Below are 144,179 nucleotides of genomic sequence, written 5' to 3'. Positions count from 1 at the left end.
TTTAACTTCCAACTTTCCTTCTGGTGACATACGTGACTCTGAGCTTCCCCTTTCCACCACATTCACACACCATTCAGCACTTAGTTATTCTCACAATGTGCTACTGTCATCTCTTCCCATTTCCAAACATTTAAGTCCAACTTAGCTGAACAGTCTCCTCACAATAAGCAACCATTCCCCATTCTTTAGCCTCGTTCTATATCCTGATAATTTATATTTCACGTCTATAAGTTTACATATTATAATTAGTTCATATCAGTGAGAGCCTGCAATATTTGCATTTATGTATCTGTCTTATTTCACTCAATATAGTGCCCTCAAGGTTTCCTCAACAACCCATTTTTTTTAAGATGGTTTTGTTCACACACAGTACACTGACATCCTAAGTAAACAATCAATGGTTCTCTGTGAAGCCACGTATCTATATAAGAACATCTATATAAGAACATCACCACTATCTATATAAGAACATCTCCACTTCTTCCACAAAGCAGGAGGAATAGTCAAAGAAGGTAGAGAGACAAAAGAAAAAGAAAAAAGAGAAAAAAAAAAACACGATAGCTGGGAAGCAACAAAAGGAAAGACAGAATTAAACTAAAGTAAATAGTCAGACAACACTGCCAATGCCAAGAGTCCCACAGCCCTCCCTTATGCCCCCCTCTTATATGCATTTAGCTTTGGTATATTGCCTTTGTTACATTAAAGGAAGCATAATACAATGTTTCTGTTAATTACAGTCTCTACTTTGCATTGATTGTATTTTTCCCCCAATACCACCTTATTTTTAACACTTTGTAAGGTTGACTTTGATTTGTTCTCCCTCATGAAAAAACATATTTGTACATTTCATCACAGTTGTAGGACACTCTAGGTTTCACTGAGTTATACAGTTTCAGTCTTTATCTTTCCTCTTTCCTTCTGGTGTCCCACATGCTCCTAACCTTCCTTGTTCAACCATACTCACAGTCACCTTTGTTCAGTGTACTTACATTGCTGTGCTATTACCCAAAATTGTGTTCCAAACCTCTCACTTCTGTCTTTTCCTATCTGTCTGTAGTGCTCCCTTTAGCATTTCCTGTAGAGCAGGTATCTTGTTCATAAACTCTGCTATCGTTTGTCAGAGAATATTTTAAACTCTCCCTCATATCTGCAGGACAATTTTGCTGGATATACCTTGGTTGGCAGTTCTTCTCTTTCAGTATCTTAAATATATCACACCACTTCTTTCTTGCCTCCATGGTTTTGCTGAGAAATCCACAGTCTTATCAAGCGTCCTTTTTATGTGATGGATTGCTTTTCTCTTGCTGCTTTCAGGATTCTCTCTTTGATGTTTGATAATCGGATTAAGAGTCTTGGCACAGGCCTATTCAGATGTATTGTTTGGGGTACACTGCACTTCTTGGATCTGTAATTTTATGTCTTTCATAAGAAATGGGAAATTTTCATTGATTATTTCCTCTATTATTATTTCTGCCCCTTTTTCCTTCTCTTCTCCTTCTGGGACACCCATGACACGTACATTCACATATTTCATGTTGTCGATCAATTTCCTGGGACACTGCTTGTATTTTTCCATTCTTTTCCCTCTCTGTTCTTTTGTGTGTAGGATTTCAGGTATCTTGTTCTCTAGTCCCTGAGTGTTTTCTTCTGCCTCTTGAGACCTGCAGTTGTATGTCTCCATTGTGCCTTTCATCTCTTGTGTTGTGCCTTTCATTTCCAGATACTGCCAGTTGTTTTTCCAACTTTTGATTTCTACCTTATGTACACCCAGTGTTTTCATTATATGCTTCATCTCTTTTGCCATATTTTACGTAAACTTTCTGAATTGATGTACCATTAGTTGTTTCAATTCCTGTATCTCAGCTGAAGTATGTTTGTTCCTTTGACTGGGTCATAACTTCGTTTTTCTTATGTAGGTTGTTGTTTTCTGTTGTCTAGGCATCTGGTTTCCTTGGTTACCCCAATCAGGTTTTCCCAGACCAGAAGAGGCTCAGGTCCCAGAAGGGGGCAATATTCGGTATCAGGTTTCCCTGAGGGTGCGTCTTAGAAGACTGACACACCCTGTGAGGCATCAAGCAGCTGTGCTTTTCCTAACTTGCCCAGCAGTTTGGGTTTGTCAGCCTGTAGCTCCTGACTGGTGTAAGGAGGTGTAGTCTCCTTAGTTTCTGTTTTGGCTATTTTCCCCCAGGCTCTGGGGTCTGGTTCTGAATGGAAGGTGGGCAGTAGAGCTGGGCACCATGTCTTTCCTCTTAAGGAAGATACACCCCCTAGGGAGTGTTCATCTGCAATTAAATAGGTTCTCTGTCTCTCTGACTCTGCTGTCTCCAGCCTTCTCTGAGTCTGAGCACTGCAAACTGAAAATGGCTGATGCTTTTTCTACTGCAGAGCACTGTGAACTGAAAATGGCTGAGGCTTTCTCCACTGAGCTGCTCAGGTTGAGAGAGAAAGGGACAGAAAGCCCCCTCTTTCAGGGCCAGTCTACGGCCCCCAGTTTCACCCGTCAGCCAGAGATAGCACCTGGTCCTCTGGGCTCCCCTCCTGGGAAAAAGAAATTCCCTGGCTTTTCAAGGTCAGTTGTCACTAAAAGCCTCTGTCTGCTTGTTGGGGATTCATAGCTTGCATTGAGCAGTCCACATTTGCCAATTAAAACCCCAGTTGGAGCTGGCCTGAGGTATATTCGCTTGTTCAGAGAGTGCTGCTCTCTATTACAGAGAGGCTTTGCAGTTCGGGCTGCCTTTGGGGAAGCGGGTCCTGGCTTGGGTCCGCAGTTTCTACTCACAGATTCCACACTACGATCTCAGGTATTCCTCCTAATCCAGGTTGGTGCACAATGTGTGGACAGTCACGATTGTCCCCCAGCAGTTACTCCACATCATTTACTAGTTTTTCCTGGTTGTTTATTAGTTGTTCCAGGGGGACTAACTAACTTCCACTCCTCTCTATGCCGCCATTTTCTTCCATCTGAAGATTATTTTTAAAAGTGATTCACTCTTCTTCAACCAAGACTCCTTTAAAAGGAAACCAAATAGCTCTATCTGATGAAGGGAAATTCTTCCTTATAAAAAAATTGCAGATAAATGCAGAAGGTATAACAGAATCAGAAAATCATCATTTTCCTAAAAAATAAATGATTCATGCAAGAATTCAAGCAACCTTAGCAGAAAAGTTAATGGGAAATTGGAAATTCAAAGTTTGCCAAAATATCACCCCTACAGATTATTAGGTATCTCATCATGAGATACAATATTATGTTCCCAGCATCACTATGAATATTCTTGCCAAAATGTTTAACTGAATCCAACTGAGTTTTTGCGTCTCCCTTCCAGTGTAAAGGAATTATAGGGGATAAAGGAACAAGATAAGTAATATAAAAAGAAACAATGAGACAAATCCACAAGGTGAGATATTCACTAAGACCTAGTTTCTTAACATGTAAATACTATATAAAAGGAATAATGGTACTTTATGTTAACAACCATTGAATCTAGATGATGAGTATGGATATGGGAGAGTTAGTACACTAGACTACTTTTCTGTAAACTACTTTGAAAACTTTCAAAAAAAAGTTTAAAATTCCTACAAATCAAGTATCTTTATAGTTGTCCCAATACTGATGTACAACCCTGCTCAAGAACCAATGATATACACAGTGCAGAGGGTATGCTTCTCGTACATTTTTGTATCTCAGGCCTTAGCATATAGCAGGCATTCAAGAAATGTCTACTAAATGAATCCTTCTCTAGTGACCCATCCTCTATTCAAAAAACAAAACAAAGGCAAGCTTTGGTGTTGCAGGTTCACAAAAAATAGGGAAAAGTGGTAAAAAGGAGGTAAGAAACACCAATTCAAATAGGAAAATTGGCTATCACAATTCATACTCTTAAGAGTTTTACAATTCTGGTCTTTGCAGCAGTCTATCAATGGCAGTCTGATCTCTCAGTTTAAGAACACTGAATTAGGGAAGATACATTGCTTTGTTACATAGATTTACTTGAGTCAAATGTACTTGTCTTCTAGCTACACTAACAATCTATTACAATGGCACTGATATAGCCAATTAAGTCACTAAATAGTACTACACTTGAGAACAACTGGATTAAGTCTTATTTCCAAACTAAATATACTTTTTTCTAACTTCTTTTCAGTTTTTCTTCCTTCTCCACTTTTTTCCCTTTTCCAATTATACCTTTGAAGTCCTTTAAAACTAGTCATCAGAACCCTTTGAAAGTAATTTCACTTACAACTTTAATGAAAAGTTAAAAAAATAAAAAAAAGAGGAAACACCTAGCAGAAACACTATCTGTAATTTTAACTGACCTCAGAGATTCACCTTCTGCTTAAAATACAGGTTGATTCAGACTACAGCTTGGAGGCATAGCAGCAAGATTTATGCCCTGAAAAAAAAAGATGATTTTAGATTATGAAATATTTCCTCAAGTTAATAAAATAAATTCTAAAGATGCCATGTGAAAGTACAGTCATAACCAAATTAAGATGGAATTTTTGCTTCCATTAATTTTATAATTTTACCATTATACAGTTAGGGAAGAGAGACATGCCAGAAATGACAAGACAAAGCTTTTTAACATCCTTTTTCTTTCAAAATGTCTTTTTTAAAATTTACTTGAATATTCACAATACAAAACAATGTCAAACAATTTAAGAAACTGACATATGCTGAGAAAAAAAGGAACAAATAACTACATTTCAAAAGATTGCATTCACCTGATTTTAACTTGATACATATAAGGAAATAAAATCCATTAACTCAGATTTTCTGTGTTTAGAAATTTACACTAGCAAGAAAAGAACAGTTTGTCAGTCCCTGAAACTATTTAGTTTCTTCTCATTACATCAACAGCTTTTTAAAGTAGATAGAAAGACAAGTTTATTCATCTTTTTATTTTACAGAAGGTATAATACATCTTGCACATGGTAGGCAATGTATAAACACCAAATGAATACACAAATAGATTTTAAGTGCCTCCTTTTTCTGTTTACTTTTAAAGGCTAATGGTAAGTAAGTCGTTGGGCTGTATTTACGAGAACCAACAAGTCCACATAAGCACTGCTTGCTGTGTTTTCCAAAGCTTTAAGGGTGTATCGACAAGTTCAATGCAAAAATTTTTCTGCCACTGGATATAAACTGAGGCATTATTGCCTCAGTTTTATACGGTGCCTACTGGAGTTGCAAATAGATGTGCACACAGTAAAACCACTTTAATGATGAGAAATGATGTGTACTGACTCCCTATCATCATTTCTAATACCTTTACTTTTTCAAAAATCACTCTAAACAAAGTTTCCTTTTCCGACTCATGTTTAATGGTTATCACAGACTTTTTCAATACTCCTTTTAAGTTTTCTGATTGTCACCTATATTTCAGAGCACAGCTCTGTTTCATGATTCCCAACTGTACCATTCACTAACCATGTAAACTTGGGCAAATTACTCTCTGTAACCCTTGGTTTTCTCATCCCCAAAATGGGTGAAATATTAAGCGTCCGTTGCATAGGGTTGTTGTGAGGATTAAATCAGAAACTTGGCACAAGAACATTCACAGTGGTGGTTAGCATCAATAGCAGGATTTTCTCAGTACCACTTCTGGCAGCACTCCCCAAGGTTACAATTATCAGGGGAAAAAAAAAAGATTGAATAAGCCAAGCTATTTCTGCTCAATTCTTACTTTCTTCTCTAGGGGCAATCTACGACTTGTCCAGATTTCATTTTACCTTTGGAAGAATTCTTCTCTAGTCTAGGTTAGTCTTCCTGTCTCTACTTCACACAACACTGTAAGCTGAATCTTCGACGACTTCAAAGTTTTCCTATGCACAAAGAAGTTTTATTTGCATATTTCCAATGTTTGATTCATATTACTTGTAGCCATTTTTCTGTATGTTTAAACCAACCATTTCTACTTTCACTAACTGAGAAAATTTTTATGGATATTCAAGTAGTGTCTGATATTTATAGGCTGAGAAAAATATAGAAAAAGATGTGGGATTGTAAGAGGCAGCAGAGAATAAAAACACAGCAAAAAAAACCTGACAGTAAAAATCAAAGTGAGAAGTTAGGAGCTATTTAACAAAGTCCTTTAATTAAAACTGGAGATGAGAAATGTGATTAAGCTACAGACGATGAGTGTTGGACGAGGATGTAGGTGGAACTCTAAATTGTCTTTTTGGAAGACAATTCAGCATTACAGTATCTTACCAAAATTTTTAATGCAATTCCTCTGATCCAGCAATTCCACTTCAGGGATTTAAACCATGGATGAATATACTTCCACTGTTAACTAAAAAATCTGCAGCATTTTTTCTAACAGAAACATCTACTTTAAGTGATGTTTAACTAAGGGAAATGGGTTAAATAAATTAGAATGAACCATAAAGTGAACCACTATTCAGACATTAAAAAGGAAAAGATAGATTTTTATATGCTGATGTGTACTAAAATACAAACTATAACATGAAGTGAAAAAACATTACATGAAACAGCATGAATAATGATACCACTAGGGTTTTTTTAAGAATGCAATTATGTATGAAAATTCCTAAATTACAAAAAATTCTTAAAATTAAGACTTTCTATTTTGTGTTCTTCTCAATTCTTTGAATTATTTTATCATGAGTATGTATTTTTTTTAGAAATAAACAGATCTTAAAGTTACGAAAAATCAAAGAAAGCTGTTCAGCACAATCCATAATGACTGACAAAAAAGTAATTAACTGAGATACGGGGCAAGTCACCTGACCTATGTCTCATTTTATTTGGTATTTGGATTAATTTTTTATCATTCTAACTCCTCAAAAGGTATCTCTGATCATAAGAACGAAATTTAAAATTTTGATAAGTTTTGTAGAATTGGGGCAGATTTTAGGTAAGGACTTGGTATAAAACTAAGATTACTCAAATATCTAATAAAAACTTTTGTATGTGTCTTGGAACCTAGCACAATTCTTGATAAGGGTTCATAAATTGTTTTTTAATTAAAGAAAGAGAGTATAAGTGACAGAACTGAAATGGTGGAACTGTAACCCATAACATTCTTTGAAATTTGCCATATAGCTACTGGTTAAATTGTAATTTGAAGGTTTAAAAAAAAAAAAAAAAGTATAAGTTATTTGATGGCAAGGATTTAGAGGCCCTACTCTTTTCTTCCTTAACCCTCACCATAAAATCTTTACTGCTGACAAATATAAGGTAGGTATTTTGTCATTTCATTATGGTTTAATGGAATAATATGCCTTGGACTATTAAAAATTACATATATACACTGATTTAATAATGATTTGGAAAATGATGGCAACTGTTGAAGATGGGCGATAAGTACATTAGGTTTCACTACACTATTTTCTCTACTTTTGCATTGTTTGAAAATTTCTATGATAAGTTTATAGAAGACGACATACAGTTATTTATTACAGAGGGACTGTATTGAATTTTTGTGTGTTTTTGTCTTGGCTCAAACAAGAATCTTCTTGAGGATGTAAGAAACATCTTACAATTCTTTGAATTTTTCATAGTGCTTTGCCCATATTAAGTGGTTAAATGCTTTTACTCATTCACTGATGTAATCTAGTAAATACATTAATATTCAACCACAAAAATAACATTCTAACACTGCTACTACAATTTTATGACATCAAAAATCAATTCCAATTCATCTGGTCTTCTTTTAGGCTCAACCCTGAAGATTTCAGGCTCAGTTTCTCAAGTTCAGATAAATTTAATTATGGAAAAGCCAAGCTGCAGGACTTTCCAAAGAGTATCGCCCTTTATGAGGTCAACTTAACTGCTATTTCCTTGGAAAAATCACTGGGATTTGGAAAGAACAAAGGAGCAATAACCAAAGTTTGCACTGTATCTTCAAAGCCATCACACTGCTGGAAAAGTAAATTTATGACTATCACTAGAAATGACCACAATTTATTTGATCTTTCCCTTAGATGACTCTATATTAGAAAATTCATTACTCTGAGGTTCCTAAAACTATTTGTTTAAATGACAATCATTTGTAAAAGTCATATCATAGACTGTGACAAAGAAATGGATGAAAATAAAAATGTGTTTATTTTAAAGCCCTTACACATAAAATTGCAAAATCAAAGATACAGAAACACACCTATTATTTGATGCATACAGTGGATTACTGCTCATGTCAGACATAAGCCTCAGAGACCACAAAATGTAACAACCCTCTTCAATCCTGCTATTTCGTCCTGCATACCAGCTGACTGACCTCAAATTCAAAAAGAATTCATTTATCCAATTCAGGTTACTTGGAAATGGCACAGGTTAATCTTTGTAACCATTTGCAATGTGGTAAAAACTTTTTGCTACTTGACATGGCATGTACTTTAGCATATACTGGAATATTCTGCTGCTGTAGCTCAAGAAAAGTGCTCACAAAATACTGGAAAATTGAGTAGTTTTAGGGTAGATTAAAAAATAGCAACAATTGAAAAATAAATGTAAACACGGGGCCTAAAATAAACAACACTACAATAACCAACAAGCATCTGGTAATGCCAAGAAATAAGGAAGTGCTCAAAAAACATGACATACACTGATACAGACATGTTAAAGGAGCACAGGAGACAACTGAAAAGGCTCCCAACAGCTAAAACTGGAATAATTTGAGCAATAAAATAAAGTAGTATTGAATTATAATCTGAAACATGAAATATACATGAGTCAATACTGATATAAATGATTAAATAAATACATGGGAGGAAAGAGACAACTGTCCATGCAGAATTCCAAACAAATTACACAGATACTATACCATAAAGGAAACTACCCTACTCCTTAAACATAGGCTGCATATAGCAACTTCCTTCCAAAGAGGACAGCAAAAAAAAAAAAAAAAAGAGGGGAAAAAGAGTAACTTCACAATGGAGAAATCTGCCAAACACTATTTCAGACATTTTTGATCATGGTAAGAATCAACAGTGATAAATCATGTTGATAGTATGGAGCTCTGATATGATGTGATAAAGATAGTATACCTCTGTGATCTTTCTCCCAAAAATCCATAACCCCAGTCCAATCATAAAAAAAAACATCAAACAAATTCCAATAGAGGGGCAACCTACAATATACCTGACCAGCTTTCAAAACTGTCAAGGGCATCAAAACCAAGGAATGTCTGAGGAACTGTCACAGCCAACAGGAGTCTAAGAACACAGGAAACTACAAGTAATGTGGTGTCCTGGATGGAATCCTGGAACAGAAAAAGGAAATTAAATAAAAACTGAAGAAATGTGAATAAACTACAGACTTTAGTTAATAATAATATATAAATATTGATTCATTAATTTTAACAAATGTACTTTACCCACCATACTAAGTACTTAAGTATGATGCTAGTAAAAGGAGAAACTGTGTAGGGCTACATGGAACTGTTAAGACCTGCTCAATTTTGCTCTAAATTCAAAAGGTTCTAAACTGTAAAGTCTACCAATATATATTTTTTTTCTTTTAGGTTGAGTCTCTCAGGACCATCTTTAAATAAAAGATTTACTGTTACTTCTCCTATAGCCTCTTGATACTTTACAAAACGACCCCACAAGAGACTAGTGTTCTGGTTTGTTTTTGTTGTTTTCGCCTTGTTGCACTCAGATGATAAATCCCAAGCTTATTTTGATGGGGGGGGGATTAATAAGCAATTAAGATCTTAAACTAGAATGCTAATTTAACAAGCTTTTCTATGAATTAACAAGCGACAATCAAAATTTGTCGAGTGCCCATTATCAGATGAGAGCAATAGCCACTATAGATTATAACTAAAAATATTGAATACTGCCGCTTTCCCTCATAAAACTTAACGCATAATCTCCATCATCGGATAAGAACACAAGAAAAATATAAACTAAGAAACCGAATTAGAGTCAACAGGAAGAAGTCACCCTTGGGCGCGCCTGCGTAGTCGGCGCCTCACTGGGCTTAAGCTCCAGGTCCCGGCCCCCGCCTCCCCCGCCCCTTAGCACCCCCTGCCCATAAGGGGCTTCCCACTGCGCACGCGCAGTGCTTAACGGACGGTCAGAACCCAACAATTAGTATGTTTTCATCCGAGAGGCAACTATCGTAGTTAGACAAAGGAATCATGAGCACTCTCTTTAACAGTAATATTTCCTTTCACGGAAAGCACTTCTCTGATCCACCAAGTCAAGCGGACACAGCTGCTTTAAGGGGTTGAGGTTCCAGCGATTGCGCCAAACAGCCACAGAAACCAAGAGGGTCGTAATGGCCCGGCAAGTCCTCAGGTGTGATTTTTCACCACTTACTCACTCCCGTTCTGGAACACTGTTGTCGCCACCGCTCCCGCAATACCTTCTCCAACCCGTCCGATGCTTCTACTTCTTCACGAACAAGACAAGATGGCGACCAGTTTATCTCACCCGGAAGTGAATAATAATAACATCCGTTTGTCTCCCGAAGCCATTTTATCCCTAAATCTATTCTACGAACACGTGACTGTGCCCGACTGAGGCGTTCCCACGCCATTTTTGGTATGGGCATAAACATCTGAACTCTGTAGCCAACATCATGCAACTCTCTGAACAGTCCCACTCGTTGTCTCTTCTTGTAGCCGGTGCCATGCCCAACCCATTTTCATCTCTGCAGTGGGCAGAAAGCCAGGAGCCTAAGTATTTTAGAGAGCGTCCTCAAATTTTATACCTTAGCAAAGTATACCTTTAAGGGGAAGGATGTTCGCCCCTAGGAACACTCTTTCAGAGGACGCTGAGTTCGCCGCACCACTTTGGGACTACGGAGGGTCCCCAGGGTAAAAGAGAACAAACTCTGGCGGGTTACTTGGTGCGCCCAGAGAGGGATTTCAGGCAGGCCAGGGTCTAGCCGGAATCTTATTGAAGCACTCCAATATTCGCTCTCACTGAGGGCCACCGAGGGCGCCGCCTTGGGGAGACACGACCTTAGTGGAGGTGGCCAGTCTGGATCGGTAGCGATTGCGGAGACCTTAGTTGACCCCGATGCGGTGCCTGTCTTAACTTCAAAGCGCCGCGCCCCCTCCCGGGGACATTTGCTGCACTGTACTTAGCCCAGCTAGTCCCGATTTTTCCTTTCCCGGTCAAAGAACGGGTAACCGGGATGTTGCCATCCTGTTATTCCTGTATCCCCAACTACAAGATGGCCTCCGGAAAGGATTTAGGTAATACAATACTTCAGAAAGAATACTTCGATTCCACCGTGATTTATTCAAATATCAAAAGTATCAATTTCCTGGCTAGAAAGTACAAATCACAAGGAAAATTAAAATGTGCGTATGTTACGTTATTTATTTCTTAAGTAAATCTTGAAAAGTGCCTTCCCTGAGAGGAACATGAAACGTTTTCTTGTGACTGAAGAGAGTGCACTACCGTTTTCACTGAAAATTTTTACTTGCGCAGATGTGCAGTGATATGCAAATTACAGTAGTAACAAAATACGAGTGTGGATGGATGGATAAAGAAGATAGATGCGGGAAAATAGATGCCCTATGCATGAAATTCAGTCTTCTTCTGGTAGGTTGAAGCCTAACAGACCCCAGAAGATCACGTTCTTAAAGCTTATCTATATCTGTGGGTGTAAACCTACTGTGGGTGGGACATTTTATTTCAGTTGAGGTGTGCCCCATGTGGGTCTTAATCCTTTTACTGGAGTCTTTTATAAGAGTATGAGATACTCTTATAAAGATACACAGAAGCACAGAGAAATGCAAAGAAGCTCAGAGAGAAGGACATGAGCTGAGAGAGAAGCCACAAAACTCAGATTGCCTGCAGCCTCTCTTCAGGAAGAAGATATGGTCTAGATGACATACCTTTGGACATTTTCCCTGCCTCAGAACTATAAGCTTGTAAACTAATAAATTCCCATTGTTAGAGGCCAGCCCATTTCTGGTATATTGCACTGTGGCAGCTCTAGCAGACCAGAACACTTCCTTAATAAAACACTTTAAATCCAGATACTCTGTGATCAGCATTAGAGGAATATTCTCAATAGCTAAAAGTGTGCTGGGCCTCAAATCCAAGTGGCCCTTGAAAGAAAACTTTCTCTTGGGGGAGTCCTTCACTGATTACACTTGGCAACACCGTGCTGTGTGAGGATACTACTCCAGGCAAAAGGAAAGCTCCATTCTTTTGATCCTTTCCCTAATTTCCACTCAACATAAATAAGACACGATTACTCAACAGTCTAATATGATTTCAAAAATCATTTATGCAGTGAAACCTAACATGTTAGCTGTGGGTGTCTCTCATTCGGCTCTGAGGTTTTCTGTATTTTCTGTTAGTTCTGATTTTGATTTTCAGGTTTATTTTTGAGAAACATTCTGTGCTGGTTTGTATGTATTATGTCCCTCAGAAAAAGCCATGTTCTTTGATGCAGTCTTGTGGGGGCAGTCATATTAGTGGGGATTAAGTTCAAACGTTTGAATTAGGGTGTTTCTGTGGAGATGCGCCCCACCCAACTGTGGGTGATGACTCATATTTCCATGGTGTTACCCTGCCCATTCAGGGTGGGTCTAAATTAAATCACTGGAGCCATATAAATGAGCTGACAAACAGAAGGAACTCAGTGCAGCTGTGATTGACACTTTGAAGAGGAGCTACAGCCAAGAGGGACAGTTTGAAGAATGCACAGGAGCTGAGAGAGAGCTGCAGCTGAGAGACAGTTTGCAGATAGCTGTTGAAAGCAGACTTTTGCTCCAGAGAAGGCAAGAGAGGAAAAACACCCCAAGAACAACTAAGAGTGACATTTTGGAGGAACTGCAGCCTAGAGAGGAACGTCCTGGGAGAAAGCCGTTTTGAAACCATAACTTGGAGCAAATGCCAGCCACATGCCTTCCCAGCTAACAGAGGTTTTCCGGACACCACTGGCCATCCTCCGGTGAAGGTACCCAATTGTTGATGCATTACCTTGGACACTTTATGGCCTTAAGACTGTAACTGTGTAACCAAAGAAACCCCCTTTTATAAAAGCCAATCTATTTCTGGTGTTTTGCATTTCCGCAGCATTATCAAACTGGAACAGATTGTAATCAGAGAAACTATCTTTTCTGTGAAACCTGATTGCCCTAGTGAAACTTTCATTATGTTCCCATTCCCTATAATCATCTTGTAGTTGCTTGTTTTCCCAGTAAAGGGGATTTTCCAGTAGGGATTTTTTTTCCCCAATTCTGTCCTCCAAGTGCCTAGCACAGTGTTCAGCACATGGAAAGCATTTTGCATTTGTTGAATGACTGAATTACTATTTTGAGAAGCAGTGACCCCGCTATAGGCCGATCATTCTGGGAACTCATTGCCAAATGGAAAAACCTACTGAACACCTCACATTTTGTTCCTTGTGCTAGTTTAATTAGACACTCTCAATCACTGTTTCCCAGACCAGAAAATGGGCTTACATTTCCATTTCTTTTTCCCTCACCATTATGTTCTAGGATATCCCTGCATTATGATCTGAAAAGACATCAGTCAACTATATTTATTTCCTCACCAGTCTTTCTCAGAATGTGGTTTTTATGAAAGTGCCTTCCACACTGTCTGAACAGCTTTCATCTCTCTGAATAGCTACTGGCTGGTCATTCGGCACTCTGATCAGCAAGTGTTCTACCAGCTACCACCTTGCCGTCTTGGCAATATGCTGTCTATGACTAACAACCAGGGGATTTTGTAAAATTAATTTTAAATTAACTTCCTTTGTTCACAGAGTGTTTGAAATAGAAAATTCTAGGAGGAGAAGGTGTCTAAGTTAGTACCTTGCATTATGGAAATAACTTATCCTCTAGGGAAAATGGAAGAAAGCTAAATAAGAAGAGATGTGGAAAAGACACAGAAATTACGAAGTATGTCTGCTTCTCCAGATTTGAACCTTTAATTGTTAAGCCCCATATCACCTCCATCTTAAAATTCAAGACTAAAAATTATTTAAAGCCAAAATACTTCAAGCAAATTATTATAAATTAAAACTCCTTAATTCTTAAATGGGTTGGTTACTTAAAAATCTCCTAGAAAGTAGTGAGGCTGTCTGGCATAATGAAGTATGGAGAGGATATAAAATAATTACTTCAATTACTAAACAATAATGGGCCATAGTGGGCTCTTAGGCAGGTATTGGTCATTTAGGCCAGATTGGAGAAAGTAAGGTAAACCTATGAAGTTCACTGACAGGTATATTCTTACCTAAATTTTTTTTGTGTGATTCCAAGTGCTTTTTCTGTACTTAATTCATTTGTATGGCATGATGGACATTATTATTCACCAATATATTATTCTCCATGGTCTCAGAGCACAGAGAAGACTGCATTCCTAAGCCTCCAAGAAGTTGGGAGGACTTTGTGAATTAATTCAGGCCAATAGACAGTGATGGGTATCTCTTCTGGGCCAAAGCTTACAAGACCAGGTGTGCTGTCCCATCAACCAAAGAGGCTGTAGGTTTCAGATTATGTAGTTATGGTTGATAGAGCCTCTGTCAGCCTGGATCACTGAGTTTCTTCATGGAACACAATTGCCAGTAAGGTCCCTAAATGTGCAAAGCACTTTGCTACTGTGTTTGTGGGGTCATTTGTTGATACAGTGTAAGTCTAATCTATCTTGAGACTATTCCTTGAACAAAGAACCTAAAATAGGTGGCACCTGTTAAGAGGTTGGTTGGAAGATATAGAAAACTAATATTGAAGGCTAGAAATATGGCACTTCACTTGTGCAGTGTAAAAAATTTGATAAAAACTGTTACCCGCAATATCCTGGAAGGCAAATAATGTACCTAATTTCAGGGTAGAGGAAGAAGTTGAAAAACAGAACATTAGTGTATGTCGGGTGCTATTAGACGCATTTGGCAAGATCTTATAAGAATGAGTGGAACTCAGGAACGAGAGGAAGAGGCAACCAGAAATATGGATCCTCAAAGGGCTGTAGTTTTCAACTCCAAGCAGGAGGTTATAAACTCAAAAAAGCCTTTAAGGGACAAAGGATCATTAAAACTCAGTCTTGGGACAAAGATCACAACTAGGGTGTAGACTTTCCACCTATTGCAAAAAATTTTTAAGTGGATTAAGGGTTCCAACCTCAGCTGGAAAAAAAATACCTGAGGGTGAAGAGTTGGTTAAGAGTATGGCTCTCCCATCAAGTGTCTGCCGTGAAGTCACAAGAGAGGTAAGGGGACAGGAAAGCAAAGAAATAAAGCCAACCCGTTAACTTCGTCTCTAAAAACTCAGGTATGGTTACTGACATATGGATCAGACTGCAAACAGATAAGAGGCTTACTAAGTTTTTATGAGTTGTACTGACATAGAAACCGTAAACCTTGGCTAAAAACTGACTATTCCAAACTTAAAACAATCAAAATCAAAACTTCGTAAATACCTGGAACTATCAAACTGCAACCCAGTACCCTTGATTCTTGAAGACGATTATATAACGGTGTAGCTTACATGGGGTGAGTGTGGTTGTGAAAACCTTGTGAATGACACCCCCTTTATCCAGTGTATGGATGGATGAGTAGAAAAATGGGGACAAAAACTAAATTAAAAATAGGATGGGATGGGGGGAGATGATTGGGTGTTCTTTTTTACTTTTATCTTATATTCTTATTCTTTCTAGTATAAGGAAAATGTTCCAAAATAGATTGGGGTGATGAATGCACAACTATATGATGTTACTGTGAACAGCTGACTGTACACCATGGATGACTGTATGGTATGTGAATATATCTCAATAAAACTGAATTTAAAAAAAATCAAAACTTCAGCTCCCAATCATCTAGGAAATGGACTTAAAAATCTGTGCAGCTACCAAGGATACCATATTCCTCCACAGCCACTTCAGAAGTAGCCAAGGAGGAAAATAAAAAAGATGCCTCCAGAGGATGGAGTGTGGGCCCAGCATGGACAAAGGAATTCTTCCTAGAGAATAGAAAAAAAAGATCATGAACATTCCCAATATCCAGGGTAGGGGACTCTGGCACCATCTCCCATTCTTCTTCCCATTTCTGAATGAGAATTTTTATTGTGGTTATGTTTCTCTGTTTCATCACTGTGCCTTAAGTGTGTGGAAAATATATTTTTGTTTCCTGGTCTCCAGATCAGTGAGAGCAACATCAGACCTGACACAGCACATCTAGAGGTCCTGGTCTTGGAGGATAAAGCTTTACCTGGATGGAATTTGGGGGCTGTCTCTTTGAAGAAGGGTCAGTGTTTTCTAAGTGTAGAAAGAAGAGTGAGCTCAGTATTTGGTGACCAAAAGGGTAGACTGTGGTGGAAACTTTTAGTGTTCACATATCCCATCCTCTTCGTCTTCTGTGTCCACGGGAGACTTACTCTTTCCTACCCATCCCTCCTTGAAATTAGGGCCATGTGACAACTTCTGGCCAATAGATTGTGAATGACATGTCCAAGATTAAGAACTTAATTGTTTGTGCAAGACCTTCTAGGATTCTCTTCCCCTGCCACAGTGAGGAGGCCTGGGATTGAAATGGTAGAGCCACAGGATTGAATCAGCCTGGATTTCAGGGTCACCAGCTGGAGAACAGTTCCCTTTGCAGAGTGCCCAGACAGATTCACAATGGTCTGCAGATGAGCAAGAAACTGGGATTTTTGGTTATTTCTTACTGCAGCATAACCCAGCCTATCCTAATATATATGGGAATGCAAACACTTTGGACATTTCTGCTTGGGTGCAATTTTTAAATTGTATGACAATGGCTTCAGAGTGTCCATGAACCTCTGAAATTACATACAAAAACACTGGAAATATATTTTTCTGGGAACATACAAATGAAAGATTTCCTTTCCCAGTCTCTATATTGCCATTAGCAGGGGTGAAGACGGGACCCTATAATTAAAACTCCACTCTCCCCCCAACATTCACATCATCTTCTTTGGGACCATCAGGACTAATCAGTATACCTTTCATCCTTAGGGCATCCCTCATCTCCTGCACTTCAATTTTTAACTATATGGTTCTGTGAGTAATGCTGCTCGATTTTTCTCCATATCAATTACCATCTGACATTGCTTTTCTTTATTCTTCATTTCTTAGAGATATTTCTGTCTCTTGTGTTCCCTGTTGCATCCCAAATCCCTAGCATGCAGCAGATGCTCAATGAATACTTATTAAAATGACTGACATTACAATGAAAAAAGGTCTATAACTGTCATCAAAATGTCAAAGAGATCTAGGTTGAACACAAATTATTCCCCAATGGATTATTCCACCTAACTCAATCAATTTGAGAAAAATCTGAATGGATGAAGACTCACCCTTTGGTAGCTACTCAAGTTTGGATGAAAAGGGCCCGTAAGTTATTTTGTTCTGGAATAGTTTCTAAAATCTGGAGGGTATTTTGAATGTAGCTAAGTAAACAAATACAGTGTTGAGAGATAAAACATTTTGTCAATAATGTACATTACAAAAACTCCAGGGCCAATGTTGAAACATAAGGTAAATAAGAATTCATTATTTATTATGCATGTTTATATAGTAACATCAAAATAAAGCTAATAAGTTACATAGTTATTCTCTAAAAACACTGAAAAAAACATAAAGATGAAACAGTAGATATGACATTATACCTAATGTTTAAAAATATAGTCATCTTTTAATCAGATTTGCATTGATGATTTTTATGTGAACAAAAACATTTTAAATATCTAAAAACAGTCTTTCTTAATAATTCATTAGATATTATCTAGAGGCTCAATTTTATTGCACATAATGTACGTTTGGTTTGGGCTTATTTGAACAGGTATCAGGCAGAAAAAGAAATTTTTATGAATTTAAGGGAAGTAGGAAGGATAACTACAAAAGTTAGAGGAGGACTGGTAACATTTCACAGCTTAATATTCAGGAAATTTTATTCAGCTAGTGTATAAAAATCACACATTAAAATCACATTTGTGAGCAAGAAGCCATTAAATATACTATAGTACAATAGCTCTGTTGGTACATTTAAAATAAGAAAGCAGATATTAACAACTCTTTGAATTGATCACTACCACTCTCCTTGGCCATCCAAAAAGGTGATCATCACATTATTTTAAAACAGCATTAAATGGCAAAATCTTAAGTATAGACATATAATTGGTTGTGTCAAAAATATTCACATAATTGGCACACAATCAAAATTGTGTCATTTTAAATATGGAAAAACTAGGGGGAAACTGGAGTTAGACATACCCTGTAAACCAGTTTTTAAATAAAGCTGGGGGAACTTATCTACTTTACTTCTTAAATTCATTCATCCAAACATTGGTCATTATGTTGAGGATCTGTAAACATTCTCGTTTATTTGTAGTTTCCTGAGGTCATCTGGAAACTAACATTATTACAGTGGCCTCATGATATAATATCCTGCAAATGTTCTTTGGAAATAATAGAAATAAAGACAAAATTTTAAATGTATACCCATGTGTAACTTAACACACTTTTCCTCAGTACAAAAGCTATTCTTAGGAAATACTTAGACTTCAAAATCTAGTTTGTTTCATTTTCAGAAAACTAGGGAAAAGTATTCATAAACTTTAGGCTATAAAAAAAATAGATTTCAGAATTAGCTCATTTAACACCAAAGAAATGAAAATAAAAGTATCTTATTTGCATGTTACTTCTACAATAATGTCTAAAATCTACACGTTAAAATAGCATCAGCACAATGCCTGATCCATAGCATGTGTTCAATTAATTATATACTGAATGAATAAATATAAAGTTAAGCATAAAAACTACTATAATACTTGAGTACTGAGTTAATGTTCTGAACCTACAATATACAATGAACTGAATTAAAAATTAGATAATACTAGCTGAGCTTAAAAGATCTTAAATTAGAAGACCTTAAAAGATCTGCTACTTGATGTATACACTACTGGTACATTTCCCAGCATCCTATCAAAGAAAAGAGGGAACTGCTGCATTTTCATTGATTCTTTGCTCTTAAAGAATCACTCACCATCATTCACCACCTCAGATGTCAACTGTGTAAAGGATGAATCAGGAGGCAACCAAAAAAGAAGAATGTTCTTGTCTTTTCTTTTATTCTTTCTTTCCTTTTTTCTGTTCTTTTCTTTCTTTTCTTCCTTCTTTCCTTTTATCTAACTAACTGTCTGCCTATATATCCAGCAATCAAAGAAAGAAGCAGGTGACCATCCAATGAAACATGTATGCCTCTTTTTTTTTTTTTTTTTTTTTTTGGTTTTATGCAAAACCATTCACATTACATTTGACCCTCTGGGAGCTGCCTTTTTTTTTCTGTGGGTATAATTTTGAGTCTTTAATAATCTCTTGTTAAATCCTGCCTGAGTTTGATTAATGAATTGTGATGAGCCAGTGCATTAATTTGCAGGTTTGGTCTAATGCCCTAAAAGGCTGCTTTGTTACAGATATTATTAATGCTAAACTCTTCAGGAAGAGCCGTGGGATGCCAGTATGCCCTGCATTATGGACAAGCTACATCTTTGGGAATGCCTGGTGATGGAGTTGCAGTTCTACAAGTACATATAGAACTATGATACTGAAAGATAAAATCCTGATTTAGCACCATGCCGTAGAATTGGGGGCCACAGATCTCTGGGGAGAATTCAGGGGGTCTATGGACTTAGATAGGAAAAGAAATCTTTACTTTCATTAGCATATAATGGAAGTTTAGCCATTCTGTTCAATTATAAACGTAGGCAACAAATCTCAGTCATATTAGCAGTATCTGTGACTTTGTCATCAGTAGAAATTACAGGTTTTTTAATGATACATTATAGAATTACAGGTACCTAAACCTATTGTTTTTTTTGTTTTGTTTTGTTTTTTTATCTTCATTTTATTGAGATATATTCACATACCACACAGTCATACAAAACAAATCGTACATTCGATTGTTCACAGTACCATTACATAGTTGTACATTCATCACCTAAATCAATCCCTGACACCTTCATTAGCACACACACAAAAATAACAAGAATAATAATTAAAGTGAAAAAGAGCAATTGAAGTAAAAAAGAACACTGGGTAACTTGTCTGTTTGTTTCCTTCCCCTAATTTTCTACTCATCCATCCATAAACTAGACAAAGGGGAGTGTGGTCCTTATGGCTTTCCCAATCCCATTGTCACCCCTCATAAACTACATTTTTATACACCTGTCTTTGAGATTCATGGGTTCTGGGTTGTAGTTTGATAGTTTCAGGTATCCACCACCAGCTACCCCAATTCTTCAGAACCTAAAAAGGGTTGTCTAAAGTGTGCGTAAGAGTGCCCACCAGAGTGACCTCTCGGCTCCTTTTGGAATCTCTCTGCCACTGAAGCTTATTTCATTTCCTTTCACATCCCCCTTTTGGTCAAGATGTTCTCCGTCCCACGATGCCAGGTCTACATTTCTCCCCGGGAGTCATATTCCACGTTGCCAGGGAGATTCACTCCCCTGGGTGTCTGATCCCACGTAGGTGGGAGGGCAGTGATTTCACCTTTCAAGTTGGCTTAGCTAGAGAGAGGGCCACATCTGAGCAACAAAGAGGCATTCGGGAGGAGGCTCTGAGGCACAATTATAGGAAGGCCTAGCCTCTCCTTTGCAGCAACTGTCTTCCCAAGGGTAAAACCTATGGTAGAGGGCTCAACCCATCAAACCACCAGTCCCCTATGTCTGTGGTCAGGTTAGCAACCATCGAGGTGGGGTAGGCCAATACCCCTGCATTCTCCACAGGCTCCTCAAGGGGGCTCTACATATTTTTTTCCTTGTTTGTTTGTTTTTTTTTAAATCAACTGTATGAAAAAAACAAAAACAAACAAAAAAAAAAACACCATACAATAAAAGAACATTTCAAAGAGACCATAACAAGGGAGTAAGAAAAAGACAACTAACCTAAGATAACTGCTTAACTTCCAACCTGTTCCTACTTTACCCCAAGAAAGTTACCTAATATAGCAACATTTCTGTGAACTTGTTCCTACTATATCTATCAGAAATTAACAGACCATAGTCATTCCTGGGCATCCCCAAAACGTTAAATAGCTTATCTGTTCTTCTTGGATTATTGTTCCCCCTTCCTTAATTGCTCTCTATTGCTAGTTCCCCTACATTCTACATTATAAACCATTTGTTTTACATTTTTCAAAGTTCACATTAGTGGTAGCATATAATATTTCTCTTTTTGTGCCTGGCTTATTTCGCTCAGCATTATGTCTTCAAGGTTCATCCATGTTGTCATATGTTTCACGAGATCGTTCCTTCTTACTGCCGTGTAGTATTCCATCGTGTGTATATGCCACATTTTCTTTATCCACTCATCGGTTGAAGGACATTTGGGTTGTTTCCATCTCTTGGCAATTGTGAATAATGCTGCTATGAACATTAGTGTGCAGATATCTGTTCGTGTCACTGCTTTCCGATCTTCCAGGTATATACCAAGAGGTGCAATCACTGGATCGAATGGTAACTCTATATCTAGTTTTCTAAGGAAGTGCCAGACTGACTTCCAGAGTGGCTGAACCATTATACAGTCCCACCAACAATGAATAAGAGTTCCAATTTCTCCACATCCCCTCCAGCACTTGTAGTCTCCCGTTTGTTTAATGGCAGCCATTCTAATCGGTGTTAGATGGTATCTCATTGTGGTCTTAATTTGCATCTCTCTAATAGCTAGTGAAGCTGAACATTTTTTCATGTGTTTCTTGGCCATTTGTATTTCCTCTTCAGAGAACTGTCTTTTCATATCTTTTGCCCATTTTATAATTGCGCTGTCTGTACTATTGTCATTGAGTTGTAGGATTTCTTTATATATGCAAGATATCAGCCTTTGTCAGATACTTGGTTTCCAAAAATTTTTTCCCATTGAAAAAATGGGAAATTACCTTTTTGAGAAATTCCTTTGAGGTGCAGAAACTTCTAAGCTTGAGGAGTTCCCATTTATCTATTTTCTCTTTTGTTGCTTGTGCTTTGGGTGTAAAGTCTAGGAAGTGGCCGCCTAATACAAGGTCTTGAAGATGTTTTCCTACATTATCTTCTAGGAGTTTTATGGTACCTTCTTTTATATTGAGATCTTTCGTCCATTTTGAGTTAATTTTTGTGTAGGGAGTGAGGTAGGGGTCCTCTTTCATTCTTTTGGATATGGATATCCAACTCTCCCAGCCCCATTTGTTGAAAAGACCATTATGACTCAGTTCAGTGACTTTGCGGGCCTTATCAAAGATCAGTCGGCCATAGATCTGAGGGTCTATCTCCGAATTCTCAATTCGATTCCATTGATCTATATGTCTATCTTTGTGCCAGTACCATGCTGTTTTGGCAACTGTGGCTTTATAATAAGCTTCAAAGTCAGGGAGTGTAAGTCCTCCCACTTCGTTTTTCTTTTTTAGAGTGTCTTTAGCAATTCGAGGCATCTTCCCTTTCCAAATAAATTTGATAACTAGCTTTTCCAAGTCTGCAAAGTAGGTTGTTGGAATTTTGATTGGGATTGCATTGAATCTGTAGATGAGTTTGGGTAGAATTGACATCTTAATGACATTTAGCCTTCCTATCCATGAACATGGAATATTTTTCCATCTTTTAAGGTCCCCTTCTATTTCTTTTAATAGAGTTATGTAGTTTTCTTTGTAGAGGTCTTTTACATCTTTGGTTAAGTTTATTCCTAGGTACTTGATTTTTTTAGTTGCTATTGAAAATGGTATCTTTTTCTTGAGTGTCTCTTCAGTTTGTTCATTTCTAGCATATAGAAACACTACTGACTTATGTGCATTAATCTTTTATCCCGCTACTTTGCTAAATTTGTTTATTAGCTCTAGTAGCTGTGTCGTCGATTTCTCAGGGTTTTCTAGATATAAGATCATATCGTCTGCAAACAATGACAGTTTTACTTCTTCTTTTCCAATTTGGATGCCTTTTATTTCTTTGTCTTGCCGGATTGCCCTGGCTAGCACTTACAACACAATGTTGAATAACAGTGGTGACAGCGGGCATCCTTGTCTTGTTCCAGATCTTAGAGGGAAGGCCTTCAGTCTCTCACCATTGAGTACTATGCTGGCTGTGGGTTTTTCATATATGCTCTTTATCATATTGAGGAAGTTTCCTTCAATTCCTACCTTTTGAAGTGTTTTTATCAAAAACGGATGTTGGATTTTGTCAAATGCGTTTTCAGCATCTATTGAGATGATCACTTGATTTTTCTCTTTTGAATTGTTAATGTGTTGTAATACATTGATTTTCTTATGTTGAACCATCCTTGCATGCCTGGAATGAACCCCACTTGGTCATGGTGTATGATTTTTTAAATGTGTCTTTGGATTCGATTTGCAAGTATTTTGTTGAGGATTTTTGCATCTATATTCATTAGGGAGATTGGCCGGTAGTTTTCCTTTTTTGTAGCATCTTTGCCTGGTTTTGGTATTAGATTGATGTTAGCTTCATACAATGAGTTAGGTAGTGTTCCATTTTCTTCAATGTTTTGAAAGAGTTTGAGAAGATTGGTGTCAGTTCTTTCTGGAAAGTATGGTAGAATTCCCCTGTGAAGCCATCTGGCCCTGGGCATTTATTTGTGGGAAGTTTTTTGATGACTGATTGGATCTCTTTGGTTGTGATGGGTTGGTTGAGGTCTTCTATTTCTTCTCTGGTCAGTCTAGGTTGTTCATATGTTTCCAGGAAATTGTCCATTTCCTCTACATTATCCAGTTTGTTGCCATACAGTTGTTCATAGTATCCTCTTATAATTTTTTTTAATTTCTTCAGGATCTGCAGTTATGTCACCTTTTTCATTCATTAATTTGTTTATATGGGTCTTCTCTCTTTTTGATTTTGTCAGTCTAGCTAGGGGCTTGTCAATCTTGTTGATCTTCTCAAAGAACCAACTTTTGGTGATATTTATCCTCTCTATTGTTTTTTTGTTCTCTATGTCATTTATTTCTGCTTTAATCCTTGTTATTTCTTTTCTTCTACTTGGTTTAGGATTGGTTTGCTGTTCATTTTCTAGCTTCTTCAGTTGATCCATTAGTTCTTTGATTTTGGCTCTTTCTTCCTTTTTAATATATGCGTTTAGTGCTATAAATTTCCCCCTTAGCACTGCTTTTGCTGCATCCCATAGGTTTTGGTATGTTGTGTTCTCATTTTCATTCGTCTCTATATATTTAGCAATTTCTCTTGCTATTTCTTCTTCAACCCAGTGATTGTTTAGGAGTGTGTTGTTTAACCTCCAGGTATTTGTGAATTTTCTAAGTCTCTGATGGTTACTGACTTCTAATTGTATGCCATTGTGGTCAGAGAATGTGCTTTGAATAATTTCAATCTTTTTAAATTTATTGAGGCTTGTTTTATGTCCCAGCATATGATCTATTCTGGAGAATGTTCCGTTAGCACTAGAAAAGTATGTGTATCCTGGTGATTTGGGATGTAATATCCTGTATATATCTGTTAAATCTAATTCATTTATCAGATTGTTTAGGTTTTCAATTTCCTTATTGGTCTTCTGTCTGGTTGATTTTTCTATAGGAGAGAGTGATGTGTTGAAGTCTCCCACAATTATTGTGGAAACATCAATTGCTTCCTTTAGTTTTGCCAGTGTTTCTCTCATGTATTTTGTGGCACCTTGATTGGATGCATAGACATTTACGATTGTTATTTCTTCTTGCCCCTTTTATTAGTATGTAGTGGCCTTCTTTGTCTCTCAAAACATCCCTGCATTTAAAGTCTATTTTATCTGAGATTAATATTGCTACATCTGCTTTCTTTTGGCTGTAGCTTGCATGAAATACTTTTTTCCATCCTTTCACTTTCAATTTCTTTGTGTCCCGGTGTCTAACATGAGTCTCTTGTATGCAACATATTGATGGTTCATTTTTTTTTGATCCATTCTGCGAATCTATATCTTTTAATTGGGGAGTTTAATCCATTTACATTCAACGTTATAACCGTGAAGGCATTTCTTGAATCAGCCATCTTATCCTTTGGTTTATGTTTGTCATATTTTTCCCCTCTATTAATATCCTTTATTGTACCCAAACCGAATCTCTTTAGCACTGAACCTTTCTCCAAGTCTCTCTGTCCTTTCTTTGTTTCTCTGTCTCTAGGGCTCCCTTTAGTATCTCCAGCAGGGCAGGTCTCTTGTTAGCAAATTCTCTCAGCATTTGTATGTCTGTGAAAAATTTAAGCTCTCCCTCAGATTTGAAGGAGAGCTTTGCTGGATAAAGTATTCTTGCTTGGAAATTTTTCTCACTCAGAATTTTAAATATATTGTGCCACTGCCTTGTCGCCTCCATGGTGGCTGCTGAGTAGTCACTACTTAGTCTTATGCTGTTTCCTTTGTATGTGGTGAATTGCTTTTCTCTTGCTGCTTTCAGAACTTGCTCCTTCTCTTCCGTGTTTGACAGTGTGATCAGAATATGTCTCAGAGTGGGTTTATTTGGATTTATTCTATTTGGAGTTCGCTGAGCATTTATGATTTGTGTATTTATGTTGTTTAGAAGATTTGGGAAGTTTTCCCCAACAATTTCTTTGAATACGCTTCCTAGACCTTTACCCTTTTCTTCCCCTTCTGGAACACCAATGAGTCTTATATTCAGACATTTTATATTATCTATCATATCCCTGAGGTCCGTTTCGATGTTTTCAATTTTTTCCCCATTCTTTCTTTTATGCTTTCATTTTCCTTTCTGTCATCTTCCAGGTCACTGATTCGTTGTTCAACTTCCTCTAGTCTTGTACTATGAGTATCCAGAATCTTTTTAATTTGGTCAACAGTTTCTTTAATTTCCATAAGATCATCTATTTTTTTATTTAGTCTTGCAATGTCTTCTTTATGCTCTTCTAGGGTCTTCTTGATATCCTTTGTATCCCGTACTATGGTCTCATTGTTCATCTTTAGTTCTTTGAGTAGCTGCTCTAGGTGCTGTGTCTCTTCTGATCTTTTGATTTGGGTGCTTGGGCTTGGGTTATCCATATCGTCTGGTTTTTTCATATGCTTTATAATTTTCTGTTTTCGGCCTCTTGGCATTTGCTGAACTTGATAGGGTTCTTTTAGGATTTGTAGACCAATTGAAGTTCTTATCTCTAATTTATCAGATCTACAGCTTCGTGGAGTACATTTTCTCTAACTAACCAGCAGGTGGTGTCCATGAGCCACCTGTTCTCCACAAGCCAGTTCTCCCCTGCTTAGCCTTTGTGGTGAGTGGGGGAGTGAGTCTTGGGGTCCAATTGGTGTACCAAGCTTGCGTGTGTAGTTGGTGTTGCCTGCCCTGTATATGGGGCGTGTTTCTGGGCAGTCAGGGAGGGGGGAGTGGCTCTAACAATCAAATCTCCCTAGTGATCCTAGAGTTTTAAAGCTGCTGCTATAGTCTAATCCTTCAGTTCAGTCCTGCCACAGTTTGTCTCTGCCGCTGACCCACAAGTCTTTGGTATTGGCGTATGGCTCCTGAGACTTGCAAGTGGGCCCCTCTTCCAGGCTGTGCACCCCCTGGTCCTCTGTTGAGGGATGACTGTGCTATGTCACAGGTGAGTGCCGTCCCCCCAGGGCAGTTCTGGGCTGCTGGGCTGTGTAGGGAGGCTCCCAGTCTCCTGAAAGGATGGCTGAATGGGGCTTTGTTAATTCACACTGCTCCCCTTCCCAACTCTGGGACAATCAGCTGAGGTTGCAGGGAAGGCTAATGTCCCCGCCCAGTTTTGTGGTGTGTGCCTGTTATTTGAAGCACTTCCGTTACACTGGGTTGTCTGGGGCAGCTCTGGGCTATGGGGCTGGCGATGGGCAGGAGTGTTTCCTGTCCACCAGGATGATGGCTGTGAGTCGACACTCCCCTTTTCTTGGGAAGTTGTGGTGTTTAGTGAATTTTTTCAGCCACTGGATTATTGCCTTTTGTCTCACAGCTCTCTTAGTTCTGCTCTTGTTTTGAGCTGCCCAAATTGCAAGTCTTTGAAGCTTTCTGTATTGGGCTTTTTAGAGTAATTGTTTTAGAAAAAGAAAAAAGGATTTAAAAAAAAAAAAAAAGGGCCCTCCTCAGAGATTTAATGGATTATTGAAATGCTAAGAGACAAAGCAATTAGGGCCATTAAGGAAAGGTCCACAGGGCAGAGAGATCAGCTTTTCTTCAGGATTTGCATATGAGTCTCAGGGCCTGAGCTCTGCCCTTCCCCTTTCTATGTTTATCAGAACTCCAAAAATCCTCTGCTTTTATTTTGGAATTTTTCGTGTTGTTTTTTTCTATGCCTGTCTCCTCTCTGCTGGGCTGGCTGCTCTCAGATTCTCTGGTGTCTGGTCTCACCCTATCTATGGCTGGAGTTTGGATCAGTAGAATGAGTTTCCGATAAGGGCTGCCACTGCAGTTCTCCCTTCTCCTTCCCGGAGCTGACAGCCCCTCCTCCCATGGGACTGAGCCTGGCAGGGAGGGGTGCGGGTCCGCTGGCCGCAAAAACTTACAGATTTCGCTGATCTCAGCAGTTCCACATTTTCATGAGTGTTGTATGAAGTATGCCCAAAGTCAGATTGCTCTGTGGTGTCCAGTCCATGCAGTTCCTGGCTTTCTACCTACTTTCCTGGAGGAGTAACTAAAACATACAGCTCACCAGTCTGCCATCTTGCCCCGCCTCTGTATGCCTCTTAATAGTACCTTTTCTATGAGAAAAATGAGGTGACTTGATATTGATATTTGGGGGAGGGGGAAGAATTGTAATTGCCATTACCAAAATGGTTGACCTGATAAAGAGATTTAACTTTTCTTTTCTTTTTTTTTTTTCTTTTTCAAAAAATTCACTGCTCTGGTATTGATTGAGTCTTCAATATTAATGGATTATAATGAAATAAAAAACACTGTGAATTACCTTTTACAGCACACAACCTGACAGTGCAAAACACTAACTTAATATATGTCTCATCATTTCACTGTTAAAAATAAAGAAAAACACTATGGAAACTGCAATAGCTTAAAAATAGAATTTGTGCAATACACACTTAAAAGCTCTGCATTTTGTAAGCCATTACCATGTTTAACACTAAGAACAATACCATTCATCCAAATATTAAAAGGCAGTATTGGTAACCTTGATAATGTTGTATACATACTAAAAGGGTCAGAGTCTTGGTTGAACATATCCACACATTATCTATAGCCACTATTCTTATCCTTTCTTCCCAAGAGGAGAATGAACTGGGACTAGGCACTTATCCACCACTTGTCTACAGTATCTATCATTGGTACCAGAGGATGCTTGAACCATGCAATTATGTGTTTTGATTCAATAATGTGACACCTAAGTGGACATTATTTCTTGAAATCTAAGCCTAAGTAATAGTAATACCAAGTTTTGACAGCTTAACCATTTGTATTCTAGGATGGAAAACTATTATATTTTAACTATTATTTAAAAAAGAAAACCAGAAATGCAAACTTTATGCTCCATTCAAATAAAAGCCAAATCCACTTGAAGTTATCAGTTATGCTCACTAAAGACCAAAAAAGTGATCTCAAAATCATGTTTAACATTTACTGAAATACAGAACTAGAAAATGTATTATATTTCCCTATTATATGTAATAAGAATATAATCCCTATCATTTATAAATATAACTGAGTAATTTATATTTCAAAGGTACCCTATGGTCCTAAATGGAGTAGCAACTTCTATTTACCAATTCTCCATGTTACAATTACCATTAATTATATTTTGACCTTGGCTAACCACTTGCAAATTACCCTTCACTCTACCATGAATGGGCTGCAAATGATATGTTGAAGAAATATTTCAATATATTTCTAGTTCTCAAAACCTCAAAGCAATAAGCTAATCAATATATTCTTTGTAAACCCATACTACTAAAATTACAGTGCTTCCTTTTCATATGGCTGAATCATATAAAAGTTCACAAGGTAACCAAATCATTTTAGGTGTTATTTCATGTAATCATGTGTTATGGCAGTGTTTCCCAAATAGCAGTACACATATACCACTTGATATCCCTGAGATGACTTTAAGTGGTACACCAAGGAACAATTTCTCTTCAGTAATTATATATTTATTTTAATGTTTATTAGAAAAAATACAACTAGCAAATAAAATGCAGAATATTATTGCTTAAAACAAGGCTAAGTTTTCAAAAAGTGAGGCTAAAAAATAAGGAAGGCTAAGAAAATAATAAGTAAACAATAGCACAGGATATATACATACATTGTACACACATTCATATGGATCTTAAATTAGGAAGTTGATATGGCTTATATTTGGGAAACACTGTTTTCAGGGATGGTTTGATTTAGCCAGCATCATTTCTGAGTCCTTGTAATAATGAGTCACAGCATAAAGGGGTCTCCTGTACCTGTAACTTTTTTTTTTTTTTTTTTTTCCAGGACAAATATTTTGGAAAAAACATGTTCTTATATTTATTTTAAGATTATCAATTTGAAGGTATTGAGTAAATTTAATTTATTTTAAAAGGGTTCAAAAAAATGGTCAAAAAGTCCAGGAGCAGTTGAAGGACATGCTATTCTTATAGAATCTGAGAGAAGGCTATAAAGGCACATTACATATTATGATTATCATTGCAGCATTTAAATAAAAGTGATCTAAATAATCATTACCATTAATAATTGACATGTAATTATAATATTCTTTCATAAAAAAGAAGGTAAGCTTGTGCACTAAGTACTCTTGATTCTGGAACCACCTGCACGTAAGTGTCACTCACATGGACCCACTGTCCTGCTGATTCACTCTCAGATTCTTTCAAACCTAAAAAACAAAAGAAGTAAAATTTTACAAAAGGTATGTTTTATGTTCTTACTCTAAATTATGAACAGCAACACATGCATCACAAACTATTTATCTAATGTTAAATCTTATTGCATAAGTTTGTTTGCATAAATGTTTTTTCTTGGGTTAACTGCCTTCTAAAATGAACTCTTTCAAAGCATTAATATTACAGAGATGATTAACAGTATGCCTGCCCAAAGTAGTATCACTTTATTTTAAATATATAGTGAAACATTAGATAGCCATGTAAAAAGTTATCTCCTCAGGGAAAAGAATAATTTCCACTAACAGAGAGAAAAATAACAACCAAGTTAGTTCACTGACCCATAAGCAAAGCCAGCACATTTTCAATTCCAACTCTATTCTGAAGTCTTGGTATATCTTCCAAAACTTTTGGTATTACTAAATAATATACTATTCTACTGAAATACACAATAACTCAAGGCCTTGAAAAATCATGTGTCACTTCACATTGCCTAGAAGGATACAGTCTTATATTTAAGATTATTCAAGCACTCTAAGAAGTATTTCTCAAATAACATTAACAAAGTGAATACACTTGAGATGTTCATGAAATAATAACGTATCTATTACAAAGAAAAAATGAAGAATGAATTCATTTATTTTTAACAAAAAAATAAACTTAAGATGGCATACCATGTATATTCTTTTTTCCAGTGGTATGTTCCAATAAGTTCCTGGAGGGTGTTCTCACTTTCACATAAGCAGTGTAGTGACCTCCTCTCATTGAGCCACTATGTTCCACTACTCCGTAGAGACCATAGAGAACTTTATCTCCCACACTTACATTCTTTTAAACAAAGAAACAAAATCCAAGTTAGTAAATTTAGTGAAATATTACTGTCAGGAAAATTAAGTCAAATGTATGTTCTGCTTATAATAAAAGAAATGCATATTAAAAATACATAGAAATTAGAGTACAGGTTACCAGAGGCAGGGAAGAAGGGGAGTTAATACATAAAGGGTATAGGGTTTCTGTTTGGGGTGAAGGAAAAGTTTTGGCAATAGTTGGTGGTGATGGCAGCACAACATTGTGAACATGATTAATACCACTGAATTGTTTGCTTAGGAGTGACTGAGATGGGAGATTTTATGTTGTATTTATATTACCACAATTTAAAAAGAAAGACTAAAGAGACAGTGACAATTAAATGCAATATATGATCCTGGACTGGATCTAATAAAGCAGGAGAAAATGCCCAAAAGGACATTATTGGAACAACTGAAAAAAACTGGAATATTGACTGTATGCTTTATAACAGTGTTAAGTTTCCTGAACTTGATGTATGTACTTAAGGTCATTACAAAAGTGAGTATCCTTCACCCCTTTTCAGCATGGACAGGTTGGGGTAGTCACTGCCTGGACATTCGTGATGATGGGGAAGTGATCTAACTAGAAGAAGGGAGAGCAACAGACAAGATGGAATTTAACAGAGGATTATGAATGGTGAATCTTTATATAATTTTCTTTTTCTTACTTGCTAGGGTGTTGGAATAGTTAGAAGGAAAGAATTGAAATGGTGGAACTGTAACCCATAGCATCCTTTGAAGTTTGTTCTATAGCTACTTGTTGAACTGTAATTTGAAAGCTATAACTTTTTGTATATACGTTATATTTCACAACAAGGAAATAACTGAAACTATGGTACTATAACTCATAATAACTTTGGAAATCTCCTATATATCTACTTGCTAAATCATTCTTTGAAAGATACTACCTTTCTGTATATATATTTCATAATAAGGAAATAACTGAAACTGAGGAATTGTGACCTATGATATTCTTTGAAATCTAACTACTTGCTAAATTGCACTTGGAAAGTTATTACATATATATATGTTATATTCTACAATAAAAAATATGATTTAAAAAAAAGTAAGTGTCCTTGTTCTCAGGAAATTTAAGTATTAAGTATTAGAGAAGCATGATATATGCAACCTACTCACAAATGTTTACAAGATAGATACAAAGATGACAGATGGATGGATGCATGGATGGATGGATGGATGGATGGATGGAAGGAAGGAAGAAAGGAAGGAAGGAAGGAAGGAGGCAAATGTAGCATAATGCTGATAGTTGGTAAATCTGGGTATCTGAGTGTGGGGTACACTGGAGTTCTATTATTTCTGTATTATTTTTGCAACTTACCTGTATGTTTGAAATTATTTCAAAATAAAAAGATTAAAAACAAATAAACTGAGATACTTTTCCACATCTATTAAACTTCCAAAAATGCTGGGCTACGGGGGAAAGACTACTTATACATACTGCTGGGAATGCAAAAGGATACAATCTTATGCAGATGTATTTCATGCTATTTAACTAATTTATATATGCATTACTCTAAGATTTATCTATCCTATTTCTAGGGCTCTATCCCAGACTTGTAAGAGTGGAATGTAAAAAGACATACACCAAACTATTAACTGTAGGATTATTTGTAAAAGCAAAAGATTGGAATAAACTCAAATGTCCACAAATTGGTGACTGCTTGAATGATACATTCACACAATAGAGCAGTGTGTTGCTCGAAAAACAGAATGCTGACTGTCTCTGTATCCTGCTATGGAATAATCTGCAGGGTATAATGTTAAGAATAAGAAGGAAGAAAGGATATATACAGTAAACTACCATGATTTAAGGGATGGGGGGGCAAATATATGTATCTATCTGTTGAGGTTTAAAAAAGGATTGAAAGGATATATACAGTAAACCACCATGATTTAAGGGGTGTGTGTGGGGGGGGCAAATATATGTATCTATCTGTTGAGGTTTAAAAAAGGATTGAAAGGATATATACAGTAAACCACCATGATTTAAGGGGTGTGTGGGGGGGGCAAATATATGTATCTATCTGTTGAGGTTTAAAAAAGGATTGAAAGGATATATACAGTAAACCACCATGATTTAAGGGGTGTGGGGGGGGGCAAATATATGTATCTATCTGTTGAGGTTTAAAAAATGATTGATAGAAAAATGAACCATAATTTTAAAATCATTTCTATTCAGGGGAAAAGGAAACAGGTGAAGCGGACATGAAGAAAAGCTAAACTTCTTTGAATTTATCTTATTTTGTACATTTTATATCCTTGACAATGGAACTATATAAATAGTTTATACAATTATTAAACAAAATTAAAATTTAAAAAGCAACACCTAAAAATAAAATTAAACAAATGAACAGTGTATCCAATTGGTGGCAAAACCATACATAGAGGGAATACTAGGTTCATGTCAAAAGGACCCAGGGCTAATTTGAAGTGGGTTCCAGTGGCCGAATATGGACCCATTAGACTGATATATTAGCCATGAATAAAAAGAATGTAATGGATTGAAACATATCAAATATGTTGAAATCCATGAATTCTTAACGACAAACTATTCTGTCACAGTTTGAGAATCCTAGTAAACTAAATCATTATTTTGAAAAAACGTTTACAAAGGGGGAGGGAGGAGAACAAACCAGCATTTATCCTCCATTTTCTATAAGAACTATACCACAAGACAACTAAATAGACAAAAAGAATTTCTCTTTGCAGAAGTATTCTAACAAATAAACAAAGAAGGAATAACTGATCTAGAATACCACAATTCTGTAATCCTTAATGAACCAATGGATTTAGCATTGAGCATCTTTGGTTGCTAATATCACAAAAAGACAAATAACATGCACCTCCAATGAAAGAACAGAATACCCCCTATGACATAGCCTTGTCCCCCAAAAAAGGAATATTAAACCATATCTGTTTAATACTCTCTAGATCCAACTTCCAATATACAGAAAATAAAGAGGACAGAGGAACAATCATCAAAATCTATACTTTCTGGGAAACTACCAGAAAGATAACCAAGTTTTCTCAAATAAATAAATAAATAAATAAACAAACAAAATTACAATGGGAGAGTGGGAGGGAAGAAAGATGGGAGAAGGGAAACTATAGATTAAATAAACTTGAAAACCATCATATTGTAAACCTTATCTGTATCCTAATTCATTTTAAAAAATGACATTTACGAGACAATTGGAAATCTGGATACAGATGACATGAAGGAATTGTTTATTTTTTTGTAATGTGAACGTGGTACTGTGATTATGTTTAAAAGGGGGGGGCAGATTCTTATCTTTTGGAGAAACACAGTGAAATATTTATGGATGAAATGATATGATACTCTGTATTTGCTTCAAAATATTATAGAAGTGGATGAGTATGTAGATGGGCCAAGACTGGCCATGGATTTAAGGTTGCTGGGGCTGGGTGATGAGTACTAAGAATTCACTGTATTTTTCTGCCTATTTTTGTACTTTGGAAATCCTCTATAATAGACAATTTTTAAAAATATACTGTTTTCATAAAGTTAATACATAGCTTGTTCAATTTCACTATTTACATTACTAAATTCTATGAATTTTTAATAATCGATAGTGGTAGTATGTAGCAGATGAACTAGATTCACAAGAAAATTACATTTTAGAAATTTTTGTTTCCAATGTATGTGAAATATTAAATTCAATAAACAGTCTATTTTATATTAACAAAAACACACACACACATGAGATTGTAAACCAGTAATGATTAACAGCACATTATGTTACCCATAACTGTTTGATTTCCTGAAAGACAGTCACCAGTTTCATCTACACATTCCTTACATACAAGTACAAGCAATTATAAACCAGTCTGTTTTTTATAACTAATTATTCAAGTATGAGCAATTTTAAAGTATCATTCTCATTTGATAGGTACACTACTCTCAGTAGTACACGTAAAATAGCATCAAAAATAATGCCCTAGTATACTGATTTGTAAATACATAGAACCACACAAATGCTAAGACTACTGCTGATCAGACTCATTCACAAAGAAAAGGAGAGGGCACAAAACCTGCTCACTTCTCTCAGCAACCTTCTGTTTCTAATGGTATTTACAAGCAGCCTTGATCTTCATGACTACCGATGCCTCGTGCATCTTTTCAACTTTCCCCTATTCTGTCTCCCAAATGGCAAAAGTCATATTCATGTTAAATGTTCCATATGCTACTGATTTAATTTCACCAACTATAAACTTCTTTCCAAAGGAGATGCTAATTTAAAAAGAGACAAAAGCATGGCTTAATAAATGATAAACAGGATACTTTTAAGTCTATTATTGCCAAGTCAAATATCTTAATATACTGTACCTTACAAGCAGCAGAACAGAATGGTGCTAAATCAAGCAAGAGTGGAAAATCTACATGTCTGTTTACTTTGCGAAGACTCAAGCCAGCCTTAAAAAGACCAAAAAAAAAATTTTTTTTAATGTAATAAACTTAATTAGATCTAACATACGGTGCTTTGTTAATTAAACCCAAAAGAGGAATCCTAGAAGTTAGTTTTTTATGTATAGAAAAATGTGACTAAAGAATAGTCCAAAATTGATATAGGGCTAAATTAACAATTAGGTTTCATAAACTGTTACTGCAAAGAGTATTTATTTACATGGGCATTTTTAACCACAATTAATATGAGGATAACTACTTTCATTACGGTTTTTCAAAATCTGTGGAAAAATAAACACAATGTGATAAAAGCTAAGCTACTTACACATACGCTATCAGGAAAAGACAGACTAGAAGTCAAGAGCCTGGTGTTCTAGGACTGACTCAATGACTAGTCATCAGTGTAACTCAAGGCAAATTTAAGGAAATTTAGCACAACTTCAGCAAACTCATCAAGGTCAAGGCAGAAAATGGGTATAAATGGATTAGATTAGGTCCCTTTCAGTTCTAAAATTCATGACAGCCATTCATTAAAAGAAAAAAAAACACCCAAAATGTTTTATCAAAAGTAAATGTTATATATTAATATATTATATAAATAACAATTGTGCCAGTCTGAATGTATTATGTCCCCCAGAACGCCATTATCTTTCATGTAATCTTGTGTGGGCAGACATAATAGTGTTGATTAGATTGTAATTCTTTGAGTGTTTCCATGGAGATGTGACTCACCCAACTGTAGGTGATAACTCTGATTAGATAATTTCCATGGAGGTGCGGCCCCACCCATTCAGCATGGGCCTTGATTAGTTCACTGGAGCCCTATAAAAGCTCAGACAGAAGGAGCCAGCTTATTGCAGCCAAGGGGGACACTTTGAAGAACACACAGGAGCTGAGAGAGAAACTGTAGCTGAGAGACACATTTTGAAGACAGCCTTTGAAAGCAGACTTTAGCTCCAGAGAAGCTAAGAGAGAACAAATGCCCCAAGAGCAACTGAGAGTGACATTTTGGAGAGAAGTTGAAGCCTAAAGAGGAACGTCCTGGGAGAATGTCATTTTGAGGCACAATCTGGGAGCAAGCAGATGCTAGCCACGTGCCTTCCCAGCTAAGAGGTTTTTGGAAGCCACTGGCCATCCTTCAGTGAAGGTACCCTAGTTGATGCCTTACCTTGGACACTTTGTGGCCTTAGAACTGTAACTTTGTAGCCAAATAAACCCCCTTTATAAAAGTCAATCCATTTCTGGTGTTTTGCATAACAGGCAGCATTAGCAAACCAGAACACCAATGAACCTTAATAGTCCTAAATGAGCACCACCTCTTTTTTCCATTTTTAATGTCCAAAGGCAAAACTTGAAAATTTTATAGCTTGCCTTATGCAATGATAATAAAAACCTAGCTGATAGATTGTCAAGAGTATTTGGCAGGAGACTCATAAACAGAAACGGACTCTGTCGGATTGAGAGGTTAATTCTCATGTTTGGGTAGACAAAAATGATAGATGCAACCTTTCATGAGGGGTTTTCGTGAATTCAATAACTGGTACTTCACATATGCATACTAATCATGTAACTTTACTATAGATCTATGGGCTGTTTCTTACTTTTCTTTAAAGAAAACAAACTATTTTTTTTTGGCCAAAACATACCCACTCACTGATTTGTTTTTTCAAGTGATGTTTAGAATGCATACCACTATGTGCAACATGAAATTATGAGGTAATATGCCAGGAATAATAAATTAATCTGTATTCAATTTCTTTGCCTCCTTTTTCATCAGGTGACCTCTATAACCAGCACTGTCTGAGATCATTTCTGCCTAATGTGTTCTCCCCAATCAGTATTTTGCTATTGAGAAATTACCCCATAACAGGAGAGTTTGTAAGATGAATCTCTTTTCTAGGGGATAATTTTTGGAAAATATTTACTCTTATAGTTGGGCATATATAGTCTCTTGCATTTTTTAACTGAATATTATCAGTATTTTTCCAATGTAACTAAAATACAAATCTGATGTTGTGCACACTGGACTCAGGCTAGGCTTAATATCTGGCTTGACCTATAACAAGTGGAATACACATCTTCTTGTATATCTCTATTTTCTGGCTAGTTCTTAGAAGAATTACTCAGTCAAAAGCAATGTTTTTGTTCAAAAATTGTTTTATTCAAAACATTATTTAATGTTCTTGATACACATTACTAAATTACTTTCTAGAAAGTGTGACCGACTTACACTCCCTCCACTGGTACCTGAGAGTACCTATATCCCACTTCATCAACACTATCGTATCTTTGCTAATTTGACAGGTTAAAAACAGCATCTCACTGTCATTTTGTTTTGCATTTCTTTTGCTGAAAAAGATGGACCTTTTTTTCATACTTTCTTGGAATTTATACTTCCTTCTCTATGAACTGTCAATTGTCATTCTTTACCCATTTTACTATTAAGTTCTTGGTATTTTTATTGAGTTTTAAGAGTTCTTCACATATTCAGGATGTTATTCATTTTCCATATTTACAACAAATATTTCTATCCAGTGTGAGATTTGCCTTTAAGTGCTGTGGATGTTTCTTGTATATAATTCTAAACTCACTAGAGAGAAAACAGCTTTCAGGGATGCTGAAAAACTAGAAGCAGAGACATTGCCTAGGGACTTTGCATCCTACAATTTCCAACCACTGGGATGAAAATGTGTCTTTGTTGGCACTGCATTTAGCTTGAAAACAAGGGATAGAGATGTCTGTAAATATTTCCCTTAAAGGGCATGAGTTATTTCTGTAAGTTCTTCCTAAATAGGGCTGCAAGTACCAAATATAAAAGAACTGTGGTACATCCTAAAATTAGCTTCTCAAATCTGGCATGACCCTATCTTATTCAGTCACTGGCAGATGTACACTTTCCACTAGGCTTTCTGAGGTCAAGGGAGGAAGTGATGTGATGCGATACATCTGCTTCTCCTCTCCATTGCCATTCCACTTCCAAGGAGTTTCTATAACCTTAGCTATAGAAAATCAAGACCATAATTTAATCTTTTGTGGGTGGAGGTGGAGATGTAGTGAAAATCTCTTCCTGCCAATTTGTAGTCCATCTGAAGTCTTCCAGATATATTATCAATCTTTTTCTTGTGATTTCTTTCATGGGTTTTACTCTCAGAAAGTCTTACACATCAAAGTCAGTCTAATACTCATTTACATTTTCTTATAGTCTTCTTGAGGATTTTTTTATATAATTAAAATATTTATCTAACAATAGTAGTGATACATGGTAGAAAGTGAAGCTGTAAATAGTTATTTCCCCAAACAGCTATTTTTCCCAAATTCTTTACTGAATAATCCATCCCCTTTCTCAACTGATTTGAGAAAGTCTCTGTGGTAGACTGAATTATATACCCCAACAAAGACATGTTCTTAATTTTAATTTTAAGATGACTTATGAGCAGGGAAGTAGCAGAGTGTACATGGCTTTCTTAGCTTTCATGGTCCCCCTGAGAGGGGTGCATGTGCTAGGTATTGTTGGATTAGGCTAAATGCAGAAAAGGCACAAGGTGGGGCTATATAGGACTCCACAGTGACAGAGATACCAGATATTTTTAGTTTCAAGATTTTCTCCAGTTTTTTATAGTTTTAATCCAATGCCTTGTCCCAGTGAGATTATTTTTTTGAATTTGATAAAATGATTTTAAAGCTCCACTAAAAGAATAAATAAGTGAAAATAAAAAAACATTTTTGAAAAAGTTAGGAAGGGTGTTCCTGAGGGTGTGAAACTAATTTTATTGGGACCTTTTGAAGATGTATTAGTGGTCAAATCATTTGTGAACAGGATCTTCTAAGACTGTATTTATTAGGTGTGACCCAACTAAATCAGGGTGGACCTACTCCATATTACTGGAGACCTTTTAAAGAGAAATCAGAGAAAGCCACAGGAGGAGATCAAGGGCATTGCCATGTGACAGGAGGCAGAGGTGCAAGCCAAGGAATTTCAAGGACTGTAGCAAACCAGCACCAGAACACTACAAACTCTGGGGAGAAAGCATGGTCTTGCCGATGTCTTGATTTTGGACATCTAACTTCTGAATGCATGAGACAAAAAAATTCCTGTTGTTAAGCCAATCACTGTGCAGTATTTGTCATTTCAGACTGGGAAACTAAGACACTTTATCGTAACATAATAACTTTAAATTATACTCCGGTTTTGTTTATTGACATTCTAACTCTATTGTTTCAATTACTGTAGTTTCATTTTAAAACTAGTATAAAAAGCTACCCCCTCCTAACTTTTTCAAAAATGTTTTTTGAAAGGGGTAGAACATGTACCCCTTTCAGTGGGACCATGAAAGCTCAGAAAGCCATGTACACTCTGCTACTTCCCTGCTTATAGATCTTCTTAATAAATTTTATTTTCCATTAACACACATACAAACATCACAACATTTAGGCTCCTACCTCCCAAATCCTCAAATACTGTGAATTAAACAATTTTAATTAGAAAAGTCTCAAGCTACTAAAACTGGAAAAACAATTAAACCCCAAACGACAAAATTTTAAATTCAATAAATTACTGTTGAATAGTTGACCATATTCTACAGGATTTAGGGTTCTGTGGAACACAGGATGCAAATGACTACAGTGTTATGACAGGGATATTTACCTGATGGAATCTTTTAAGATGGAGAATTAAGACAGCCGGAACAGCAGAAATTAGCAATTGCTTCCTGGCATTAGTATAAACTCCTCCTGCTTTCTTTTCTGCATAAAATATAATAAATTTATTTGTAAAACTTCATTTTTATATATTATCTACTATATAACATAGTAAATTTTATATAGAAATATCATACCACATTTTTGAAAAGGTTTAAACAGAAATCGGGCTTCTGGTTACAGGGTACCTCTTCTCCTTTCCAAAATCCCACTAAAATAAGAGTAAAAGGATTTTTAAAAAGGCACACACTTATAAGGACAAGGAATAGGAGAGGTGACACCTGGAACAAAATTTTGGAAGCTAGGAAGCAGCTAGCACAAGGAATACACCTGCAGTTAGTTGAACAAATTGGGTTTATTACTCAATGAAGCACAGGGAAAACACACACCATCAGGAATTGTAGGGCTTCTCAGCAAACGACGGTTAGAAAGGACTTACTGTAGGATTTTAATGTGGCCAACTGTATTTTTAACTTGGATTAATGTAAGCTGGTATTTCTTTCTTCTCCCATCAAAACAGTTCTTTAATTACTAGTCATTAAGAATCACAGTATTCTCTGCATTTAATCAAGGCTAAATATACAATGAAAATGTCTGATTTGAAAATTCTCCTTTTTTTCATTTTTCTCTGGTCAACTAAACATAGTCATTACACTGCTTGCTTCATAACATACAATTATTTAAAATGCTCAAATATATACCTTATATTATGACTGTACAATAGATTGATGGGATGTGTGAAGCACATCAATCTCATCAGTAATCTAGTGATAACAATTAAAAATTTTAGGGATATTACTTCTAGAAAGAATTCGGTAGCTAGTTTCCTGAAATAAGATTATGTGGATTTGTAATTTCAAGGCAGAAACGATACTTCCTGCTTTTCAATTTATTTCAACAAAAATCTACTGAAAATCTACTCTATCTGGTCAACAACTTAAGTGCTGAGGCACAAATATGAATAAGACAATCCCTGACCTCATGAGGTTTGGTCTGGAGATGAGGTTCTGAGGTTCCCTATTTTGGGATCCATAATCCCTAAACACTGACTATCTATCAATACACAAAAAAATAAAAAAAATAAATTCAACTAAATATTTACCTGCAGAACTGGTTTCCTTGTTCTTCTGTTTCTTTTCAGTACAATTCTCACACAGAAGCTTGTTATTCCCCATTAGTAATTCCACAGATGTAAACTGGTAGAGGCAGGACTGAACTGAACATTCTTTCGATGTAGTTATATAGCTTTGAGAAAGGGTCTGAAAAGCATTTTGGGGGCTGTGAGACATCGTATGCTTCTCTTCTGAAAAACATAAATTATTTGGAATATTTAGTGGCTGATTTTCTCTGTCAAAATCTCCATCTCCGGTGATAGTGTTGCTCAAATGAAGTTCAGAAATAGCCCCAGCCATTCTCTCTTCACCACTGTCAGTTTCCTTGGTGTATGGCAATTCACTTGTTGATGGGTGGTGAACGGGTCCATCCATGTGCACACCTGGTACATTACTGAACTGCAATAACATGGTCTGCTTTGAAGCACTTTCAGATTCTGAAGCCTCACTGTCAGCATCAACACTACTTTCAGAATGGCTGGCTTCCTTTTCACTGCCATCAGTTGGGCTTTCATTCAGAGTTGATTCAGTGTTCCTGATGTTTGGAAACAACACTGAAGACTCTCCATTCATTTCAAGGTTTTCGTTTTTCTGGTATACAACAACAATTCTCTCTTCTCCAGATGACAATTTTCTTATATGTTTTCTGTCATGAATTAGTTGATTCTGTAAGTTGACAGTGTTTTCAGAGAAAAGAATCTTGTGACCTTATTGAAAATAAATTTCAAAAAATCTCATTTAAACTTTCCACAATTATTAAATAAATCCTATTTTTAGTACCTCTGAAATCCTAAATCTACCCAAACTACACTCAATAGAAGATACACTAACAAATAGTTCTAACTTTCAAGTAAACCATTACACAAGAAACTAACAGTGGTTTTCTATCTGCAGGGAATGGAACAGATTTTTTGGAAAAGGGCTATGATGGAACTCTTCAACAGTTCCTTCCATAAATGTTGGAACCTTCCCATAACTGTTGATTTTTGCACATCGAAAATGTATTGTCTATTTTTCAAAACAAATTTAAAAAGTAACAAAAGTAAATTAAAAACTCTATTATGACACAAATGCTGACTGGCTGCTATAAATCTGGAAAAAAGACTTTCATTTGTACCTGGTATACAGTTTGTTGATTAATTGCTACTTTTTGACCAGATGAAGTAGTGTATAGTGGGTTACAAAGATAAAGCAACCCAAATTTGGTGATACTCACCAACCGATTTAATTAAAGGCTTTGGGCTATTTGAAGTATTTCAAAGGTTCCATGAGGTTTTTTTTTTTTTTTTTTGAGCTTTATTTCTCTTTTTCTGTGGTTTAGCTTAAGGCTTTTCTATGTCTTAGCTTTCTCAAGACAGAGCGAGAAAGGAAAAACTCATGAATTGTTTATAGATTGGCTATTCACTTTTATTTATTGGGGGGAGAGGAGAGATGAATTATAAAAACTACCTGTGCCTCATGTTTTTCATCTTCAAAATTAGGATAATAACATTATCTCCTGTGTTTACCAAGTATTCTTAACTCCCCAAATGAAAATAAGGCAGTCACTTTCACCATATATATCTGGTCTACTAGACGGCACATGATAAATAAGAAAGTTTATGGTGACGCCCAACAAATTCCATTTCTCTGAATTTATATAAGACCTTTTTTCTACAAACTCTTACTATGTACATTATATTAATGGACAACAGACACACACAGTTTTTAAGTAACTGACCCAAGATCATTTACCTAAGTAATAAAAACAGGTGTGCCTGAAATCCAGTTCATCCAACTCCTAACTCAAGGATTTCCAAACCCAGGTGATCATCAGAATCACCTGACAGTCTTTGTTGTTTTAAAAAAATACAGATTCAAGTTATTACCACTTAGAAATGCTGATTCAGGTAACTGGGGTTGATCATGAAATTCTGTTTTAATAAACAGTTCTTAGGTGAGTCTACTAATCAGCCAGTTTTAGGAACACTGCAACTGGACTATTCTATCTATCCCATTTGCTCTCCTACTGCAAAAAAAAAAAAAAAAAAAAAAAGTATCCATTACCATCTCTGTTTTGGATATATGGATAGATTTATTCAGTGAAAATATTCTCTTTAAGTTTCTGATATCAGTGTCAATGGGAGACAGTGCACACAGACTGTGTCTGAATCCCCATTTCTGCCACCTGCTACCTGTGTATCTCAGGTAAGTTACTTAATCTATCTCTTGACTCAGTATAATTGACAGAAAGAACTAAGAACAATGATCAGCACATAGTAAGAACTAAAATGTTGGGTACAATTATTATTGTTTTGATAGGAGAAATAAAGGTACTATAGTACACAAGGAAAATAACCTAGAATTAAGTGAGTCAAGAAACCTGCAAAAATTGAGCAGAGGGTCCTGGAGAATGAGGCTGTTATTGAAAGAGGGAACAGTAAGTCAAAAGCCCACTAGTAAGAAGTTACAGAAGTCTAGCTAGAAAGCACAGTGCATACATGGGAGAAGAGAACAGATAAAAATGGACCAGATGGGGACTTCCAGGAAGATTGTGGAGTAGGGAGCTGCAGGGCTCACTCCACTTTCAAAAACAGCTAGTGGACAGGCAGAAACTGTCCAAAACAACTACTGGGGCTCCAGACACCAGGGGAATACTGTGCAGTATCCAGGGAAGAGCAGGATGAGAAGACTGAGAAACTGCAGTGAAGAACTATGAGTAATTCGCTCAGCTGTAGCTCCTGGTGCCCACCAGCCAAGCAGCTTTAGGTTGGTCTGGTCCCTGCCTGGCAGCCTGCTGTGGACTGGGAGGGCTGTGGAAGTCCTCCTCCCCAAGAACAGAGGGGGTCATGGCCCAGAACTGATTCAGCTTTTGGCCAATGAATTTAGACCACTGGGTCCCACTGCGTTAACCCATCCCAGACAGGAGCTGCTATGCCATTATTTTGACCTGTGTCAGAGGCAGAGCTTGGCAGGGAACTAACAATACCCTGCCTTCTTGGGGGGGGGGAGGGGGGGGTTTGCCAAAGAGCACCATTTGCTGGGCAGACCAGGAAAGCACAGTCTCGGGGAGCTGGGGGGGGGGGGCTTTCTTGCATCTTTCCTGATCCTCTCCCAAAGGCCCTTTGAAACTGATCTGCACCGCTGTGTGGGTTCCTGGACCTGTCTTGGCTGGGAAATACTTAGGAACCAATTGTCAAAGAAGAAGCTTAATACAAACCCAATCAACAAAAAAATCATAGAAAAGAGAGAGAAACTGGTTTTCAGAATAATCTCATTAAGATAATCAGATGCCCAGATATGAGCAAAAAATTACAAGTTATATTATCAAACAAGAAGATATGGCCCAGTCAAAGGAACAAATTAAAAAGTCAGAGGAGAAACAATTTAGAACTTATCAAAGCTCTTCAAATAAATCTCCTAAATCAATTCAAGGAGATGAAGGAAAATATGGCTAACAGATAAAGGATATAAAGAAGACAACAGGTAAGCATAAAGAAAAATTTTAAAGCATACAAAGAAAAATAACAGAACTTGTGGGAACAGAAGCCACAATAGATGAGATTTAAAATATACTAGAGGTACACAACTGCAGATTTGAACAGGCAGAATAAAGGATCAGTGAGCTAGAAGACAGGACCACCAAAATCTTACAATCACAAGAACAAATAGAGAAAAGAATGGAAAAAATTGAGTATGGTGTCTGGGAATTGAATGAGAGCACACAGCGTCTGAACATGTATCATGGATGTCCTAGAAGAAGAGAAAAGGGGCAGAAAGAATATTTGAGGAAATAATGGCTGAAAATTTCCCAACTTTTATGAAAGACATACATACACATGTTCAAGAAGTGCAATGTACTCCAAACAGAATATATCCTAATAGACCTACTCCAAGACACATACTAATCAGACTGTCAATTGTCAAAGATTAAGACAATCCCGAAAAAAGCAACAGAAAAACAATCCATCACATACAAGGGGCACTCAATAAGACTAAGTCCTTATTTCTCATCAGAAACCATGGAGGCGAGAAGGCAGTGGTATGATATACTTAAGATACTGAAAGAGAAAAACTGCCAGCCAATAATTCTTTATCCAGCAAAACTGTCTTCAAAAATGAGGGAGAGTTTAAAATATTCACAGGTAAACAGAAGCTGAGAGAGTTAATTAACAAGAGACTTGCCCTATAAGAAATACTAATGGGAGTTCTGCATGCTGAAAAGAAAAATGGACCAGATGCAGGAGTCACATACTTGATCCAGAAGACAATAAGAAGATGAGCAGTTGTGTGTTTTAGAAATATTGCTCTGACTGCAATTAGAGCATGGAGTGGTGATGAAGGATAGGGGGAGGTGTGGGCTCTAAGAAAGAGACCAGCCAGGAGGCATCATTATACTTCCCTCACCATCTGATCTCTTGGGCCATTTTGGTAATGCCATATATGTGTGTGTGTGTACATATGTGTGTATATATATATATATATATATTTTTTTTTTAGAAGTAATGCAATATATATATTAGAGGAGTTGTGGGTTCATTTTTTGCCTCATGACATTTTCTAATAAAAAATTCCCATTTGCAGTTTCCTTTCACTATTTCTTTACATAACACAATATTCTGAATAAAGTCAGATTATCTGCCTTCAACAAGCTGTTAACATTCTCTTTATGTATTTAATATTACTATCTTGGTTTTCCTTTCTTCTTGGGTTTTTCCTTAGCTGATGCTTCTTTAACATTCTTCATATTAAACTTTTTAAGGTTTTAATGAGCTAACTATAGTATGATTTAACAATGAGAAGTAAAAAACTCAACAATCTATTATAGAATCAATACTTATACCTCTATAAATAATTTTAAAAGAAGCAAGAAGCCTATGTTTTGTTACAAATACTTATAATTAGGCAAAAAAAAGTCTACTTCTTCTGGCTGCTACTGTGAGGACATGTTGTGGACTTAGAACATCAGTATAAGCTGACTGCAACTACGGCTAATTACATTTACAGAGAGACATTTAATCCGATCAGTTGGAGGTTTTGAGGGGAGAAGTGACGACTTCAGCATTCAGAAGAGAGAATTTTCATCTCTACTTCGGCCAGCCAGCCTCTCCTGGAGAATTCATCAAAAACCTTCATTGGAGTTGCCAGCATGCAGCCTGCCCTAAGGAATTCAGACTCATGCATCCCCACAGTTGCATGAAACACTTTTACAAAATCTCATCTTTATGGCTATCTCCTGTTGGTTCTATTTCCCTAGAGAACTCTGACTAATACAGACACTCAAGCAAAAACACTCCGTTTTATGCATACAACTCTGGGTTTGATTATGTCAACCAGAGCTGTGTCAGCCATCTTAGGACCACGAGAGAGAAGACAGCCTAAGAGGATAATGCAACAAATAAAAGAATGGCAGTATGTTAAAGTTGGAAAGAATCTGAGTACTTGGTGATATTGTTATGTCTGAATAAATTAATTCTAGAACCCAAAAAAAAAAAGTCTACTATTAAGCCTTAAAAATATGAGATGGATGAAAATAATCAAACAGAAAATATGTCTTTCTTCAGTGTTCTCAAAATTCCCAACAGTAAATTATGGGCCAAGAACACATAATAAACAAAAAATACACTTGCAATTGTTTACTTGGACTTGAGAGCTAGAAAGTCTAAGAATCTGATTGAGTTAATCCTTTAAAAGATATTTACATATGATAAGTTGCTACTTTCTCAAATACTTTTGTATAATACCTTAAACACAGGGTTTTCCTCAAGTCTAGTTTCAAGTGTATTGACAAACACTGTAACTATTTGTACCAGCATACTTTGGTAATTGGCCTGACTTGACTGGTAGAAAAATATGAAAATTAAAACTTTCCTATCTTCTTTGATGTAGCTAAGAGGACAGTGATTTTCTGCATATAACCCCAATGGTGAAAGGTACAACATAGGTCCTAGCACTTTCACAACTACATTATCCTTCATGAAACTAATACACTTATGTGCTGAAGTGCCCAGCTAATCAGATCCTTGGATTTCTTTTTGATCTGTTGAATTGAAGGAAGTCTTAAAATAGGGATAACAATTCTGGACTTTCTAGTTACATTCATTCAATAAGAGTGGTTAATTTAAAAAATTGGGGGTGGGGGAGGAGAATGCCATACAGGACAAACCTTCCACATGCTTTACTTTGTGGTAGCTATTTGCTACAACTAAATTTATCTTAGTTTATGATCTAAGGAGTACCCTGTATGCTTAGGAATCTTTATTTATGTATCTGTCTTTTGCTTTTTATTACTACTTTTCTGTATTTAGGCTAGAAATTCACCTATCAGTTCTAAAGTGTTTTATTTAACTGGATTTTATATTTGCCTCTGTCATTGATGAGCAAAAGAAAATTAACTTTTGCAAGGTAATCAGGGATATCTTCCAATTTGAGGGCAAAATTTTCTCAGCCAATTTTCACTATAGATTATTTTTTTTTGTAATGCTAACAGATAAAAGCCAAGACTATAAAGGAAAGTTTTTCAAAATTAACATCTTTTTATCTTTATTACTAACTTTATTACCAAACTAAACAAAACTTTATTGATCCATAGAAAATTAGTACTGAAATTGGTAACTACTGAATCATTTTGCTTCTATGACAAAAATGTTCAGTAATTGCTAAATTACTGAAAAATAACATATAACATAAAATTCCTAATGACTAAACCATATTTATTCCACTTATGTTTTGGCTTCTTTAATACTGCACCTTAAAGATGTGATTAGAACCGTGCTTTTCTAATTTTAGATATAAGCAAACTTTTCAGCTCTTCACTGAACTAAAGAGAAAAGTAACTTTGGATTACATTATATGAAAAAATTTTTTCATTAAAGAATAGGTCCATGGGAGGAGGAACTAAGATGGCGGCATAGAGAGGAGTGGAAGACTGTTAGTCCCCCTCCGGAACAATTCATAAATGAACAAAAAACTAGTAAATAACCTGGAATAACTGCGGGGAGACAAATGTGACTGTCCACTCATCATCCACCAACCTGAATTGGGAGGAATGCCCGAGATCGCAACATAAAATCTGTAAGTAAAAACTGCGGACCCGTGCTGAGAGCTGAAAGCCGAGAGCCCCTCCCTCACGGAAGCTGTGCGGTGCTAGAGAGCAGCACTCTCTCAGCCCAGCTCCAGCTGGGGTTTTAATGTTAACTGCTCAGTACAGACAGTGAATCCTCAACAAGCAGACAGAGGCTTTTGGTGACAACTGACCTTGGGAGAGTCGGGGGACATATCTGTCTCAGGACAGGGAGCCCAGAGGATAGGGTGCTATCTCTGGCTGACAGGTGAACCTGGGAGCTTTTCTGTCCCTTTCTTTCTCTGTGGAGAAAACCTCAGCCGTTTTCAGCCTGCATCGCTTTGCAGTAAAGACAGTCTCAGCCATTTTAAAATCAAAACACTTTGATCAGCAGAGTCAGAGAAACAAAGAACTTATTGATATGCAGATGACCTCTCTGGAGGGGGCATAGCTTCCCAAGAGGAAAGGGACCCCCTTTCTGGAACCAGACCCCAAAGCCTGGGGGAGGAGAGCCACAGGTCACACCCTCTTACAGCAGCCAGTGACAGGCTGACAGGTGCACCTGCCAGGCAGAAAAGCACAGGTGTATCAATCCGCTAAGAAAAACCATCAGGGAAACCAGATACTGAATATTTCCTCCTTCTGTGACCTGAGCCTGTTCTCATCTGGGAAAACCTGATTGGTGTGGCCTAGGAAGTCAGATGCCTAGACAACAGAAAACTACAACCTACACTAAGAAAAACGAAGCTATGGCCCAGTCAAAGGAACAAACGTACACTTCAACTGAGAGACAGGAATTTAAACAACTAATGATAAATCAATTCAAAAAGTTTAGAGAATATTTCACAAAAGAGATAGAGGCTGTAAAGAAAACACTGGGATACATAAGGCAGAAATCAAAAGTTGAAAAAAACAACTAGTAGAATCCATGGAAATGAAAGGCACAACACAAGAGACGAAAGACACAATGGAAACATACAACAGCAGATCTCAAGAGGCAGAAGAAAACACTCAAGAACTGGAGAACAAAACGCCTGAAAGCCTACACACAAAGGAGCAGATGGAGGAAAGAATGAATAAGTATGAGCAACGTCTCCGGGAACTTAAGGATGAAACAAAATACAAGAACGTACGTATCATTGGTGTCCCAGAAGGAGAAGAGAAGGCAAAAGGGGCGGAAGCAATAATAGAGGAAATAATCAATGAAAATTTCCCATCTCTTATGAAAGGCATAAAATTACAGAGCCAAGAAGTGCAGCGTACTCCAAACAGAATAGATATGAACACGCCTATGCCAAGACACTTAATAATCGGATTATCAAATCTCAAAGACAGAGAATCCTGAAAGCAGCAAGAGAAAAGCAATCCATCACATACAAAGGAAGCTTAATAAGACTATGTGCGGATCTCTCAGCAGAAACCATGGAGGCAAGAAGGAAGTAGTGTGATATATTTAAGATACTGGAAGAGAAAAACTGCCAACCAAGAATCCTATATCCAGCAAAGCTGTCCTTCAAATATGAGGGAGAGCTCAAAATATTTTCTGACAAACAGACAATGAGAGACTTTGTGAACAAGACACCTTCCCTACAGGAAATACTAAAGGGAGCACTACAGGGTGATAGAAGACAGGAGTGCATGGTTTGGAACACAATTTTGGGAGATGGTAGCACAGCAATGTAAGTACACTGAACAAAGATAACTATGAATACAGTTGAAAGAGGAAGGTTGGGAGCATGTGAGACACCAGAAGAAAGGAGGAAAGATAAAGACTGGGACTGTGAAACTTGGTGAAATCTAGAGTATTCAACAATTGTGATAAAACGTACAAATATGTTCTTTTACAAGGGAGAACAAGCAAATGTCAACCTTGCAAGGTGTTAAAAATGGGGAGGCATTGGGGGAGGGATGCAATCAATGTAAAATAGAGACTGTAAGTAACAGAATCATTGTATTATGCTTCCTTTAATGTAACAAAGGCTATATATCAAGGTAAATGCAGATAAGAGGGGGAGATAGGGGAGGCATGTTAGACACTTGACATTGGTGGTGTCTGACTCTTTACTTTGATTTAAGGTTACTTTTCCTTTTGCTACTTCCTAGCTGTCATTTTTTTTCCTCTTTCTTTTGCCTCTCTACCTTCTTTGACTCTCCCTCCTGCCTTGTGGAAGAAATGTAGATGCCCTTATATAGATAGTGGTAAAGGTGGTGAACACATAAATATGTGACCATACAGAGAACATCGATTGTTTACTTAGGAAGGAATGTATGGTATGTGAACAAAACCATCTTAAAAAAAAAAAAAGGGTTGATGACAAAACCTCAAGGGCAATATACTGAGTGAAATAAGCCAGACACATAAGGACAAATATTGCAGGGTCTCACTGATAAGAACTAATTATAATATATAAACTCATAGACATGAAATATAAGGTCCCAAGATATAGGATGAGGCTTAAGAATGGGGAGCGGTTGCTTAGTATGAGGAGAATGTTCAACTAGGATGAACTTAAATGTTTGGAAATGAACAGAGGTGTCAGTAGCAAGATATGAGAATAACTAACAGTGCCGAATGGTGCGTGAATGAGGTGGAAAAGGGGAAGCTCAGAGTCATATATGTCACCAGAAAGAAAGTTGGAGGTCAAAAGACGGGAATGCATAAAACTGAATCCTGTGGTGGGCAATGTCTATGATTAACTGTACAAACATTAGAAAATTCTTCCACGAACCAGAACAAATGTATAACAATTAGAAGTTAATAACAGAGGGGCATATACGGAAGAAATATATACTTGTTGCAAACTATATACTACAGTTAGTAGTATTTCAACATTCTTTCATAAACAGTAACAAATGTTCTATACCAACACTACGAGTCAACAATTGAGGGGGGTTGGTTAGGGATATGGGAGGATTCGAGTTTCCTTTTTTTTTTTTTTTCTTTTTTCATCTTTCACTTTATTTCTTGTCTGAGTAATGAAAAGTTTCTAAAAATTGAACAAAAATTAAGTGCAGTGATGGATGCACAGCTGTATAATGTACCAGGGGCAACTGACTGTACAGTTTGGATCTTTGGATAATTGTATGGTATCTGAACAATCCCAATAAAAATTAAAATAAAAAGGTCCATGGCAATGTAAAATGATACAGCCACTGTTGAAAATTCTCTGGTGGTTTCTCAGAAAGCTAAGTATAGAATTACAATATGATCTGGCAATACCACTAGTAAGTATATACCCCAAAGAATTTAAAGCAGGAACTCCAACAGATATTTTCACACTGTTGTCCATACCAGCATTATTCACAATTGCCAAAAGATGGAAGCAACCCAAGTATGCACCAACGAATGAATGGATAAACAAAATGTGGTACAGATACAGATGGAATATTATTCAGCCGTAAAGGGTAATGAAGTCCTGATACATGTGACAGCATGGATGAACCGTGAAGACATCATGTTGAGTGAAATTAGCCAGACACAAAAGGACTAATATTGTGAGATCTCACTGTTTTAAAACAATTAGAATAATCAAACTTGTAAGAGTCAGAATCTAGAATACAGGTTTTACCAGGGAATGGTGTAGGGAAAGGGAATGGGAAGTTAAGGCTTAAAATGTACAGGGTTCCTCTTTAGAATAATGGAAATGTTTTGGTAATGGATGTTGGTGATGGTAGCACAATGTTGTGAATGCAGTTAACAGCGTTATGTGAATATAATTAAAAGGGGAAATATTAGTTTGTATAAATGGTAACAGAATACAAATTTTTTAAAAATGCATGAACTATACTACACAAACAGTGAACCCTAAGTTAAACCATGGGTTTAATTAATAGTACAATTATAAAAAATGTGTTATCAATTGTAAATGTTCCACACCAATACAAGGTGTTGGTGGTGGAGTTGTATATGGGGATCCTGTATTTTATTCATGATTGATCTGTAAACCCAGAACGTCTCTTAAAAAAAAAAAAAAAAAAGGAAAAGATCCAATTTGTTCAGCATATGCCCAAGTTATAACATAAGAACACATTCTCAGTTCCTGACCAAATGCATGGGTGGTACTTGTCTCAGACATTTGGATAACTGATCTATAAAAACTATTTTGGCTTTAACTCCTTAAGGCTAAAAGAAACAAAGAAAAATTCACTACATATTCATATCTTAATAACCAGTGCTTTTTGGGGAGCACATCAACACTACTAAAATGCTTAAATCTTTTCAAACTCCATAAGCAGTTCCAATGAAAATGCTTTCGTTTTATATTATTAGAATAAAATGTATTCTGAAATCATATTGAATTGCCCTACATATCCAACGGAGATAAGATAGTTTTAATTTAAAGAAAATATTCTTTCCTTTCTGTAACCTTGCAACTTAAAAAAGCCTTCTAAATCTAAATAAAATCTGATACTATGTCAATTTGCCAAGGTAGTACAAAACATTTCATGTAAAGAGTAATTTTTCTGTAAGAAGTACAAATTCAGATTACTTTTTAAAAACTTACATGGGATAATTTGTCAATCAGATATATCCCCAGCAAAATAATGGATCTAGACAATGGTTGTCAATGACTGCCAGCATCACAGTAAGAAGACATCAAACATTACATGTACCTCCTTGGTAGAAGTATACACTGCCAGTTAAAAGTTTCTTGCAAAAAATAAATAACCAAACCTGAACCTAATTAGGCCTCTAAATCTAACTGCCTTAGAGAGGAAAACAGGAGACAGAGGAATCTACTAACACCATGGGATGCAATAGCAAAATGGATAAAGAATGTGGGAAACTATTGAAAAAGTGATCTGATTTCTTCAACAAATAAATTGTAAAGAAAAAAGGGGGGAGACATCTGTAGATTAAGACAAACATAGCAACCAAGTGTAAATTTATACTTTTTAAATCCTAAATTCCAACAAACTTTAAAACAGCAAAAACAGAAGACAAACGTTTATAAAACAACTGCAGAAATTGGATGCTTGGTGCTATTTTTATTAATATTTCATTAATATTAACATATATTTTTATTTTTAGGGATGAAAACAGTATTATGGTTATGTTTTTAAAAAGAGTATTTATCTTTTAGAGATACACATTGAAGTATAAGATACATTTGGAATTTGTTTAATTTGTTTAAAACTAATATGCAATGGGGGAGAGGGAGGATGTGGGATAAATAGAAATAAAACAAGTTTGGCCATGAGTTGATAATTATGAAGTTGAGTAATGGGTACATGGGTACACGGAAGTTTCTTATTCTATTTTCTACACTTCTGTGCATGTTTGAAATTTTCCTTAGTAAAGAGTTTAAAAAACACACAGATTTCTAACAAATGCACATAATCTTACCTTATATTTAGATGAAGAATCCTTTTTGGTAGCTTCGGGTTGATGAGTATTTTCTTTAGTAACAGTGCCACTGTACTGACTATTATTTGTCTCCTGTAAACTTCTATATTTACTCACTTTTCCCAGGGGTACAGGTTTTGAAACCTAGGTAGATGTCACATACAACAGAAAACTGCTTTAGCAAATAAATTCTGAATATCATCTACTTTAAAAAATTTATAGCTCACTTAAAATATAAAAAGACAATTAATTTCCTTAGCATTAATTCTCAAAATCTAAAACATAAGAGTGTAAGTTCCTTGAGAATAAAAACTATATCTTTATGCATGCATACACAAACCCCAATATCAAACACAGCATACAAACTCAATGACTATATATAAAAATAATGACCTAGATAAAAAATATACTCAACAAATATCTAAATACATGAACGAGTAAATGCTCTTCACAAAAGCTTCTTATTAATAGTTTTTTTCTCCTCACCCTTTCTTCTATTATCGGAAGTGAAATATCAATAAAAGGATCTTTCACCGTGGAAATCTTAAAAGAAAACAGATTGAGAACTACAGTTAGAATTCCATTAGAGACAATTAAGTTTTGTAAATCCTCAAAGAAAGCAAACTTCCCAGGCAATGTGGAATTTAAGTTAAAAAAAAAATGTTCCTGGGACAAACAGTGATTTAATTTGGCATAGCAGCATATATGTTTAATCAAAACAATATATTCCAAAACTTCAAGGAATGCAACCCAGGTGAATTTTACAATATTATCAATATAATTAAACTGTAATACTTGAAGTAACTTCAAAATAAACTGGATTTAATAAAACTGATTAAATAAAGATACTAAACATATTTTTGGTGAAATTAGAGCCATAACATAAATAAAATATGAAATGTTAAGAAAAAGCAACAAAAAAAAGCAGAGGTCTTAACTATATTTTGTAGATTATTTAGGATAATTCTGGTTTATAGATATTCTACAGCTTGTGAAAGAGAAATCAACTACTCTCTTGAATATTCTAGAAATTAGAATCATCTCATGTTGACACATTAAAAATGTACATAAAGACTCTTTTATCATTAAAATCTAATAAAAGTTTTAAACCTATCACACTCTAAGACACAATTTTCAGAAATACTCATTACCAAGCAACTAAAAACCTACATACATGCTTTAAGTTGTTGTTCAAGAACAGAGAGCATTCAAAATTTAAAAATTATCACTAGATTCAAAGATGAGCCAAGTCTACATAAAAAAGCTTTTAACAAATTATATAAATATAAACTTTAAGTCAAATGTGATATAATTACCTAAGTTATGCTATTACATTAAATTATTTCTATTGGAATTGCAGTTTAGGGCACTGCAGTGTAGCACAGTTACTCTCTTCACAGAAATGTACCTCTCATTTCAATCCAAACAGGTATCTAATAAATTTGAGCATATTAAGACAGGCTAAAATCTCAAAAACTCCACAAGAAAACTACTAGAGCAAATAAAGTCAGCAAAGTTTGAGATACAAGATCAAAACACAAAAAGTTGTGTTTCTAGATACCAGAAACAAACAAGGAAAAGGAAACCTAGAAACATTCCATTTAAAATATTCTCTAAAAGAATAAAATATCTAGGAAAAAATTAACTAAGGATGTGAAAGATTAGTACACTGAAAACTACAAAAACACTGCTGAAGAAATTTAAGACAACTTAAATAAATGGAAAGACATGCGTGTTCGTGGATTAGAAGATTTAATATTAAGATGTCAATACTATTTAAAACGATCTACAGATTCAATGCAATCCCAATAAAAGTCCCAGCATTTTTCTCTGCAGAAATGGAAAAGCCAATTCTGAAATTCATATGCAACTGCAAGGATGCACAAAGGAACAAAACAATCTTGAAAGAGAAGAGAACTGGATTGAAGGACTCAAACCTTCCCAATTTCAAAACTTATTACAAAGCTGTTAAATCAAAACAGTGTGATACTGGCATAAGGATGGACACGTAGACCAAAAGAATAAAACTGAGAGTCCAGAGATAAACCCTCAATGTACAGCCAATTGATTTTCAATAAGAGTGTCCAAATTCATCAATGGGGAAAAAATAATTTCTTCAACAAAGGTGCTAGGAAAACTGGATAGCCACCTGCAAAAGAATGAAAGTAATCAAAAAATTAACTCAAAATGGATATCAATGACATAAATATAAGAGTTAAAATCATAAAATTCTTTAAAATGGGAAATCTATTAGGACCTTGTATTTGGCAATGGACTTCTTAGATATAACACCAAAGCACAAGAAAAGAAGGAAAAAGAGATAAATTGGACTTATCAAAATTAAAACCTTCTGTGTACCAAAGCACATTGTCAAGAAAGTAAAAAGACAACCTATAGAATGGGGGAAAATAGTTCAAAGTCATATATTTGATAAGGATTAATATCCAGAACATTCAAAGAACTCCTACAACTCAATAGCAAAAAGACAGCCCAATTTAAAAAAGGCAAGGTACTTGAATAAACATTTCCCCAAAGAAGATATTCAAATGGCCAATAAGTACATGAAAAGATGCTGAATATCACTAGTCATTAGGGAAATGCGAATCAAAGCCACAATGAAATACCACTTCACACCCACTAGGATGGCTACTATTAAAAGATGGAAAATAAGAAGTGTTGGTGCAGATGCCAAAAAATAGGAAACCCTGTGCATTGCTGGTGGGAATATAAAATGGGGCAGCAGCTGTGGAAAACAGCTGGCAGTTCCTCAAAAAGTTAATGTTACCCAGCAATTCCACTTCTAAGTATACACTCACCCAAAAATTAAAAACTGGGTCTCAAACAGATACTTGTATATTGATGCTCATAGTAGCATTATTCATAATAACAAAAGAAAGAAGGAACCCACCTGCCTGCCAACAGAAGAATGGATAAACAAAATGTAGTATCAATATACAATGGAATATTATTCAGTTGTAAAAAGGAATGAGGTTCTGACACATGATACAATATGGATGAACCCTGAAGACATTATGTTAAGTGAAATAAACCAGACATAAAGGACAATTATTGTATGATTTCACTTATATGAAATAACTGGAATAAGTAAATACACAGAGATAGAAAGTAGATTAGAGATTACCAGGGGCTAGGAGCAGGAGGAATGGGAAGTTTTTGCTTAATAGGCACAGAGTTTCATTTTTGAAGATGAAAAGTTTTAGTAATGGATGGTGGTGATGGTAGCACAACACTGAAAAGTAATTAATAACACATTTAAAAATGGTTTAAAATGGGCAATTTTATGTTGTATATGTCACCACACACAAAAAAATTTTAATGATAGACTAAAAGTACCTCAGAGATTCGTTGGAGAGGAAAAATAACATACATAAACATATTACTTAAAAATACAAAAAATCACCATGTTTACTTTCTAGGAGTGAAGGGTATGATATTTAAAAAGACTACAATAACTATTTTGCAGTCAACTGTTGCAAATAATAAACAAAAAAGACCACTGCTGATTATATGTGAAAGAAAACATAATAAAACTGATATGATTGTCATCTATTCACGTTGAAGTGAATTCCAAAATACCTACATGTGCACATTCTTCACACATGACCGTGCTAGTTAATTCACCAATGAAGATGCGATCTATGAAGTTCATTTTCACACCTTCTTTTCCGTATGCTGTAAATATATTTTTAATGCAAAACACATCAGCAGTCAACCTAACAATGCAGCATGCTATTTTCGGTTTATTCAAAAGTAGCCTGAATAAGTCAGATGTTCTGTCTACATTTAGTAATATATTTTACTATATAATGTTATCTTTCTCCTTTACAATTTTGAAGATAAAATATGACTATCAAGTACAGTAGTCTCCAAAAGATAATGAACTGTTCTTAAACTTAAGAGGTCAAAGAAATAGAACAACAGCTACTATTCATACCATAACTTAACTGCTTCCACTAAAAACCTCGTGAAACCTCTACATCTACCTAAAGGTAGACAGGGGAATGGGAAAGGAGGACTATGCTTTTAGGGCCACAGACGCCAGGCTTACGGCTATGGAAACAACAAAGTAGTAAAAGAAAGTAAACACAACAGAGTGTAAGGAATTAACAAAGGCAATTAGTAACTCAGTTATATATAAAAACTTTTGGTTATATATAAAATTCTGTTCAAGAAATATTTATAAATCAAAAGAAATTATGCCTATGATTTGCTTTAAAATAATCTGAGGTTAGGAGAGTATAGACGGAACATAATAAACTATGAGTTGAATATAGTTTAAGTTGGGGATAGACACATTATAGTATTCATTTTACTATAGAATAGTAAATAGAAATGTGAAACTTTCTGTAATAAATTAAAAATATATATATATTGACAAACCTATTTGGCCCTCCTTTAAACTTCCCTTCTATCCATTTTTGGACCTCTAGGCTCAAATCTCAAATGAACAACGTTAAAATTCATTTAAAACATTATTTGAAACACCCAATGGCAGAGTAAACTTATATATGCATATATCAATAAAAACTCATCGAATGTTATTCTAATTATTTAGAAATAGTATAGCAAATTAAGGTGTTCCATTAAGAAAAACTTTACAAGGGATTGAAAGCAGAAAGATTACAAAACTGTAAATAGGGGAAAGAAAAACGACTAAACTATTCTGAGCAGGCACTAGGTGGTACCATCGCAACACAAAAGAACAAAGCATACTTGAGAATCTACGTTTTAAAAATCTTGAATCCCTAACTGTACTAAACTCTTGAAGTATACAATCACAATGTATATTTTTAAATAAATTATAGGCATGTTATATGTACATTATAAACTACAAAAATGTAAGTTAGAAAGCAGACTATAAATAAAATAGGAAGTATATTTTTAAATGTCTTCTATAATTGATTATTGCATACTACCTCAAGGCAGAATATACACTGAGGACAAGTTAAATCATTAATAACATGGAATACAAACTTACACTTCAATCTCAATAATTATAAATGATCAGCTTTGATTAGATAGTTAATGTTACTGCCCTACAATGAAGAGCCAAAAGTAGGAGTAGGCAAACTGTAACATATGCTTGATTTACAGTACTCTCTAAAATAAATGGTTTCGTTCCAAGAATCTTTGAAGCAGTTAAGCATTTTATCTAGTTAAAACCAGATAATATCCATAAATCCATTTTATCAAGCATATCAGTTCCAAAGTGATACAATCCAACTTTCAACCCCTCTATACCCAGGATCTTTCAAATCTCCCTTAGGAGACTTTACAACAGGGCATCAGTGTCAATCTGTATATTTGATATTAATTTTATTTTTTTTAATTCACATAGAAACATTCTAACATTTTCTTCTTATATCCCACTACAAACTCTTGCAGTCACTAGAGTAAGTGTACCTTCCTTTCAAAGCCAGTACTTACATAGTTAAGTATACATAGTGCTCAGTTTTTTACCCCCAACAAGAATCTCCTAATGTTTTCTTCTAGAAGGAAGCTTTAACAGTGAAAGAGTCAACATACCTTTGACATTTTTTCTAGTTTCATCATCAGCAGTTTTAGTAGTTGGGTTATTAAATGCTTTTAGAATGCTAGCTTGCATTCTCTGTAAGACAAGTTAAGAATTTAATAAGTTAAAAATCTTTACTAGAATGTATTCCTCAAGGCAATATTTTGTGTTCCTTTGAGTAGAATCTGGTCTAGTAAGAGTCTGTTAACTCAGCCCTCATCCTCTTAATAAAAGGACTTCAAAGAGCAAGGTATAATTTAGATCTCAGACCCCTGGTATGTAAAATATCTCAATTAAAATATATATTTATAATGGTCTTCCTTCCAGTTCTAAAATTCCACGAAGGAACGACTCCCTAACACCAAATTCTCCCAAGTAAGTGTCAAAAGTCCATACGGTTAGTTTTCTTTTGGGTTAAAAGCATTTTTATCAATCTATAAAAAGCAAGCAGCCTAGTGTCATTTTTCTTATAGGCTTATAGTAAGTGTATCTTCACTCTCTTTTTAAATGATGTGTTCCTTAACACATCAAGGACAAAAAGAAGTAACAAACTGACCACATGAACCTTCTTGTCTATGACGAAATCCTTAATATATAAGAAGCTATCAAGTTAGACTCCAAGTGGATTATTTTATTTAATACACATAGAGCTACATGCCCCTAATTAGTGAAGAATTTAACCTTCTCTAATTCCATTTAACAGTGGGGGTGAAGAAGAGCTTATTATTCTCCTTCACTAGATATTATTTTAAGTAAAGCAAGTTTTAATATGGAGAACCACCGTCCAAATTGGACTTCCTAATGTGAAAATGATTCATAATTCTGTTGTTTAAAAATTAGGTCAAAGAGAAACTATAAACTCAAGTTGGAAACTTCCAGAGAATAACAAAAACACTACATATCAGAATCTGAGATATTTTCCAGTGTTCAGAAGAACATTCACAGCCTTAAATATTTAAAACAACTGAAAAGAATAAAAACAAAAGGACTGAGCAGGCAACCAATAATTTTAGAAAAAGGACACTACAGTAGTCTGAATCATGTCCCTCACAAAGATGTGTTCAAGTCCTAATCCCAGTCCTATGGTTGTGCATTCATTTGTAAATAGGACTTTCAAAGATCTTGTTTAGATAAGGCCAAACTGAATCAGGGTGGGCCTTAATCCAATACAGCTAAAGTCCTTATAAGCAGAGGTCACTTGGGCACAGTCAGTTAGCAGAAGCCAGAGGAGAGATCTCCATGTGACAGAGGCAGAAGTGCATCTAAAAGTCAAGGAATGCTAAGGATTGCTAGCAAGCCATTACCAAAACATTACAGATTCTGGGAGAAAGCATGGCCTGGTAATGCTTTTAATGTTTGACTGCTAGCTTCCAAAACTGTGAGACAGAAAATTCCTGTTGTTTATGCCAACCAGTGTGTGGTATTTGTCATAGCAGCCCTGGCAAACTAGACAGACACCAAAATAGAAGAAAAGTGGAAGGGAAGAATTAATGAAGTTAAAGCAGAAATTGAAGAGAATTAATACATAAATCAAAAGCTGATTCTCTAGGGGTGATAAACAAACCCACTAACTAACCTTAACTCGAGATAAGGGAAGAAAGTGTAACATCACACCTAAGAAATAAGGAAAACCACCCACAAAATTTTTTAAAATTTAAGCAATCACGACATACTGACCACTTTGCTTAAAATTCATGTATTTAAATTTGAAAACTCAGAAAATGTAATTTTCCAGGAAAGTACAATGATCAAAATTAATCCCAAAAGAGACAAATCTTCCAACTTTCATGGGGAAAAGGAAAAAAAAAAAAAAAAAGTACCAAGCCCTGAAAATTTCACAGAGGAATGCTATTAAACCTATGTTCTAGGGCACAGAAAAAGGGAACTTCTAAATTATTTTCATGAAGCATAATATTGATATCAAAAGCTAACAGAGAGTGCACAAGACACCTATCAGTATCACTTATGAAAAAATTGTAATTAAATGTGAGCAAATGGCTATAGCAACTCGTTCAATTGTACTGTGAAAGTTATCACCTTTCTGTATATATGTTATATTTCACAATAAGGAAAATACATCATTTACAAAAGCAATGATAAAAGATACAATACTTAGGAATAATACTTAGGAATAAACTGTAACCCATAACATTCTTTGAAATTACCTACATAATTACTTGTTAATTGTACTTTGAAAGTTATCACCTGTCTGAAAATATGTTATATATCACAATAAGGAAATAACTGAAATTGTAGAACTGTAACCCGCAACATTCTTTGAAATTTGCTCTCTACTTGTTAAATCATACTTTGAAAGTTATCACTATTCTGTATATATTTAAATTTCACAATAAAAATGTATTAAATAAAAAAAAATGTGAGCAAATGGAATTCAGCAGAACTTTAGGAGAATAATACAGCATGACTAAGAACCATTTACTCCAGGAACACCAAAATGGTTTAATATTAGGAAATACATTAATATAAGTCATCATATTAATAGATCAAAGAAAAAAATCCCCTATTCATTACTGTTAGTTATTATTGTATTAGAACTCTAGTAAATGCATTGAGATAGAAAAATTAAGCTCAGAAGTTTAAAAATTGTAAAGGAGGTAAAATTATTTACAGAAGGTATGCCTGCTTACCTGGAAAAGCCAAAATAACCAACTGAAGTGAAAAACTACTACAAATAGTAAGAGAATTTATTAATGAAGTTTATTACTATAATTAAGTCAATAGCCTTTACACATACAAACTAAAACCAGTTAGAAGGTATAATGGAGGAAAATACATCATTTACAAAAGCAATGATGAAAGATACAATACTTAGGAATAAACTTAAGAAATGTGCTAAGATTTAAATAGGGAAGTCTTTAAAATGCTACTGAAAGACACAAAAGAAAATGATCAAATGGAAAGACGCACCATGTTTTTGTTCCTAGCATTATAAACATTTCAATCTTCCCCCCAAAATGTATACAATTAATACAATTCCAGTAAAAATACCAACAGTTTGGGCTTTTTGCGGGGAGAGGGGGCAGGAAGAGAGGGTGAAGTGAGAGATCAGTTCTAAAGTAGATATGGAAAAATAAACAAGAATAGTAATGAAAAGTCCGGGGGAGGGAGGAAGTACGAGAGATGACTGGCCCTATTAGATTTATTACAATGTTTTTAAAACTTAATAATTTAAAGTATGATCCTATTATTCAATGGGGAAAATAGGAAAGTTCAGAAGTTGACCCAAATACACATAAAAATTTATTGTAAAAATTTATTGTACAATCAGTTTCAATTTAGTGTGAAAAGCACACTATAAAGTTGGGATAACTATTAGACAGCCACATGGAAAAAAGGAAACATCCCTGTAGCAGGATAAATTTCAAATAGATCAAGGATTTAACTCTAAACTCAAAATCCAGAAGCCATTAAAAAGCTTGTCAAATTAAAAAACATAAAAATTTTACATTTTAAAACTGCATAAAAAACCACCATCACCACATTACAAGCAAAATCACTAACAGCAAAGTAGGAAACACTTCTAGTACATAGAAATCAGTAAAAGATGAAACCCAGTAGCAAAACAGATAAAAAACAAGAACAAATGAAAAGATGCTCAGTCTCATTCAAAAAGAGAAAAATACAAACTAAAACTACCCTGATAACATCATTCTTCTACCTATCATACCGGCAAAAATTCAAAAGTTTGAGAAAATACTCTTTTGGTGAGGCTATGGGGAGAAAGACTTTCCTTTTTGGTAAGCTGCTGGTAGAAGTGAAAATTGTACAACCCTGTCTATGGAAGGCAATTTAGTAATACTTCTTAAAATTACAAATGCATATATCCTTTGATTTAGCAATCTCATGTCTGTACTTAGATCACATACAAAATAACAGATGGACCATATTATTCATCATAGCACTGTGCATAAAAGCAGAAACACTAGAAACAATAAATACTCCATCAATAAGTGATTGGTTAAATATGTTATAACATATTCATACTATGGAATATTATACAGCTAAAAAATAGGGAAGCTTCCTGTCTTCTGACATACAAAGATCACTGAGAAATGTTGTGAAATAAATGCAGAAGGTGGACCTGTGTGTGCATCACATTTTGAATAAAGAGAGCAAAAATAAAATCATGTATCAACAAATGACAATATAACCCAAGAAAGAAAACATGGGATGCAGGGAACTACAGGGCCAACACACAAGAGAGGCAAAAGGAATTTCCATGAGAATGGTTAGGAGAAATTCCAGAGTGACACTTTGGATGTCACTGTGCATCAGATGCAGATCTATGACACAAACTGTCAATACCAAGATCTTCTCTGTCATTGTACCAGGTTTTTAGTCTGAGGACAGAATATATGGAGAATGAGCTGCTTATGTTCGTATTTTCCCTCCTTTCCCTGGTACCTGGATTAGCAGAGGACACACATCAGCCCTCAGAATTGTTCTGTTTTGACCTACTCTTGAGAGCTAGGAGGTGGGCCATGATGAACTAGGTCAAAGCAGAAAATACACAGCAGCCCAATCCTCCTAACATTTTTTTGGACCAGCAATCTAGCTGGTCCTTCCTAGAGTTCTGCCAGTTGAGTTTGACAAGCCTGGCTCAGAACACAGGCTTGATTTTGCCTACTGACTTCCTCAGAAACAACTCTTGCAAACTGTCTAAGAAGCCAAAGCCAGATTATATTTCAGACTTTCTCAGCTTATCTTCTTTTTGAGTCTTCATCCAATAAAGGCAATAGCTTTGCACTTGCTACCCAGTTTTACAAAATTAAAAAATATATTGAGTATATACAGATAGCTCTCAAAGCTTTAAGACAAAACTATAGGATTATTTCTGTAAAAGTCAAAACAGTGGTTACTTCTGATGAGGGAGGAAGAAGTATTTTGAGAAAGGAACAGGCAGCTTCTAAGGTACTAATAATCTATTGTTAAACCTGGGGTAGATGGGGAGGAGTGGTATTGGTAAATGACTTCCCTTTTTATTATACTTTAAATTATATGTATATTTGTACACATCCTTCTATATATATGAAACATTTCCTAAGTTTCTAATGTCCCCTCCCAATAATTGTGTAAGTTCCATTTACTAACTGCCCTATGATCAGCACATATTTCCTTATACATATATATAGATATATATACATATATATAGATATATATACATATATAGATATATATACATATTCACTAACTTCTTCAAGAGTATTGTGAAAGTTAATGCAAGATTCAAAACACTTAAATGTTTATCAAATAGGGAATAGAAGTAAACACAAAACTATATCAAGTCATACCATCCTGAAACATATTCATATGCTAAGGAAATTAAAACAATAAAATGTCTCCTAGAAACTACTGAATATTGAAATAACCTCCAATTCAGATTCAATAAATTTAAAACTTGACTTAATTCAGATATTGCCTAAGCTAAAGGAGACTTTTACACTTTAAAAAACAATTTATTGAATGAAAATAAGCAAATTAGAAAGGTATAAATTCCATGTAGGAGAAATATTTAATGGACTTATATGAAAAATTCTGACAATTATCAATGCTCACATGCAAATATTTAATATAATTCTAAATAAACTTTCTAACAACTAAAGGTAAAGACCTGTAACTCAACTTAGATGTCTGTAAATTTATTTTACAACTTGAACATTCACTAATTCAGACATGACTTTCAATATGATTTAATGAACATTTACCATATTCTGAAATGTAAACTGTGACATCACACACTAAAAAGAGAAAAAAAAAAATGAAATTGCTTGAATTACTAACTTTAAACTATTAGACCTTTGCTTTTTTATTGTATCCTAAGCCATGAATTTATATTCTCTGATCCTAAGCTGTTAAAGAGTTAATCGATCAGTAATTCATCAAAATGAATAGGTCTATATACAACCCCTCATTATTAGGAGCTGTGCTTTTAACAATTTAGGTTAAAAAAAAAAAAAAGATACAGACTTTGGTCAGAGAGTTACCAACAACTGCAGAACATTAATCAATTAGCAGAATCAAGGTACAACTATTTCAAATCTCCATCTTAAACTTCTTTCAAAAACAAGAATGCAATTAATGTGTAGTTTCAGTTAGCTGAGATATTCTGCCTTTAAAATAATCTTTCTATATAACAACGTATTAAAGTGATCTATTTTAGAGAAGATGAAAAAATGTAATGTCATTAAGTATGTGATAGTGCAAATTGGAAAAAAATGAAGAGGCTCAAATTTGGTAAGTAGAAAAGATTTCTTATAAAAGAATTTCTTACAGTAAATTCAATTTTATTTATTTTGCACATAGAATTTGAACATAAAACTACAATTTCTGCACAAATCATCCCTTTATTCAGTAACAGTGTATTTCACAGCTTTATATTCATAACGAAGATTTTAATGAAATGATATGGAAGGAGGTCAATAGTTTTTAATCACTACTAAAAAGATTCTGGTGGCAGACATAATGTGGTAGCCTTTCTTCAATCAATAAAACACATGGCAGTGACATGTTACGACAATAGCACGATTAACAGCTGCAGAGTTCCCAGGCTAGACAATGCAGCTCCTGCTTGGATACTCACTGTAACTGACCACCACGACTGTCCCTGCTTATAAAACTGAACAGTCTTGACATTATAATTTTGTCACACCATCTAAAGCCCTCAAATAGATGTTTACTGCTGCACTGCCTTTTATTATACTGTGCATCCTAATGCACCATTATGACAGAACTAATTTAAATGCACAAAGATTGTCATTAAGTAACAGAAGTGAAGGAGAAGAAAAGATAGGGATAGATTTTTTTTTTTTTTTTTAAGCCATTCTTCAAAGTTTTATTTCACTAACTTCAGTTCAGATTTCCACAACTGTTTTCTGGTCATTTCACTATCCTTGCATGGCTTCCAAAAACAGCAGTACCACAAGACTTGGGGGTTAGGAGTGGAGAAGAAACCACTTTAAGATGCCCTGCATTTACTCATCTTCCAAAACGCAACAACACTGGGAATCTGATCGTTCTACAAAACTAGGTTTTAAAAGCATCCAGGAGGGCAGGCAGGTAAACCAGGTGTAGACACTCTTCCATTTGTCAAAATCAGACCAGAGAAAACCTATTCCACACAGATATAATAAAAGGTATCACTCTTCATCTTTTCTTTTTCTGTTGCCGCAACATTTTTCTTCTTTTAATTATCATATCATGTAGTTTCTCAAGTCCTTCCTTTAGTCCATCTCCTATGATTGCACAGGTAGGCTGCAAATGCCAGGGAGTTGATGAGCTCAGTTCACCCATTGCTAACAATTTCTCAATTTCTGAGAGAGACAACGAATTCCTGAGGTCTTGTTTGTTAGCAACTATAAGTACAGGGACTCCTTGATTTTCTGATATCCTAGTTATTTTATGAAGTTCAGTTTTGGCTTCTTCCATTCTTTCAACATCAACAGAGTCTACAACAAACATAATGCCATCTGTGCATCTGGTATATGATTTCCACAGTGGCCTTAATTTCTCCTGACCACCTACATCCCAGAAGTGAAAAGTGACTGTTTTAGAATTTCCCAGGGTCACCTTTATTTTCTCAGTATTAAATCCTTTGGTGGGCACAGTATTTACATACTCATTGAACTGCAGCCTGTATAATACAGTTGTCTTTCCAGCACAGTCCAAACCCAGAATAACGATGTGGAAGGATTGAAATGAAGGCAAGATGGACAAGATAGAAGTCTGGTCTGACAGTCCATTCCCCATTTCCAGCTGCAAATAAGTGTCCCAAATTGAATGCTTTCTTCTTAATGCTTTTGAACGTCTCGTCCTAGGTGATCCAGCTACAAGACTCCCGAACTGGAGTCTGTGTCCAAACAAGAAAGCATTGGCAGGCGTTCCTACGCGGGTGGAAAGCAACCCACGTCCGTTCAGCTTAGCTCTAGACGTAGATCTGGCAAGTTGCACCAGAAACCTCAGAATCAGACTCTGACCACGCCCACTCCTCACGGTCCTCCCATAAACCCAGATCCCATTGGCCCCTGGCGCCAAAGCGTCCGCCAACTAATGCGTAAGCTTAACTGCCGCTCCCTGGACGGCAGAGCTGGGCTCTTTCTCGGTCCGCAGTCACCACCTGTTGCCCTCAAGTTAGAAAGCAAGGCTTCCACAGAGGAAGCCGAGCGGCCCCTGCAGGAAAAGGAGAACCTCGGAAGCTCAGGTTGCCACCAGCTCGCCAAGGGATAGATTTTATTTGTAATATCAAAAGAGAAAAACAATGCAAAGAGGTCATTTTAACTCCATTTACAATGACATATGACCATCATGTAGCATATAAATCATAGGGGAAGATCACTCTAGCAATCAATTGTCTGGGTAATTCTTAAAAGTAATTCCTACATCACCTGTAGTCCCTGAAGCATTACACAGCATTTACTAGTCATAACACAAACACAATACAATCACTCTCCACCTTGCCACCTTGCTCCCACCACCCCACCGCCCCGCAACAAGAATATTAATATACCATAGTTATCGGGTCAGATTTAATACTTTTCCGAACAGTGAAATAATTATGGTTAAAGTATAAATAGCAAGTTAAAAAATGTAACATTTATACTAATCCCTGATCACCAAGCATTCAAAATAAATTTTAATAAGCAGTATGGTATTGAATTAAGATCATTGGTTTGGGAGTTTGAAATACTTGAATTTGATTAGATCTCAGAAAATGTGTTTAAATATTATTTCATGTTAATTGCACTAATGACCCCCAAACTTAACTATTTATTAAATCTCTTAACTGATTTTTCAGCAAAATACAGGTAAAACATAATGCAGTATTATCCTGTTAATCTATCAGTTTATTCAAACCCATATACAAAATGAGTGCAAATCCCAAAGAAACTAGCTAGTATAACTTATTTAGACTGATTATTCTGTTTTCTTCCAACTCAGATTCTCAAAAGACACCTATATAAGGTTAAGCAAAAACAACTCATTCAATAAACATTCAGAGAATACCTATTATGTGTAAGGCACATGGGATACAGAGATGATACACAGTACCATACCTCAAAGAGATCACAATCTAAGAGAGGTGACAAATAAAGATATAAATCTAAAAGGAAGGTGATAACATCCTCAATCAAAATATATAAAAGTTAGAGGGGTCACAGGCAGGGAATGAGACCTCCAAAAACTTCAACAAATTTAATATAAAAGTCAATAAACAGCCAATTACGGTATGAGATTGTAAATACACACTTTGGTAGCAGGAGGGAGTGATAACTCATTCTTCATTTTTAAGGTAATTCACAAAAAAATATTAGAATCTTAACTCTCTTCACTGGAAACTGGCCACAAGGAGAAAAGAGACACTGACTACAGTGTTGCAATTAAAGATTTAAAAAAAAGGAAAAAAGAAAAAAGGAGGGTCCACTCTGCCTACTAACATCTACCCCAAACATATAGCACTTCCTTTAACCTGGCTGCTTTACTCCATATTAACATATAAATTAAGAAGGGCATTCACCTTGAACAGAAAGCAGGTTTTCACCCACTATGCCAATTATGATAGACAATGGCTGCCTACAGTGCTATGCTGAGAATGATTCTGAGACGGAATCCAGGTTCAGCAGGGTTGTTAGGAACAATTAGTAATGTTCTGTCATGAGTGAGCAAGGGGGGATATGTAACATGTATGTTGTGAGAATTTGACATCTTTAGTATCATGCATTTTCTCTGAACATTCTTATCATCTTTGCATAGTGCCGCCAAAAAAAAGTTGAATTTAACTAACTTAATATGAAAGTCAATAAACAGCCAATCAGTTAAGGGATAGGATAGGAATGATCACTGTTTGGGGTATCTAGGAGGTCTATGAGAAAGGTCCCTGATCCAGAAGAGTGTAACCCACCCTCCTGCCACAGGTGACTGATTCCTGAGTGGACCCTAAGCCAACATGGGATAATGCAGATTCCTTCTCCTGGGAATTTAGAATCAGTATTCACCAACAGCCAGTTTAGAATTTATACTAGTGGAAAGACAACATGCAAACTTAGGAGCAATGGTGTTCATTCAGATAGAGAAATTATTCATTCTACAGAGAGATGAATGAAGAAAATCTGCATAGCTAGAGAAACCAGGAAAATAAAAAGAATATTTTCTGGATTCCTGACAACCTTGTTGTCCCTTTCTCAGATTCAGCCATATTCCCCTATGCTGAGATTCTTAGATTCCTTTTTCTTTACTTAAGCAGGTTTGAATTGATTTCTGTTATTTGCAGCCAAAGGGTATTAACTAATAAAGGATAATAAAACTGTGAAACGGTGAAAAAAAGTAACCTTATACTGAAGGAAAAAAAAAAAAAAAGAGGAAAAATTTCTTAAAAAGACCAAATCTAACTCTCAACCATACTTCAAAATTATAGAATTCCTAAAGCTCTGTACTTCTTCTTAAAGTGAATATGTAATAGACATAAACAAACAAACAAACAAAACTTGACCTTTGTTTCTTCAATCCTCAAGGCATCAAGCAGATAATGAAGAAGCTCCTGACTGTCCTGCTGTTGGAAACCTTTAAACCGAGGAGCCCTATGATTTAAATAAAATAGGAAAGAAAAATAGAATGAATACATATTACATCAGCAATATGTTACTATTATTTAAAATCACCTTGATATAATACATATTCAAATATTCAATTTACCACTTTTTCCACTAGGTAGAAAGATAAAACATGATTACTATTCCAATTAGGATCAGACCTTGAGTGTACACTGAGAACAGTGTAGCTATCATTTATTAAGCAATTACTACATGCCAAGTACAGTATTAAGAGCTTTACATATGTTAGGTCACACAATCCTCAAACAACCTATGGGTGTACAACTATCTCCGGCTTATATATGAGGGCTCGGAAGGATTATTTAAATGATTTGCGAGGTCACACAGCTAGCAAGAACATGATATTCAAACTTAACCCACTGTGCTCTATTAATATTCTACCTTAAATAACCAAAGGGAAAGTAAGTGGTTATATTAAAATACAGGCTATAAATTAATATATCTGTGAATGTATTTCCTTTAAGGATTTGACAATTAGATTTCCTGCATATTATTTAAATCAAAAGATCAAGTGCTATATATCATAGAGATATCGATACAGCAAGTATTTGATTGATTTCAGTAACTTTGAAGAGTGATATTTTCTGCAATAAACTCCAATGCTATAATGAACATTTTGCCTTAAATGCAAATAAATGCTATATTTAGAAAGTCCCCTAATCTATGATGGAAAAAGAATTCTGCCAAAATAATAAAAAATTGTAAGAATATCTTACAGTAGTAAAAAAACAAGTTTACAATTATCCAACAATATACATAACATATTTCATTTGATATACCGCAAACATTTTAAGGAAGTCATAATTAATATGAACTCCATTTCATACTTGAGAAAATTAGGGAACAAGTTAAGTTTCACTAGTAGAAAAAATAAGGACATAAATCCATGTCTTTTGACTCTTGAGTCCAGTACTTCAGCTTTATTCCTTATTATCTCATAATAAACACTCATCCTAATAATATATAATGTGAGACCCTGGCAGCTAAAAAGTGAAGTAAACTGATGGTGAAACTAGCCTGTAACTGAAAACACCATTTCAGTTACTCACTTGTTTGCTAAGAAGTAGCAAACAGCAACAAGGTACAAATAATACCTTCATTTACTTCCTTTTCTGCATGGGGCGGATGGCACCCACCTTCCAGATCAGAGAGGAGGACAGAATCCAAGATGGACAAAAATTCCTAACCTATTTGGGCCTCCATATCAACAAGAGGAGAAACTGCATGACATTACGCTTGGGCCGCAGGTAGAAGGATGGTCAGCTAAGTAGAAGACTGGGAGGGGAAACAGGGGAAGCCTTCAGAGAGCCTCACCAGCCAGGTGGCAGGTGGAAGAAGGAGGCAGTTTAAGGCTGTCGGAAAATCACACAGGGAAGAAATCATGCCGGAACAAGGGAGTAACTGCCTCCACCATGTCTCTGCCCATATCTCCATTCCAATCCCACACAAACTGCAGCTTTCTGAACCATTGAAGAAAATGTAAAAGCCAAGATTTTTTTTCCTTCTTTTTTGACTAGAACTGGAAAAAAAAAAATCATAAAATGACTTATAGAATCTCTGATGAAGCCCATCTGAACTACTAATACCAAAAGAGACCCTCAACCTCAAAAAATAAAAAGAAAAAGTCACCAAACATATGAAAAGATTCAGCCTATTCAAAATAAGAGGAACAGTCTAAGCATTCATAGGAAATGCATCTTAGTAAAAGTGTTATGCAGAAAAGAGGAGAGAACTTTCAAAAACCTCAAGTTGTAAGAGGAAAAGGCAAGTACACGCATAACAGGAGTAAACTATCAAGAAAAAGAAGAAAGTCAGAATAAGAGAACTTGTGGAGAGGTCTTCTGGGTGCAGTGAATCAGTCCGTTCATAATCCAAAAACTCCCCCTACTCCAAAAATATAGACAAAATATAAAAACAAAACAAAACAAATGTAAGTGAGATTCAATAGAAAATAAATCTCAAGGACAAAAATAGAACAAAAACACAATAAAGACAGCAGAGAAAAAAACAACATTGTTTAAGGATGGTTGATCTTACTATGAGCCTAAAAGGAAGACCACAAAAAAGAAGTTCCACAAATGCTGCCTAAGGCTACAATAAAACCTGAAGCTGAGCCAAGACTTCTACTGGCTCTATCACATCCCCAAATCGTGACAGCACAGTAACTGTGAATCATTAAAAGACTTGGAGGGGGATTTTGGGGAAAGAGGTGATAGGAGGGAGGGAGCAACAGTGGCAGGGGGGGCAAGCAAGGGGAGGGTGTCAGAAGTGCAGCAAAGTAGGGAGATGAAGACGGGAATGGAGAAATAAAAACAAAGGAATATTCTACTCCAAATGAGTCTACAAAACAATATCATAAAACACATAAAAAATATAATGATTAAAAAGACAACCAAAAATCAACTGGAATGAATTTACTTCACTTCAAATAAATTTTATAAAACTATCTCAAAGACTTTACAGTGAATATGTTGTAAATCTCCCCAAAAGATAAATTAAAGGCATAACTGCCAATCAAAAAGCTAGATATCAATGAAAATAGGAAAAAATTAAAGAACATGTGGATATTAATATAGCTAATTAAAATTACTAGAAATAAGAAAATAAATCCATAGATATAAACATAGAAAAGATAGGATAAACTCTAAGTTAAAAACAGTTGAAGGGAAAATTATTAAATTTGAAGATAATACTAAGGAATATGCCCAGAAAAAAAAATACGTATGTGTATATACATATATATTTGTGTGCAAAAGAAAGAACAGAGTAATACCAAATAGGAAAAAAAAGGGAATATAGAAAAACTCTACCAATGCAAAAGAACAACAGCAACAACAAGTAAATCTTACTTAGAAGTACTGAACACAAAGTAGAGTGCTAAGAGCTTTACACATGTGAACTCATTTAATACAACAATCTTATTACATAAATGATCTTATTTCACCATTTACAGATGTAGAAACTAAGAGAGGTCAAGCAAGGAGAAAAAATAAAAGCAAAGAAATAGCATGGTAAAGAGAAATACAAAATCAGGTAGTACAAATATTAGTCCAAGTATCAGTAATCACAATAACAGTAAACAGATTAACTCCCCTTCTGAATGACAGATTATCACACCAGATTCTTAAAATCCCGTTATAAACTGCTTTTAAAAAAAGACAAACCCAAAACAGAAGTCCCTGAAAGGGTTAAAGTTTAAAAACACGTAAGAAGATAGGAATTATGAACTTGTATGCATCTAATACCAAAGCCTAAAAACATATAAAGAAAAAAGAAAAAAAGAACAGAAAAGGAGAAACTGATTAATTCACAACGATGGTGTGAGATTTAAACACATTTAGAAACTGACAGCCCAAGCACACAGAAAATTAGTTTCAAATAAATAGAATCTTTGAACCACAAAATTAATGAAATTTATATATACAGAACTTGGAACCTAAGAAATGCAGAGCATCAATTCTTCTCAAGTACACATGGACAATTACAAATTCAATTATCTGTGTTTTCCAAAGAAATCTGAAATAATTTTCTTCTTATATGGAAAACAGAATCATTCCACTTATATGGAAAAAAATTGTTTTCCTTGATGCTACAATATATGCTCTTAAAAAAAAAATCAGGCAGTATAGAAAAGCATAAAGCAAAAAAGGAAAAACACTTGGATGCTAAACTGCCTTCAAGGACTAATTCTAGATATTTGCAGAAAATCAATTTAGAATTCCTTAAAAAACAAAATAAAACCTCCCAATTTAACTGTGCCTAAAAATAACAATATCTCAATGTAGCATAAAGTTCAAAGTAGGTTCCTTCTGCTTAGTTGTTATTCAAAAGGCCAACCTATAATTCTCACAATCTTTACATTGATGCTAAAATATCATTGCATTCTATTACTGCTTTAATTTCATTACAGCTCCCTTTCCCTCATAAAAGTTTGTTAAGGAAAAAATTATAAATTACTAAAATATACCACACTTTCATTCTATCTTGAAAATTTGGTAGCACTCGTTAGGTTACACAACTAAGAATGTCATTGTGCTGGGTGTCATTAAACAACATTGTCCAGCATACACTAGCTGTTTACCTTTCCTTGTGGACAAAACCCAAAGAGAGCTCAACACATCAATATTAGCAACATGAAGGAGTAAAGAGGGAATGGGAATGGAGAAACAGAATCATTCCACAGTCTCTGAATCTTTTAAAGAAGAGTACATATAAAAATTGTTAAACTCCAAATAAGCTCTGTACCAAAGATGATAGTATTATATTAATGTCAACTTCCTGGTTTTGTCAATGTACTAAAATTATATAAGATATCATCACTGGGAGAAGCTGGGTGAAGAGTACACAGGATCTCTGTAATATTTTTGCAACTTCTTGTGAGTCTTCAAACTATTTCAAAATAAAGAGTCATTTTTTAAAACGTTGAAGAGCTAACCTCCAAGCAACATGTATCACAGGGGGTCAAAGTGTCTGGCAATCAGGATCAAAGTGTCTGACAATCATCATTATAATTGAAACGTCAAGGTTCAACTTTCAAAAATCAGTGTATACACACAAAATGAAAATCTCAATATAATAATGACAAATTTTAAAAAAAGCCAGACCAAAAAAAGAATACACCCTGGATGATTCCATTTATTTAGATTTCTAGAAGACGCAAACTAAGCTATATTTACAAAAAATCAGTAAGTGGTAGCCCATGGGGGGGATGTGGGGAAGAAGGTTCAGAGGGAGGGAAAACAAAGAGGCCCAAAGAAATTTTGAGGGCTGATGGATAAACACTGTCTTTCAATAATCAAGACAGTGTAGTATTGGCATAAGAATAGATACATAGATCAATGCAACATTATATTGATTGTGGCAATGACGTCACAAATGTATACATGTTAAAACTTATCCAATTATACACTTTAAATATGTACAGTTTGTCAAATATTCCTCAGTAAAGTTATTCAGAATATCTATCAGTACAGTTCAGTATTTTAATAGACAAAAGGAAAAATATATGATTATTTCAAGAGATGCAGAAAAAGCATTTGACAAAATTCAATATTCATTCTTGATAAGAATGCTCAGAACATTAGGAATAATGGGATTTCATCAACCTGATAAAAGGCTTTTATGAAAAGAGTATAGCAATCATCCTACTTGAGTGAAAGACTGAATGTTCTCCCCCTAATATCAGGAACAAGACAAGGATGCCCACTTCACTCCAAAATGTACTGGAGGTCCTCATCAGTGATATAAGATTAGAAAAAGATATAAAAAGAAACTGATTTGAAAGGAAAAAATAAAACAGTCTTTATCTGCCAATGACATCACTGTCTACATGGGTTATCCCTAAGAATCTACATAAAGCTATTAGAACTAGTTAAGTGAGTTGAGCAAGGTAGCAGGAAACAAAGTCAATACACAAAAATCAACTATATTTGTATGTACTAGCAACAAACAATTGGAAATAGGAAATTTTTTTAAAGTACCTTTTACAATAAAGAGCATAAAAAACATACAGTTCTTAGGTATAAATCTATCAAAATATGTGCAGGACTTGTATGCTGAAAACTATGAAACACTGATGAATAAAATCAAAGATCTAAATAACTGAAGAGCTGTCTCATGATCATTGACTTATTGGAAGACTTGATATTGTTAAAATGTTAATTCTCCCCAAATTGATCTTCTCATTCAGTACAATCCCACTTGACAAGCTGATTCTAAAATTCATATGAAAAAGCAAAGGATGTAGAATAGTTTGAAAAAGAATACCGAAGTTCAAGGACTCACATTACCCAACTCCAAGACTTACTGTGAAGTTTCAATAAGCAAGACAGTGTAGTATTGGCATAAGAATGGATACATAGAATCAATGGAACAGAATAAAGTCCAGAAATAGACCCACACATACATGGTTTAAATCTTGACCCGACTTTTTTTTTTTAAATCACTTTTCTTAATAAATATTTTTTAAAGTAAGCACAGTAAAGCAAAAGAAAATGTAATTTAGGAATGTTTTCAAATAATGTTTGATCCAGTTATTCCACTCCCAAAATTTATATGATCATTCAAGATATTTAAATAACCATTAAAAAACTAATTTTTACATTTATAATGTAATGTAAAATAATGTAATGTAAAATAGAATAAATTATATCCACATGTATTACTATGAAAAGATGTGTAAAAATATATTAAGCAAGTCAAGCAAATTGCAAACAATCTGTACATATATGTTTGTTTATACAGTATCACTTTTGAAAAGAATAAATAAGAAACAGGTAAAAGTAGTTACTTCTGAGGAGTGAGGGTAGAAAGGATTTTGGATTTCTACCTATGAGCATCTATTATTTTAATAATAATTTCAAAAATTTTTATAAATTCTTATAAATATAACCAGAAAAAAAATCATAAAAACAAAGGTATTTATGACAGTCAAAAACAAATTTCTAAAGCATACAATGCTCTAAAGTTTTCTTAACTCTGTGAGGCATCCATCTCTCTCAGACGTCTAAGGTGTTTTGGACTTTTTTTTTTTTTTTTTAAAGAAAAAGGGATTTGTCAACCAAATAAAACACATAACAAACCCACCATATTTTGGGCTACATTTAAAATATAGCACAGATAACTAGTTTAAAGTAAAACAAAGTAAAACAAGACTTAAAAGTCCATAAATATTCAAAAATGTGAGTTCACATGTCAAGAACTTTCTACACATTTTAATAACTATGGGCTGGACTAGCTTTTAAGGACAGGGTCTACTTTTAACACATTATACATTGTGTATCCCTGGATTCTAGCAAATACCTAGCACAAAGTAAGCACTCAATTTTAAAATTAAGTCTAGTCCTTTATGGTATGTGTTTATTTCTAGGAACCTAAAGATTTCATTTTGAAACATACTTTAATACCTTGAGAAATACATTTAAGTTCTGCCTCAAAGGTCATCTTTAAATATATGGAAGCTAGATTCGATTATCTCTTATGATATCGTCTAGATTTTACAATGCTATGCTTTTCTCACTTTACAGGATTACACTGAATGCTTCTGAATCAGAACAGACCTCCTGTTTGAATCCCAGCTTTGTCACTATGAGACTAAGTATGCAAATTAACTTCTGTGTGTCTCAATTTACTCATAGGTAAAATGGGGATAAAAAATTAGTTCTAAGGATTATAAAATATAGAGGATTATTAGATATAATTTGCATAAACACAGAGTTGCAACGAAACAAATATTAGTTCTTTCTCTTGACAGTCTGGGCAGTAATAGCTATGTTACAGTAAAAGTTAAACTAGTCAAGTGATGAATTCATTAGTATTCTGTAACTCATGATAATTTATATTAAAAAGATAGATGCACCTACCTCTGACAAAGTTGACTAAAAAGAACTTTAGGAGAAAGCGGTCCTTTTTCAGTCTCCTTCATGCTGTGAAGAAACAGGAACAAGGCTGAGGTCAGTGGTCCAGGGCTTGAAAGTTCCACCACTAATGGATCCTTTAAAAACATGATCAACTATGTCACAAATATACAATTTTAAAATAGAATATTATAAAAAATGTAAGACATATTTTATTTAAATGATAGCAATGAAACAGCCTCCACTATGTTAAGAACCTTTATTCCCTCATATATTTAAAATTAATATATTATAAAATAAGAATCATGACTGAATGTCTTACTTGAAAACTAAGTATTTTCATACCCTTCACCTTTTACTCAAAAAGATTACTAGCTTAGGAGTGAAATCATCATTCTGCCCCTTAATCTTTTTTTAATTCATTTTATTGAGATATATTCATATACCATGTAGTCATACAAAACAAAGCATACAGTACCATTGTATAGTTCTGCATTCATCACCAAAATTAATTTTTGACATTTTCATTACCATACATACAAAAATAATAAGAATAAAAATTAAAGTGAAAAAGAACAATTAAAGTAAAAAAGAACACTGGGTGCCATTTTTTTCCCCCATTTTTCTACTCATCCATCCATAAACTAGACAAAGGGGAGTGTGGTCCTTATGGCTTTCCCAATCACATTGTCACCCCTCATAAACTACATTTTTATACAATCATCTTCAAGATTCATGAGTTCTGGGTTGTAGTTTGATAGTTTCAGGTATTTACTGCTAGCTATTCCAATTCACTACAACCTAAAAAGGATTGTCTATATTGTGCATAAGAGTGCCCACCGGAGTGACCTCTCGGCTCCTTTTGGAATCTCTCTGCCACTGAAGCTTATTTCATTTCCTTTCACATCTCCCTTTTGGTCAAGAAGATGTTCTCCATCCCACGATGCCGGGTCTAGTTCCTCCCCAGGAGTCTGCCCCTTAATCTTAATCAATCTGTCCCTTATTGTGCTCTCCTGTTCTTTAAAGGCTACAAATAAAATTACTCATCTACTTGATATTTGTACATCTTCACAAATAATCAAAAATTATATTTATTCTTCATCCTTCTTTTACCCTAAATTTTACTAATAAAATAAGGAATGGGAAATTATGTGATGAAACTTGTATACCATGTCCCTCTTTTAAAGGAAAGTGACACAAAGCTTGACAAAAGCAAAAAAATTGTGTGAAAAATTAACCCACTTTATTCTAGAATTATTATTCGTTAACAAGTTTTGTTTTCTAAGCTATATTATCACCACCACTAACTCCCTCTCCTAAAGTACAATGAATAAAAAGCAGATTCCAACAATAATCTTCAGGCAGTACAGAATGTTACCTTCTAAGATAATTGTTGTACATCCATATTTCATGCCGACAATCCTTAAAAATAAACCATCTGGAAGCCCCAATACATCCCAGAGTAATTTGAACAGAGAATAAAAATGTATTTGCAAAGCCTCCTTGAGGGGCTGGGGGGAAATGTGGAAAATTAAACCTCCCCACCTGGGAAATTGCTGATATTCTCACAAGCATCGGGGACTACCAATTTAGAAGGCTGAGCCCTTGGTCCTGGGGTTTGCCCTTATGAAGCCTGTTACTGCAAAGGAGAAGCTAAGCCTACTTACAATTGTGCCTAAGAGTCACCCCCAGAGAACCTCTTTTGTTGCTCAGATGTGGCCTTTCTCTCTAAGCCAACTCTGCAGGTAAACTCACTGCCCTCCCCTCTACAATGGGAGATGACTCCCAGGGGTGTAAACCTCCCTGGCAACATGGGACATGGCTTGTGGGGATGAGCTTGGCCCTGGCATCGGGGGATTGAAAAAGTCTTCCTGGACCAAAAGGGGGAAGAAAAATGAAACAAAGTTTCAGTGGCTGAGAGATTTCAAATAGATTTGAGAGGTCATTCTGTAGGTTATTCTTATGCATTATATAGCTATCCCTTTTTAGTTTTTAGTATATTGGAACAGCTAGAAGGAAATACCTAAAACTGCTGAACTGCAACCCAATAGTCTTGATTCTTGAAGATGACTGTATAACTATATAGCTTATACAGTGAGACCGTGTGATTGTGAAAACCTTGTGGCTCCCACTCCCCTTATCCAGTGTATGGACAGAAGAGTAGAAAAATGGGGACAAAAAGTAAAGGAATAATAGGGAGGGATGGGGGGTATGGGATGTTTTGGGTGTACTTTTTTTCCTTTAATTTTTATTCTTATTCTTTTTTTGTGTGGTAATGAAAATGTTCAAAAATTGTGGTGATGAATGCACAACTATATAATGGTACTGTGAACAATTCATTGTACTCTATGGATGACTGTATGGTTTGTGGCTATAACTCAATAAACTGAATTTTTAAAAATTGAATAAAATAAAATAAAATAAAAAAACCATCTGGCTACAACCACAGAGAGGAGAGGCTATAATTTCCCAAAGCTTTGGAATATCAAAGCACTTTCTGCTATGTTGAGTAAATGGAAAGTTACCTCAAGAGTTAAAAGTAAAATCTAAGGCAGTTTCAAAGCCCAAGCACCAAGCTATAGGATCCCTTCAGAATTAAATGGGGAAATAACCTTAGTTTCAAAAAGTACACTTAAACTCTGAAAATAAAAGTAAGTTGTGGGTAAGAATGCACTGGATGAATCTTACAAATAGTGTTGAGAGAAATAAACCAAATGCAAAAGAATGAATATTATATGATTCCATTTATATATAGTATGAAAACAGGCAAAAATTAATCTATCCTGTTAGAAATCAGGTCAGTGGCTACACTTACGGGATAGAGGGTAGCAAATGGAAGGCAGCCTGAAGGGGCTTCAAGGATGCTGGTAATGTTCTGTTTCTTGATCCAGCTGCTGTTTACACAGATGTGTTCAGCTTGTGACAATTCATCAAGCTATATCCTTAGGATACTTCTTTGTATGTGTATTTTAATTTAATAGAAAGTTTTTAAAAGTAGGCATACTGCTACTATGCATATAAGTATTAACAAATTGAACCCCACAACATATAAAAATAATAATATATCATGACCCAGCGGGTTTTGTCCCAGGAATACAAGATAGGTTTAACATCTGAAAATCAATCAACATGCTTCACCACATTAACAGATAAGGAAGAAAAACCATAGGATCATCTCAACAGATGGGGAAAATCATTCCACATCCATGTATGTTAGAACTCTCAGATAACTAGGAATAGAAGGGAATGTCATCAATCTTATCAAGAACACCTATGAAAAACCTACTGTTAACTTCATACTGAATAACAGTACAAGACTGAATGCTTTTTTCCAAATTTGGGGAATTAAGGCAAAGATGTCTGATCTCATCACTTCTATTTAACATGTTACTAAAAATCAGAGCCCGCACAATAAGGTAAGAAAAAGAAATAAAAGATACACAGATTACAAAGGAAGAAGTAAAATTGGTGATTCAAAAACCCCACATCAATAACCCCACAGCTCAGGTCAACTAATATGGTCTAAAAACCTAAGATCTAAGATTGAAAATGCCCACCCTTAGTATAATACAAATCTGAAGTGATCAACTATAGTATCTAATTGCCAGATAGTAATCTTGAGCCACAGCTCCACATTTGGAATATTTAAACTCAACATGCAATCACATTTAATAGGAAATCTTTTCAAATGACTAAGCATCAACTTCCACTTAGTAAAACAGTCTTCACTGTGTCACTACACTTTAGAATAAAGTATGGGCATCCACCATAAAATTTTTCACAAGAAGCTGAATAAGACATGAGTTTACAGGCCTTCCTTTCAACAGAAGATACAATATTATATTTCAAAAGTGCATCCTTGGGAAAACAATCTAAGATTACTAGTTTGTGCTTAGCATTTTTAGAACTGTTTTCTGTTTTCAAAAAGGCAGCTGCACATACACCCTCTCTTCCTCCAAAACACACATGCACACATACACATACATAGGACATCAATTCCTAACCAAAATCATTATTATTCATGTCAATGCTCTCCATTTCCAAATCACCTGAATCATACCATTGTTGAGTAAGTTAGGCTTATTATTTGTTGCAGCAAGGGATAACACATACCTTGGGGCATCAGTGGGTATCTCAGCAAGAGGGTGTTAGAAAGAACTTACTGGATTTGGGGTTTGGTCGGGTGATTTGGGGGAAGGTCTAAGGAAGTGGGGCTTTACTCTAGATTGGATGCTGTCAGAAAGGGGGTAATCCTATGATTGGGCATCTGAATAAATCTTACCTATGGGAAGGAGAACAGAATGAGGATAAAGCTATAATTAGTAAAGAAGTAGCAATCAGTCATTTTGGCTAGAGGTAGGGGTTGTAGTGGTGGTAATTTGTTATTTTGTAAATAGCAGAGTGACCTTAGACAAAATTATGAGGTTACCTTGCTTTGTTTCATTTTATCATAGTGTCAGAGAAACTTACTCTGAGTTTGGTATTCTTGGAGATTCTTTATATTTTATAGGAGAACACCAGGCCAGCTTCTGGTGGTCAAAGGCTGCTCTTTATTTTATTTTATTTTTTTAATTTCTCACTCACTAGCTTAAAAACCCACGATCACACTAGGCTCCAAAAAACCTTTAGTTGCTTACCACTAAAATTAAATCTACCTTTAAAAAATAAAAATGCTACATTTAAGCAAATGTCACAAGTTAACCACAAAACAGGGGCCCTAAACATTTGCTCAACAAGAGTCAAATCCCATTTGTTCTTTCTAGTATGCTTGCTTAAAAGCTGCTTCAATATTTTTGTATTATTTGATACATGATATGCGTGAATTAGAACATATTTTTTTTCTTTATTTTTTTTTAATCATCATTTTATTGAGACCACGCAGTCATACAAAACAAATTGTACTTTCGATTGTTTACAGTACCATTACATAGTTGTACATTCATCACCTAAATCAATCCCTGACACCTTCATTAGCACACACACAAAAATAACAAGAATAATAATTAGAGTGAAAAAGAGCAATTGAAGTAAAAAAGAACACTGGGTACCTTTGTCTGTTTGTTTCCTTCCCCTACTTTTCTACACATCCATCCATAAACTAAACAAAGTGGAGTTTGGTCCTTATGGCTTTCCCAATCCCATTGACACCCCTCATAAGCTACATTTTTATACAACTGTCTTCGAGATTCATGGGTTCTGGGTGAATTACAACATATTTTAAGTTATATTTTTAGATGTTTAAAATCTAACTGTTAATTTTACCATAATGCTTTTGGATTATTTTCTTAAATCCTGTGACTACCATTCCAATCAAAAGTTCTGAGAAACAGCAAACATGGGTTTTAGGAACACCAGTGCTCATCTGAAAAGAGTTATTATCTAGATAATCATACTTCTTACTCACCAGCTGAGAGTCTGGGGAAGGAAAAATCTTTAGTTTTGTACCACTTTCTTTGCTCTCATTCATTAGCTCAGTTAGAATGTAAGTCTGTGCCAAGTTCTAAAAGAAAGCAAAAATAGTCTCCTGATACAGTTATAATATGCCTCTGATTTTATGGAATAAATACTATCAAAGATTCCAATTTCATCTAACATAGTAAAAATGTCTATTTAAAAAAAAATTTCACTGAATACATTTTACATTTAGCAAATGTCCCTCTTACTGATAAAGCCATGATAAAACATAGAGAAGACCTTCTAGAAGCACTGTCAGAAAAGAAGGTATATATATGTGATTATGATGGCTAAAGACAGCCTAAAACAAAAAGAAATCAGAGAGAAATTTCTAGAGAAACATTAACAGTCATTTGACAGTCTACAGGTAAGCCAGTGAACACAGAAATGGAAGACAAAAGTGCTGCAGTCCTCTTCAAAGTAAAATCTTTCACTCTAGAGCAGTGGTTCACACCTTATTTTTATTTATTCATTTTTTTAATTTTTTTGTTTGTTTTTTGTTTTTTGTCACACCTTATTTTTTACATCAGAATCACCTGTGGCTATTGACAAAACCAAAAAGACTTATGCAAACTTCCTGAATCTGAACTTTGTGACATGGAAACCATATATCTTTTTCCTTCTTTTTTTTTTAGTTCCACATAATTCTGATAAACTCCAAGATGAAGTGCAGAAGTGTATGAAAGCAGAGCTGGACTGGCACCAGCATGAGATAGAGACAGGGAGGCGGCACTCATTCCCCCTCAAAAGATAACTACTAAAAAACTGTTATTTTTTAAAAATTACACAAACAAGTGTTTGTGAAGTGAATGTTACTACCTGCTGCACTTTTAATCAAAATCCATTTCCACTGATAGTTAAGTTTCCTTTCCTTAGGAAGTCTCGGATCTACAAAATACTGAATGAATTATAAACTAATGAAAATAATCTTTTAAATTTTACAAAGCTTTCTGATAAATCTTACCTGCATGACAGCATTAAAAAAGCAAGTATTCCCTAAATTTGTAATTCCTTTTACAGATGTTATACAGCTGTCTTTTCTCCCCTTCTTTAGTCCACTTGTTTCACATTTTTCTTCATAAAGTTTTACGATTCTAGAAAATGCACCTATAAATTAAAGAAAATGTAACTGACATGAAATATAAAAATTAAACATGTATCATTAGACATATTTCAAATGTATTATTTTAAATTAAATAATATTTCCCTCCCCCCACCCAAATCAGTGTTCCTGAAGGGCAAGAATACAAATACAAATAAATGTCCTTGGTTTTATATCTTATTGCTAAAGCAATTACTTTTAAATTCATTTTAATGCACAAATCCATACCTCATACCAATTTAGAAAATAAATTTCAGATGGATTAGAAAATTAAATGCAAAAAAAGAAAGTTATAAGGCAAGTAGAAAAGACCCAGACCTTGGTTTCCTAATACCATTCACCACTAAAAGGAATGAGACTCCTTGAAGAAAAGGCTGATTCTAAATCTGGAAGAGCAAAGATTCAAAATGAGCCTACAACATTTTTGTTGTGCCAGATAATAAGGAAGTACTCAACAGAAGTGATGGGAGTCTGTGGAAATACACAGGAGCCAACTTGAACAGGCTCCCACTGGCCTAATCTGGGACAACTTACCAGCAGAACAAGGACAGTAACAGATTATTCTTCACTGAAAAAAAACTGAGAATGAGTTAACTGATAATAAACAGATAAATAGGAGAAAAAAAGAGGAAAACTCTTCCTTACAAGAAAATGTCAATAAACACAGAAGAAATGATGGAGTTAAAACAAGTCAAGAACAAGACAAGGATGCCTGCTTTTACCACTGCTATTCAACACAATCCTGGAAGTTCTAATGACAGCAACTGGGCAAGAAAAAGAAATAAAAGACATCTGAATTGGAAAGGGAAAGGTAAAACAACCTCTATTCATAGGTGACATGATCATACATATAAAAACTCTCAAAGAATCCACAAGAAAATGACTTCAGCAAAATTGTGGGGTACATGATCAAAACTCAAAATATCAGCTGTGTTTCTATACACCAAAAATGGATACGAAAAGGAAATCAAGAAACAATTCCATTTACAACAGCATCCAAAAGAATAAAATATCTAGGAATAAATTTAACCAAGGATGTGAAACGTTTGTACACTGAAAAGTATAAAATACTGCTGAATAAAATTAAAGATCTAAATAAATAGACAAGCTGTGTTGATGGACTGGAAGACTTAATATCATTAAGATGTAATGCCACCCAAAGGTATCTAAAATTCAATGCAATCCCAATCAAAATTCCAGCAGCTTTTTTTTTCTTTTTTTCCAGAAATGGAAAAGCCAATCCTCAAATTCATAGGCAATTGCAAGGAAACGCGAATAGTCAGAACAGTCTTGAAAAAGAACAGCTGAAGGAGTCACAGTTCCCAATTTCAAAAACTTGCTACAAAGCTACAGTAATCAAAACAGTGTGGCACTGGTGTAAGGATAGACACTTGGAACGATGGAGTAGAACTGAGAGTCCAGACACAAACCCTCATGTTAATGGCCAATTGATTTTCAATAAGAATGACAAATCCATTCACTGGGGTAAGAATAATTTCTTCAAAAAGGGGGCTGGGAAAACTGGATATGCACATGCAAAAGATGAACGTGAACCCCTATAACACATCATATATAAAAATTAACTCAAAATGGATCAACAGCATAAATATAAAAACTAAAACTATAAATCTCTTAGAAGAAAGCATAAGGGAAATCTTAAGGATCTTGGATTTGGCAATGAATTCTTAGATATGACACCAAAAGCATAAGCAATGAAAGATAAAATAGATAAACTGGACTTCAACAAAACTAAAAACTTTTGCATATTAAAGCACATTATCAAGAAGTGAAAAGACAACTTAGAGAATGGGAGAAAATAGTTAAAAATCATATATCTGATAAGGGCTTAATATCCAAAATAAATAAAGACCTCTTGCAATTCAACAACAAAAAAGACAAGCAACCCAATCAAAAAATGGGCGAAGGACCTGAATAGTCATTTCTCCCAAGGGGATATGCATATGGCCAAAAGCACATGAAAAGATGCTCAATATCATTAATCATTAGGGAACATTGACAGTGGAATGTAAAATAGTGCAGACACTGTGGAAAATGGTTTAGAAAGTTAAACATAAAATAACCATATTACCCAGGTACTCCAATTGTAAGTAATTCCCTAAATAATTGAACACAGGGACTCAGATATATATTTGTACACTAATATTCATAGCAGCATTATTCACTACAACTAAAAGGTATAGAAACAACGTGTCCATCAACTGACAGAATGGATAAACAAAATGTGATATATACATAAAATGGGATATTATCAGGTATTAAAAGGAATGAAGTTCTGGCACATGCTACAACATGGATGAACCTTGAAGACAGCATGTTGAGTGAAACAAACGAGGCACAGAACAAATATTTTATGATCTCACTTATATGAAATATCTAGAACAAGCAAATTCATAGAGGCAGAAAGTAGATTATAGATTACCAGAGGCTGGGGGCAGAGAGAACGGGGAGTTATTGTTTAATGTGTACAGAGTTTCTTTTTGGGATGACGAAAAAGTTTCAGTAATGGATGGTGTTGATGGTTGAGCAATACTGCAAATTAAATTAAGCCATGAATTGTATACTTAAAAATGGTTGAAATGGGCTACCCCAATCATGATGGCAGAGTGAGATGCTTCAGGGATCCGTCCCCCTATAGAAGCTTTGAACAATCAGCAAGAAATGACAGAAACAGTAAAGCTCTAGAAAACAGTTCAAGGACTGCAGTAAGAGGGCAAGTGCCAAATCAAGAAAAGGCCACTTTAAAGTCGTAGGATTTCATTGTGCCCTGGCTGGCTCCTGCCTCTTCCCCAATGGCTCAGCTGAGAACCAGCCTGCGCTCCCAGTGCAGATCCCCCGTCCCGGTTACAGAGGGAGCACAGTAACCTCTGTGTACATACTGGGACTATGTATAGTCGGGCCCAATCTGTCTGGTGGTGGCCTGAGGGACTTGCTGTCCCAGAACTTGTGCTGCAGCATATAGAAGGTGGCTCAGAACTGTCGGAAAGCAGACAAGTTATGCTGCCTGGGGCAAGGGATTCCTGACTGTAGGACATGCAATGCAATGCCAGGGACCATGAGGAAACTGCTCCCTAGGGAAGAAGGGACAATTGTATCCATGTAAACAGGATCTATGCAATCTACTAAATGCTTCAGTGAGAGAGAGAGAGAGAGAGGGAATGATAAAGTAAATGTAACAATATGTTTTTTAGTGAAGTGAATCTGGGGAAAGGTAGAAGACTGCTCTTCTCATTATTCTTGCAACTTTTCTCTAAGTCTGAAATTATTTCAAAATAACAAGCTAAAATTAAAAAGTAGGAAAAAACAGTCTTAATATTGTATGCTTTCAGGAGAGATAAAGCTTTGATAATAATAAAAAGAAAAACAAAGACAAAATAAGTGATACATTTGACTATATAATTTTATTTAAAAACACCACAAACCAAATTAAAATGATAAAAATTTCCCCAATATATGACAAAAGATTAATGCTCTTAATATAGAGAGAACCTTAATGAAGTCTGTTGGAATATACTCTAAAAGAAAACAGCTAATGAAATGATAAACCAAATGTACAACCTACTTATAACCAAACAGATGCAAATTAAAAACATATATTTTTCACCTACCAGAAGTGGAAAAATGAACAAAAAGAATAATACTCATTATTAGTGAGGATAAATCAAATGGAATATTCTATGTTTCTGTTGCAAATATTAAGTGATACAAACATTTTGTAGGTAAAATTACAACAACTATCAAAAGCCTTAAAAACATTTCAGTTCTTTTAATACAGAAATTTCACTCTGAGGTAAATACTATGGGAAACAATCAGATATGTGTACAAAGATTCATAGTGGCATTAGCTTAATAACAAATAAATAAGATAAATATAAAATAGAGAATTTACATATTCAAGAACAGTTCACTGGCCAAATACTAGTATTCACAAATGACTAAATATAGTCTCTAGAAGTCATTAATTTGAATTGTTTAGTTGTAAAATAAAATTACTCATAAATTAAAAAAACAGCTTACAAAACAAAATATATCAAATAATGTCAAAGGCAAAACTCAAAACAATTTCAAACAGTTTTGACTGCATTATTATGAAGATAAGATTTATGTAGGTATTGAACAAAGGTATAATTTAATATAGCTTGTCAGCAATAAGAATAAAGTATTTTTTGGAAAAAATTGTATAATTAAAATTACTAAAGATAGATTACACTCAGTGAGATTAAATCAATTGAGAACATATGTGATAACTATACAAATAAATGTAATACTTATTTACATTTATAACTTGACATGTCAAGTTAATGTGAATTTAATTATTTTAACCATGTCATAAATTGTGTGAAACAGACTAAATTCCTTCTAAGAACATAATCTAGCTAGTTATTTATACTCCCAAACTGAATAAATTAGCATTATGGGATAAATTATTTATTTAAATTATCAATGTATAGGCAAATAAGTTTTTAAAAATTCTTTACAGAATTTTAGTAATTCAAGCAAACAAGTTCTAATCTGTAGAATTTATTTTTTAAAGTAAGTCATTCAAGTTTACAATCAACTAAACTTTTTACCATATGAGTATGTCTATTAAAAATTAGTACAACATCCTGCCACAATGTGAAACGTCAAGCTAATCATGAGGAAACATCTGCAAACACCAAACTGAGAAACGTTCTAAACCTTTTACAAAATCTACTTGCCTGTCTGCTTCAAAAATGTCAAAAGCATGAAACAGAATGACTGAGGAAATGGCTCCAAATGACAAGAGACTAAAGAAACATGACAGTTGAGTGCAACACATGAGCTGGGATTTTCTTTTGCTATAAAGGGCATTATTGGGACAAATGGAAAAAGTTGAAAGTATACAGATTAGATAATAGTATTTATACCAATAGCTATTTGCTGATTTTGATCATTATACTCGGGTTCATAATTCTCAGAAAACATACGTTAAAGTTATTGAGGTATAAAGGGGCATCATGTCTGTAATCTCAAATAGACATATGGAGAGAATGATATAGCAAATGTAAAACGCTAATATTTGAGGAATTCATGGTAATTTGTTGTACTATTCTTGCAACATTGCTGCAAGTCTGAAATCTACAAAATAAAAAGTTTAAAAAATTAACAGAGCCATATAATACAAAAAATATCTAAGTGTATATGTAAGTGTATATTTTGGACTTACCAATTTGTATAATTAATGCAAACTTGAAAACTGTATCAGTTCACTATGTTTTCAACAATATGAAGATAAAGAATAATTTCTAACATTTATGAATTGACAGATTGATTATACCTATACAACAGCAGATTACTTTCTGAATCCAATCTTTATAATTTGAAGTTTGATAGGAAATTCCCAAGTTCTCAAATGTTTTGGTTTTAACCAGATGTTCTTTTAAATTATTTTCAATGCTCAGATTTTATAGTTCTTTACAATTATATATACTATTCATCTAATACTCACATACTACCTTGCAATTCTAACTAAATTTTAAATGTTTGACTGCCTCTCTTCTCTAATTAGATCCATGGAGATCAGGTATTGGCTCTTACTACTGCTTTTACTTTCACAGGGGTGCTGTGTTAGAACATACATAATAAAAATTAAACATAAAAGAAAAAATTTCAAGATTAAACAGCAGATCCAATAGAGATCCTCTAGGTCTCTTATGAATTCTTAAGAGGAAATAAATTGACACCACCACCCCCCACCTCCATTCTGTACAACAATATTAGGGGAGATGAATCGGGGTTGAGGTGGCCCTGTTCTCAGGGACAAGAGAAGAAATCAAGTACCATACAGAGAAGCTTTAGTCTCAGGCAGGGGCAAATTGATGACATGCACATACTGTTGGTTCAAATGAGGCCTGACTTGGTACCTATGACTTTTGCCAAAGAAAAGGCTTCTACATAAGGGACTCCAGTATCAATCAAGTGGGGTTATTAACATACATTTACAAAGGTAATATCCCAAAGGAGAATATCTGGACTCAAAGCCAAGGATGGAGAACAGGAGTTCAAACAGCTGGCACCCTTACTTCATTCTTCGCCCACTCCACCCATTAAGTAGGTTTATGTCCTTAAAAGGGAACCATGGGAGTAAGTGAGCTACAGAAGATTAAAAAAAAAAAATCATTTTTTCCAATCCCAAATCTCCTATGTAATTTAGAAACTATTACATAAAGAAAGTGGCAAGCACAACAAGATTATGTAATCTACCACTACATAGAGGCAGAGCCAGGTTTCAAATTTAGGCAATGTTGATCCAGAATCCCACATAATTGTCAGTTCCAAATAATTGTCAATATTTGGACTTACTCTGTAAAACAAGGACAATAACTTCTCTCATAGGGTTTTCATAAGGATTAAACAAGCTAAGACTTATAAAGTGCCTGGTATGGTAAATGCTATACAAAGTGTTTGATGAACAGTCCTAAGAGCCCCCAAAATTATTATTTGTGCAAAAATCTTTATGTTCATGAGCCATCCTTTATGTCCATTTCTTATCTGCTCTCATTTTCTCCCTTCTCTTTAGTCACTTTCTCTACATTGTCTTTTTTACTCCCTCAAGTTTATCCCTTATTTCTTTTTTTTTATAAATTCAATTTTATTGAGATACATTCACATACGAGACAATCATCCACAGTGTACAATCAACTGTTCACAGTACCATCATATAGTTGTGCATTCATGACCCCATAATTTCTGAACATTTTCCTTACTCCAAAAAAAAAAAAAAATAATAAAAATAAAAGTAAAGAAGAACACCCAAAGCATTCTATCCCCCCATCCCACCCTATTTTTCATTTAGTTTTCTGTCCCCATTTTTCTACTCATCTGTCCATGCTCTGTTATTCCTTATTTTTAACTGGATTTTCTGAATTGCTAATACATGTTTTCCCTTTTGTATTAGATTTGTGGTTTTCTTAACTTCTTTTTAATATTAAGGACCATCTTATTTCATTGACAAAAAAAGAACTAGTGGTTTCTAAGATATTTCTTTCATTAAGCAAATCGATTGAATGGAAGATTTTTCTTCCAAACCCTAACAACTTTTCTCCTATGCATGCTGCAGTATGTTTTCACAAACCCTATTACCTGCTGTCCTTTATTCTTTAAACTTTTCTGGTTGTTACTGGATGTCTGTTGTTTGCCCAGATACCAAGAAGTTGTTTTTAAATCCCAACTCCAGAATCCTGAATTAATGCGGAAAATTATTTCAAGGTAGGGCTCTTTCTCCTGTCCTTCAGATATTAAAATGCTAGAGTGTGGGGACAGATGCCAGTACTATCAGACAAGCAGGTCACTGAAGTGCAGGGGCCAGGAAGAGAGAAGAGAAAGGGAGAAAGGCCTGCCGGTATTCAAACCTGCAAGTGAACGTAAAAGCAAGTGAAAAAAGCCAGTCAATGCTTAAGACACACTACACAAACAAAAGGAAGCTACTGATGTGGATCCTGGCTAGGTTTGCAAGTGAGGGCAGTTTGCCTCTTAATTATATCTAAGATTCCAGCAAGAGCCTGGAATAGGCAGGTTTCAGGCTTTCACAGCTGTGAACACTAGGCAGTTTCATGATGATTTATTAAGATATTTAAGATAAACGAGTAATTAAATCCAAGCATTACTCCATCTCCTTAGGCAAAGCTGTTACCCTGATTATTTTATGTTTACAAAATTCAGTCTCCGAGAGGTTAAGTGATTTGTCCAAAGTCAAATGCTAATCTTCCATTGTTATTTTACCACCTAAATTCCCCTCAGTGATTTACGTACAGTGAGAAGAATTATAAGAGATGGTAGGGCAAGATTCTTTCATATTTGGGTATAAATAACCCTGAACAAATATACTCCCCCAAAGTACTTCTTTTTGTTAACATTCTTAATAAATATTATAATATTTTTTAGCTTAAGATGAAAACAGAATTGTTGGGGGAAATATATAAACTATAACATATAAATTATATTAACTATGTAGAAATAAAATATATATTATTCACTTGGGAAAATACTTTCAGAAATAAATTATGTTTTATTCTTGCTAGGAACAAACAGCATTTTTAAAACAGCAATATGCAAATAATTTATGTATCTGTATGCCACATTTTTGATCAGTTTTCAAAACTTCTGGGATAGCATCCTAAAGTAAACAATGTTCACAAGACCATCTGGACAAAACTGCAGGCAAAAAAAAAGCATAAACATATGGAAAAGCAGATTTTCTCCTTCCCTTCAGCAGTAAGGGATGACAAATGTCGAACTCAGATATATCCACGCTTCACTGTGCTATGCTTTTCAGCACCACCTGGCTCTCCATGCATAGCCACCAAATACAGACAGCACTGCCAGAAAGAACATACCCACAGGGCAACAGCAATAAAAATATTTTATTTCATGCTTAAATGGGCACTTCACACAAGTGGAAAGGGTCTATTTGTTGGCTTTTATATGTAAGTCTGTGAGAAAATATTCAAAATTAATTATGCTATTAGTCTTGAATATTAAGCAAATTAGACAATTTAGCTAGAAAATAGAATGACATTTTCTAAGACCATTTAAGTGTTTTATTTAAAGTGCAAGTTTTTAAAAAAATTTACTAAGCACATTTATAAACTGTAATAATTCAAATTCAATTGATTTATCAAATGTCTACTGTGTGTAAGGTACTGTAACACTATCTATAATTATACTTAAATGCTTAGGGTCTGTGACTGCAGTATATGAAACTGATTCTACAACACAGGGATATTAAGCCTTAACTTTATGATAACAGTATCCAAGTCAGGCTTTTAAAAACTAAGTATACCTGTAATACATTTACTAAGCAAAATTACAGTCATTGACAGTTTAAGATTCTGGTTTAAAATAGAGGTGCCTGAAACAGCCTCTCAATTATTTGAAATATAAGCAGGTATGTGTATTTTAATCATATTTTTTATTGTAGAATATAATATATATACATAAAAGTAATAACTTTCCAACTGCAATTTAACAAGTAGTTAGCAAATTTCAAAGAATACTATGGGTTACAGTTCCAGATCCAGTTATTTCCTTATTGTGAAATATAACATGAATACAAAAACAAAATATCTTTCAAAGTATGATTTAACAAGTAGCTATGTAGAAAATTTCCAAAGTTGTTATAACTTAACAATACCATAGTTTCAGTTATTTCCTTAATGTGAAATATAACATACATACAAAAAAGTGATAGCTTCAAATTACAATTTAACAAGTGGCTATAAAACAGATTTCAAAGGGTGCTATGAGTCAGAGTTCTGCCATTTCAATTCTTTCCTTCTAGCTATTCTAATACCTTAGCAACTTAAGAAAAAGAAAATTATATAGAGATTCAGTATTCATAATCCTTTGTTAAATTCCATCTTCTCTGTTGCTACCCCTTCATCTAGTTTAATCACTTTCCGATCTTCAGGGATGTCTAGGCAGTGACCACCCTAACTTGTTCATGTTGAAAAGTGGTGTCAACATTATGGGAAAAGGGGACGCTTCTGATTCATGTTCTTGAAGAGGCTGTTGCCTCTGGGTTTTGGGACTTAGCTGGCATAGGAGTTCCCTAAAGGATTTATGTTTCTGAAGAATAAACATAGTGAGTGAAACGTTTACGGAGTCTCAGCTGGGATTCAGGTATACTTGAAGGTTTTGAGGACTACTGTTGACATGGGCTTATCATATTGTGGTCATTTGGCACATTTAATTGAAGCTTACATAGGAGTAACCTCCAGGACAGCCTCTTGACTCCATCTGAATTCTCTTAGCCACTGAAACCTTATTTTGTTGCCATTCTTCCCCCCACCTCCCTCTTTGGTCAAAAAGGCATTTTCAATCCCTCGATGGCAGGGTCAGGCTCATTCCCGGAATCTGTGTCCCACATCACCAGGAAGACTCATACATCTGAGGGATCTTGTCCCATGTTGAGGGGAGAGTGATGAATTTACTTGCAGCGTTAGGCTTAGAGAGAGAAAGTCTCCATTTGAGCAACAAAAGACGTTCTCTGGAGGTGACTCCTAGGCATAATTATAGGTGGGCTTAGCCTCCCCTTTACAACTATCAGTTTTACCTGAGCAAGCCTCAAGATTGAGGACTTCACTTATAAAGTAGGGGGTTCCTAAATTCACATAGCATATGTTATGTCCACGATAATCCATCCCTATGTCACATTATAATCACTTAGTTGTAAAATCCTCATCACCCTCTATTTTAAACAATTCCCAAAACACCTCATAGCTTTCTTCAGCCCTTAATTATTCGTCCCTAGTATTTGTGTGGTACTAGTATGGTATTCCTATTAATCATAGTCCCTAATAGGCAACAGATAGATTTTTTCCCATATATCCTTCTGTTTTCAGCTCTCTGTGCTAGTGTCATACCTTAGAAGTTTATCATGCAAGCACCTACCAATATTTGTGGTGCTGGTCTGTGGGAAACATGCCTTTAAACAAGCCCTTTCTATCCTAGTTGCCATCAATACAGCTCTGATACTTACAATCCCATAAACAAACAGTCATCACCCCTATCTATTCCCATACCTTTGAATTCACCTTCATTAACATATCTGAATATATAGATTATCATTCCCCCTCACTAGCTTCTTTCTATCACTAGGTCCCCAATGTTTTATAAGACATTGATTTCACATTGTTCAAAGAGTTCATAGAAGTGATAACATACAACATCTCTCCTTTTGCGTCTGACTTATTTCACTCAGCATTATATCATTAAGGATCATCTGTGTTGTCATATGTTTAAGGACCTTGTTCCTTCTTATTGCTGCATAGTATTCCATCATATGTATATACACCTTTTGTTTATCCACTTGTCTGTTGAAGGACACTTGGATTGTTTCCATCTCTTGGCAATTGTGAACAATGCTGCTATGAACATTGGTGTACAAATGTCTATTCATGTCACTGCTTTCAAATCTTCTGAGTATATACCAAGAAGTGGAATTGCTGGATCGTAGGGTAACTTGATAATCTAGTTTTCAGAGAAACCACAGGACTGTCTTCCATAGCAGCTGTACCATTATACATTCCCACTAGCAATAAATAAGAGCTCCAATTTATCTACATCCTCTCCAGCATTTACTGTTTCCTGTTTGTTTAATGGCAGCCATTCTTACTGTATGAGATGGTATTTCATTGGGCTTTTGATTTGCATCTCCCTAACAGCTAGTAAAGGTGAACATTTTTTGTTTTTTTTAGCAATTTGTATTTCCTCTTCAGAAAAATACCTTTTCATATCCTTTGCCCATTTTATAATTGGGCTGTTGGACTACTATTGTTGAGTAATAGGATTTCTTTATATATGCAGGATATCAGTCTCTTATCAGATACATGCTTTCCAAATATTTTCTCCCACTGAATTGGCTACCTCTTCACTCTTTCGACAGTTTTTTGAGGCACAGAGCTTTTGATTTTGACGAGTTCCCATTTATCTTTTTTTTGTTCTTTTCTTGTGCTTTATGTGTAAGGTCTAAGGAGCTACCTCCTATATTGAATCTTGAAGTTCCTATATTATCTTCTAAGGGTTTATTGTGCTGTCTCTTTTTTTTTTTTAACCATCACTTTATTGAGATATATTCACATACCACGCAGTCATACAAAACAAATTGTACTTTCGATTGTTTACAGTACCATTACATAGTTGTACATTCATCACCTAAATCAATCCCTGACACCTTCATTAGCACACACACACAAATAACAAGAATAATAATTAGAGTGAAAAAGAGCAACTGAAGTAAAAAAGAACACTGGGTACCTTTGTCTGTTTGTTTCCTTCCCCTACTTTTCTACACATCCATCCATAAACTAGACAAAGTGGAGTTTGGTCCTTATGGCTTTCCCAATCCCTTTGTCACCCCTCATAAGCTACATTTTTATACAACTGTCTTTGAGATTCATGGGTTCTGGGTTGTAGTTTGATAGTTTCAGGTATCCACCACCAGCTACCCCAATTCTTTAGAACCTAAAAAGGGTTGTCTAAAGTGTGCGTAAGAGTGCCCACCAGAGTGATCTCTCGGCTCGTTTTGGAATCTCTCTGCCACTGAAGCTTATTTCATTTCCTTTCACATCCCCCTTTTGGTCAAGAAGATGTTCTCCATCCCACGATGCCAGGTCTACATTCCTCCCCGGGAGTCATATTCCACGTTGCCAGGGAGATTCACTCCCCTGGGTGGCTGATCCCACGCAGGGGGGAAGGCAGTGATTTCACCTTTCAAGTTGATTTCACTTAGCCAGAGAGAGGGGGCCACATCTGAGCAACAAAGAGGCATTCGGAAGGAGACTCTTAGGCACAAATATAGGGAGGCCTAGCCTCTCCTTTGCAGCAACCGTCTTCCCAAGGGTAAAACTTATGGTAGAGGGCTCAACCCATCAAACCACCAGTCCCCTATGTCTGTGGTCATGTTAGCAACCATGGAGGTGGGGTAGGCGAACACCCCTGCATTCTCCACAGGCTCCTCAAGGGGGCACTACATCTTTTTTATTTTTCCTTGTTTTTCTTTTTTCTTTTTTTTTTTTTTTTAACTTTCCCTTCTTTTTTAAATCAACTGTATCAAAAAAAAAAGTTAAAAAGAAAACAAACATACAATAAAAGAACATTTCAAAGAGACCATAACAAGGGAGTAAGAAAAAGACAACTAACCTAAGATAACTGCTTAACTTCCAACATGTTCCTACTTTACCCCAAGAAAGTTACATAATATAGCAACATTTCTGTGAACTTGTTCCTACTATATCCATCAGAAATTAACAGACCATAGTCATTTCTGGGCATCCCCAGAACGTTAAATAGCTTATCTGTTCTTCTTGGAATATTGTTCCCCCTTCCTTAATTGCTCTCTACTGCTAGTTCCCCTACATTCTACATTATAAACCATTTGTTTTACATTTTTCAAAGTTCACATTAGTGGTAGCATATAATATTTCTCTTTCTGTGCCTGGCTTATTTCGCTCAGCATTATGTCTTCAAGGTTCATCCATGTTGTCATATGTTTCACGAGATCGTTCCTTCTTACTGCCGTGTAGTATTCCATCGTGTGTATATACCACATTTTATTTATCCACTCATCTGTTGAAGGACATTTGGGTTGTTTCCATCTTTTGGCAATTGTGAATAATGCTGCTATGAACATTGGCGTGCAGATATCTGTTCGTGTCACTGCTTTCCGATCTTCCGGGTATATACCGAGAAGTGCAATCGCTGGATCGAATGGTAGCTCTATATCTAGTTTTCTAAGGAACTGCCAGACTGACTTCCAGAGTGGCTGAACCATTATACAGTCCCACCAACAATGAATAAGAGTTCCAATTTCTCCACATCCCCTCCAGCATTTGTAGTTTCCTGTTTGTTTAATGGCAGCCATTCTAACCGGTGTTAGATGGTATCTCATTGTGGTCTTACTTTGCATCTCTCTAATAGCTAGTGAAGCTGAAAATTTTTTCATGTGTTTCTTGGCCATTTGTATTTCCTCTTCAGAGAACTGTCTTTTCATATCTTTTGCCCATTTTATAATTGGGCTGTCTGTACTATTGTCATTGAGTTGTAGGATTTCTTTGTATATGCAAGATATCAGTCTTTTGTCAGATACATGGTTTCCAAAAATTTTTTCCCATTGAGTTGGCTGCCTCTTTACCTTTTTGAGAAATTCCTTTGAGGTGCAGAAACTTCTAAGCTTGAGGAGTTCCCATTTATCTATTTTCTCTTTTGTTGCCTGTGCTTTGGGTGTAAAGTCTAGGAAGTGGCCGCCTAATACAAGGTCTTGAAGATGTTTTCCTACATTATCTTCTAGGAGTTTTATGGTACTTTCTTTTATATTGAGATCTTTGGTCCATTTTGAGTTAATTTTTGTGTAGGGGGTGAGGTAGGGGTCCTCTTTCATTCTTTTGGATATGGATATCCAACTCTCCCAGCCCCATTTGTTGAAAAGACCATTATGGCTCAGTTCAGTGACTTTGGGGGCCTTATCAAAGATCAGTCGGCCATAGATCTGAGGGTCTATCTCTGAATTCTCAATTCGATTCCATTGATCTATATGTCTATCTTTGTGCCAGTACCATGCTGTTTTGGCAACTGTGGCTTTATAATAAGCTTCAAAGTCAGGGAGTGTAAGTCCTCCCACTTCGTTTTTCTTTTTTAGAGTGTCTTTGGCAATTCGTGGCATCTTCCCTTTCCAAATAAATTTGATAACTAGCTTTTCCAAGTCTGCAAAGTAGGTTGTTGGAATTTTGATTGGGATTGCATTGAATCTGTAGATGAGTTTGGGTAGAATTGACATCTTAATGACATTTAGCCTTCCTATCCATGAACATGGAATATTTTTCCATCTTTTAAGGTCCCCTTCTATTTCTTTTAGTAGAGTTATGTAGTTTTCTTTGTATAGGTCTTTTACATCTTTGGTTAACTTTATTCTTAGGTACTTGATTTTTTTAGTTGCTATTGAAAATGGTATCTTGTTCTTGAGTGTCTCTTCAGTTTGTTCATTTCTAGCATATAGAAACATTACTGACTTATGTGCATTAATCTTGTATCCCGCTACTTTGCTAAATTTGTTTATTAGCTCTAGTAGGTGTATCGTTGATTTCTCAGGGTTTTCTAGATATAAGATCATATCATCTGCAAACAATGACAGTTTTACTTCTTCTTTTCCAATTTGGATGCCTTTTATTTCTTTGTCTTGCCGGATTGCCCTGGCTAGCACTTCCAGCACAATGTTGAATAACAGTGGTGACAGCGGGCATCCTTGTCTTGTTCCTGATCTTAGAGGGAAGGCCTTCAGTCTCTCACCATTGAGTACTATGCTGGCTGTGGGTTTTTCATATATGCTCTTTATCATGTTGAGGAAGTTTCCTTCAATTCCTACCTTTTGAAGTGTTTTTATCAAAAAGGGATGTTGGATTTTGTCAAATGCTTTTTCAGCATCTATTGAGATGATAAATTGATTTTTCCCTTTCGAGTTTTTAATGTGTTGTAATACATTGATTGTTTTTCTTATGTTGAACCATCCTTGCATGCCTGGAATGAACCCCACTTGGTCATGGTGTATCATTTTTTTAATGTGTCTTTGGATTCGATTTGCAAGTATTTTGTTGAGGATTTTTGCATCTATATTCATTAGGGAGATTGGCCGGTAGTTTTCCTTTTTTGTAGCATCTTTGCCTGGTTTTGGTATTAGATTGATGTTAGCTTCATAAAATGAGTTAGGTAGTGTTCCATTTTCTTCAATGTTTTGAAAGAGTTTGAGTAAGATTGGTGTCAGTTCTTTCTGGAAAGTTTGGTAGAATTCCCCTGTGAAGCCATCTGGCCCTGGGCATTTATTTGTGGGAAGATTTTTGATGACTGATTGGATCTCTTTGCTTGTGATGGGTTGGTTGAGGTCTTCTATTTCTTCTCTGGTCAGTCTAGGTTGTTCATATGTTTCCAGGAAATTGTCCATTTCTTCTACATTGTCCAGTTTGTTGCCATACAGTTGTTCATAATATCCTCTTATAATTTTTTTAATTTCTTCAGGATCTGCAGTTATGTCACCTTTTTCATTCATTATTTTGTTTATATGGGTCTTCTCTCTTTTTGATTTTGTCAGTCTAGCTAGGGGCTTGTCAATCTTGTTGATCTTCTCAAAGAACCAACTTTGGTGATATTTATCCTCTCTTGTTTTTTTGTTCTCTATGTCATTTATTTCTGCTTTAATCCTTGTTATTTCTTTTCTTCTACTTGGTTTAGGATTGGTTTGCTGTTCATTTTCTAGCTTCTTCAGTTGATCCATTAGTTCTTTGATTTTGGCTCTTTCTTCCTTTTTAATATATGCGTTTAGTGCTATAAATTTCCCCCTTAGCACTGCTTTTGCTGCATCCCATAGGTTTTGGTATGTTTGTGTTCTCATTTTCATTCGTCTCTATATATTTAGCAATTTCTCTTGCTATTTCTTCTTTAACCCACTGATTGTTTAGGAGTGTGTTGTTTAACCTCCAGGTATTTGTGATTTTTCTAAGTCTCTGATGGTTATTGACTTCTAATTGTATTCCATTGTGGTCAGAGAATGTGCTTTGAATAATTTCAAACTTTTTAAATTTATTGAGGCTTGTTTTATGTCCCAGCATATGATCTATTCTGGAGAAAGTTCCGTGAGCACTAGAAAAGTATGTGTATCCTGGTGATTTGGGATGTAATGTCCTGTATATGTCTGTTAATCTAATTCATTTATCAGATTGTTTAGGTTTTCAATTTCCTTATTGGTCTTCTGTCTGGTTGATCTATCTATAGGAGAGAGTAATGTGTTGAAGTCTCCCACAATTATTGTGGAAACATCAATTGCTTCCTTTAGTTTTGCCAGTGTTTCTCTCATGTATTTTGTGGCACCTTGATTGGGTGCATAGACATTTACGATTGTTATTTCTTCTTGCTGAATTGCCCCTTTTATTAGTATGTAGTGGCCTTCTTTGTCTCTCAAAACATCCCTGCATTTGAAGTCTATTTTATCTGAGATTAATATTGCTATACCTGCTTTCTTTTGGCTGTAGCTTGCATGAAATATTTTTCTCCCATCCTTTCACTTTCAGTTTCTTTGTGTCCCTGTGTCTAAGATGAGTCTCTTGTATGCAACATATTGATGGTTCATTTTTTTTGATCCATTCTGCGAATCTATATCTTTTAATTGGGGAGTTTAATCCATTTACATTCAACGTTAAAACCGTGAAGGCATTTCTTGAATCGGCCATCTTATCCTTTGGTTTATGTTTGCCATATTTTTCCCTCTCTCTATTAATATCCTTTATTGTACCCATACCAAATCTCTTTAGTACTGAACCTTTCACCAAGTCTCTCTGTCCTTTCTTTGTTTCTCTGTCTCTAGGGCTCCCTTTAGTATCTCCAGTAGGGCAGGTCTCTTGTTAGCAAATTCTCTCAGCATTTGTTTGTCTGTGAAAAATTTAATCTCTCCCTCAAATTTGAAGGAGAGCTTTGCTGGATAAAGTATTCTTGGCTGGAAATTTTTCTCACTCAGAATTTTAAATATATCGTGCCACTGCCTTCTCGCCTCCATGGTGGCTGCTGAGTAGTCACTACTTAGTCTTATGCTGTTTCCTTTGTATGTGGTGAATTGCTTTTCTCTTGCTGCTTTCAGAACTTGCTCCTTCTCTTCTGTGTTTGACAGTGTGATCAGTATATGTCTTGGAGTGGGTTTATTTGGATTTATTCTATTTGGAGTTCGCTGAGCATTTATGATTTGTGTATTTATGTTGTTTTGAAGATTTGGGAAGTTTTCCCCAACAATTTCTTTGAATACTCTTCCTAGACCTTTACCCTTTTCTTCCCCTTCTGGGACACCAATGAGTCTTATATTTGGACGTTTCATATTATCTATCATATCCCTGAGGTCCATTTCGATTTTTTCAATTTTTTTCCCCATTCTTTCTTTTATGCTTTCATTTTCCATTCTGTCATCTTCCAGGTCACTGATTCGTTGTTCAACTTCCTCTAGTCTTGTACTATGAGTGTCCAGAATCTTTTTAATTTGGTCAACAGTTTCTTTAATTTCCATAAGATCATCCATTTTTTTATTTAGTCTTGCAATGTCTTCTTTATGCTCTTCTAGAGTCTTCTTGATTTCCTTCATATCCCGTACTATGGTCTCATTGTTCATCTTTAGTTCTTTGAGTAGCTGCTCTAGGTGCTGTGTCTCTTCTGGTCTTTTGATTTGGGTGTTTGGGCTTGGGTTATCCATATCGTCTGGTTTTTTCATATGCTTTATAATTTTCTGTTGTTTTTGGCCTCGTGGCATTTGCTGAACTTGATAGGGTTCTTTTAGGGTTTGTAGACCTATTGAAGTCCTTATCTCTAATTTATCAGATCTACAGCTTCGTGGAGTACACTTTCTCTAACTAACCAGCAGGTGGCGTCCACGAGCCACCTGTTCTCCACAAGCCAGTTCTCCCCTGCTTAGCCTTTTTGGTGAGTGGGGGAGTGAGTCTTGTGGGGCCCAATTGGTGTACCAAGCTTGCGTGTGTAGTTGGTGTTGCCTGCCCTGTATGTAGGGCGAGTTTCTGGGCAGTCGGGGAGGGGGGGTGGCCCTAACAATCAAATCTCCCTGATGATCCTAGAGTTTTAAAGCTGCTGCAATAGTCTAATCCTTCAGTTCAGTCCTGCCACAGTTTGTCTCTGCCACTGACCCACAAGTCTTTGGTATTGGCGTATGGCTCCTGAGACTTGCAAGTGGGCCCCTCTTCCAGGCTGTGCACCCCGGGTCCTCTGTTGAGGGATGACTGTGCTATGTCACAGGTGAGTGCCGTCCCCTCAGGGCAGTTCTGGGCTGCTGGGCTGTGTAGGAAGGCTCCCAGTCTGCTCAAATGATGGCTGAATGGGGCTTTGTTAATTCACACTGCTCCACCTTCCCAGCTCTGGGACAATCAGCTGAGGTTGCAGGGAAGGCTAATGTCCACGCCCAGTTTTGTGGTGTGTGCCTGTTATTTGAAACACTTCCGTCACACTGGGTTGTCTGGGGCAGCTCTGGGCTATGGGGCTGGCGATGGGCAGGAGTGTTTCCTGTCCACCAGGATGGTGGCTGTGAGCGGACACCCCACTTTTCTTGGGAAGTTGTGGTGTTTAGTGAATTTTCTCAGCCACTGGATTATTGCCTTTTGTCTCAGAGATCTCTTAGTTCTGCTCTTGACTTGACGTGCCGAAATTGCAATTCTTTGAATCTTTCTGTATTGGGCTTCTTAGAATAATTGTTTTAGAAAAAGAAAAAAGGATTAAAAAAAAAAAACAAAAAAAAACAGGGCCCTCCTCAGAGATCTAATGGGTTATTGAAATGCTAATAGACAAACAACCAGGGCCATTAAGGAAAGGTCCACAGGGCAGAGAGATCAGCTTTTCTTCGGGATTTGCATATGCGCCTCAAGGCCTGAGCTCCGCCCTTCCCCTTTCTGTGTTCGCCAGAACTCCAAAAATCCTCTGCTTTTATTTTGGAGTTTTTCGTGTTATTTTTTTTTTTCTATGCCTGTCTCCTCTCTGCTGGGCTGGCTGCTCTCAGATTCTCTGGTGTCTGGTCTCAGTCTATCTATGGTTGGAGTATGGATCAGTGGAATGAGTTTCCGAGAAGGGCTACCACTGCAGTTCTCCCTTCTCCTTCCCAGAGCTGGCAGCCCCTCCTCCCACGGGACTGAGCCTGGCAGGGAGGGGCGCGGGTCCCCTGGCCGCAAAAACTTACAGATTTCGCTGATCTCAGCAGTTCGACATTTTCGTGAGTGTTGTATGAAGTATGCCCAAAGACAGATTGATCTGTGGTGTCCAGTCCACGCAGTTCCTGGCTTTCTACCTACTTTCCTGGAGGAGTAACTAAAACTTACAGCTCACCAGTCTGCCATCTTGCCCCACCTCTCTGTGCTGTCTCTTATATTGAGGTCTTTGATCCACTTTGAGATAATTTTTGTGAAGGGTGTGAGGTAGGAGTCCTCTTTCATTATTTTGGTTATAGCTATCCAGTTCTCCCAGCCCCATTTGTTGAAAAGACTGTTCTGTCCCAGTTCTGCGGATTTGGGGGAAATTTTGGTATCTGTATTTTAATTAAATGCAATTTATTACTTCTAATGGAGAATGATTACTGATCATTCTGTTTTTAGAGACAACAAAGCTTTCTCAATCGAACAGTGCAAAAATTTTAGATCATATTCACTTTAAGAAAGAGTAATCACAGAATCTCAGGGTTAAAGGTCACTTTTAGTAAACAGGATTTAATCAACTACCTTACTTATCACATCTATATTACCCAGTGTCATCAGATATTACATTTACATAATAAAATAATATAGATCCTATGATGCAAAGAACATTGAGATAAAAATTTCAGACAACCTAGATAGAATTTTTAAAGGTCTTTTATATCCTTTGGTTTATCTGTAAGCCTATAATCTGAGAACTCAAACAGTAGCTGGTTAACTGAGTATACCTCATAGGTTTCGTACGTACCTCAGGTCTTGCAAGACAGAGAACTGACTGATGCACCAGGAAAGCAAAAATTTTTAAAAACAAGACAAAAACCTGTAACTTCCATTTCAACAACTTGGCTAAAATAATCTACAAATTAATCTTAAATTCCTCAAATTTTCCCACCAAAAATGACTTCGACACTTAAAGATTCAACAATTGCCTTTGTTTTAAACTAAGTTTAAGGATGTTAAATCATAATAGTAAAAAAAAAAAAATCCTAAGGTAGTATAAAATTTTAGGTGAATATCTCTATGACCGTGGAGTGTAAAAAAACTTTCAAGGCATAACTCCAAAGGCTAAAAACCATTACAGAAAAATTGACAGACCTGGCAACAAAGACACTGAAAACTTCATTATAGGGAAGAAAAACAAACTATAATCAAAACTAACATGGAAAAACAGGTGCCCTTGTCAACCATAATCTTATGATTCTAGAGGGCAATTCAATAACTGAATCAAAATTTAAGATGTGTTTATAATGTAGCCAATAAGTTCTAGAAAATGTAATATATGGAAATAAAACAGATAGTACACAGAAATGCAGCTTTGTTCATTCTTGGAAGAAAGTTAAAAACAACCAATAGTGGATTCATCACCAAGTCCTATTACTTTTTCTCAAAGGTATAAATATTTGTAAATTGCCTTGTTAAACCAGAAGGACAACAGCGGCATGTCTCTCTTTTCCCACAGGCACTGGGGAAGTAAACTTACTTTGCAGTTTGCTTACTTACAGAAAGAGTTTGAGAGCACTCTCTCCCTTAAGTTACAACCTCTGAAAACGGTCCTAATTTTAGAAATTATGAAACCAAGGCACACAGCTATAGTTCGTGATAGAGAGGAGATTCAAACCCAGGCAGTCTGGCCTCTGAGTCAACATACTTAGCTATTATATTCTACTATCTGTTTGATACAATAATGCATAATAAGGTTAATAAATATGTTAACAGTTTAAGACACTAAAGAAAAGCTAGTGAATGATATGGAAGAAAAAGCCATTACTCTTGAGCAAAAGATGGATGTCATCAATTACTAGATTTGTTTGGTGTATGGTTTTATAGCTTTATTACTTTATAGTGTATAGCAGCCCTTCTCAAAGGGTTTCTCCAAAGAATTAAGAATCCACTGCACACAATGAATTAACTCCTGCCCATGTATCTGGAAGGCTACTAGTTATGTGCCATCCTTGGCAGAACTGAGAAAACAGTCCCTCCTCAAATAATTTTCTGTGTCCTGTGATTCAGGTGAGGAACCTGGGATACAGATCCACACAGGAAAAAAAGTTGTTTTTTTCTAATTTCCAAAACTTTTTTACCCCTAACCCTTTTTTATACCCAGAAAAAAACTACTATTACTTATTTTTGAAAATGCAAATTTCTTAGGAGCATGACTGACACTTTATGGAAGAACAAACTATATTACATTTAAAAAAAATTTTTTAAGTATTAAATCACATTCAAATTCACACTGTAAAAGGGCACAATATTACTTATCCTTAGTTAAATTGTTTCTGATCAAAACCATATATTTACTTTCTTATTTCAAGACAAAGTTACAGCAAACTTATACTTCATAAAATCAAAACCAACATAATTCATATGTCTTTTGTATACCATGAGCATAAACTTAATGAATTTAACAGAATATTTTATGTTGTTATGCTTGTTAAAAATAGCATCCCACCAGTATTAAAATTATGGGCCAAATTTACTGGTTTAGAAAAGAATGTGGGATTGTCCATCATCTGTCTAGTTCACAAAAAGCAAACCAGTATATTTCACCAGGAATCCTTGTAGAACACTACAAATATTTTTAGAATATTTATGTAATATTTACAGGACTATCTCATGAACCATTCAGAGAATACTGGCCTTACTTTATCAGCCTTCTTTTATTTCTGGGTGAGTCTTGCAAGAAAAATTTTCTTGCCCTTATCCAATCTTATATTACATATGACCTCTACATTAACTGGGAATTTTATTTGTTTTTAGTTTTCTGGTATGTGTATGGGTGGGTAGGGAGAAGAGGGAAGGTTTTGTTTTGTTTTAAAAGCAAATTCTAGCATCAGATGTGAAATCTACACAGCTGTAAGCATTCCTTTGGGAACTGGCTCTGGCCTTCAACTGCTTAATGCAATTACCTAAATCAGTCATGTAGTATTAATGTAATCTGCCCATTTCTACAGCTGAAAAAAAGTTTACTCTTTTAAAGAGTAAGGAAAAAAGGAAAAACTTGCTGACACAATATTCTTCCATTTATTCTCAAAATCCACTAACTTCCAGTTAACCATTAGCCTTAAAAATCTTTATTTAACCATACGATAAACTTATATGAGCAAAATGAAGGGGCAGGTATACATACAAAGGCATTCTTATACAGTCAAGTAATCTATGTTAAGTGCAATGCTGATCATTCTCTTCTCTGCTAAAACCTATCACTGATTCCTCACTACCCTCAGGATAAACTCTAAATTTACAAGGTCCTTCACTATTTGTTTCTACTTATCTCTTGTATCTCACCTCTCAGCACCTACAATACCATAAAACTCAACCTTTCAGCTCTACAGAATCCCCGAAACATATCAAGGTCTTTCATCCATGAGCTATTCCCTCTGCCTAAAACATACATCACTTCCCTTCTTGTCTACCTAAACTTCCAGATATTCTTCAGCTCTCCACTTAGGAGGCTATTCATCTTAATAAAATTTTCCTGGCTCCTACAATTTGGTTAGATACTACTACGCAGAGTCTCCATAGTCTCTTGTACTTGCTCCATCACAAAGTGATGAAATATGACTTGTCCACATCCCTCTGTGGCAGCCCAGGGCCCAGACCCTCTCTTAAACCTGCTTTAGCCAAGGACAAAGGTCAAGAAAATAGACAATCTCCCCAGAGAAGGATGAATGTAAGCACGGATGTAAAAACGGCATTGATCATGTCTTAGTCTTAAATACTAATCTTAGTACAACATCAGGCTTTAGGACCCTTTGATGATTATACTAAAGTCCTGATGTCCTCATACTATATGAAATGTCTTTCCTTTAAAATCATGTATCACTTCTTGCACCACCATCCCTAGCGGAGTGCTAACCCCCTGTACTGGCCACCACCAGAGAACCTCTTCTGTTCCTAAGTACCAAAAAATCTATGTCTGCTTCTGTGCCTGGCGTGTTTTCCAGTCACACAGTAGCACCAGCCCTTGTTTTTCACGAACTCCGTCTGAGCCCAAACACCCTCACTAAACCAAAAGATGAGTAATGACAGGAATTAAGTAGATCTGTTCCATTCACAACTGCATCTCCAAAATCTAGTACAGCATCTGGTACAAGGAAGAAACTCAAATATACTAAAAGAATGACTGGAACAAAGATGACAGAGTAAGACACTCCAATATGCCATTCCCCCATAGAATCTTTGAACTGACAGAGTCATCATCCTCAAAACTCCAGAAAGCAGGTTCCAGCAGGCTCAGATAAGACAGAGGAGACCCTGCACTTCACATTCACCTCACGCTGATCTTCAACAGAATTAAACTCTGACAGAGAACTTCCAGACAAAACAAAGTCAATCTGCAAAGACTATGAAAGGTGCTTTTTGCATTGGTTTGTTGTTTTTGTTAGCTCTTGGCACTCAAGGAAATCTCCATCATATCATTAGCTCAATACAAACTTAAGGAACAGACAGCTCAGAGACTAAATCCCAGAGTTAACATTATAACAGTTAAAAATATTAAAATATACTATGTGCAACAAAGGATCACAAGACAAAGAAACAGGAAATAATGGCCCATCCAAAGAAACAAGACAAAAATCCAGAAACCATCAACAAAGAGGACAAGACTCTGGACTTACTGGACAAAGACTTTTAAAAAAACGATCCTCAATAGAATCAAGGACATAAAGGAAAGCAGAAAGAACTAAAGGATATGAGGAAAACAACACACACTGATGTTCACAGCAGTATTCACAATTGCCAAAAGATAGAAGCAACCCCAAGTGCCCATCAATAGATGAATGGATAAACAAAATGTGGTACATACACACAATGGAATATTATTCAGCTATAATTAGGAATGAAGTTCTGATACATGTGAAAAAAATATGGATGAACCTTGACGCCATCACATTGGGTGAAATAAGCCAGACATAAAAGGACAGATACTGTGTGATCTCACTGACATGAAATAATTAGAATAAGCAAATTCACAGAGTCAGAAAATAGAATACAGATTACAAAGGGCTGCGGTGGAATAGGGATTAGGGAGTCAATGCTTAATTGGTAGAGAATTTCTGTTTGGGGTGATGGAAAAGTTTTGGCAATGAAGAGGGGATGGTAGCACAACATTGTGAATGTAATTAACAGCACTGAATTTTACATCTGAATGTGGGAAAAAAGGAAAATTTTAGATTGTATATGTTACTAGAATAAAATTTAAAAAAAAAAATCCTTAGGACTGTATAATACAAACAGTGAACCATAATGTAAACCATGGACTATAGTTAATAGTACGATTATAATATAATATTCTTCCATCAACTGTAACAAAGCTACCCCACTAAAGCAATGTGCTGATGGGGGAAGGGGAGTCATAAGAACCCTGTATTTCCTGCTTGGTTTTCTATAAGCCTATAACTTCTCTAATTTAAAAAAAAAGTATATTAAAAATGAATAAACGAATGAAATAATGTTGCTATTAATATCTAGTGTCTTTGGTGGTTTGGTGAAAATGCAAAGCTTATCTACTTCTTCAGTGAAAACTGATCACATTCTAGTTTAGTTCAATTTGACAAATATTCACTGCCTAGCTACATGAGGTTCAAGAAGAATGTGCCAGGGTTCAGTCCTCAGGATACATACACATGAAAGCTAAACAACACAAAACAGAGCAATTCTATTGTGGTGCATAGACAAGACATGGGGTTGGAAAGGCATCCTAGAAGGATTTAAGCTGACCTTTAAAGGGTAAATAAGGCTGAAGGCAAGAAACAGCATGAGAACTCTAGAGAGACAGAAAATGTTAGTTCAGCCATTCTCAAAGTGTGGTCTAAAGACTACCACCACCACCCATTCTGGAGTCCTTAAGGTCAAAAGTATTTTCATACTATGCCTATGTCATTTGCTTTTTTAACTTTCATTCATCTCAGCTGTCAAAGGCTACATGACATGATATCAAATGCAGAAGACCAAATGCAGAAACAGATATGAGAATCCAGCAGTTTTCTATTAATCGAGACATTAAAGAAGATGTGCTAGAAGTATTAGACACAAAATTAGCCTAGGCACTGCATAACAGGACAAGCTTTCCTCTCAGCAGGGGTATGAATTTTACTTAGCACAAAAATATAAAAAGAATTTTTAGAAATCATTCTTATCCTGCCACCCAAATACAATGCATGCAATTTCATTTTTTGAATTATCATATACAGGCATTTTTATAATTTACAGTCTTCAAAATTATCAGTTAAAATAGCTGCATAATCACATCCATATTCATATAAACCTCAATAGAAACTTTCATATCTGATTTCCAGGATTTTTTTTTTTTTAAATCAAACTTGCCTGAGAGATTCTGTAGCTTGGACAAAAAAGAAAACAGCATTTTGCCCCCAGGGTTTCTGGAGAAACTTTTAATTCAGAAATACGTATCTCCCTAACACTGAAGGCTCTACACATCCTCAAACTACCTCAAGAGACTGATTCCCACAATTCCAGGTGCTACTCATGGTTCCAAAAACACAATTAAGGCTCACATTAGTGCTTCCCGCCACCTGAAACGACTTCTTTCATCTCTCCCTGACCAGAGTTTGTCCTTTAAGGATCAGCTTAAAAGTCAGTTCATCCATGATTCCGTGTGAGATCATTCCAATCAAACATTACAACTCTCTTTCAATATCAGAAAGAATTTAAGCATCCCTTAAAATACTGATCATATTTTGCTTGCATTATCATTATGTTTTCATTTCACCCTTCTTTTAGATCTTAAGTTCCTTAAGGGCAGAGACTGTCTTATCCATCTCAATTCCCTGAAACACCATTGGAAAAGAGGGCGAAAGGCTCAAATTGCAAACTGAGGCTCAAACTGTAATCTGCCCAATGACATGTAGCTAGTAACTGAAAGTCCAATTTGAATGCCAGACTCCCTGACTCAAAGCCCAGAATCTTTCTACCATACCATGCCATGCTTCCTCCTAGCATACTTCTTTTAATAAACACTCAAGAAAGATCTATAAAATCAAATGGAATCAGACTGGCTTTCTTCTTAACCTCAGGGAAACTCAGGTAAACGATACAGGAAAAATAATTTCTACAATTGTACTTTCACCATCCTTCGCATCATATCCCTATGTATTTTCTGATTATGGTCAACACAACAAACTTAATGTGCAATTTTCAGGAAACAGCATTAAGACACTTTAGTTCCTCAATTTTTAGATGTCTTTCACCATCACATTTTCCTAGTTCTTTATTCGAGCAGAGTTGGTGATATGATTAGTAAGTTTGGGCCAAAGTAAAAATTCAATAAATGTTTATTGAATGAATGATAAAATTAATCATTTCTTCTGTTGTCCAGGAGCCTGAGTTTATCTCCTCTAGTTCCTCTTCCAATCAATTTCTTCACCATAACTGTGTCATTAGAGCCACAACAAATAAAAACAATTATAAACTGGACTACAGAAAATACAGCTGGCAACTATATTTTTATATTACTTTTCAGTTTCTGATGCCACCTAGTAAACAGTACAATTTTGCTTCAAAGGCATCTCAAACTTACCAGGGCCGTTCACTGCCATTCACTTACTTGCTCAAGCAAAATTCTAAGGTTTATATTTGAGTTCTCCCATTCTCCCTCCCCTACCACATCTAATCTATTTCAAGTCCCCTTCAATCCACCTACTTCCCACCAGTGCCTATATTAGTCTCTCAGCTGCCCTACCAAATTAACCAGTTCAGCCTCATTAATGATCTTCCCACCTGCACTTTTCACACCCCCCCCCCATGGTCTACTCTCCATTTAGCAATGAGAGCCATCTTCATTAAAAAACAAACAAACAAAAACCATGAAATGACCAGGTTACTACCCTGCTTAAAATGCTCTTAATAACTTCCAGTTATACTTCACATAATACAAAAATACTTTATCATGGATTCTTTACAATATCCTTCATGACCTGCGTACCTACCTCTCAACTTCATCTCTTTCTGCATCCACCAGCAAACCACGGTCCAGCCCTATTGGCTTTTCGGACCTCTCGGTTGTTACCTATCACTACAGCCTGTTCCTTTTCTTTGTAGTACTTACCTCATGTTCTGACTATACATTTGATTACTTCATTGTCTGTCTCCCCCAATATACTGTAAATACCAAGAGAACAAGAGCCACAACTATTTTTGTTTTACTACTACATACCAACTAGAGAGGATATACCTACCATGTGGTAGGCACTTAGTATTTTGAATAAAAAAACTTCTTCCTTATACACTGTCAATTTATATTAATATATATTATATGTTGTTTATAATTAGTTAACAAAGCATATAATGCATTAATTATATAATAAATAACATACATTTAGTAAATATATGCCAGGCACTATGCAAGTATTTTTATATACACTATTTCTAAATCTTTAAAAATATTATCTTAAGTCTCACAACAACCCCAAAGATACCATTCTCATCCTAATTTTCAAAGAAAGGAAACTAAAGAATAAAAGCCACAGGGACAGTAAGTGGTAGAGTCTAAATTCAAACTCTGGACTGTTCGACTCCAAAGCTCATGATCTATTCACTATACACTCCAACTTTTCATATTGGCTTGTGTATACAAAATGAAAACATCACAAGAGTGCCACCTAAAAATGCAGGCACACTTACTCAAATTATAGGTTGATATGTCACAGTAAAATCTAAGGTATTCTTAGACAAACTCATTATATGAAGTAAGAAATATTGTATTTTAATACAAATTCCTTTACCAATTATTTAACTTACTTGCTTGTGCTTTACACACTTGTTTTTGGAGAAAATCAACTATCTGGGCCAAAACCTTCTTATTACAAAGTGTTGATAATTTTTCATTACACTCATAACACCTGAAAAAATATAAAATATAAGTGAATATTCTGAAAGCATATTCAAAATTTTGCACATCAGGTAATAAAGTTATTTAACCACTTTTGTTTTTAAATTACATGAGGGGCCACAGGGAGGAGGCGCAACGTAATAAATGGGACAGACCATACCAAGAGCCTTATAATTCAAATAAGTTTGGGTAGTTTATCCTAAGTATAATGAAATGCCATGGGGCATTTTTAAAGCAAGGCAGTGATATGACCTAATTTACATTTAAAAATATCGCTGACTTCTGTGTTAAACCAGAGCGGAGGGCATCAGGAATAGAAACGTATCAGGGTAGTAGCAGTGGATCTGGGTAGAAGCGGACAGATTCATTACATACATTTTCAAATATAAACAGTAATGAATTAAATATTAAAGTTGACAGAGAGAAAATGTAAAAATAACTGCCATGGGAGGAGAGAAGTAGATGAGGGTATGTATGTGATTCTCAAATGGGGGCAATTTTGCACCCCTGGAGACATTTAACAAATGTCTGGAGACATTTTTGAAGGCCAGATGTATTGACATCTAGTGAGTAAAAGCCAAGGATGTGCTAAACTTCCTACAACGTACAGGACACAACAAAAACTATCCAGCTTAAAATGCCGATAGTGCTGAAGCAGAAAAGCCCTGGTCTAGATTAAACAAGACTTGCTGCTTAGTTGACAATCATTAGATCTGGGTGACCGATACACAGGGATTCATTATACCCCCCTATATAGTTTTGTTAAAAGATTAAAAAATAAAATAAGATAAAAGGGCAGGAGGAATAACTGCCAGGCTTCTGCCTTGATTACATGAGTGATGAAGGTGCCATTTACAGAGATGGAGAAGACTAGAAGAAAGAGGTGTTTTATTTTGTTTGGTGCTTATGTGGTGAGGATTAGGAAAGATTTTCAAAAGCACATTCCAATTTAGAAAACTACCCTCAGTTAAGTTTACTCATTAGTGCTAACAGTATTAATAAAGGTTTTTTCTAAAAATATAAAGAATCATTACCTCATTCAAGATCCAATGATCACATAAGAACATGTGTTTGAAAGTGATTTATAAATTGGAATGTTTTATATCATGTACATGACCTCTTTACATGTTCACAATCTTCTCACCTATAACTCTTAATAGTCCAGGGATCATCAATGGCTGTAAACTAGATTTAGGTCCTTTGCTAAATAGCACTCAAAATTCAGCAAAATATTTACTGAATCCCTGCTCTATCACTTGCCCATAATAGAAACAGAAATAAATCAATAGATAGATAAATCTGTAGAGACAAGTCACAGAAAACATTTCCCAAAATATCTTTTCCAATAGACCATAATCAAATTTAAACAATTTAATTATAATTACCAGGCTTACATTATAATAGTTACTGAATATTTATTCATTTAACTATTGCCAAAGATAATAAAAATATAAAATAATTACTCATCTCCAAAATATTGAAATGTCCAGAAACATTTACTGATATTGCAATTTAAGTTTTACTTATCTATTGTTTTAACTTTATATACAAAAAGAAAAAGTAAGTGGCTAAAAGCCACCATGATGGCAGTGAATTTGGAGAGCTCAGCCTCAAGATAACTTAAGTTTAGTTGTTTCCATAAGAAATAACAACAAAAAATGTTTTTTTTTAACTGAGCAAGGACTATGTGCCAGGCCTGTTCTAAGTGCTGTGCATGCATTATCTGCTTTAATCCTTGACAACAATCATAGATAATTATTTTTAAAATAAACATCTTTACAGAAGTATATTATTTTCATTTTACAGATGAGAATACTGAGACACAGGAGGGTTCCCAAATCAAGGCTGTAATGAGAATACAAGAGAATGTTGAACCTTCTTCAAGAAACTTTCAAAGCACTTTTAGTAGCACTCATTTATATGCTAACTCTTAGTGTTAAATCAGGCATCTTAACCTGGTTTAGGCACAAGAATCACTTGTGGAACTTAATAAATACAGAAGCCCTGATTCAATGTGTCTGGTTTAATAGGGGACCACTGGCATCTATGGTGTTTCAAATTCCACAAGTGGTTCTGACGTATAGTCAGAAGAAACACTTTACTAAGTGTCGCTATCTGTTAAGGCTGCATTAAATCTACTTTCTAGCAACCCTTTGTTAGTCATGATTAAGTTAGCAAATCTGTCTTTTTTTAAAATATAATTTAGATTTTTCTCTAATTCAGGCTCACCTTCACTTTAAATCAAAATTAGTGAAGTCTTCTACTTAAACTTGTTAACTTCTTAAATATTTAATAAGTAGAAGATGACGTTGGTGGGAATATAAATGGTGCAGGAAACACCAGGGTGTTCCTCAAACACGCAGGGTGTTCCTCAAAAAGTAAAACATAGAATATACTATGTGACCTGGCAATTCCACTCCAAGGTATATACCCCAAAGAATTGAAAGCAGAGACTCAAACAGACACTTGCATGCCAATGTTCATAGCAGCATTATTCATAATAACCAATAGATGGAAACAGCCCAAGTGTCCATCAGCAGATGAATGGATAAACAAAACATGGTACATACATACAATGGAATATTATTCAGCAGTAAGAAGGCATGAAGCTCTGATACATGCTACCATGTAGATGAACCTTGAAGACATCATCTTGAATAAAATAAGCCAGACACAAAAGGACAGATCTTATATGATTTCAACTTATATGAAATAACTAAGATATGCAAATTAGAGAGAGAAAGTAGATTATAGGTTGGGGGTAAGGGGTGAGGACAGGAGGAATGGGGAATTAATTCAGAGTTTCTGTTTGAAGTGATGAAAAAATTTTGGTAATGAATGGTATTGGTGATTGCACAAAATTGTGAATATAATTAATGCCACTGAATTGAACACTTGAAAGTACTTAAAATGAGAAATTTTATGTTGCATATATGTTATCAGAAAAAAAAAGGAGAAAAGAGAATAGTTTCAACCTTTAATTTCTATAACTACAGTATGACAAACTTGAATTTCTTCCTTTCAAAGGAAAATATTTTTTAGACCTCCAAATATGACAAATTATTTTTATTATAATGTAAATCTAACATATGCATTTACAAAATTCAATAAACTCATGACCCTTATAGCTCTATATAACTATAAAAGCAAAATAAATTATACAATTAAATTTAAAAACAAAATGACAAAACCAACTAAAATAACAACACTAATCTATTATCCACATAAGTCTGTTTTCCTGGCATTAAATCATCATTTATACCATAACTATGGTCTTAAGAGGTATGACAGAGATGCTGGCACAGATCCTTTAGAGGTGAACCTGTTCTACCAGGTGCCATGTCATAACTCAATTCTCCCACCACCTTACTCTATTCCAGTGGTTCTCAAAGTGTGGTCGCTTGACCAGCAGCATCAATAATACCTGGGAACTTGTCAGACCCACAAATCCTCAGGACCCCACCCTAAGATCTACTGGATCAGATACTCTAGGTGTTGGAGTCCAGCAGTTTGTTTCAACAAGCCCTCTAGTGATTCTGACATGCCCCAAAGTTTGAGATTATTGTGCTACTCAGACTACTGCAAAATCTCTGTTGAGTTGCCAGGCTATGATATCATTCCTTCCTTTGACTCTACTGATCATTTACATATTAAGTTCTCCTCTGTTTTTTTCTCATCTCCCTAAGGTTACTTGGGGCCAACAAAATACTTGAGTATTAAATCCCTATGGCTGTATTCAATATAAGATGATCTCTCTTATGGCCCAGAATATCCCCATACTAATTTTAGAACCTTGAAAGGAAAACACAAAATTAACATACTTTTGTCTTGAAGAAAAACTTGAGCACCCCTGAAAATTCATTCAAGGAATCCTAGCCCTATATATTCCAGTTAGAAGTATTTTTGCTGTTAAATACAGGGAAAGCTTTTCAATATAGCATCCACTTACACTACCAAAGAAGAGTGGTAACAGGTAAGAGACTAGGGAATCAAAAGACTTGTTCCAGTGCCTGGAGTTTTACTTTGAAACCCGAAAAAAGTAAATGACACTCAACTTCCTTAGATATAAAATGAGGGAAAACCACCAAGTTGTCCCAGAGTTAAGTAGCAGAATTACCTGAAAAAAATTTTGCAAAATATATATTCCAGAAAATTATGAACCACTTATTTGGGACCCAGGGCCTGGGTCCCCTATCCACCACAGTGATATCATGTAGCAGCCTACTTGACCTGGACAGACATTAAAAGTCATCAGACCTCCCCAGGGAAAGAAAAAACGTATTGTAAACAAAGAATTGAAACTCCCTCCCCTGATCACTGTTGATAACAAATCTCTGTACTTCTGTATCACAAGACCCTGCCGAAACTCTGCTCTCACACCCACCTTGTCCTAACCCTTATAAAACACCCCCCTGGCAACCCGCTTTTGTGGAGCGCTAACTTCCATCTTTTTCAGCAGGCTGCCGCCGAGGAACCATATCTCCTGTAAGTAACTCCTATTAAACTCATGTCTAACTCTATGCCTGGCATGTCCTTTGGTCTTGGGGCTCAGCTGGTTGGAACAACTTAATTGCCTAAAATACCTTCATCCCTCCTCTAGAACTCTGAAACTCAGTATTAGCAAGTCCATTAAGAAAAATCAGAAAGAATTTTTCTTCTGGTACAAAGAAAATTTAGGGAAAAGTGCAGGGATGATTAAAGTTTTTCCAATACACACTTTATACCCCTGGGTAATGTAAATTTTCTTAAATTATTCTACAGATTGTGTTCAAGCCAAAAAATTAATCAATAAAAGCATAAGCCGATAAAACATCTTTAAATATTTATCTTGTAAGCTCAAAGAACAAGATGATTTTTTGCAATGGGCACAAGTACTAAAAAAATTTAACTTACCATATAATCCATGTGCTCAGACTAATTATAATACAATGGGAGTCTGTTCTTGAACTTTTGAAGTGCTTCAGTGAATGCTGGCTTTCTGAGTTTTTACCACATCCCTGAAGGTGAACAGAATGATATTTGTATGATTTAACATAAAAGTTTGTTTTCAAATTAATCAAAACATACATCATAACTCAAATTTTTATACTGAAAAAGTTTTGTTTTTAATTTCAAGCAAAGGGGAAAAGTTTTAAAATGCAATATAAATACTCATCAAATTTAATTTCTTGTGAAAAGGCTAACTTACTTTCATTATCCAACAGCAATCATGAGCAAAGTTAATCTCCCTAGCACTTAAAAATGTATACACTTTCTGTCTTGTGCATTGCAAAACAATGAGCATCTTGGCAGGCCAGCAATAAATACCCTACACACACACACACACACACACACACACACAGGCCAGCAATAAATACCCTACACACACACACACACACACACACACACACACACACTTCCCAACATGTACACACCTCTACCCGAACCGCACTGAAAACTATTGAGACCAAAACTAATCATAGTAATTTCCCTCACCAATGAATAAAGAAAAGGATACAATTCTGGTTAAGGTGATGTGACGGGAAGTCTCTGATATGGTTCTGTAAAAGTTTTACATATTTTTTAAAAGAACGCAGAGAAGCATGTGCTCTTTTCCTCTCTTTCTAGCTGTTAGGCATTGTTACGTGAGACATAGTGCATGAAGCATTTTCAGCCATCCTGACTCCATGAAATTGAGGATGACACAGCAGAAAACTGGAAGAAACTGAAGTTATTAATGTTCTTTCCACTGAATTAATTAACCCTGAAGTGGCCCTATTTCTGGATTCTCTATGTGAGACAGTAAAGATCCTCTAAATTGAAAAAAAAAAAAGTATACAGTTTTAATTTCATTTGAAAATTTCTTTATTACGGATATCAATAGCTTCTAAATTGTAAAATAAATTATTTCTTGAAGAATAAGAAGCAAAATACTCATTTTATCAGAGAGAAAAATTGAATTTAAAAATATTTTTTAAAACTTGGATCCACCTCCTAAGTTAATACAATTTAGACAAGCTAGGTTAAGACAGGTCCAGTTATGTGACCTACTACAAGTGGGCTGGATTCCATTTTGAAATATTTACAAGCCATACATGATTACTTTCTGAACAAAATATACCCTTCATTTCACCCTGCCAAACATTTCTAAGCTCATTCATGGAGAGTTTCTATGTAAACTGGAATAAATTTATCTTAAGTCTTATGCATGACCAAAAGTCCAACTCACAGGAAGTATTTAAGGAAAATATTTAAAACAAACTCATACATAAATAATACTTTTCTCACCTGAAAACCACACTTGAGGCACAACCAAATATCAGAAGGCAGTACTGGCTGTTCATCATAGAATCTTTCTTTTAAACATTCTGAGCAAACTGACCACAGATTCTCAGCTATTGCTCTCTTCACACGATGCACATTTACAGCATGAGTGACATGTTGGCAAGTGAAGCCCACTGAATAAGACAAAACAAATTCTGGACATTTTCTTTTTGCTAAACCAAAGTGCTCTAATATCAATAAGCCAAAGTCAGTAGCATTAAAATGCTGTAACTAAAAAGCATAGAAATTCAAAAAGCAAAATCACTCATAATGATACATACTGCATGATTCCATTTGTGTAGCATTCATGAAACAATAATTATAGAGTTGGAGAACAGATTAGTGGTTTCAAAGGCTTAGGGATGGGGCTGTGGATTTAAGGAGTAGCATGCAGGAGTCTTGTGGGGTGATATTACAGTTAAGTATCTTGATTATGTTGGTGGTTGCATGAAGCTACAATGTGATACAATTATACAGAGCCCCTCCTCTACCTTAACTCCTTTACAAGTGCATGTATAACTTGTAAAATCTCAACAGCTCTATAGATGGTACCAATATCAATTTCCTGATTTTGATATTTCCTAGAGTTCTGCAAAATGTTAACATTGGGGAAGGCTGTATAAAGGGTACAAGGGAACTCCCTGTACATTTCTCTGAATCTTCTGTGAATTTATAATTATTTCAAAATAAAAAGTTTGACAAATAAAATAAAAGAGATTAAATATTTATTGAACAGCTGCAATGTGTCCAGCATTTCAAATGCCTATTCTTTCAACTAAGGTATACAGGTAAAATCTTTTCACATAGACTAGCTCTGCTATAATGCTATCTTCATCATTTTTAGGAGAAAGGAGAGAGACCCACATCGTGACATATTATAATTGAACTGTCAAATGCCAAAGCTTGAAAGAGAATTTTAAAGACCACAAGAGAGACACAACGTGTCACACTCAAGGGAGTCTCAATAAGATTAGGTGCCAAATCTCCACACCCTTGTGTCACAAGATTGGTGCCTTGGTACCTGGCACATAGCAGATGCTCAATAAAGAGTAGAGATTAATACTTCTACCATCAGTGCATGGGACTGGATTCCACGGGGACAGGAGGGTACAATCCAGGATTATTACATTATTTTGGGTTAGAAATGGCTGACCTAGATCTTCCCCTTTGTTTTGTTTTGTTTTGTTTTTTAATTCAGTTTTATTGAGATACATTCACATACCATACAATCATCCCTGGTGTACAATCAGTTGTTCACAGCACCATTATACAGTTGTGCATTCATTACCAAATTCAATTTTTGAACATTTTCATTACTATACACAAAAAAGAATAAGAATAAAAGTGAAAGTAAAAAAGAACACCCAAAACATCCAATCCTCTGCATTATTTTTGTGAATTGTCCTGTAGCTTTAAAATTTTTTTTCAAAATAAAAAGCTTAAAGAAAAAAATAGAAAATTTCATTGCATAGTGTGCTGGTTTGAATGTATTATGTCCCCCAGAAAAAGCCATATTCTTTGATGCAGTCTTGTGGGGCACACATTTTGGTGCTGATTAGATTTCCATGGAGATGTGACCCACCCAACTGTAGGTGATAACTCTGATGAGATATTTCCTGGAGGCATGGCCCCACCCATTCAGGGTGGGCCTTGATCAGTGGAGCCATATAAATGAGCTGACAAACAGAAGGAACTCAGTGTAGTTGTGAGTGACATTTTGAAGAGGAGCTACAGCCAAGAGGGACACTTCGAAGAAAGCACAGGAGCTGCAGATGAGAGACAGTTTGAAGACGGCCGTTGAAAGCAGACTCTTGCTCTGGAGAAGCTAAGAGAGGACAAATACCCCAAGTGCAACTAAGAGTGACATATTTGAGGAACTGCCGCCTAGAGAGGAACACCCTGGGAGAAAGCCATTTTGAAACCAGAACTTTGGAGCAGACGCCAGCCACACGCCTTCCCAGCTAACGGAGGTTTTCCGGACACCATTGGCCATCCTCCAGTGAAGGTACCCAATTGCTAATGTGTTACCTTGGACACTTTATGGCCTTAAGACTGTAGCCATGTAACCAAATAAACCCCCCTTTACAAAAGCCAATCCATCTCTGGTGTTTTGCATTCTGGTAGCATTAGCAAACTAGAACACATAGCTAAACTGAAATTCTCTGTGGACTACGTGCTGCTGTTGATAATATATACCACTCCATGCCTCACTTAGGATGAATGGTTATAATGATTATGTTTATAGTAATACTGAAAGGCAAAAAGCAGATTTAAAAATGTGTTAATTCAGAGATGTTTATTTGGTTCAAAATCTATACTTTCTGTAGCACACTATATAATTTAACTTGTATGGTCAGTTTATTCAAACACTATAATTACATGGAACCTTGAATAGGGGGTGAGATCTGGTTGGTTTGTACAGGTTAGCGTGAAATACTGATACATCCCAGAGTAATTTGGGCAGAGAATAAAAAGCATTTACAAAGCCCCCTTGAGGGCCTGGGGGGGAAATGTGGAAACATTAAGCTTCCCCACCTGGGGAACTCCTGATATCCTTGTAAGCACTGAGGACTACCACTGTAGTAGGTCAAGTCCTCAATATTGGGGCTTGCCCTTATGAAGCTTGTTACTGCAAAGGAGAGGCTAAGCCTCCTTATAATTGTGCCTAAGAGCCATCCCCAGAGAACCTCTTGTTGCTCAGATGTGGCCTCTCTTCAAGCCCACATGCCTGGTAAACTCACTGCCCTCCCCACTATGTGGGACGTGACTCCCAGGGGTGTAAATCTCCCCGGCAACGTGGGACATGATTCCTGGGGATGAGCCTGGACCTGGCATCATGGGATTGAGAAAGCCTTCCTGACCAAAAGGGGGGAGAAATGAAACAAAATAAAGTTTCAGTGGCTAACAGATCTCAAATAGAGTTAAGAGGTATTCTGGGAGGTTATTCTTATGTATTATATAGATATCCCTTTTTAGTTTTTAGTATACTCGAATAGCTAGAAGGAAATACCTGAAACTGTTGAACTACAATCTAGTATCCTTGATTCTTGAAGACAATCATATAACTATATGGCTTATACAGTGTAACTGTGTGATTGTGGCTCACACTCCCTGTATCCAGTGTATGGACAAATGAGTAGAAAAAAAGGAGACAAAAAGTAAATGAATAATAGAGGGTAAAAAGGAGGATGAGATGTTTTGGGTGTTCTTTTTTACTTTTATTCTTATTTTTTGGAGTAATGAAAATGTCAAAAAATTGATTGCGGTAATGAATGCACAACTATGTGATGATATGTGAACAACTGATTGTACACTTTGGATGACTGTATGGCATGTGAATATATCTCAATAAAATTGTATTTTTTTAAAAATGGGTTAACTCTGCCAAAAAAAAAAAAAAAAAAAAAAAAAAATCTCAGAATTCTCTTTAATGGATATTCCCAAATAACAAATCATTTAGCCTGGTCCCTAACTATCCTTTTCAACAGATTCCCACTGTGTGTACAAATGGCCAAAACTGGGCAAATATGTTTTCAGGTTCTTCAAATAGCCATATTCTTCTCCCAAGTAAGCAATTTCACTTCCATTTCTTTCCACTGTTTGAACACTTCAATTTTTCCACCTCAAATATCCCAAACACCAAAACCACAACCACCTACCAAAATTAAATAAAGGAAGAAACTGAGTTACTAGGAGAGGGAAACAGAGAGAGAAGAGTGTAAATTTCAATTCTCTCCACTTTCCTTTCTAAACACAAAGCATTCCATTGCATTTAGCCCCCTTTCATCGCTAAGATTAAGAATGTGATTTCTAACAAGTTATTTATAATTAAATTTAATTTCAACAAAAATAATATGAAGAGCTGAATTAAAGATTAAAAATCTTAATTTTACACCAGGAGCAAGTTTTAAAAATAGACATAAAAGGAATAATTCTGAACTCCTATGTTTGAAAAGCAAGGACCTACACCATGAAAGAAAGGGCAGTCCACAGGAAAGCAGATAAATGACCATGTAAATATGGCAGCAAGAAAATAGTTTACTAATGTCATTGCTCTGTTCGAGTTTTATATTTTTAAATTATAAGGGGAAAAAAATCATTCTGCATACCTTCTATGTCCTTGCTTGAGGTGGGATCTGGCCAAGGTACAACTTAAAAATTCTCTGATTCTACCCAACAAAATTTTAAAATTGAAATTGTTAATGAATTCAGAGATAAATGAATTCAAGATAAAAATCTAAAAAAATCAGCTTTAACATGCTTCAATAATATATATCTTTCAGAAGTATAAATTTTTAACAAAAATTTAAAGTTTTCCTGCAATATCTTAACAGTGGTTAAAAAGTATCCACTATCTTTTGTGGGGGGGCAATATGTGAAAAAATTTCCTTCTGTGTTAACATGTACATTTCCTGAGTTTTCTATATATTTGTTTAATCATATAATTGTCTAATACTCATCTGCCAAAGAGATCCTCTAGAGATTCCTGAATAAAATGTAAAAACGTATTAAAGTCTACAGTTGTTTCACATTATGCAAATCAAAAAGAGTAATCAGAATCTCCATGTTTTCCACTTTAAATATTAATAAAAACATTTTAAGGAGGACTTCTAGTTTGCAAATGGTAGCATAAAAATACTTCCCACTTCTCCTACTAGAAATTATTCACAGACAACAAGAACAGGAAACAAAGGCACAATCCATTTTCAGAAAAACAGGAGACAGCTAGATTCCCAAGTCAATAATTAAGTAAAAGGGCTCCTACCCTGAGGCAGCAGAGATCAAAAGGGGGTGCATGCAGAAGGAAGCAGAGGAGGCGGGGCAAGATGGCAGACTGGTGAGCTGTATGTTTTAGTTACTCCTCCAGGAAAGTAGGTAAAAAGCCAGGAACTGCGTGGACTGGACACCACAGAGCAATCTGTCTTTGGGCATACTTCATACAACACTCATGAAAACGTGGAACTGCTGAGATCAGCGAAATCTGTAAGTTTTTGCGGCTAGGGGACCCGCGCCCCTCCCTGCCAGGCTCAGTCCCGGGGGAGGAGGGGCTGTCAGCTCCAGGAAGGAGAAGGGAGAATTGCAGTGGCTGCTCTTATCGGAAACTTATTCTACTGATTCAAACTCCAACCATAGATAGACTGAGACCAGACACCAGAGACTCTGAGAGCAGCCAGCCCAGCAGAGAGGAGACAGGCATAGAAAAAAAACAACACGAAAAACTCCAAAATAAAAGCAGAGGATTTTTGGAGTTCTGGTGAACACAGAAAGGGGAAGGGCGGAGATCAGGCCTTGAGGCGCATATGCAAATCCCGAAGCAAGGCTGATCTCTCTGCCCTGTGCACCTTTCCTTAATGGCCCTGGTTGCTCTGTCTATTAGCATTTCAATAACCCATTAGATCTCTGAGGAGGGCCGTTTTTTTTTTTTTTTAAATCCTTTTTGCTTTTTCTAAAACAATTACTCTAAGAAGCTCAATACAGAAAGCTTCAAAGAATTGAAATTTGGGCACGTCAAGTCAAGAGCAGAACTAAGAGAGCTCTGAGACAAAAGGCAATAATCCAGTGGCTGAGAAAATTCACTAAACAACACAACTTCCCAAGAAAAGGGGGTTGTCCGCTCACAGCCACCATCCTGGTGGACAGGAAACACTCCTGCCCATCGCCAGCCCCATAGCCCAGAGCTGCCCCAGACAACCCAGTGTGACGGAAGTGCTTCAAATAACAGGCACACACCACAAAACTGGGCGTGGACATTAGCCTTCCCTGCAACCTCAGCTGAATGTCCCAGAGCTGGGAAGGGGGAGCAGTGTGAATTAACAGAGCCCCATTCAGCCATCATTTGAGCAGACTGGGAGCCTCCCAACACAGCCCAGCAGCCCAGAACTGCCCTGGGGGGACGGCACTCACCTGTGACATAGCACAGTCATCCCTCAACAGAGGACCCGGGGTGCACAGCCTGGAAGAGGGGCCCACTTGCAAGTCTCAGGAGCCATACGCCAATACCAAAGACTTGTGGGTCAGTGGCAGAGACAAACTGTGGCAGGACTGAACTGAAGGATTAGACTATTACAGTAGCTTTAAAACTCTAGGATCATCAGGGAGATTTGATTGTTAGGGCCACCCCCCCTCCCCAACTGCCCAGAAACACGCCCCACATACAGGGCAGGCAACACCAACTACACACGCAAGCTTCGGACACCAATTGGGCCCCACAAGACTCACTCCCCCACTCACCAAAAAGGCTAAGCAGGGGAGATCTGGCTTGTGGAGAACAGGTGGCTCGTGGACGCCACCTGCTGGTTAGTTAGAGAAAGTGTACTCCACGAAGCTGTAGATCTGATAAATTAGAGATAAGGACTTCAACTGGTCTACAAACCCTAAAAGAACCCTATCAAGTTCAGCAGATGACACGAGGCCAAAAACAACAGAAAATTATAAAGCATATGAAAAAACCAGACGATATGGATAACCCAAGCCCAAGCACCCAAATCAAAAGACCAGAAGAGACACACCTAGAGCAGCTACTCAAAGAACTAAAGATGAACAATGAGACCATAGTACGGGATATGAAGGAAATCAAGAAGACCCTAGAAGAGCATAAAGAAGACATTGCAAGACTAAATAAAAAAATGGATGATCTTATGGAAATTAAAGAAACTGTTGACCAAATTAAAAAGATTCTGGACACTCATAGTACAAGACTAGAGGAAGTTGAACAACGAATCAGTGACCTCGAAGATGACAGAATGGAAAATGAAAGCATAAAAGAAAGAATGGGGAAAAAAATTGAAAAACTCGAAATGGACCTCAGGGATATGATAGATAATATGAAACGTCCGAATATAAGACTCATTGGTGTCCCAGAAGGGGAAGAAAAGGGTAAAGGTCTAGGAAGAGTATTCAAAGAAATTGTTGGGGAAAACTTCCCAAATCTTCTAAACAACATAAATACACAAATCATAAATGCTCAGCGAACTCCAAATAGAATAAATCCAAAAAAACCCACTCCGAGACATATACTGATCACACTGTCAAACACAGAAGAGAAGGAGCAAGTTCTGAAAGCAGCAAGAGAAAAGCAATTCACCACATACAAAGGAAACAGCATAAGACTAAGTAGTGACTACTCAGCAGCCACCATGGAGGCGAGAAGGCAGTGGCACGATATATTTAAAATTCTGAGTGAGAGGAATTTCCAGCCAAGAATACTTTATCCAGCAAAGCTCTCCTTCAAATTTGAGGGAGAGCTTAAATTTTTCACAGACAAAGAAATGCTGAGAGAATTTGCTAACAAGAGACCTGCCCTACTGGAGATACTAAAGGGAGCCCTACAGACAGAGAAACAAAGACAGGACAGAGAGACTTGGAGAAAGGTTCAGTACTAAAGAGATTCGGTATGGGTACAATAAAGGATATTAATAGAGAGAGGGAAAAATATGGCAAACATAATCCAAAGGATAAGATGGCCGACTCAAGAAATGCCTTCACGGTTTTAACGTTGAATGTAAATGGATTAAACTCCCCAATTAAAAGATATAGATTCGCAGAATGGATCAAAAAAAATGAACCATCAATATGTTGCATACAAGAGACTCATCTTAGACACAGGGACACAAAGAAACTGAAAGTGAAAGGATGGAAAAAAATATTTCATGCAAGCTACAGCCAAAAGAAAGCAGGTGTAGCAATATTAATCTCAGATAAAATAGACTTCAAATGCAGGGATGTTTTGAGAGACAAAGAAGGCCACTACATACTAATAAAAGGGGCAATTCAGCAAGAAGAAATAACAATCGTAAATGTCTATGCACCCAATCAAGGTGCCACAAAATACATGAGAGAAACATTGGCAAAACTAAAGGAAGCAATTGATGTTTCCACAATAATTGTGGGAGACTTCAACACATCACTCTCTCCTAAAGATAGATCAACCAGACAGAAGACCAATAAGGAAATTGAAAACCTAAACAATCTGATAAATGAATTAGATTTAACAGACATCTACAGGACATTACATCCCAAATCACCAGGATACACATACTTTTCTAGTGCTCACGGAACTTTCTCCAGAATAGATCATATGCTGGGACATAAAACAAGCCTCAATAAATTTAAAAAGATTGAAATTATTCAAAGCACATTCTCTGACCACAATGGAATACAATTAGAAGTCAATAACCATCAGAGACTTAGAAAATTCACAAATACCTGGAGGTTAAACAACACACTCCTAAACAATCAGTGGGTTAAAGAAGAAATAGCAAGAGAAATTGCTAAATATATAGAGACGAATGAAAATGAGAACACAACATACCAAAACCTATGGGATGCAGCAAAAGCAGTGCTAAGGGGGAAATTTATAGCACTAAACGCATATATTAAAAAGGAAGAAAGAGCCAAAATCAAAGAACTAATGGATCAACTGAAGAAGCTAGAAAATGAACAGCAAACCAATCCTAAACCAAGTAGAAGAAAAGAAATAACAAGGATTAAAGCAGAAATAAATGACATAGAGAACAAAAAAACAATAGAAAGGATAAATATCACCAAAAGTTGGTTCTTTGAGAAGATCAACAAGATTGACAAGCCCCTAGCTAGACTGAGAAAATCAAAAAGAGAGAAGACCCATATAAACAAAATAATGAATGAAAAAGGTGACATAACTGCAGATCCTGAAGAAATTAAAAAAATTATAAGAGGATATTATGAACAACTGTATGGCAACAAACTGGATAATGTAGAAGAAATGGACAATTTCCTGGAAACATATGAACAACCTAGACTGACCAGAGAAGAAATAGAAGACCTCAACCAACCCATCACAAGCAAAGAGATCCAATCAGTCATCAAAAATCTTCCCACAAATAAATGCCCAGGGCCAGATGGCTTCACAGGGGAATTCTACCAAACTTTCCAGAAAGAACTGACACCAATCTTACTCAAACTCTTTCAAAACATTGAAGAAAATGGAACACTACCTAACTCATTTTATGAAGCTAACATCAATCTAATACCAAAACCAGGCAAAGATGCTACAAAAAAGGAAAACTACCGGCCAATCTCCCTAATGAATATAGATGCAAAAATCCTCAACAAAATACTTGCAAATCGAATCCAAAGACACATTAAAAAAATCATACACCATGACCAAGTGGGGTTCATTCCAGGCATGCAAGGATGGTTCAACATAAGAAAAACAATCAATGTATTACAACACATTAACAAGTCAAAAGGGAAAAATCAATTGATCATCTCAATAGATGCTGAAAAAGCATTTGACAAAATCCAACATCCATTTTTGATAAAAACACTTCAAAAGGTAGGAATTGAAGGAAACTTCCTCAACATGATAAAGAGCATATATGAAAAACCCACAGCCAGCATAGTACTCAATGGTGAGAGACTGAAAGCCTTCCCTCTAAGATCAGGAACAAGACAAGGATGCCCGCTGTCACCACTGTTATTCAACATTGTGCTGGAAGTGTTAGCCAGGGCAATCCGGCAAGACAAAGAAATAAAAGGCATCCAAATTGGAAAAGAAGAAGTAAAACTGTCATTGTTTGCAGATGATATGATCTTATATCTAGAAAACCCTGAGAAATCAACGATACACCTACTAGAGCTAATAAACAAATTTAGCAAAGTAGCGGGATACAAGATTAATGCACATAAGTCAGTAATGTTTCTATATGCTAGAAATGAACAAACTGAAGAGACACTCAAGAACAAGATACCATTTTCAATAGCAACTAAAAAAATCAAGTACCTAGGAATAAACTTAACCAAAGATGTAAAAGACCTATACAAAGAAAACTACATAACTCCACTAAAAGAAATAGAAGGGGACCTTAAAGATGGAAAAATATTCCATGTTCATGGATAGGAAGACTAAATGTCATTAAGATGTCAATTCTACCCAAACTCATCTACAGATTCAATGCAATCCCAATCAAAATTCCAACAACCTACTTTGCAGACTTGGAAAAGCTAGTTATCAAATTTATTTGGAAAGGGAAGATGCCTCGAATTGCTAAAGACACTCTAAAAAAGAAAAACGAAGTGGGAGGACTTACACTCCCTGACTTTGAAGCTTATTATAAAGCCACAGTTGCCAAAACAGCATGGTACTGGCACAAAGATAGACATATAGATCAATGGAATCGAATTGAGAATTCAGAGATAGACCCTCAGATCTATGGCCGACTGATCTTTGATAAGGCCCCCAAAGTCACCGAACTGAGCCATAATGGTCTTTTCAACAAATGGGGCTGGGAGAGTTGGATATCCATATCCAAAAGAATGAAAGAGGACCCCTACCTCACCCCCTACACAAAAATTAACTCAAAATGGACCAAAGATCTCAATATAAAAGAAAGTACCATAAAACTCCTAGAAGATAATGTAGGAAAACATCTTCAAGACCTTGTATTAGGAGGCCACTTCCTAGACTTTACACCCAAAGCACAAGCAACAAAAGAGAAAATAGATAAATGGGAACTCCTCAAGCTTAGAAGTTTCTGCACCTCAAAGGAATTTCTCAAAAAGGTAAAGAGGCAGCCAACTCAATGGGAAAAAATTTTTGGAAACCATGTATCTGACAAAAGACTGATATCTTGCATATACAAAGAAATCCTACAACTCAATGACAATAGTACAGACAGCCCAATTATAAAATGGGCAAAAGATATGAAAAGACAGTTCTCTGAAGAGGAAATACAAATGGCCAAGAAACACATGAAAAAATGTTCAGCTTCACTAGCTATTAGAGAGATGCAAATTAAGACCACAATGAGATACCATCTAACACCGGTTAGAATGGCTGCCATTAAACAAACAGGAAACTACAAATGCTGGAGGGGATGTGGAGAAATTGGAACTCTTATTCATTGTTGGTGGGACTGTATAATGGTTCAGCCACTCTGGAAGTCAGTCTGGCAGTTCCTTAGAAAACTAGATATAGAGCTACCATTCGATCCAGCGATTGCACTTCTCGGTATATACCCAGAAGATCGGAAAGCAGTGACACGAACAGATATCTGCACGCCAATGTTCATAGCAGCACTATTCACAATTGCCAAGAGATGGAAACAACCCAAATGTCCTTCAACAGATGAGTGGATAAATAAAATGTGGTATATACACACGATGGAATACTACGCGGCAGTAAGAAGGAACGATCTGGTGAAACATATGACAACATGGATGAACCTTGAAGACATAATGCTGAGCGAAATAAGCCAGGCACAAAAAGAGAAATATTATATGCTACCACTAATGTGAACTTTGAAAAATGTAAAACAAATGGTTTATAATGTAGAATGTAGGGGAACTAGCAGTAGAGAGCAATTAAGGAAGAGGGAACAATAATCCAAGAAGAACAGATAAGCTATTTAACGTTCTGGGGATGCCCAGAAATGACTATGGTCTGTTAATTTCTGATGGATGTAGTAGGAACAAGTTCACTGAAATGTTGCTATATTATGTAACTTTCTAGGGGTAAAGTAGGAACATGTTGGAAGTTAAGCAGTTATCTTAGGTTAGTTGTCCTTTTCTTACTCCCTTGCTATGGTCTCTTTGAAATGTTCTTTTATTGTATGTTTGTTTTCTTTTTAACTTTTTTTTTCATACAGTTGATTTGAAAAAAGAAGGGAAAGTTAAAAAAAAAAAAAAAAAGAAAAAAGACAAACAAGGAAAAAAAAAAAAAAAAAAAGATGTAGTGCCCCCTTGAGGAGCCTGTGGAGAATGTAGGGGTATTCGCCTACCCCACCTCCATGGTTGCTAACATGACCACAGACATAGGGGACTGGTGGTTTGATGGGTTGAGCCCTCTACCATAAGTTTTACCCTTGGGAAGACGGTTGCTGCAAAGGAGAGGCTAGGCCTCCCTGTATTTGTGCCTAAGAGTCTCCTCCTGAGTGCCTCTTTGTTGCTCAGATGTGGCCCTCTCTCTCTGGCTAAGCCAACTTGAAAGGTGAAATCACTGCCCTCCCCCCTACGTGGGATCAGACACCCAGGGAAGTGAATCTCCCTGGCAACGTGGAATATGACTCCCGGGGAGGAATGTAGACCCGGCATCGTGGGATGGAGAACATCTTCTTGACCAAAAGGGGGATGTGAAAGGAAATGAAATAAGCTTCAGTGGCAGAGAGATTCCAAAACGAGCCGAGAGATCACTCTGGTGGGCACTCTTACGCACACTTTAGACAACCTTTTTTAGGTTCTAAAGAATTGGGGTAGCTGGTGGTGGATACCTGAAACTATTAAACTACAACCCAGAACCCATGAATCTCGAAGACAGTTGTATAAAAATGTAGCTTATGAGGGGTGACAGTGGGATTGGGAATGCCATAAGGACCAAACTCCACTTTGTCTAGTTTATGGATGGATGTGTAGAAAAGTAGGGGAAGCAAACAAACAGACAAAGGTACCTAGTGTTCTTTTTTACTTCAATTGCTCTTTTTCACTCTAATTATTATTCTTGTTATTTTTGTGTGTGTGCTAATGAAGGTGTCAGGGATTGATTTAGGTGATGAATGTACAACTATGTAATGGTACTGTAAACAATCAAAAGTACAATTTGTTTTGTATGACTGCGTGGTATGTGAATATATCTCAATAAAATGATGATTAAAAAAAAAAAAAAAAAAAGAAGGAAGCAGAGAAAGAATACTGCAGCTGCAATTTCATAAACAACAATGTCTGCTTCCCAGGCATGGGAAAAACATACATTGCTGTGCTGCAGCAACAGTGACAGGACCTCCCCTATATCCAATTTTCTTTTGATAAGAAGCAGAAGAAGCAAATTTCTCAAGCACTAAATGAGAACACAAAAATCAAGCCCTATTTGCAGGAAGCAGTGTCTAGGGCAATTGGGGAGAAGCGATACTTTTGATTCTGGAAAAAAACCAGGACTGCTTAGTCCTATTGGTTAGAAAGAAATAAGGACTAAATAAACTCAAACTCAAAACTCCAACTAAGTGTGAACAGGACTCTGGCTCCCTTCTCACTCAAACATTCTAAAACTAGCTGTCAAGAAAAGCAACCTGTTATCAAAGAACAAGTAATCAAAGAGAAACGAAAACCCCAAATTCTTTGCTAAGATTATTATAAGAAAAAGGAAGGAAGGAAACAGAAAACAAATAGCAGGGCAATTACTTCCATGAAATAAAAACACAAAACAGAAGCAAGCACTCTGGGACAAGATGTCAATAGGAAACAACTGACTGGCAGAGTTACGGAAAGATGTAGAAAAAAATAGTCATAAGATCATCACAAAAATAAAGGCCAATCTGAAAACAGAATAGGTACTATGGACACCGGAGAAAACACAGTAAAGCATAATGAAACAGCATACATAATGAAAATGGAAATAAAGAGCTTTAAAGGACTTGAAAAAAATATAACTACAGGCAAAGTATAAGAAAGGGTTAAGTTTAGCTTCCAAATAAAGGCAATGTAGAGTAGGGAAAATGGAAACTAGACAAGACTGGTGCAAACAGGCTCCGCAGTTAAAGGGAAGGAGAGGGCCCATGACTTAAGCCCAGAGTTGGCACTAGCTATAATCAAAGGTGGGAACCTCTCAGCGGGAAATTTAAACTGGCATGGAGGATAGCCCGCTGCTGATTGTCTCGGGGCAGGGGGGCAGACGGGAGCCAAAAGGAGAAAGAAACTTCGCCCCTTGCAGCTATCTCCCCGGCAGGCTGGGGACACTCCTGACCGGGGCCAGAGCTACAGCCCAGAGCTGCGCCAAGGGTCTCAGTGTGACAGGGAGTGTTTCCCACAGCACTGCACACATGCCACAATACCGGCCATGGACAGTGGCCTTTAGTGCACCCACAGCTAATTGTCCCGGAGCTGGGAAGGTGGAGCTGTGTGAAAAGGGGGAAATTAACACGCCCCATTTAACCATCTTTACAGCAGGCTGGGAACGCCCCTGCATGGCCCAGCGGCCCAGGGCTTCCCTGGAGAGCCGGCGCGCACTTGTGACGTAGCACAACCTTCCCTCAGCAGAGGTCCTGGAAGAGCACGGCTGAGAAGGGGGACCCACTCAGAAATCCCAGGGACCCTACACCAATACCAAGGACTTGTGGGTCAGCGGCAGAGACAGTCTGTGGCAAGAATGAAATGAAGGCTTAGACTCTTGCAACAGCCTTAAATCTCCGGGAACACCTGGGAGGTTTGATTATTAAAGCTGCCCTGCCTCCCTAACCACCCAGACACACGCCCCACATTCAGGGCAGACAGCACCAACAACACACCTCAACTTAGCGCACCAATTGAATCCCACAAGAATCAGATACCCACATACTACAAAGACAAAGTCGGGCAGAACTGACTTGAGGGGAATAGGTGACTCGTGGATGCCATCTGCTGGTTAGTTAGAGAAAGTGCACGCCACCAAGCTGTAGATCTGACAAATCAGAGATCAGTATTTTTTATGTCCTGAAAGAACCCTGTCAAGTAAAGCAAATGCCAAGAGGCCAAAAACAACAGAAAATCTTAAAGCATATGATAAAACCAGACGATAAGGAGAACCCAAACTCAAACACCCAAATCAAAAGATCAGAAGAGACACAGTACTTGGCACAATTAATCAAAGACCTAAAATTAAACAATGAGAGCATGGCACAGGATATAAAGGACATGTAGAAGAGCATGACACAGGATATAAAGGACATAAAGACGACCCTAGAAGAGCATAAAGAAGAAATTGCAAGAGTAAATAAAAAAATAGAAGATCTTATGGAAATAAAAAAAACTGTTAGCCAAATTAAGAAGACTCTGGATACTCGTAATACAAGATTAGAGGAAGGTGAACGATGACTCAGTGTCCTCAAAGTCCACAGAATGGAAAATGAAAGAACAAAAGAAAGAATGGGGAAAAAAAATTGAAAAAATCGAAATGGATCTCAGGGATACGATAGATAAAATAAAACGTCCAAATTTAAGACTCATTGGTATTCCAGAAGGGGAAGAGGAGGGTAAAGGTCTAGAAAGAGTATTCAAAGAAATTGTTAAGGAAAACTTCCCAAACTTTCTACACAATATAAATACACAAAGCATAAATGCCCAGGGAACTCCAAATAGAATAAATCCAAATAAACCCACTCCAAGACATATTCTGATCAGACTGTCAAATACTGAAGAGAAGGAGCAAGTTCTGAAAGCAGAAAGAGAAAAGCAATTCACCGCACACAAAGGAAATAACGTTAAGACTAAGTAGTGACTACTCAGTGGTCACCATGGAGGTGAGAAGGCAGTGGCATGACATATTTAAAATTCTGAGAAAGAAAAATTTCCAGCCAAGAATACTTTATGCAGCAAAACTCTCCTTCAAATTTGAGGGAGAGCTTAAATTTTTCACAGACAAACAAATGCTGAGAGATTTTGCTATAAAAGACCTGCCCCACTTCAGATACTAAAGGGAGCCCTACTGACAGAGAAACAAAGAAAGGAGAGAGAGAGACATAGAGAAATTTAACAGACATATATAGAACATTACATCCCAAATCACCAGGACACACATTCTTTTCTAGTGATCACTGGGACATAAAACAAGCCTCAATAAATTTTTTAGAAAAATTGAATTTATTCAAAGCACATTCTCTGACCACAATGGAATACAAATAGAAGTCAATAACCATTAGAGACTCAGAAAATTCACAAACAACTGGAGGGTAAAAATGAGGGGGAGATGAAAACATTCCTGGATAATCAAAAGCTGAGGGACTTCATCACCAGTAGATCAGTCCTATAAGAAATGCTAAAGAGAGTTGAGCAGGCTGAAAGGAAGGGACACTAAACAACTGACTGAAACCACATGAAGAAATAAAGATTTCTAGTAAAGATCACATGGTAAATATAAATACCAATACTACTGCATTTTTGATTTGTAACTCCACTATTTACTTCCTACAGGATCTAAATACATAAACTGTAATCAGTGATTTTGGACTCCATGTAAAATATGTATTTTGACAAGAACTACATAAAGGTGGGGGAATGGAGGAGTATAGGAACATAGTTTACGTGTTCTATTGAAGTTAAGTTGATATGAAAGAAAAACAAGATTGTTATAGATTTAAGATGTTAAATTTAAGCCCCACAATAAACACAAAGAAAGTATCAGAGAATATGACCATAGAGATGAAAAGTAGAGTATGGGTTATGAGAAGTAGGGGAAGGGGCAATGGGGAGTTAAGAAATGAGTGTAGGGTTTCTGTTTGGGGTGAAGGGAAATTTCTAGTAATGGATGGTGGGAAGGTGATAGCATTGCAACATTCTAAATGTGATTAATCCCACTAATGTACTAGGGAGGGGATAGAATGGGAAGAGTTAGGCTGTATATATGTTTCCAAAATTGAGAAAAAAAAAAGACAGTCTAAATAGATAATGACAATTAAATGCCAAGGATGATCCTGGATGGGATCTCAGGATGGAGGAGAGGAGGCTCAAAGGGACACAGTTGGGACATAAGAAAAAAAAAAAGGAAATACAGAATGTAAGCTTTGTATCAAGGTTGAATTTCTTGAACTTCTTAGCTGCGCTTAATGGGTTTGCATAAAAGAATGTTCTTGTTCATGGGAAATGTATATGTGAATTATATTGTTTGTTCAAGGATGTGTGCAGCTTGCTCTCATATGTTCAGAAGACAGAGCAATAGACGATGGATGATAGGGAGGGAGGGAGGAAGGGAAAGAAAGAAATGGTGGTGTGACAGGATCTTAAAGTTGGTGGATCGGGGTATCGGGGGAGGGGGGTTGGGGTATGCTGGAGCTCTGTGTATGGAGTTTGTATTGTTTTTGCAACTGTTCCTGTAAGTTTGAATTTATTTCATAATAAAATAAATAAATAAAATTAAAAATTAAAAAAAATACTTAAAATAGGATATAATTTTTTAAAAATCTTTTTATATGGGGAGGTGTCTGGCAAGAAAGTAAGGAAAATCTTCAGAGGCCAAAACCTAAAGAAAGGCATGAAGATGAAGAGAAAAACAAGCCCTGAAGCTAGCAGCTCCCAAGGGTCATCTGCCAACCAACCTGTGGTGGCTTGGAGCCTTGGTTTTAACAGACCCTTACTAGGGAACAACAAGAAAAAAGCTAGAATACATGTTGGGAAATTTTTAGAAATAGTCATTTTAGACAGGAATATAAAGATGTCCAAATCATAAAACATTTACATAAGATAAAAAAATTAGAGACATACTTTATCTCTTTGTCATGCTTTTATTATTTGCAAATATATGTTTATATATTTGAAAAACCTGGAAAACTCAAGTGAAAAATAGTTCAAACAATATGAGAATTCAATAAGGTAGCTGGATATTAAATTAATATACAGAAATCAACAGCATTCACATATTCAAATAACTTGGGCCTGGACCACGGGGAAGCAAGCCAGGGGCCCAGGGTGCAAAATCTGAGGCACTCTCAGGTGCTAACCCTGCTACACTGCATAAACCTGAGAGTGAGCACCTCCTTAAATGTATCCTAGGCACAGAGCTTGCCCCCGCCCTAGTACTGGTCCTGAAAACAACAACCAGTCAGGTTTTTTATAAGTTATTACAGCAACAAAAAAAGAAACAATACCTACAAATAAACATGCAAGAATCACATGAGGAAAATGTTAGAAATTTCTGTAGGATATAAAAAATTTGGGCAAATGGATCTCAAAGATTCAAAATCACGAAGGTAACAATGCAAGTTACTTTATAAATTAGACAAAATTCCAATAAAAAATACAAGTAGGATATTTTGGAACTAGACGAGTTCCAAAGTTTATGCAGAAAATAGTAAAAATATGGTGGATTTATTAATTAAAAATACATACTGCTATTTCTTCTCCTCAATACTATTTGAGATGATAGATATCACAATTTACCTGCGATGTCATCTGAAGAATCTTCATCATGAGGTATTGTAAGCCTTTTACATCTTTTGGCTTTCTCAGATACAGCTTTGGATGGATCTTTCACCCGCATCTGTTATTTACTGAAAAGGTTGGAGGGGGAGAGGGATGAATACACTTCAATCCTCAAGATTAAAATTTTATATATTTTACTAAATATATATTAAAATTGAAATGACTTCAATGTTAACTGGTTTTGTAAATCAACAAAGGAAGAAGGAAACATCAGCTAAGACCAAAGAAAGTAAAGAAATCTTTATTAAGCCAATATACAAATGGTATATCCTTTTGATTTTACCAACTATCCCCTAGATATGTGATGTCCAGGTGAATGAAAAAACTCGTTTTAGTCAATGGAATGGGGCAGATGTGGTAAGTGCTACTTCTGGGTCCCGCATTCTCCTTCCCTTTCCCCAACCCACTAGCTAGGAGACAGGAGGAGCAGGAAGTGCCATATTGGGCCACAGATGGAAGCTATGTAACGCACACAGTAGAGCCACCCTATTGTACTACCTCCCTCTGCACGATTGGGAGAAATACATTTCTCTCTTGATTAAGCTACCACATTTTTCTGTGTTTTTCCCCCAACGTTTTATTACAAAATATGTCAAACATCCACAAAAGTTAAAAGGACAGCATAATGAACACTCATATTCTATCTAGATTCCAAATCTATTAATATTTTGCCATATTTGTCTAAATATTGATGTGTGAATAGACATATACATATACATGTATGTGCATGTGGATATTTTTTCCCTTTTTCTCTGAACTATTTTTAAGTTGGAGAGATCAGGATCCTTCACCACTAAACATTTCAGCATGTATCCCTTTAAGAACGAGAATCTTCTCCTACATAATCACATTATCACATCTAAGAAAATTAACAATTTCCTAAAATCATCTCATTTCCCATTATGTTCTCATTTCTTCAGGTGACCCCAAAGTGTCTTTTATGACTGTTTTTTTTTTTTTTTTTAAATCAGGATCCAATCAAGATTCACACTTTACGACATTAGATTTTTTAAGACACTAGGCCAGTGCATATGTGTCACCTGGGTGTCTTATTAAAATGCGGATTCTGATTCCACAAGCCAGGCAAAGGATGTGAGGTTCTGTGTAACAAGCTTCTAATGTGACACCACTGCTGGGGATCCACACACATTTCAAATAGCAAAGTTGTATGATGTCCCCTGGATTTGCCTATATCTTCGTGGTACTTTTTACCTCTATCTCCATATTTTCTAAAGACTTGAAGTTAATTCTAAAGATTTGAGACACAAGTTAAGCATTTTTTAAGCCACTATATTTTGGGTCTCTGTTAGAATAGTTTAGTATAAATTCTAACAAATACTATGGCTAAAGTTTATTGCAGTTTTTGTGGGATATTTTGTTTTGTTTTTAAATGATCCAGATAGAAGATCTTTCAATACTAAATTCTGAACCTTGATTTTAATAATTCCATGTTCCACATAAGGGAGCTTGGGAGTTTACCATTTTAAGAGCCATTCCTTTAAGTCCAAGGGTTAACACTACTGAACTGAGTTGCAATTACTAACGCCTTCTGGGATTACTGAGATGTACAAGGTCTCTGAGTCCCTTCATTTCCTCACCTCCAACTCCCTTCTCCCTCCAACCTTCCTCATCTACTTATCCCTACAGTGTCTCTTTGCAATATTACTAATTCAAGCATTCCAGTTCTCTGACCGCAACTTCCAGTTCTTCCAGCTTGCTTGACCAACCACTCCTATTCTCCTCTAGTGCACAGGCTAACAAGATCCTGCTTCTCAACATGGGCTTCCCTAATCACTGCAGTAGGGCAGGGAGAAGGGGCAGTGGCAAACGGAGTTTTACTTCATAAAGTTTAACCCAGAAGTGACATGTCACATCTGTTCATATTTTACAGGTCAAAGCAAATCACATGACCACATTTAACTTTAAGGAGGATGTAACCTTGCCACATACCCAGAAAGAGGTCAATCAAAATATCTGTACACATTCTTAATGACTACCACATTACCCAATTGGCAAAACTCCACTCCTAGATGAACCCAATTAACCACTTTCTCCATGCCTACATCCAAACTGCAGAAAAGTCTTAAAAAAGCAGACTGGATCCACTAAACTCATCACATCCGCAAATGGGTTATTATGTCCCATTTTTCTACTACACTTCTCTGGTCAACATCTACTCTCCACAATAGTCATTTATAACCTTTTTCACTCTCAAACTTCCAACTCCTCCACCTCCTCACTCCTCAAAAAATGATACAGCCTTCTAATTTACTGAGAGAAAAGAGATGTAATTAGATGGGAAATCTGATCTTTCCACTCCCAAACTTACAAATCTTCCTCCTTCTAAACCTATCTTTCTCATTTTCCTCCTAATATAAGAGAAACCATCTTCCCCCACTGAAGGCCAACCCCTCTCCAAGTGCTCTGGATTCCAATGGTGCTTGCCAGAAATGTGGGGGTCATTCTTGACAATTCCCACTCCCTCAACATCCCTATATCCAATCAATCATAGTTCTTCTTCCTTTTCATTCAAAAATATGTCAAATCCACCCAAGTCTCTTCATCTTCACCCCATCACCCCAAATACAAGCAATCACTCTTTTCTTGCTTGAACAAATAGCTTCCCAATTAGTCTTCCTACTTCCACTGTGAGCTCTTCCAATGAATTCTCCATATTGAACTGATATTGTGAATTTTAAGTCATAATTATTACGATTTTTTGTTTAATTGTGCTAATTTTCTTTATTACTGTCTGGCTTCTATACCACCTTAAAAATTCCCAAGGGCAGAGACCATGTCTATCCCTTCCCATTCTCCACCCCCATTATGACCCTAGAGAATAGCAGTGCCTGGAGGAATACAGGCCCTTAATGTTTACTGAATTTTGATTGTTAAATGAAATTTGCAGTTATACTTTGAGGGATATTTGTTTTAGCTACTCTCCAGCCTTTTCTGCTTAATTTTGATTTCCTAGACTACTGAAATTGCCATATTTGATCATCCATGACTTTGATACATTACTGCATCCCTTTTTCTCCACACCAACTCCAATTCCTAACATAATGTTTCAGGGTCCCACTCAGCACCCACCCTCTCCCCAGCCACTTTTTGAGCAATAACTAGCTAATCATCACAAAAAAAAAGCCCTACCAGCCAAATTCCAGTCTAAAATCATGAGCTTTTTAGTTACACTGATTATATTCCAGTGTTTAGAAATGAGTTCAACTATGCATAGATGAAAAACTCCAACAAAGAAGGATTACCTCAGAACTTTTCTTTATGACTTCTAAGACTCCATACTGAGAAAAGAAAAAGGAACAGGACAATGCTATGTTCCAAGGGGACCTAGTTCCTTGGACCCAGCTTATCTAAATTCAACTCACCTTCAAAAGCTTTTACCACAGGAAACCTTCTCTGATCATTCTCTCTACCTCTCCCCATTCCAAGTATTTCTAGCTTCTCTGAAATACTGTTTTTACCTCTTTAATGGCCCTTAACTCCACCTTGTTAGTTATTCCTGCATATCTTGGCAAACTATTCTTCAAGAGTGGAATTATATTTTCTTCATCTTACTTTTCTGAAAATACCGAAAAGAATGCCCTGCACAGAATAAGCCTTTGGAAAAATGTGCACTTGTATGTAATTAACTCAATAAGAGGGAATAAAAAGGATAACAATAATAGAACCAGAAACTATCCAGTGCCTACTTCAGGAGACTTCACACTTATTTATCCTATACTCCTATATTAATTGTGTGTCCTGAAAAGAGAGAGGCATAGCTAAAAGAAGCCAGGAAAAAAATGGCCCATGAGAAACTTTCACTTTCTTCCCTTGTGGCACAGAAATACTCTTGATAAAGATGAATATTAACACACAGATAATGCTGGCAGAATAATAACTAGAGCAGGCATTTGAGCTGGAATCTCTAAAAGACCCGTGCCTTTCTTCAAAAACACTGACTCAAACTCACATTGGTAATCAATTCCCAGTGATTTTTCTGACATATGCATTATGCCTAAACATACAGAATCACTTGGGCCAGTAACCGACTTATTTAGCAAATATATTTTTTTCCAATTCCCTTTTAAGGTAAAATAGAGAAAATTAAAGTCCAATCAGAGCTTCAAATACTTATCATCAATATTGTGTCAAGGGGATCTCCAAGAGCACTCCCACATTCAGAGATTTACTTAGGTCTTAAGGGACTCCGCATCTAGTTGTACTCAGGACTAACATTTATTACAGCAATGTAGTAAGGATATTCAACTTAAAAAGAGAAAATCAGATAGGTGGAGTCTGGAGGAATCTATGTTCTCTCCACTCATGAGGGGTCACTCAGATCACACTCTTCCTCCCGCAAGGAAAATGCAGCAACATGTGTGCAATGTTTCTGCCTGGGGAAGACTATTAGAAACTCAACACCTAGGGTTTTTATGGGGGCTGGTCACTTAGGCACCTTCTGCCTAGCAAGTACCAAAATACCAGACTCCCAGGAAAAAAGCATGTGTTCAACACAAACCATATTGTTCCCATCGTATGAACACTCCCCAAATCCATCCCAGATGCCTGCCAAACAAGAGCCAACATTACAAGCAGACTTTCCTCAGAATCGCAGTCTCAAGCTTGCTATGTTAACTCTTCTGCACAAATGTGTTCTGGCCATTCTTATCTGGTTTTCCAAACATCAAACTTTACAGTGCTCGGCTTCATTATTATCTACTGTCTTCCTTTTCTCTAATATAGGATGTGCAGCTAAGTTTACAAAGTTTTGATTTTTTAAAAACAGGCTACCTGAACGAAACCTCATATTCTAAAAAAAAAAAAAATTAACCTTCTTTTCTTACTATTGAGCAGTAATTTTCAGGGGAGGTGGACGGAGAAGCGTACTTCTTTCATGTTGAGAACCCCAATCTCAACTCTTTTACACACCATGCTCAAAAAAGGTAATAGCACTTACATAGTTTTGCTGTGTATCCCGCTCAGTTCTAAGTACTTCCCAGATATTCAAACACTTAATACACTTAATACTTAACCACCTTAAGAGATAGGTTATTATTATTTCTCCACAGAGTTTAAGTGACTTGCAGAGGTCTCGGGGCCAATAAGTGGTGGACAGGGATTTGGACCCAAGCAGCCCGACTCCAGCGCTCCTAGCACTACACGATGCTGCCAGAAAACCGTAGTTAGAAACGCTTCCTCTGATAACCTACCAAACACCCCAAGTTTCAGAAGAGAAAATGCAGCCTGGGGAGTGAGCGCCAAAGGGAGGACGAAAGGGTGTCAGACCGCCGCGCGTCTCGGTCACCGTGAAAAGGGGACTAGGGACCCTCTCCGACCGCTTTTCCACCCGACTACCACCGCTCCTACAGCCGGCGCCGCCGGGCCGACCTCACACGGCCCCGCGGCAACGCCCGGCACCCCCAAGGATCCGAAAGGCGAAGGGGCGGGAAGGGCTTCTTTATCAATCCCGCCCACGCCACAGAAGAGGCCGGGGTCGCGGAAGCAAAGACCGAGAACTGCGGTGACCCCAGCGCCCACCCCTCAACTCACCCCGCCCGACCGGGGCCGCCGCGTCTACAACCCGGTGAGACTGCGCCTGCGCAGCCGTCCCACGGGCCCGCAGAGGCGGGGCCTGGCGCGTCTGTCCGCACGTCCGGGCAGGTTCGTGCCGCCCCTCTGGGGGCCGAGCGGCCAGAGGAAAGGGCGGGGGGAGGCGGGAGTGGGAGAGGGAGAGGTAGGGCTAGGCCGCGGGTCAGACTCGGAAGATTCCGCTGTTCTCTGCATCTGCTGAGCCGGATAGGCCCCGGCTAAGTTTAGAATAGCAGCAATCTTCTCAGAATTAGAAAGGAATACTGGGCTGGAGGGCTCAGCCGGGGTTTTCCGGAGTCCCGCTCAGGTCCACTTGTAACTTGGGCTCCTCTGTCACACTCCTTTGAAGTCACATTTGACGCTCATTCTATTAGTTTGCTTTTTTTTTTTTTTAACTTGTTCTTCCTACCTAACTAGAAGTAAATTTCTTGACCTATACCTGTACTTTTTCATAGCCCGATTATCTAATAAAGTGGTCTACACTTTACATATATTTAGTAAAAGTAGTTGGCTTGAAAAATCTCATAATATAAATATTGCAAAAGTCTACATGGGTCGTGGATAAGTTATTTCTCCTCATCCTTCCCAAATGTGTGGCCTCTAATCCAACGCCCTATTGGATTAGAACTCAGAAGATAGTAAACCAAAAAACTCTTATTGAACTTTAAAATTCGAATTGATTTTTCACGTAATAGTCTCCCAAAATTATTTCCATGTGGAGAAGGTGGTGACTATTTGTTTATATTGTCTTCAGGGAAACCACTCATTCAACAAATACAATTCATTATAAATATGCCGGTAGCCATTGTTCTAGACATGGAGGTACATAGTCACCTTTGGGGGTGGGAGTCATCGTCCCTTAAAAGATCGTTTTGTGGTTTAATTTCATAGTCCAAATAGCTTCATAAATCAAAAGTTTCCATTTATTTTAACAGAGCAGTTGAAGCAGAACGTGAAGAAAAAAAGACATCTGAGCAAACCTAAATAATTTGCATACTGAATTGCATTACAATGAACAGGATTTTCTTAGTGTATCATATTTTTGGATCACTGTTTACAGTAAAAGAAAAGACAAAATATGAAAATGTAGGTTCTCTTCTTAAAAATAAATTTAGGAATTATGCAAACCACTATACAACAGTTCAGTTTTTCTCAAAAGTGACAAAATAACAAAGCCATCTTGATATCTAGCAGATGTACCCTTGGCAAGACGAAAACCTCCAGAGATTGCAGTCTCCGCTTGAAAATTTGGCGTGAGTTGGGGAAACACTAAGTTTTTATTTCCGATATTCTTCAAATTATTTATCTTTTCTCTTAATTGAAAGTAAAATTTACTATTCAATGGATTCATCAAAGGAAAGAAATCACTTTTAAATGGTACCCAGTGAGTATATTTTTAGTACTATTACAAAGACATTATGACAAAACATCAAATAAAAATACATACTTAAGATCAGCTAAATGTGTATTTTTCAAATAATGTTGAACATCTTAATTTTACCATCATCATTCTGTGTAGAAATGTTTGAATAGTTTGCTAAGTTATGGGCTATATATATATCTTTTAAATTTTCTTTCAGGTGTATTTTTTTTTAAGATACACTCCTTTTTATAAAACTAATACATGCTCTTGGTAGAAAAAAACTAAAATCATATAACTGAGTATGAACAGCTTCTCATCTTTTCTTCCCTCCCACACTCTCATTTCCTCTCCTCTCTTTACTGTATCTTGTTTATTGTTTCAGGAATTGTGTTTATACAGGCAATGTGCATGTATATTTTTACCCTATTTTTACATGATGATCCTTTGTTAAAAGAGAGCACAGAAATTAGATTATAGACTACATTCTGTTCTGCAACTTGAATTTTTCAAATGACAGTACGTCTTGGACATATTTCCACATGGGCCTCATTCTTTCAAATAGTTTCTTAGGACTCCAGTGAATGGATGTATCTGTTTATTATTTTTATTTTTTTTGCAACCAGTCCCCTCTCCTTGGACATTTGTCTTTGCCAGTTTGTGCAAATATTATTTGCAAAGGAATTGCTGAGTCAACAGATGTTCACTTTAAGTTTTGACAGATCTTGAGAAAAGGGTTGCATGTAGGCCATACATTTTCTAATTTTTCATTTTATTTGTCTAACATATGTGGGCATGAAGTCAATTTAGAAAGAAATGGGAAAAAAATCCAAGTCTTAATCCCCTCCTTTCCAACCCCTTTTCATTTGGACATGCTTCATGAGAAAAAAAATAAGATGAGCTGTCTGAAAATTAATGATTCATATCAGCTCAGCAGTAGTGGCACTTTTTCCCCTTTTCATCACACTTTAAGCCCTGATGCCTCTCCCAGAAGGAAGAACTTGAACCCTTGCACCCTGGGATCAAAGATCAGGCCTCTCTTTTGACAACATCTTTTGCGATCAGGACTCAAATAAACCAGGTTTGGTGTTGTATTAAATATAGGAGGACATGTTCATCTTTTCAGGAAAAAAATCCTACAGAAAATTATTTCTCAAATAATATTCATGAACATTGAAAAAAGAATTGTTTAGTGATACATGCTCTTTGAAAAAGCATAAATCAGATTAAATGTGGTTCATTGAGCCCAAGTACATTGTTTGCATGTCTTGTGTTCACACTACCTGTGGTTTATTCAGAACAGATTGGGGGTGCCACACATAGTACTTGAAACTACAGTGTATGGTGACATTTTAGTTCAAAGTTAATCCACAAAATAAATTATGTAGATCATGGCTAAACTCCAAATGATTTGCAAAACATAATTGTAAATTATGTCACTGGTATAGAAATCTGAAGTGGTTTTATTAATTATTAAATTACTGAAAACTGAATAAAAGTACATGCTTAATGAAATTCCTTGGAAATACACTTTAACAATTCCATTTAAATTTAATATTTGAGTCAATTCACAGTTAAATATGGCTTTCATTATATTTGGAAACCAAGTTGAGAATAAATTTAAAATACAGTAATGAGAGACTTTATATGGTAGGC

At 36.1% G+C, this 144,179-nt stretch overlaps 3 protein-coding genes across 19 annotated transcripts in view; all 3 read right to left on the bottom strand.

The window, feature by feature from the left end:
• PNISR (PNN interacting serine and arginine rich protein) overlaps nt 1-10,400 on the bottom strand; it is a 25,842-nt gene extending 15,442 nt beyond the window's left edge. For 5 of the 10 annotated variants that reach the window (XM_037842767.1, XM_037842774.1, XM_037842769.1 and 2 more), the window contains exons 1-4: nt 10,291-10,388; nt 9,107-9,227; nt 5,734-5,826; nt 4,318-4,394 (exon numbers count right to left, since the gene is read on the bottom strand). The gene's annotated coding sequence lies outside the window, so the exon portion shown is untranslated. Of the gene's footprint in view, nt 1-4,317; nt 4,395-5,733; nt 5,827-9,099; nt 9,228-10,290 lie in introns of all 10 variants that reach the window. The other 5 variants (XM_037842771.1, XM_037842773.1, XM_037842768.1 and 2 more) reach the window with 4 other exon arrangements.
• An 18,874-nt stretch (nt 10,401-29,274) lies between these two features.
• On the bottom strand, nt 29,275-141,138 carry USP45 (ubiquitin specific peptidase 45). 8 transcript variants are annotated; one of them, XM_037843610.1, is made up of 18 exons: nt 141,125-141,138; nt 135,533-135,642; nt 117,620-117,789; nt 116,246-116,349; nt 111,262-111,362; nt 83,114-83,256; nt 82,100-82,195; nt 76,702-76,832; nt 69,220-69,307; nt 58,730-58,811; nt 56,784-56,875; nt 53,669-53,725; nt 53,183-53,326; nt 40,784-41,459; nt 39,629-39,726; nt 34,906-34,992; nt 30,363-30,516; nt 29,275-29,684 (listed from the first exon to the last, which is right to left on the bottom strand). In XM_037843610.1, the coding sequence occupies exons 2-18, from the start codon at nt 135,630-135,632 to the stop codon at nt 29,554-29,556; spliced, it is 2,454 nt and encodes an 817-aa protein (XP_037699538.1). In that variant the 5' UTR covers nt 135,633-135,642; nt 141,125-141,138; the 3' UTR covers nt 29,275-29,553. The 8 variants fall into 8 exon arrangements, 5 of the variants coding, with proteins under 5 accessions (XP_037699538.1, XP_037699539.1, XP_037699540.1 ...); XR_005217945.1 differs by lacking the exons at nt 29,275-29,684; nt 30,363-30,516 and adding an exon at nt 39,819-39,892; XR_005217946.1 differs by lacking the exons at nt 29,275-29,684; nt 30,363-30,516 and having other exon boundaries at nt 39,629-39,728; nt 40,785-41,459.
• Nucleotides 65,045-66,811, bottom strand: LOC119539817 (ADP-ribosylation factor-like protein 4A). Its single transcript, XM_037843617.1, has one exon. The coding sequence runs from the start codon at nt 66,480-66,482 to the stop codon at nt 65,880-65,882; it is 603 nt and encodes a 200-aa protein (XP_037699545.1). The 5' UTR covers nt 66,483-66,811; the 3' UTR covers nt 65,045-65,879.
• Nucleotides 141,139-144,179: the final 3,041 nt, after the last annotated feature.

Source organism: Choloepus didactylus, chromosome 7 (genome assembly GCF_015220235.1).
Source record: "Choloepus didactylus isolate mChoDid1 chromosome 7, mChoDid1.pri, whole genome shotgun sequence".
Lineage (NCBI taxonomy): Eukaryota > Metazoa > Chordata > Mammalia > Pilosa > Megalonychidae > Choloepus > Choloepus didactylus.
The sequence above is the reverse complement of the archived record's forward strand: the minus strand, read 5'-3'. Positions and strand labels throughout refer to the sequence as shown.

Coding starts and splice junctions, on each gene's coding strand:
- USP45 (XM_037843610.1), bottom strand. CDS start 135,632: ATGCGGGTGAAAGATCCATCCAAAGCTGTATCTGAGAAAGCCAAAAGA. Junction 82,196..83,113: donor TTTTTAATGCTGTCATGCAG/GTAAGATTTATC, acceptor GCTTTCTTTTAG/AACTTGGCACAGACTTACAT. Junction 30,517..34,905: donor TCTGTTCTGCTGCTTGTAAG/GTACAGTATATT, acceptor TTTGTTTAAAAG/AATGTAAGTGTGGGAGATAA.
- LOC119539817 (XM_037843617.1), bottom strand. CDS start 66,482: ATGGGGAATGGACTGTCAGACCAGACTTCTATCTTGTCCATCTTGCCT.